Consider the following 115798-nt stretch of genomic DNA (forward strand, 5'->3'; position numbering starts at 1 on the left):
TTTTACCGTTGTCAAGGTCAGTGAAGCTAATAAAATTTGGCTACTTGATTAGTTTTTATACAGCTTTGTAAAAAGAAATAAAAACTCCTCATTTCAACTGATTTGTAAGTTTTTGTAAATATATTTAATATAAAACATACTGATTAGCAGCGATTTCCATTCGGACTTGCTCCAGTGACTCTAGGAAGAACCTCTCAAGTTCTGTTCTTTGATCCAAAATATTTTTGGCCAGTCTCTTGACCTTGTTCATTTCCCTTGTCTTAAGGTCAATCACTCTTTGTAGTTTAGCAAGCTCTATTTTGGCAGCCTCGTTTTCAGTCCGGGCTTGCTGTATGATGGTTTTCCTCTCTGTGTTAAATTCTCGTGACATGTGGCTTAAAGACTTCTCCAGAGTTTGGGTTTTCTCCGTTAACTTTTAAAGAGATGTGATAAAATTATTTAATTAATGCATTAATTCACATAATTTTAATTTTGTATGGGTAGAAACAAGTCTTGCACAAGTTAATTATTATAAACTTTTAGAATATTATAATTGCACTTTATTTGCTGTACACTAATATTTTCAAAACTTAGGAATAACAAATGCATGTGTTGAAAATGTAATTTTGTAATGTTTTCTAACAATTCCAATAATTGTAATTTTGTATGTGTTCTCATCAATGACACACCCACAGTTGCCATCAACCCCCCCCTTCCACTTCTTTGATTCCATCTATAACTTCTCACCTGTCTGATCTGTTCTTTCTGTTGTTTGACCTGCACAATCTTCTCCTGGACCATCATATCATTTAGCTCTTTGTCCCCCCGAAGTTGTTCATTTTCCTCCTGAAGTTTGTCCCTCAGTTTCTTCAGTACCTCCCCTTCCTTCATATGATAGCTTAAGGCTTCTGACAAACGTACATTCTCTTTGTACACAGACTTTGTGGTTTCATCAAGGTTTCTACATTAAATAGAATTTAAATTGCATTCTTTTCAGGATATGAGATGAAGACTGTATGAAAGAATCACAAGAATACATATAAACATTCATCTAATATTTTTTTCACAATCCTACCGATTAAAACAAAGTTTCAGCCTCCAAAAAGGAATGTTTTAGAAAGAAATACAACAGAAATATAATTTTTATTCAATACACCTCTCTTAGAATTATATTTCCTGGTGGGTGCTATGAGCCAATATTTTTATGAATTCTGATACCTTATTTGAAATACTTACGATATTGCTTCAGTGTGAGCTCTTTCTGCCAATTCTGCTATTTTCTGATTGGCTTCTTGTTGTAATCTCATCTGAATAATTATAACAAAAGGATGATGATAAGACCACATATTATGGAAAATGTGATAAAGGCCAATAACTCTTCATATAAATACATTCATCTGGAGTTTCAGAATGATATGTTTAATTCTTTTCCAAAACAAGCCATGAATGCAGGTAGTTTGCACATATGATAATGTAAGTACATGCATGTACATGTATTACCTTTTCTTCAAAAAACTTCTGTTCCATTCTTGTTAGTGTACCCTTGTGATCACGATTAGCATTATACATAGCTTCTTTTATCTAAAAATTAAAAAAAATAAATTACATTTGCAGTCCAAGAGCATAAATATTATTCCTTCTTAATATTTCAAAACCCTGGACACTAAATATTCATAAAAAATACACTGGTACAGATATATATTTATTTTTTAAAAGCAGAAAAATCTTCCATCTCTGACTTACATCATCCAGCTCCTTCTGCATCTGACCTCTCTTCCTCCTGAATTCCTTGACCACTTTAAGTTCACTCTGCATCAGCTCCACCTCCCTGGTTTTCTCCGCTACTTTTTCTTCCAGTTCATTAATTTGTGTACTAAAGTCTTCAACAATATTTTCTTTTTCTTTTCTGTGTTCTTTTTTCAGTTCTCGGATTGATTGTTTTAGCCTTTCATTCTGTTAACAAAAAAAGTGTTTTTATCACACTGTCTAGCACAAGATCTATCCATTTCATAAAATCCATATTCTCAATCTTCATTTTCATTAGATGTACAGATAAGACTTATAATTTTCATTTAATCAAATGAACAAATCTTGCAGGAAAAAAATCTTTAGATTTTCCTCCCTGCTTTGTTTTGTATATAATTCCAAAAAAAGACAATGACCTCATTTTTCTTCTCTTCATCTTTTTTCTGTAGCAAAGTAAAACATTCTATTGTATCCTTTTCTGTAATTCTGATCATATCCTGAAGCTGGTCATTTTCTTTCACCAGCTGATTGGCATGCTCTCTGTTAAATCAAAGCAAAATCTTTAATCAGTGAATCATTTATCAGTGTATGTATATGTAATTTCTGAAAGTTTAGGATCAACATTCACACTATCATCCCTCAAGTTTGTTTTCTTTGACCACCTTGCAAAAATCGAAACACACAATTTTGCAAACAAAGAACATTATTAATCAATTTACATAACTGCATGAAAGTCTATAATATATGGCAATATGAACAATCATATATGATTTTTTTTCAGTTTACCTGTACTCCTGTTTGGAAGTCTCTGCAATCTCCAGTCGAGTCTCCCAAACTTTGGAGTTGGCTGCTGCAATCTTTGCAACCGACTCATTCTTCTTGGATCCTTTCTTTCCCTTTTTCCTGTTACAAAATACAAATTGCTCAAATGCAAAATGCAGCAAATAATTTTCTAAAGCAGGCTCATTTTTATTCATGATTGCATTGCACATTATTTACTATCTAATAATAGCTAGTGTATAAACGTGGGTAGCTTAATGGACATTATTTGATATAAATCATTTAGAAAAATTTATGTAAGGACTTGTGATTTTGGTAGACCCAGTAACTTTAATAAAGACATTTCAATTTCCATTAATAATCCAACAACAGTGCAGAAATGCAATGATCTGAACTTTAACTTTCCTTTTTTTTTTTTACATCAACAAATACCTTAATTTTAAAATGACCAATAAAAAAATGACATTTTATGACACTGATTGAAAAAAAAAATGCATGATCTTATTTCAATTTTTAAATTTGTAATGTCACACTGTGACACATCCACAGGGGAAAGGGGTGTGTAGCTAGTGCACAATACACTCAAGTTATTTTTCAAATCAGCTGCAAACAGAAAAAAAACATCTTGCTGAATATGAACATGCAAATTTTCCTTTCCCTCTGGTTAATACATTTACTTAAATAGCATCATTATATATTTCTATATGTCAACATGATTAATTATAAATGTCTGACAATTAAATTCTATCCTTAAATAAAATTGATATTATTTTTTTTTCTTTGTGAAAATGTTTCTCTATGCTGTATCCAAATCTGTTAGCAATGTATGATGTGTGATCAACACAAAAGCCCCGGCCATTCATTTCAGATAACGCAATCCAGCTCCCTATAACATCATTGAATTAAAGCATACACACTGAAGTAAAACATCATACTTGTGAAGGGTATTAAAAAAAACTTACCCATTTCTAGAAATGTGAGAATTTAACAAATTAAAAAAGAGATCAACAAATATGTACAACAGGGTTAACTACAAACATCGTTGCATGTTGTTACATCTGATATTTTCAATAAATTTATTCATTTAGCAAGTTCATTTCCCAATATATCTGATAATATATATATGATTTCAGTGAAGATTAAAAGACTGGGATAACTGATTTTTGTATGAATGATTAACGATTCATATCAAAACAAATAAATCTTATGTATGAAATTGCAATAAAATGTGTTTGAAAATCTTTGTTGAAGAACTAAAACTGATTTATGCAACAAATTGCGCACCCTTTCTTTCCTTTTCCCTTCCCCTTCTTGCCTTTCTTCGGCATTTTGCAGCAAATTAAAGAAGCCTAAACCATAAACACTTTTTCAAAAATCTCTCGTAGTCGACCTAGGCGGCCATATTGTTTTCCCGATGTTATGGTTACATCAGCCTCGAGGAAAATTATTTTTTGAAAATATTAGGCACAATTCTTTTTACCCTTTATTTTTTAAGTATTGAGAAATTTTTGCAATGTTTATATATGTAAATAATTTAAAAATTTAGGTAATAAAATATATTTATTCATTTCTTCTTCAAAGGTCATGGACATTCTTTACTTCCGGTCAATAGTAAACAAGCACGGCGGTTGTAAAAATAGAGTTACACGTCAGTCAGAACTTGATGACCACTTATACTGGCCTCTAGACGACCATATCCTGTGCTTTTATCGAAATCTAGACAAAAGAACGTAGGTAAATTATTGAGTGAATCAGAAATATTGGTAAATTCGACTCGGGTGATCCTGCCCTCATATTAAAAAAATATAGCCTATATAATATATATAAAAAAAAAAATAAAAATATCCGATCTTTTTAATGGTAGAACGTTCTAATTAAACTGTAGCTTTCTGGTAAATAAAATTCCGATGGCAAGAAACATCCGGCATTACAAAAGATAACGTTATTTACATCCATATTATAGCAATTAATGAAAAACTAATGTAATTTATACAGTAACACTTTTGAGGTATTTATCTTGTTTTTAATGTTAAAAAAGCTATACAATATTTGAGTATTTAACATGACAGATGATTTACCATGATCACAGAGAAGCTGTTAAAATGCATGCAGGTTGTTCAAGATGTGCGATGAAAAAAAGTTCATATATAAGAAACAGATGCCTATTAAACGTGGATTTTTTAAAGAGTAAAGATCTTATGATTAATAGCAGTGATTTTAAGCTAACTTTGTGGCAATCATGACTATGGTACGGTAACACGAGTAAGGAGGTAGACATATATAATCAATACGAGTATTCTTTGATAAGCCTATATCCCCCCTTTCATTTTTTTGCAAAGATATGATGTAGGCATTGATCATTGGGGCGTGTTTAGCCCCCCCCCCCCTCCCCAATTTCGACAGGCACGTTATATATAGTTTAAACCAACAAATGGATAAGTGCCAAAGTGGTAGCCTTGATAAAAATTTGGTACTAAAAACACAACAACCCCATTTTTCTTTTTTTGCTTGTCAAACTTTTTATGGGTTTGAAATTTAGCATAGGGCTAAAAGGTACAATATTTATGCGCACAAACTTAATATGCATCGTTAAAAAAAGAAGAAAGAAAAATTGATCCCATTTAAATATGATTCTTTTAATAAAAAAAGAACATTTTCATTGACTACATAACAAGGTATAGGGAGTATAATTTCATAAAAAGACAACAACAAAAAAAGATTTACAAGTGCCTGTGTGTTTTGAAAAGTAAGTTAATAAGTTATTAAAACTTCTATTTAGGCAGTGGGTTAAAGATCAAACAGTTTAATCATAGTGGCAGTAGAACTTGTATACATGGCAGCGTTTGTTTCAAGGCTACTGATAAGATTGAATATGATGCTCAGGGATTATTATTTTGTAGTTTGCAGTTATGATTCATTACATTGAAAATAATTATTTTAAAAAGACATTAAATGTGCCATACATGTACATCTAAAGCAGTGCTCACTTATACAAACTCACTATAGAAACGCTTTTTAAATGTAAAAAATTTCAAAAAGTAACTCTCATATACAATTTTAAACCATGCAAAATTAATGTTAATTATCAGTGCTTTTTACTGCTTTAAGTTGAATAACCTTTTCAATAAATAAGAAAGTGGAAAAGTCTAAAATATAACAATGATTTTAATAATACAAGTATTTCATTACAGTCATATTAAGTTACAGTGTATTTAATATTTAATATTTATATTGATGCAGTTTGTCTTTGAGTTATGACTTACAAAGGTTAATATTTAAATAATCACATTCTGGATATACACGGTATAGTTGAAAAAATTGGAGTTCTAAACATGATAATTAAATCATTGAAATCCAGTTATGTGCGACTCATTCGTGCATACATGGGACACACCACTTGGCACTTTTGTTGATTTAATCCTGTGCAGGTTTGTAACCAGTCATTGTTCTTTCACATTTGACTTATTATACCAGAGTGAGATGGTACATGGCATGGTACATGTTCTCAAACATTTTCCATAGAGTTTGGTGTTCAAGGCAGACCCCTATTTTCATTTGAAAAGTGGACAGGCTATGTACAAATCCTGTGGGGAAAAAATAAAAAAAAAATCTCTTAGAAAATCTTTTGATCACTGACAATGCTGTAATCCTGATTTAACACGATAAAATATTTCTTTTAAGAGTTAGAACCAACTATTTAAAAATACATAATTATGTAGATCATTAACGGCCAACGGGAACATCTCAATTTATTGGCACTTCACGATGCATTTATTATTTTATCAGTTTATATCAATTCAGCATAGATGTGAAATTGGTCGTTGTTTTAAAAATATTGGTAGAAAATTGTTTCCTTATTTTGTAAATTAAATAAGAAAATAAATTATGTACTACCGTGAAATATAATCGACAGCATTCAAGAGGTGTCACGTCGTAGTCAGCTGATGTCTGCAGTTAAAACGTTTCCATCGACTCCACAGCGTAAAGTTATAAGTTCCGAAGTAGTCAGTCGATATCATTTCGTCATAGAAGGCTTAGATAAGTGATTGATTTTTCTAATTTGTTGTTATTTCCTTAAAGAATGCAAAAAATCATGATGCGACAACATTGAATTCATTACAGGAAGTCTGTTTCTATACATCCCGGTGAGGGCGCTGCAAGCGCATGAAGATAATGATTGTGACGTCATAAGTCGGCAGTCCCTTCGTTTTAGGTCTATGATCGGATATACCCGAACCTTTGAAGTGACGAATGTATGACGTCAGATAAAAAGTTCTGTTGACTTAGGACGCAAACGCTAGTTTTATGGAAAAGAGATTGCATTAAATCGTTCTTTTCAAGTAAGTTGTTGCTATGTTTTAGCCACCATGTTGCTATGCACCGCAACATGTTTTCCGAGTTTCACGGAAGCAACCGACATAACTTCGTCAAAATTCGTAAGTTTACGGTGACGTCATTTGTATCATTTCCGAAGGGCAAGGTGAAGGCCGGTGTTGTGGCATGGTGGTATTTTTTTGAATAAGGTATTTTAAAGGCAAAATCATTTCGTTAAGATTTCGGTAAGAAACAATGTCCCTTTAATTTTTTTACTATTTTTGATTTATTCGCGCAAAGGACATTGGGTAGTGCAGGAATTCTGGGAATGTTGCACAGAGAAATTTGGCTGACGTATGTACAGATTTCAATCCGAATTTCCTCTGTTCATACACGTTAGTCTATTGAGCTCGCTTTGCGAGCGTCGCTTCTTGACGCTCGCTGCGCTCGCTATAAAAAAAAAAATTTAAAATATCCGATCTTTTTAATGGTAGAATGTTCAAATTAAACTGTAGCTTTCTGGTAAATAAAATTAAGACAGACATTTTAGCTGCAAATCCACCCATAGAAAAAAAAACTGTAATTACAGTAACACTTAGTCTTTTTTGTTGCCAAGGATGTATTTTTTTTTTTTTTTACATCATGTGCATTCCTTTGCCTAACCAATGACAGGGTTTTAAACTAACTTTTAATCCTTGATCGCCATGTGGGCTACTAAACCTTGCAATTCTGGGGCCCACATCAAAATTTTTTTGCCCACAAATTATGACGCCTAGCTTCTATTGAATAAAAATACAACAACCCCATTTTTCGTTATTTTTTTTTTATCATATGCTTCGTCTTTCTTTTCTATCTGTAGAAACATTATGCATGACTTATCTAAATTTGAAGTTTGAACTCTTTTCAGTGGCGTAGCGCCCTTTACGCAAAAACGCAAATGAATACACAGATTTTTCACCAAAAAAAATAAAAATAAAGAAAAAGTTGTCGTAAGTTCAATAAAAAGATTAAAGTAAAATAAGTTATATCAAAAGATATTTTTAATCCAATATTACCTGCTAAATAGATTAAAAGAATATATTCAGCTTCTATCTAAGATCTTTGATACAGAGTATATATATATATAATTTTTTTTTTTTTTTAAGAATTTCGAGGACGAATTTCATAATTGTGTCAATTCAAGCAAAAGCAAATAATAATCCAAACTACATGTATGTTATTTACTAATTCCCCTAATAATCTCTTTAAACCAAAGGTACCTGCGTTGTATATGTACTTTACATGTTATATGAAAACCATTGATTTGTACCATGTAACAAATTGAGAATATTCAAGTTTTTTGTGTTGATATACCTGTATATAGAATTCATTTCACGTTTATCATTAAAAAAAAAACAGGGAAACAGGAATAAATTTTATAGCAACTACTACAACATTGAATTTTTTGTCAAAAATTTTCCAAGGTTTCCCTGAAGTCCATAATAAATTCTTTTTCGTCAGTAAATTTCAAAATAGTTTTTTTTTTGTAATATAATTAAAAAATTGCTAAAAATAAGGAGAAAAAAGTTTGAAAAATTAGCCAACTTTACGAAAAAGCGAAATGTTCTTGTGAAAAATTATTGGGAAAATATGAGTTATAGCATCCTTAAAAAGTCAACGTTTTGTGAGTTCGGAGCCCCACACATATTACAAGATTTTCACTGTTGAAAATTTATTGACTTATTTCATGAAAACAAGAAATGCTTTTAGAAAAAGGAAATTTGGGGAGTTGTATGTATTGTCAAAACTCGGCAAGTTTTTGTTAATATTTAGTATATTAGAACTACAATTGTAAAAATTGAACTATTTTAAGGTTGTTTTCTAATGTATAAAACCCTTAAAATGCATGAGCTTCCGAGGGCTTCGCCCCCTGGGCCCCCACCAGGGCCCTGCCCTGGACCCGCTGGGGGCCTAAAGGCGGCCCCCAGACCCCTTGCCTTTCTGAATACAGTTAGTAATTCGCTAGCTACACCACTGCTTTTGTTTAAAAAGATTGACATGGTTATTAAACATCATAGATTCACATGGCAGGTATTTTCACAGATACAACAAAGATACTTTTTGGTTTGTTGGGCTTATTGATGCGTCGATGCCCCATTGTGTCCGTCACAATCACTCGAACGCTTTATGTGTAAGTACTTCTCACTGGTAAATATAAAGCACTTGACTGATTATGAAATTTTTAAAGAGAAAAATACGGAACATTCGGACAAAATTGAAAAAAAAAATTATTATCGTAAATTTTCTAATCGCCATGTGGGCTACTTGAATGTAATTTTAAGTCGCCCACAAGGAATATTGATCGCAAATTGTGAGTGGGCGACTGTTAATTTCAAATCCTGAATGATAACTGTTCTTGAAATACTTTTAATTATTTTCGAACCATTGTTGTAAAAGTAAAAAACAGCAAGCCCAATTATATACTAAGTTATGTCCCTTTTTAGTTATATACTGTATACAGGGAAATTTTCGCCCCCGTTTCATTTTTGCCCCTTTCGCTCTCTTTAAGATTGATTGAATTCAAAGAACACAACACAATTTCTTAAACAGAACTTTGACTGGGTGAATTTAAAATGGGGCAAAATTGATTGCAAGTGCAAAAGGGCGAAAATAACACGGGGTGAAAATAACCCTGTATTCATTAAGTAAAATATTGGCAAAAACTGCGACATTGAAATTCCAAAAAAGGTCATCTGGAACCATAAATCATAGAACCTTTCAAGATATATATTTATATTTCAGATATTTTCAAACATGTAGGAATTAAAAGCAATGATGCAGAAAGATGTTCAATACAGCCCCACGCTACAGCATGTATCAGCTCCGTGGAAGAATCAGTGGATTTCTAGCAGTTGTGTTAGTGGTTGCTCTAATTCTTGTGGTTACTGGATATGATGATTTTAAACACAAATTCATCAGGACTTCCATTTTTAAGGACAAGAAAAATCCATATGTATTTAATGGAGAGGCAACATTGAATGTGCCACATGAACAGTTGAAGGGAAATAATGGATTTGCACAGGTCACTCCAGAGTATAGTGTCAACAATGATAAGGATATATATGCTATTGTGTTTGATGCAGGAAGCACTGGATCAAGAGTTCATGTATTCAAATTCGAAATTACAAAAGGTAATACACTGTACATCTACCAGGGCTCTCAGTCCTTTTTTGGTACAGGGTCTGAGTCCCTTTAGATTGGGAAAAATATCAATGTTTTGAGTCAGATTGGGAAATTTTACTCTAATAATGATGTTAAAAAACAAATAAAAGATGAATTATTGATTGTTCTAATGTAAAGAAAAAAAACAACACAATAATTTCAACTACACATTTATTTTTTTTACTGAAAATGTATACTGGCATACAGTTTGTGATATTGTGAATTTCTAGATAAGTAAATTTTGGGAATTTTGAAATTGGGACATGTCCGTTTATAGGACCCAAATCAGAGAGATTGACAGCCCTATCTACATGTATTTATATTAGAATTTTCAACAAATTAATTAAATATTCTGAACACTTGATCATGGGGACATATTTGTGAACTCTGGTACAAGGGGTGTGAAGGATTGGAGGTAGGCTACAAGTGTATGTTTAGCAGACTGTAGAAAAAAAAATTATGAGGAGAGTCATGAGAAATATATATTTTTATTATTTGAATTTTTAAAAATAATTCATTAAAATATTTCATAATAATTATGATAATGTGGTTACATGTAATGTGATTATTTGCAGATTATAAATATGTTGTATTTCTTTTTATATTGCTAGGTGGTCTGTTGAGATTAGACAAGGAACTTTTCAAGACAACCAAGCCGGGACTCTCAGCTTATGCAAATGATCCTCGTTTAGTGAGTTTTTTTTTTTAACTTTTCCAATGTAGAACACTATTTAAATGAAGCTTAAAAACAAATCCAAGCACTTACCTGAAGCCTGTAATTATTATAAATTAAGTTTTATATGATGACAACCACCACAATGTCATTACAATTTTTTTAATAAAAAAAGACTGTCACTATTCCAATAGTTGTAATGAATAAAATAATGCATTTAATAGTAAACAAAAAGTAGCAGCATATAATTGTGCAAAAAAAATTCTCCTTTTATAATGATGATACAGATTTTTTTAAAAATTATCGTAAGTACATCATGTGCATTTGTTTCTCTGTGCTTGTTATCATAAAAAATTTTAACTTGGAGAGCTTTGTTAATTTTAGGCAGCTGAGTCATTAAGGCCAATGGTAATTGAAGCACTAGCTTTTATTCCAAAAGCTAAGCAAAGGTCAACACCGATAACTCTAAAAGCTACTGCGGGACTCCGTCTATTGCCCGAAGGGTCAGCTGACAACATTCTTAATGAGGTAAAATTAATTCAAACATTAGCTATACAAATGAAAAAAAGTGCTTGAAAACCAGTACTATGATAGTAATAATAATTTTATCACTACCAGGGGAGGGGGGGGGGTACTTGAAAGCAGTGTTTTTAAAATGTGTTTTAAAATCCCTAAATTGAAACGAAAAGTAATGTTTATTTTAGAGTAATAAGCAGATTTTAAATTTTTAGGTAACACAGATGTTTAAAGAGTACCCATTTCCTATAGGTGAAATAAGTATAATGGATGGAATAGATGAAGGTTTGTGTTCATACATTTGTACAATTTAGCTTGATGCTTTGTAAAAGTGTGTTTTTGCAATATGTTTCTTCATAGTTTGGCAGAATTATTTTATACAATAAATTAATTATTATAATTAAAATTATTTTTGAAATAAGAACATTAGAGATTATGCAGATGTAAAGAGCTTTATAATGCTTCAACCTATTATAAATCGTAGATGTAATAATTTTGCAGGAATTTTCAGTTGGATAACACTGAATTATGTAAAAGGTAAGCTTTTTCTTGTGATTGTTTCATTTTAATTTGCAGTACAAAATTGCTTTTCTCTTCATCAAAAGCATTTCTGGTTAACAGAAATTAGACGGATAACTAAAAAGTGCAGGATAAGGAATTTAAGACATAAGATCAGTACATTTGAATCTTGAATAATTAAATGCAAGAGATTATTTCTCTTTCTAAGAGTTAAGCACATGTAATACTCTAATGCCTTTACATAAATTGACAGGTACCCTCACTAGTGGCAACAAAACTGTAGCTGCTCTAGACTTAGGGGGAGGATCTACACAGATTACATTTGTTCCTCAGCACAGGGTAAATTTTAACTACCGTAAATCTGGAAATTTTTATATAGATTATAATTTTTAAGGTATTTCGTGTGTATTGCATTCGCAAAAATATTTTGACTGATTTTAAAAATTTTAAATAGTTAAAAAGCACACAGAATTTTTTTAGAAAACGATAAAAGTGAAATAAACCAAATTCACAAGACTTAGTGAAAAGGAGACGGTCATTGTGCACATTTACAGTTTTTGAAGAGTTATCTGCCAAGTTTGATGATGGTTTGACAAGCTGAAGAAGAAAATTTTTGATTTCACAAAATTTCTGCGGTAAATAATTTATTTTACTTTATATTTTAATAAAGAGAGGAGTTTATTTTATCATATTTTCACCAAGAGATTTCTTTGAAATTCAAATTCAAATTACTTTTTACAATATCTTATAAAAACATGCACTGCCCATAGACTTCAATGTATAATTCAAAGTGATATTAATTGGACAATAATCAAAATTTTGTAAATTCCTTTGGTGGAGCATTTTCATTTGATAATATCTTCAAATTGCTACCATGATTAAAAATATTGGACCGTTCATTTATTAGGTACAAAATATGGTCGTTATACATTGAATACCTTAATGGACAAATTAAAATAGTTTGCTTCTTCTGGATGTACATGTACACATGTACATTGTATAAATACATTTTATTCTAAAAAGAGATATGATAGAGATTATAAATACAGTAAAGCTCGGTTTAAACGAAGTCACTGGGACCTTTGAAATTACTTTCTGTATTTGTAATTCATTCTATCCGTATAAGGAATTCTTTAAATTTATGTAGTTGGGGATCCGAGATAACTTCACTATATCTGTGAATTCGCAATAACCGAGTTCGCACTAAACAAGTTTTACTGTACATGTATAGGTAGAGCAAGAGGATTTCATTTGTTTTGTATACTATTTCTGTATGACGGCATACTAAAGACATCTGTACCTTTAGAGTATTTTGAATAGAAATTGATTATGAGTGTTGAAGATATGATTTTTTATTCTATATAGGAAACCATGAAAGCTGTTCCAAAAAACTTTACAAGTAAAATTACACTGTTCAACAGAAGTCACAAGTTATATACACACAGGTAATTTATCATTCATACAGATGATAATGAAGGGTTGTTTACCCAGCGTTTTTTTCCCTTATATAACTGGTACCGATAAACGGCACCGTTCCCAATGCCAAAAAATGTTAATTTTTCCCAATTCTGTGACTAAAAATTCCCAATTCAACTGTGATGCAACAGACTACGACGACATCGTATTTCTTGTTAAATGAAACAGTGTACAAGTTGACTAATTGTTTCACTTCCGCTTAAATCGAAAGTAGAGAAAGTCGTAATTTGGCAGGACCTGTGGTTTAGACAGCGTAGTGTCATACATTTTGACAAATTGAAAGCATGAAAATGTGAAAACATGGGACGTTGATATAAAAAACAATAAGTACTTGTTGCTTATTCTTTAAAACAATAAGTAATAGGTAATTAATTTGGAATAAACGCAAAATACGTTGCATTTGCATAAATGAGAAAATTCTCCTGTTTTTCTTCTATGTTATTTTTCCCAATTGAACCGGTACCGGACCCTTTCCCAATGGGTGGAAAAAGTCGCTGTTACCATATAGAAAAGCACTGAAAACTGAACTACACTGTATCTGCTCACTATAGTCACTCTGTTAAGAGAAATGATCTTTGAGCAGAGTTTCAGTTTGTGATTCAGTGATTTATAACATGGAACATCTGCCCTTTCATTTTGATTAATTTATGTTTCTTTTGACTTTTATGGATGTAAGATTCAGATATTTCAGTTTGTTTAACTGAGTGAAATTTTGTCTTGTAGCTATCTTGGTCAAGGCTTAATGTCAGCAAGATTTTCTCTCCTATCCAATGATAAAAAGCCAGGTAAAACATGGAATTTACTTGCTTTTGCATCCTTTAAGTGCAGTAACTGTTGTGTATATACTGTTTATTCAAATGGAGTAGATTATATTAATTGTAACTTTGTTTTGAACATACATGTACATGTAAAAAAAATTTTTAATGGCATTTGTCACAAAATATCAATGTTTCAGATTAAGTTACTCAAGAAATAAATGTAATATCTATTTTCGATAGATGAAGTGGCAAATTCTACTATACTCTCTAGCCCCTGCTTACCACATAAATTCTCAGGACATTTTAGATTAGGATCACGAAAATTTCAAGTACGGTAAGTAAGCAAATAACCTTGGTTCTTTCTGAAGCATAGTTTAGTTTTTAATGTTGGCTAAGCCATACAAAGTAGAGTTTATGAATATAGTAGTGCATATATTACAGTCATACATACAAATATGGCCTTGTTATTCTTCTCAGGGGAACCAGAGAACATGATCACAGTGTTTACTACAGGTTTGATTCCTTGATAAAAGCTATGCACTCACATTATCCCATATCATCTTCCATTTTGTTGGTAACATACAGTTTTATTTTTTTCTTAATATGGATTTCTGAAATAAAATTTCACAACTACAGGTATAATGTTTTTTTTTAATTTGAATTATATATTTTTTAACAATACCCATAATCTTCCCAGACTTTCCATGGAATGAAAGTGAATCTTTGTGTGATGGTCCTTATCTTCAATTAAATAAGTTCTAACATATTAAGTATGAGGATTTTTTCCATAAACAATTCTTAACCTTTTTGGCATGAATTAGACTTTGTTACACCCTTTGAAGTTTTAAATATGCAAATGCTTCAAGAAAAGATGCTAGTAAATCAAATGTTACAGAGAACGGTTGAATTCTTTTGATCATAGACTGGGTATGACAGTAATATTTGGTCCAACATTAAAATTATTTTCCTACTTATATATTCTCAAAACAGCTCATTAAATTTTGGGGTACAAAAGTACACACACACATTGATAGTGCAGTCTTGATTTGTCAATATGTGTTGCATGCAAGTGGAGGGTGTAACAAAACAGTTGTATACTGAGGTTTGGGCAACATGAATTTAGTGCTAGATCTTTAGTGAAAAAAAAATGTCTGTAGCCAAATATATTTGTCTTCTTGTCCAACATACACTGAATGTTTTATTGAAATTCAAAAGTGGGTGGTGTTTTCATGTATATCTTGGGTTTTGATTGTATACTTACACAGGAAGAAAGGGGCATGAAATGTTATAGATTTTATTCCAATATTTTATCAAAATCTAAAGGGTACAACTCTTGAACTGTTTAAAATTTTGATGTTTGTCTGTCCTTTGTTTACCTGTATTCATCAATTTTTTCTGTTTAAAATTTTTCATGTCTGCCTTTTGTTTTTCTGTATTCCTGATTTCACTTTTTTTTTAATTTCCTATTAAATATAATTAAACATACATGACAGAGACTCCATCTTTGCTAAAGTTAAAGGGGCTTTGTGAAGTCAAGGTTATACTTAGCGATCATAGATGATATACATAATATAGCCACTAAAAGAGTTATTTGTTTGCTACAAAACTATAATCAATGAAAAGGGTTTCTCTTGCACTTACCGGTAGTTTTAAGGTTGATTTTAACTATATCAAATCTCTGTTGGTTGAATATATGTAATGATTTATATCAATCTGAAGTTATCTCTATATGTTGGATTTTCCTCTGCATGTCTATAAACCTTAACTTCTCTACTTAAGGATGTTTTAAATTTTAAAAAAAGCTTTTCTTACGATCAGCATAACAGATTTATAACTCTTAATGAAAGATGTATGCAACTTTTTAGAATCAACAAATAATGACTGAAGAACCAAAATAAAAAAACTATCGATTTTTATTGATTATACTTGTACTCCATTTGTGATTTCATTTTTGCTACAGAAACATTAAATGATATTGTTATAAATCAACAAAAGTTATGCATTGCACATACCCTGAACATGTACTAGTATTATACTGGTATATATTTAATACAAAAATGTCTGATTGACGTGTCCTTCCTATTTTTGCTGGAATGGGGTTTTAACTCAAGACTGGGAGAAAAGGAAAAAAAATTACATGTCAGTTTGTACTATTACTGGTGGCTAGACATAAAGAAACATGCCAGTATTGGTCAGTTGTGTTACTTGTATAACTAGACAATGGGGATGGGGGCTGTGTAAAATATTGTAAAATTAAAGATAGATATGACATTCATTTCTAACTCCCTTAAATCAACATAAAACAACTTTTTTAACAGTGTTCGATTTTCCTGAATCTGAATTAGTGAAAACTAATTAAGTTTTTAAGGCTTGCTATTAAATGCTTTTTATACAAGCTCAGCATTTTGCTTGTTGATATTTTTAATGTGAGCATTGATAGAGTTTTGTCATAAGTGATATAAAACAAAAAATATAAAGCACTTTATCTTAGTTTTTAGTTCACCTGAATTGAAACCTTTAGTGAGTTTTTCTGATCACCTGTTATCCGGCATCCAGCCATCTGTATGTCTGTTTGTAGCCTTTTGTCAGTAAACTTTTACATTTTCAACTTTTTTCCAAGAACCACTGGGCTAGTAGTTTTAAGCTGGTACAAAGCATTCATATGTAAAGCCAATTCTAATTTCTTAAAATGAAGGGCAATTTTAATCCCTTTTCATAGGGAGAAATAATCAAGGAAATTTAAAAAAAAAATAGGGTGAGATCATTAAAAAAATCTTCTCAATAACCACTGGACCAGAAAAGCTGAAAATTAGCTGAATTTAGCTTCCCGGGGATTCTAATTTGTTTTACTAAAGATATACCATAAAAAATATACACCTCAATCTACCATAAGCATTCAGTAATTGCCTTTAATTGGTCATCTAGTAGGTGATGATGTTTTACTTCAGCCCTTTTTAATACATGTAGTCTACAATTTGTCTATTCTATATTTTACACAGTGCCCTGACCAATGGCAGCTCTTTTAATGCCTGTCTGAAGGATGCCGTTACCTTTGTGGATAATTATATGGTAGACGTTAAAGAACTTAGTAATGCAGATATCTACATCTTCTCGTATTTCTTTGATAGAGCCAAAGATGCAGGGATTATAGGTAAAAGAAATTCATCAATTGATCAAAAAATTATCCTTATACATACCGGTATCTCATGTAGCATGAATCAGAATTTTATTTTTGGGTGATAACTGTTTTTATTGTGGTAAAAATGTTTAATTTGTTTAACATGTATCTGATAGACTGGTACTGTTAGACTGACACAGAAGAAAAAAGTACAAGCAAATATTTATGAATCACAGTTTTCTGAGCTTTAAATTTTGTTCATAGATAATGATTCTTTTTAAATTTATTCATTATCTTTCTCTTAAAGTATAATGTAGCTCTTTTACATAGCCCATCAATATTTTACACATGTACATCATTAAGAAAACTGTTTTAAAATTTTTTTCCCTTTTCTCATTGCAGCAAAAAATGGTGGAAAGATGACTGTAAAAGATTTCAGAAGAGCAGCCGAGCATTGTAGGTATTCTGAATGATAAGATGAAATGGGAGATTTATCAGTGAATGACGCAATCAAATGTGAAATTTAAATAGTTCAATGAAATGCACTTGGTTTTTTAAAAGAAATATTTTAATGCACGTGATTGATTGTAACAGGGCTGAAGATTTTGTGCCAGTTTTCAATATGAGCCTAATTTTTATTGAAACAGATTTTTCCAAGCCTTTAGTGGATCATCCATATTTGGGGATGGACTTGACCTACATTTATGCTTTACTCCATGATGGCTACCATATACGATCAAACAAAGGACTGGAGGTGGGCCTCAGTGACAGATACATATTGTTTCCAGTGCCTTAAAAACTGAAAAATCCTTAATAAACTTAGTACAATTCTCAGTTAACCTTGGACTTTCAGTAAGGCGTGGCATTCTCGGCACTGTGTAATAAGGGTCTGTCAAATAGCCGATAGATTCTCATTGGTTAAAAAATTAATAACATCAGGAACTTTAAATTGTTGCTGACAAGGAGATGACCTAAGCCCCACCTTTTTGCTGTAAGAGATGCTGTATTGGATGATGTTACACTCGTTGACATTTGCCGAATTTCTATCCCATGTATATTTCAAAAGTGATTGAAAGCTGTGTATAAATTTCAAACACTAATTATGTAATGTCGAGAATACCAATCATACAGCTTACTGAAAGTCCAAGGTTAGCTAAAAATTGTACTAAGTTAACAATGTCAAAATCTTAATTCATTAGCATGTTGAATGGATTCATTAGTCCAGCAGGTTTGATACTGTGGTGATCTAGAAAAAAATTAACAAACATGCATTAAGTACAAATGTTTTATTTTAGAGGAGTTATTTTAGTGTGACTTGTGTTATTTGTATCAATTAATAAGTGCAAGTTTTTTTTTAAATCAATATGCTATTAAAATGAAGAATTTTAAACTATCAATATATAAATAATTTAAGAATTATTTCTTTTCAGGTGATTAAGAAATTGAATGGAACAGAAATAAGCTGGGCTTTAGGATCTGCATTTCATTTACTATCAAGCATGGGTTTAGCTAGATAGTGTTATCATTCCATGACTCAAGTACTTATGTAAATGTTTGCCAAGAATTGTAATTGTGTTACCAGATTTATAGTTGATGTTTTATTTTTGTCCCCTTTTTCTTCTTCAGACTAAAAATTTATCTGAACTTCCATAAAAAAAACTATATTGAGAGTTACAAACATGTTACATCATACTACATTGCATTTCACAAATTGCAACAGCTTTGATATGTTTTGAGAATTTTTTTTTACTCCATATTTTGGTAGTGGTCAAGTTATTTTCGAAAGAGCGATCCTGATAATTCACAATATTTCCACCACATTGCTAAATTCATGAGCTTATCAATCTTTGTACATTTACATTGTAATTGCATTGCTGAAAGTTGTTTGTTAGGGAGGGGGTAATGTTCAAAGTTATTGCTATCATATTTCAGCAGGAGTTAGGTACTGGTATGAAAACAAAGTCATTGTATGTATTTTGATGTTTCAAATTGACAAGACAATTCAACGACTTTTGATATTTAGAATAGTTAAGGCAAGTAGAAAAAAAAATTAATGCAGAATAAAAGGGCATGAGGGTTAAATAACATTTTGATCTCTATCCATTGAAGAAAGAATGCAATGTATATAAATAAAATAATAATCTATTAGCACAGATTATATAATATATTATTGTGATACTTTACAATTATGATTGAAAAGTCCCATTTCTAATTTATAAATATTCAGTATATAGTCAGTATATACAGTATATATTGATCTATACAATGTCAGTATTTATCATGTAACTCTAAAGGCTTGTGAATGTGAGTGTTTCATACTTTTTAATTGTGAACATGTTTACTTGAAACATTTTGTTAATATTCACTTTTCCTTAATGTGCTTGATTTGTCCTCTACAGTGTATGTCTAGATAATTTGTTAACTTGCTTTGGTTTATTTTTTGTGTGGTTTAATTGTAATGCATTTATGACACATGTACTGTACCAGAATATCACATTATTGTAAAATAATTTGTTCTGTTTGATGTGTTTTTATATATGTAATTATCTTATTTTTTCTGTTCCTTAAATGAGGGTTTTACAGTATTTTTTCTTTCCATTTCTGCATTATGTGTCAACTCAACTTTGTACCATTTTCAAGTTTCACTTGAATGCATGCTATACACATTTAATGTGGCATAGGTGTTCAAGTTCAAAAATGTAATCTTGCATTGCAAACATGAATTCCTCTCAAAAGAAAGCACAAAACCAGTACTTAGAAAATGGGTTGTTTGAGGGATATCCATTGTACCATGCTGGCTTTTTCACTGGTGATGTATAGTTTCAAATATTTGAAGCAAATTGTGTCAATAAATTGTCTTTCATAAAATGTAAAATTTGAAGTTTATGATAAAATAATATCCTGGTCAGAAGAACATTGGCTGATTTTATTGTTCATATTCAGTTAATTTTGGGGCAGATGTTTGGAAGTCTTGATAATTCAAAGATGTAAGTCATTAAACAATTGTCAAGAAATATTACAATGTTTGTACATAATACTGAAAGCCAGTTTTAATTTAAATTCAGGAAAATAACTTTGGATGTTTTTTTTTTTTTTTTTTAACTGTTATTACACATCTTCTTATCCGTTTACGAGGGTTGTCCACAAAGTTCGTGGACAAGCTAAAAATTAATCAAAAATTGTGTCATGGATATTTATTATTGGCATATTTCTAATCCTTTACTAAATGTGAATTGAAAAATGTAAAATTTTATTCAATTTCAAATGTTTAATTACAGTTATAGCTCCATAATTAGACTTGGAATGGAGACCCGGAGCAGCGCAAAATTTTAATTGAAAAGTTATTTATCACTAAAATTTCATTTGTATTTTATAAAATTCCACGGAAATCTGGATTACTTTTACATTATGATATTGACAGTAGTTATCATGTCAAACCTGCAAAATTTGAACTTTCAGAGTTTCAAAATGGCTGAGCAATCCGGGTTAGAACATATTAAGACAGAATCAGAATTGTTCAAAAAAGGGACATTTTCGGAATAGGTGGAGCAGAAAGCAGTGATAAAATTATGCGTAAACATCAGAAAAACACCTACAGAGACCCATAAGTTCTGTAAACAATTGGGAAAACATAGTAAAAGAGGATGTTCATTAGTATTTAAGTGGCAAATAATATTTTCGGACGGAAGGAACAGTTTACAGGATGACATGTGTGAAGGAAAACCATCATTCCGAGATTGCATTGCTGTAAAAAATGAATTTTGTAACGTGACTTTGCCGTATTTCCATAAATAAAATCGTTTTTACGTGGACAGAGGTTGGATGATTTGCAGGATATTAGACAGGCATTAATAAATATTATTTTACGTATGAAACCTGGACATTTTGTGCACATATTTATGAATGGTTAAAAGCAACATAAGAAATGTATTGAGTTAAACAGTGACTATGTTGAGAAAAGTAACATGTACTCGTATTAAGCCTTTGACGTCGGGCAACGTCAAGAATTTTGGTTTTACTGCTCCAAGTATGAGAGTGTGTCTTTTTTTATATCTGATAAAAATATAACTATTTGTGCTTTGTTTTTGTTGAAAACTTTTATATAATTTTAACAAATTAAATGAAACATGAATTTAATAAAAAATAATAGTTTCATAAATTTTATCAATGTTTGTCAGTAATTATCAATGTTCACGAACTTTACGGACAACCCTCATAAATGGAAGAAGTAAAATTAAAGCATTAACCAATCTTAAATATTTAACATTTTTCGTAATGAGAACCTACAAAAAATGTAAAAGTATTAGAGAATTTAAACTTTTTTGATATAGAAACCATGGTTATCATAATAAAAAGGATCCATGAGTATGTTCATTTTAAAGGAAGAAATGCAGTTCAGGGTTCTTTTCAAAAGCATGCTGACATTTATTCACGTGTATTCATGTGTATACATTCACACTGACATTATAACTCTAAATAAAATTTCAAAAAACATAAAAACAGGTTTGTTTCTTTTAAAAACAGTGGTTTTAGACTGTTGACAATATTAAGTTTTTTGTGATAATATTTATTTAATTCAACACCCATAACCCCCCTTTTCAAACCAGCTCGCCTCCCTATTGTCAATACTTGCCAACATTCATATACTGCAGATTCATGTTTGTTTGTGAGAAACAAGAATTGGAAAAAATCTTTCTAAGTATCCTCAAGGACATTGGGGGCATAATTGATAATTTTAAATAATATGCAAGTATAGTTTCTTCAACTTTGCTCACATATATCATATCCCCTTGGGGAAGAGAAACAAAATCAAATCAAAGCTGTGCATGGGAATATGCTGGGGAATAAACTTAACCTTTAAGGACACCAGTACCATAGAAGAAGATCTTCAAAGAATTAATGCAGTTTCACTGTATAATCAATGAAAAGGGTTAAGATAACAAACAGAATCAAATTAATCAAATCTGTAAACAAGACAAATCTGTAAACAGCAAGAGCATAAATACAGACTCCAGAAATGCCAGAGGTGGGATATATAGGAAGGAGTAAACATCCTCTACTGACCGGTCACACCCACAGTGAGCCCTATGTATTGATCAAGTGGATGGAACATACCATAGTCAAATTTAGATCAAAGGTCTAATAACAATTAAATTGAAATGAAGCAAGTCAATTAAAATATGACACAGTGCTGGGTTGTATTTGCTAATAAAGTCATTATAAAGACCACAGAATTAACAAAATATGCTGCCTTTTAATAAGGTTGCAATTCCGCATGTTGAAATCCCTGTAGCATCAACTTAGAAGAGAATGACCTGCCATGGTTTAAAAATAAGTATTTGCTAATAAAGTCATAAATAAGAAAATGATATAAACATTCATTTTTCATAGAATTTTACAACTATATGCTGCCTTTTAATAGAGGTTGCTAATACATACGAGGGCCGTTCAAAAATTTTGAAATCCCGTTATGAAATTTCACAGAAATAGCATCAACTTATAAAGAGCAAAAATTTTGTATTTAAAAAACTAAAATTATCGGAATGTTGCCATGGTTTAAAAATAAGCCACAAAATTTAACATTTATTTTCTATAATTTGCAACATTTTTCATTTTCTCAAATATATCTTTAAATTGTTCTATTATTATGTAAGCACGTGATATTTGAAGTATTAAAAGAAATATTGAGAGAACATAATGCACACTTTTGTTAAATTATAAATAAGAAAAGATCCAAAATATGCATTATAAAACATGTAGTAAACTAGGGTATTGTGACATTCGTCAAAAAATAGCAATTTGATATTTTAGACTGTTAGACCTCTATTAAAAGGCTATACGTGAGGACAGGAAGAAGATTTTCGACGAAAACTTTATCCGGACTGTAAAGAACATGATTTCATTTTTTCATAAATACCTGAATTTTAACAAAAATGTACTTGTTTAATATATATACAAGAAATGGTGTTTGGACATAGATAAGGTAAATCAAACTGCACAGGTACTCTAGGGAAAATTTTGAGAAAATGAGAGATCAATCACATACTTTTTATTATGCCTGTGACGTCGAAGATTTTGCTGCTCCGTGACTTATTGATATGCCCGGAAAAATCACTCAAAATTAATACCAATTTACAACATTTTTATGTGAAATTTTGAAGACCATATTAGTAAAGATTCTTTTATATTATGTGTGAATTCCGATTATACGTCCGCGTAATTTTTACGTACGTATATAATTTCATACACAAAACTGAAACTGGACAAAATTAAAACGGGGCAAAATCGTATGCATGCAAGTATGAAAGGGCGAAAATAACATGGAACGAAAATAACCCTGTATACAGTAGTTACACATGTACAAGTAGTTGGCCTTTGTGGTCTTTATAGTCAGCTTATGAATACAAGAAGCCCCCTCGAACAGAACCCCTGTCCTGAGGCTATATATTCACAACTTTAGAGAAGGCACAGATGATCATAATATCATGCACCTATAAGTTCTACTGCTTAATAATATAAGGAGAGAGAGAATTTTTTTTAAAACTGCATTTTCAGTAATTAATACATGTATATAATCAACATGCAGATCGAGCCCTCGATCCGAATTCAGAACCCCTTAATTCTTATGTAAATCTTTGACTGCCTATTTTGACTATAATCCTAACATCTTTTCTGCATGGCCCAATTATAGTGTTTCTTGAAGAGAAGATTTTAAAACATTAGCTGCTAAATGATTTTAAAAAAAGGTTTTAAAACAATTAAGCTACTAGAATTAAAAAATAATCTATTTGCTTGTTTTAGAATCTTCCTGTTAATAAAGGAGCATAATTATTGCTCATTGGAATTCCCAGTCAGTTTTTTGAAAGACCTAGTCTCTGAAGACTATATATATATTTTTGGGTTGTAAATGATGCGACTAATAAATATCTCAAATATTAAGAATTGGTAAACGCTCATCATATGACTCACGCAGCACGCGTGTATGTTCAAAATTCAACCTTTCTGCAACCACCCTTAATCTATACTATTTTTTTGTCCCTTAATTAAAATACCATAATTGTGAAACTTTTAATGAAAAATTAAATTACTCATTAACTATATATTAAACTTTCAACTTTCAGTGCCATTTTTTTCACTACAACAATACTTTTCCTTTACCTTACTGTAACAAAGGGGGGGGGCAACCGGATTTTCCAAGAACGTTTTCAATGGTAAAAAGTTTAGTGGCTGCGTGCCTGTGTGTAAAGGTAGTTAAAAATAACTTTAATCTGTAAATTTTGCACTTTAATCTGTAAATTTTACACACTTTGTAAATTTTGCTGTAAATAGGTCATGTAAAATTTAACTTTGACCAGTAAATTTTACACTTTTGTAAATTTTACAGATTAAACAGTAAAATTTCACTTGTAAACTGATAAATTTTACATTTTCTGTAAAACTTGATTTGATTAAAATTTTACTTTAAAGTGTAAATTTTACACATTATATCAAAACTATTTATTTTAAAATTTACACATAATCTGTAAATTACACAGATTAATCTGTAAAATTTACACTTTAATCTGTAAAATTTACACTTTAATCTGTAAATTTTACACTTTAATCTGTAAAATTTACACTTTATTTGTTTATTCACATAGGGTCTTCACACATCCTCAGTAACACATTTTTATACCAACAGACCATGTCACTGCTGATAAAATTTAATCTGATTTATTTTAAAGTAAAACTTTTCTTTGAATATACAGTGAAGAGTGTATCAAACATACATGCACAATAGTGAGTCCAATATAATTCCAGGGCCTGTTAGACTTTTTTCAAATAAATAATATATGGATGACACAATTGTGATACATATCTACATCAGAAAATTAAACTAACATTTTATTAAAACACATTTTCATAGAAGATCTATACCAACAAATAGAAAAATTACCTAAAGCAAACATTCTATAAAATCTATCCTACATTTTATATATAAAAATGCATTTATATATAGAGAGTTGAAACATATATTTCATTAAAGTGTAAAATGTACCTGAGAGTAAAATTTACAGAATAAAGTGTCAATTTTACAGATTAAAGTGCAAATTTTATTGTAAATTTTACAGATTAAATAAAATTTATATTTTTCAGATTAAAGTGTAAAATTTCAGGTCAAAGTGTAAATTTTACAGATTAAAGTGTAAATTTTACAGATTAAAGTGTAAAATTTACTGATTAAAGGGTAAATCTTAAGATTAAATGGAAGTAAGTGTAAATTTTACAGATTAAAGTGTAAAATTTACAGAAAAGTGTAGAAATAAAAAAAAGTAGTGTGCAAGTGGCTGTATATCAATCATAAAAATGTGTTACTGAGCATGTGTGAAGAAGCTAAATTGACTATGTGAATATGCTGTAAAATTTACCCCCTAAAGTGTAAAATTTATGATTAAAGTGTAAAATTTACAGATTAAAGTGTAAATTTTACAAATAGTGTAAAAGTTACAGATTAAAGTGTTTTGTTAAAGTGTCAATTTTATATTAAAGTGTAAAATTTACACCACATGTGCCATTTTGATTAAAGTGTAAATTTTACAGATTAAAGTGTAAAATTTACAGATTAAAGTGTAAAATTTACAGGGAAAGTGTAAAATTTACAGATTAAAGTGTAAATTTTATGTGCAGTAAAGTGTAAATTTTACACTTTAAAGTGTAAAATTTTTTTGTCTTACAGATTTAAGTGTAAATTTTACAGATTAAACTGTAAAATTTACATTAAAGTGTTAATTTTACAGATTAAAGCGCTGCATAAAGCGTAAATTTCACGATTTTATAAACATGAGTGTAAATGTTAGCTTTGTAAAGGTAGTTAAAAATAAAATTGGTTCGAGATGACTTTGTTGCAAATAGGTCATGTAATAAGTTGACCAGAAACCGTTGATAAGAAACAGTTTGGTCACTTGTAAACTGATAAAATGGGCATTATTCCAAAACTTGATTTGATTCATATTTCCCAATATTTTATTATATCAAAACTATTTATTTTAAAAGCCATCACGTATTATTCCCCGTCCCTTCAAACTGGATGTGTACACTTGGCATAGTTTGATGAGCAGGCTCTATTTGGATCGGGTTCGGGAGAAGGGCAAAAAAGCTGAGGATCACTGCTGAAATCTGTCAAGCTTTCTGGTGTTTATACGGAGTGTACATGTACAATAGTGAGTAAATAGAAGCATAAATAATTCCTTTGTACATATCTACATCATTAGTACAGTAAAACACATTTCATGAAGCTATAGTAGTCTGTATTCCAAAGGAGAGGGAAACTGCGTCATATGATACGGTTTCGTTTATTGACATATATTTCATTGAGTTCAGATGTACCTGAGAGTATCATAATTTGGTACCCGGCACTTTTATTTAAACTATGAGAAATATTTATATTTTTCAGAAGAAGGTTTCAGGTCACTGTGTCAGCGTGACATTTTTTAGGTAAACTAATTTGTCTTAATTAGCTGCAAGAGTTTGAAGAAAAGAAATAGTAGTTAAGGTCTGTATATCAATCATCAATAATCTATAGTTGTTGCCTCTGCTGTGATATGCTGATTAAATTGTTACCCCCTCTTAATATGTTGACGGTGCGACCGTTATGGCGTGTACAAATATTTCGATTTTTGTTATAATTTATATCAGGCTCGTCAAGCCGCATGTGCCATTTGATGCGTCTAGACTCTAGTTACTGAGGGAAAAAAATCTGACAAATGAATGTGCAGTAGTCCGAATTTTTTCTCTTCGCCCAGGCACTGCATTAAGAGCTCGCAGCGCTGCGCTCGCTATAAACATGATAAATGTTGAGCTTTGCATCAGCTGGTGAGAAACATCGTCTCTAGCCACTGTTCGGAATCTTCATAGTAGAGCTCTCTCACGAGAGCAATCTATAATCAAAATTATAATTTAGATCCGCTCACACAGACGCTACACTAACGATCTAACAGCCTAAACAGGAGAGGATTGTACATTTTGGCTGTGGTTTGCAATAATGAATGTGATACAGATTTCTTCTTCTCATCTGAAACCTCTGATTTGAGAGATAGCGTGAACAATAAAAACACTGAAAATTTACCAGATTACCACAGAAAAACATTTAAATGCCAAAGTAAAATACAGAAATGCTTTCTAAAAACCAGGTTTTGAATGTTTGAATGTTACCTGAATGTATTTTCCCAAGCATTTTGATTTAATTGACATTTTTTAGTACACTTTTGTTTATTCTAGTAATTTTAAACAGCTAGATAGTTCTTGTCATTTTAAAATTATAATTTATTCCAAAATCACATTATTATGTGTCAAAAAAGTAGGGTTTTTGAATTTTTTTAATGTTAAAATTAATATTCAACATGTTCAAAGCAATATGATTTGCTAATAATAACCTGTGTAAAGAAACAGTGATGTTATGATGACCTTACTTCACAAGTCAAATCCTCAATGTACATGCATGCAAATGACTTCTATAATTTTTAAAATGTTTTCATGATATTTAGTATTAAATGCAAAGATTCTGCGCTTTACTATAGTTATGAATGATGTAAAAATACCTCAAATATCAACAAATAGTCTGGAAGCCCACGTCATGTATCAATTAAATCAGTGCCTGTGCTGAAATCCATATCAAAACGGAAATAATGTTTTTGTAACATTTGTTAGAAAATTAACTTGGTTTTATTGAACATGTTGAAATATATATATGCATGCAATAAAATTATATTATTTTGACAACTTGATTAATTTTAATATGACCTAAAATTGGCTCCATGAGTTTTTTTTGAGAAAAAAAATTGAAAGGAAAGAGTCATATGTAAATTATGACTGTGAGTAGACTCAAAAAATAAATATTTTAAATATTACTTCATATTCAAACTGTACTATCCATATCATGATACGACATATCAGGCCTAATATTGGGCCACTTGGGCTGATATATAACATAAAACTTAATTAACTCTTTTAATCATATTACATTCTGCGATGCTGGATTAATAACTGGTAAAACTTTTTTCTCTCCAGTTTTTATTAGCTCTACTGGTCAGAGACCAGAAGAGCTTATGTGATATTTTCCGTCCGTCCGTCTGTCTGTCTGTCTGTCTTTCTGTCTGTAAACAATTTTTCAAAATGCTACTCCTCCTACAGTTTTTTTTTAGAGACTTGGCACACAAGTATACTACACTAAGATACATAAATCTGTTTCCTTTTTGATGTGTGAACGGTGTTGCCATGGTTACTAAAAATAGAAATTTCATCGCACTATAATTTTTCAAAACGCTACTCCTCCTAACAGTTTAATGTGTAATTTTATAACTTGGCACACAAGTTTACTACTATTGTAAAACATAATTCTGTGTATCAGTTTTTTTTCATTTATGTTGCCGTGGAAAATAAAAACAAAATTTCTGTGAAATTGTTTAAAATTTTCCTACAGTTTTGATCTGATTTCATTATTACTTGACACACAAGTAGACTACTTTAAGAACATAAAGAGACTTTATCAACAATCATTATTCTGTATAGGAAATCCCAGCTGCTACTTTTCTCTTCCTTTGCTATAAGTTCAAACTGGTAAAACTTTTTTCTCTCCAATTTTTATTGTCTAAAGTTCAAGCCTTACATATCCTTGAAAGATATTGATGTCTTGAACAAATATTGTTAATGAGTAAATTAATTACATCATTGGAAAGCTGGTTCAAAACTGACTGTGATTCATATTGAAATGAATTATTTCATCATATAAATCTCATGCATTTCATTCAATAAAAATTTTTCAATAGATCATGGTAGATAGGGTAATGACCATATCTTGATGAATACTTGAATTTGTTCATTTAATTAAGAGAGAGAGAGAGAGAGAGAGAGAGAGAGAGAGAGAGAGAGAGAGAGAGAGAGAGAGAGAGAGAGAGAGAGATGGGAGGGGCTCCTTCAATGGTGTAAAAGAGCCATTTATGTTCTTTCTCTATTTACATATAAAGTAAAGGAACATTTTAAATCTGACCATTTTTGTATTTATACCCATATATTCACTATGTTGTTTGTATATACCCAGTCTTCACATATGAAGTTAACAGTGCTAGCTGAATGCAGTTTCTTGTAGTAAGATCGTAAATGTTGTCCAAAAATTCAGCAAGTCACTAACAGTAAACACATTTCAAACAGTCTTTCTTAGTAACATTACAGTATGCACCTATTTATTAAAAATTTGAATTTCAAGAGTTGCAGGGCCCCATCAGTAATGTAAGATGATTAATATTATAGAAAAAAACTTAATTTCAGAAAAATTTATATGTAAAAAGTTTCAAGGTTTCATTGTCTGATCTAAAAAAATAAATTTAAATAATTTGTCAGTATCTGGACATGTATCTGAATACCATTAATGTTCTTGTTTAAGATTGTTCCCAAATATCTCACAAAATTATATTAATAAATTCCCCAATGGCATGCACTTGTTTTGGAATCTATACATTAATCAGAGACTCCAGATTAATTATAGCACTATTTTGCTAGTCCCTTATTTAATGCATTGTGTACAGATTTTTCCATTTGCTGATCCTGACTTTGGGCATTTGGCACTTAATTGTGACTGGTCAACAACAGGGGATGGTTACTCCTCCATGGCACCTGATCCACCTCTGATGTTTTTAAAGGTCTTTGCCCTGCTTCCAATTTGTATTGTTTCAATGGACTCTATGCTTGATAAATATTTGTGTTCCTCGTCTTTCATATATATTAAAATATCAAGTATAATGATTTCTGGTAAATTTTACCCATACAATCAGTTGTTGAATCTTGTCTTTGAATGGTATTGGAAAACATTACTGTATATGCGTAAAAAACAAATATTGATCAAGGTACACACCTGAGAAAATTTTTTGACCTGAATGTGTGTTTTTCTCAGTGCTATTCACAAATAGAATATGTTATTGACTGATAGATATATAATGATGGAGCATAAACCAATAAGCTAAGATCGCAGTAAGTGTCAATTAGCATGCTTAATTATCAAGGTTGTGTCGGTTATAATTCATTCCTTTTTTAACAGTATAATAGACAAACTGTCAGATGCCAGGAGTTTAGTGTCCATTCTTTCCTTTCCCCACAAATGTGGTTTGAGGAGGATGGACTCAAATACTATGGTTAACAAGGATGTATAGATGTAAATGGTTACGTTTGCATACAATCATGCATTTTCCATTGTTATTTTAATTTAGTTTTCAAGAGCTTAATTTAATTTCCAGTGACAAAAATCTGCATCTCATATGGTGTACTGTACCTATAATGTAATTTAATAGTCAATATCGAATCATGGACTTCAAATTTGCAAATTCATAAGATTAGGTTAAGACAGCTAGTACCCATTACACTTAATGGGTTTTGATTTTCACGTGATATAAAACTTGAGAAAGTACTTACATCTATTTATTGCATATCTCAAAAGATTTAGCATCGATATACATGATATAATGTCATTTAAGTTCAAATTAAAATTGTCATAGGTTTTGAACTTGAATAACTCCAGTTTCTATAGTTAAATTGACTTTAAATTTGTCTGTTATTTAAATGTGGAGTTGCTGAATAAATTGGTTATTGTTTGAAAATTTTGATAACTTTGAAAGGCAATTGATTTATTTGAATTCTTTAATTTACAGAAAATTTTTTTCTCTGTGTAATGTAATAGAACAAATAGAAAGATTTTTTAAATTTTGGTTAGCTGAACTTACAAAAGATATGCCATATATGACTTTGAATATCAACCTCACAAGCTCAGGAAAAAAATTAGAGCTTCCAATAAATGATAATAAATTTCCTAAAAACTTGTGCAACAAAGCATTCAGCAAATGCTAATTTCATCATCTGTCATTGTACAGACATCATAAATTATGTATCTAAATGACTTCTGTATTAACTCAGGCCCATAGGAAGCAATATGTTACAACGCATTTAGAAAAATTACGCACTTTGAAAAAATGTTTTGTTGGGACCTAAGTTAACACACTTTTAACAAATAAAATTTCTTTTCAAAGTGTGTTAATATCGATCTTATTAATATACTTTGGGGAAAAAATGTGTATGGCTTGGTCAATATTCTTGCATATTTTAGGTAATGATAAATAAATGATCCTGGTTGGATAACTTTTCGGTAATGAGGTCACTTCAGGATCTGAGTTATAGAAGTTAGAAATATTTTAGGTTCTCATTTAACGGAAGCAGCTGTTGCAGAAAATTTTTTTCCTGCAATAGCTGCGACTGTTAATTCCAGTAATAACAAACAAAGAAAGACATTTTATTGTTTATATTTATATCTGTTTAAATAATCATTTAAAGTAGGATTAAAAAGATTAATTATTGGATTAATGATGTGAACGTCTTTATACGTTTCATTGATGGAACAGCCACTGATCAAGAAATCTGTATAGGCGACATGCCGACTGTAGTTCATGTAGTGATTAACGCAATGGGTTTTCTTAAGAAATAAAGGAGAAAATATTCAGCTGATGTAAATATAACAGAATTAATGGAGAAGTGATTCTTTTATAGCATAATTTTGTTTCTTTTTAAAAAAAATTCTAGTGTGTATAAAGTATGGTAGATAAAAGGAGGGGGCTATAAGTGATCAACATAAAGCACCCCATTTTTAGCTCACCTGAGCTGAAAGCTCAAATGTGCATTTCTGATCACATATTGTCTGTTGTCTGTCTGTCCATTTGTCTGTAAACTTTTTATGTTTTCGACTTCTCCCTAGAACCACTTGGTCAATTATCCAAACTTGCCACAATGCTTCCTTGGGTGGAGGGAATTCAAGTTTGTTCAAATGAAGGGCCAAGCTCTCATTTAAGGGGAGATAATTAAGAAATATCGAAAATTTGGTGGCATGTTTTAAAAATTTTCTTCTCAAGAACCAGTCCACTGTGCCAGGAACACTTAAAGGGATAAAAAGTTGCAGCTATACAGTCAAAGAAATATACAAATATCCCTACTTAGTGTAGATTCAAGTATTCAAGTTTGTCTCCTTTAAGGGTAAGTTGGGACCACTTATGGATGAAAACTTTTTTTTTGCACTGATCTGATATCTGCTTTTTTAGCCAAAGTGCTCAGGAGAGCAATGTGGCCCATGGGCCTCTTGTTTTAAAGAAAAAAAAGGGAGCAATTTTGATTTTTCCATAATATGAAAATTCTTTCTCTCTTATATGTTTTACTGTACTTAGAATTTTCTAATTTTCACCTATTTTATGTTAACTTGAATTTATTTATTAAAATTTTTCAATGTCAAACCAGTTACATTAATAAAATAGATATGTTTGGGTATAGCATAGGCATTGAACCGAGGGGTATGGGCTGGCTGGAGGGGGTGCGGGCTCACCCACTTTTTTTGTGCAAAGATGCACATGTACATAATATAGGCATTTAAAATGGAGCTTATTTTTGGCTCTTCTGGACCAGTGAAAAAAGAGCATGCAAATCGAAAAGCACAGTCTCAAAAAGTGATCAAAAAGTTCGCAAACTATCTCTATATCTACAAAACCACAATTCAGATTAGAATGAAATTCGGTACACACATAGCCATACACAAGGTCTATAAATAGCATATGCTGAATAAAGTTTCTCTCCTTGTTTGTGATGTCACAATGTGAAAATGACATCACTATTTAGGTCACTTGTGTTGAAAAATGGTTGTCTCAGTCGAACTCGTTCAACAAACGACTGTACAATTTATTGTAATATCTTAGAAATCCCTCTACAGTATCATGTAATAATTTGTACACAGTTTATTGAGATAAATGAGTTCCTATAAATTCAATTAATGATTGGATTAATCGTTTTAATAGTGAAGGAAGGCTGATGGTTAAAAATGATACTTGTCATCTTGCCCAGTGAAAGCAAGTTTGAAAATATATGTATTTTTAATTATTAAGCAATTTGCTATCAAAGACCTCCAATTAGCACTTTGAAAAATAGTTGAATATTTGAACAATGATATAAGTATTAAATACCTAAGATATCGTTTACTTTAGATTTTAAACATTTTAGATATGATAAAAAAGATGCACCCATTCTCTATCCACCTTGAATAAAGGTCTCTCCTGAGACAGAAGATTTGTGTTTTAATGGTCCCCATGCTTATTTTTGGAAAGGATGTTATTATCCACCCATTCTGTTGCCGAGATATGACCATTTCTGACAAATTAACTGTTCTTGTCATAAAAATTAACTCACACGGTAAGAAATATAAAACTCGGAAAAAATCTTTTAACTTTTATGACAGAACGCTACGGAGGGGGTCACGTGACCGCCAATATCACATTATTCGCGCATGCGCAGAATGGTGGTTGTTGTGCATTAAAATCGGAGAGGATTAATTTAAAATATAATCAACATTAAAACCAAATATTGTTTCTTGTATGGAAGTTATTCAATTAGTTTGCGAACTTTTTGATCACCCCTCGTATTTCTTGAATGTTAGAACTTTAGTCTACTCTTAACTCTTACCAAATGAGCAATTTAAATGTTCTACAATTTTACAATTGGGTCATTATTGTTTTCTGAAGTTTTTACCAGGATTTATTGTTTCTCAATAAGCCAATCAAATTTGAATACAGGGGTACAATATTCTCACTATAAGTTTAATAAGGTAGGTTGATATTAAAATTAACAATCATGTGTTCATAACGGGTAGTGGCATTTAAATCTTGCATAACTTGCCCTCAAATATTTCTAGATTTGTAATTATAGTAATTTTGCATCATGAAAGTGTACTTACCAGGTAGAGTAGGTCCTTGCTCCATGTTTTTTTTTTTAAGCAAATATTGTATAGTTTTAGAGATGCAGTCAAGCCCCATTACCTTGAACTCAATTGGACCTAGAAAATGCTTTCATATATTCAAGGCTTCAGGATATTGAGGGTAAAATACTTCAATAATATTAAAGTGACTGGGACATATTACAGTTGAACTTCGGTATCTCGAACTCCGATATCTCGAATAGCATGAATATGTCGAAGTGATTTCAAAGTCCCAACCACATATCCTTTAATTAATTAACCTTCGATATCTTGAATCCTCTGATATCTCGAAGTTATTTCTCAGTCCCATCAGGTTCGAGATAACGAACTTTGACTGTATTTGGGACTTATAAATTACTTTCACAGATCCATCATGGCATGGTATTCGAGATATCAGTGTTAGAGATAAGATCAACTGCATTTGAAGGTATATACTGTAAAATGAGAATATTTGGCGCACTACTAATTTTAGCACCTTTGGCGCAAGAGCCCCTGAATGCCAAAATTTATTGTGCGCTAACAGATTTCTAGATATTATTTTTTTGTGCGTGTTCAAAGCTTTTACATAAGTGCATGTAAACCGGAACGCACAATTACGTAATATCGAAGGGTTGTTGGAATTTATATACACACTAGCACTGCACAGTCAATTTGGTAGGATCAATCGAGAAAGATCTGCCAAATTACAATTTAATTAATAAACTATTGTTAACCTGGTAGTTTTTACCCGATTCTTATCATTAGCACTTTCAATTTTTGACTTCTCGGCGTGTCAATCATCTATCGCCTCGAGGTAAACAATGCAATCAAGCATGGCGATTTAAATTGCAAACAATACCTGATTATGATTACCGTTTATCCAAGTAACTTTCTTTCGATGCATGCATTGTTTTAATATGAATAAAATGCGTAAATACTCCATTTCTTTTATTTAAAATAAAAATAAAATAAATTTTAATATTGTGCCACGTCCATGTGATTGCAACACCACGGTAAAGTTGATGAATGTTTACTTATATACGGGAGTGCTACTGTGTTTCTGTGCTTGAATAACCAAAAAGTCAAATATTATTGTGTATAAAAAAAAAAGCAAAATATTACATTTATATATTCTAATGACAAGTGCAAGCGCTAAAATTGATTTGCCCCAGTGCATTCCCACTTGCGTTTGCGCTAAAATATGTATGCACCAAATTTTCTCGTTTTACAGTACTTTTTAAACTTTGAAAAAATAATTTTACCAGTTGTGAGATTTTTGCATATTTTGGAGATTTTATATAGAGTATTCATTTTTAATGATATGATTTGAAATAACAAAACAAATTGTGTAATAAGTGAGATTTTTACTTGTTGAACAATAGACATTTATTTGGCTCATTCATCAATCTTCTTTACTTGTAAAAGTGAGCATGATGACTTAAATTCTTGACGCTAGAAGAAATAAATCTTATGGATAACATATTTATCCCATCCTTTTTTGACAATTTTTTGTCATAGATGAAATAGATTTAGTGGTACATTTCAGTTGTAATATATTTAATACTGTAATCGTCGTCATCTGTAAATTCCACACTTAGACACCAATTTTTTCATAAAACAGATTCTAATAGTTAATACTTAGTACAAAAATCATGCCCAAATGAAAATTAAGAAAAATTGAACTGAAACTGAACTAACCATATATAAACAAAATTTGTCAGTCGTTTCTACGAAACCCCATCCTCACAATGTTAAGTGTTTATGATTTTGGAACTCCATTTTTCGAGTTCCATATCACAAAACAAGTTGACATTATGAGGATGCATAACTTCTGGACTATTTGTACTGTAAAATATTTTTTTATATATGTGAAAGCTTTATTTTAATTTCTTTCATGTAATTATGTGAAACAGAATGTTCACGAAAATATTATTATCAGTTTTTATATGGAGAATTTTATTTTCTAGAAATTAATACTTGAGATAGTGTACTTGCTTGAGATGGTGTACTTGTGAAAATGTTATTCTCCTGTAATATTAGTATTTCTAAAGATTATATTGAGCAGTATCCACAATTTGTGAAAATTTTGTTTCACTAATGAAGATCGAGTTAATGACTATCTCATGAAAATAAAGTGGGATGAAAATTTTGTGATCTATAGTAAATGTCGATCTCACTCAAAGAAGCTGTGAAAATTTAGCGATCTACAATATATCAATATGACTAGCTGCATATTACCCTGCTATGCGTCAAAAGATCAAAAAAGTTTCTCCTTCGCTATATCTATTCTTTCTTATAGTAAATAAGAATAATTGGTAATTTAGCTTGGATATTTAGAAATACTTAAAATTAATATTGCTGATTTAAGATTATAATTTGTTTGTTTTTAAAGGTTTTGGAGAGAGGCATGAAGGCTGCTACAGTACAGCTGGACTTCATGGACAATGCCAATGAAATTCTACACCCCAAGAAATACTTCTCACATCTGTATCAAGGAAGTATACCAGAAGTATACAGTACGCTGCCTCCAACCAGACCTCATGAACTAGTGACCAGAACTGAAGGTCTGTGTAAAACAAAGTCATCGCTAGGGTTCCGATATGGCCTAAGTGTCGGTCAACTTATAGAAAGGATCAATAAAAAAGTTGAAGTCAACGAATTGTGTATTAGTATAAGAGAAAATGGAATAAGACCTACAAGTCCACCGCCTATAGAAAGCTTAAGCACATCTGTAACAGACATAAAATCATTACTATCCATAGAGAATGAAGATGTGTATAAGTTTGAGTGCCAGGTTAAGGAAGCAGATAGTACCATTGCATTGAGTGAGACATCACTGAAAAAAGAGAGACGGTGGGCGTTAGGGACGCAGAATCCATGTCAGGTCTGTGGGGATAAGGCAGCAGGATTTTATTGTGGAGCATTCGTCTGTGAGGCTTGCAAGGTAAAATTTTTATAATAAGTATTGGATTCAAACCTTTTCAGCTCACTTGAGCTATTCTGATCAGATTTCGTCTGGCGCCAGTCTGTTTGGCCAACTGTAAACTTTTCACATTTTCAACTTCCTTCTTAAAAACCACTTGACCATTTTCAACCAAACTTTCCACAAAGCATCCTTAAGTGAATAAAATTCAAATTTGTGAAAATCAAAGGCTGTTCCCTCTTTCAAGATGAGATAATTTAAGAATAAGTGAAAACATCTACTCAAAAACTACTGGGCCAGATAGATTGAAACTTATGCCCTGTTCACACGGAGAGTTTAATTCGAATTAAACGTAGTTACTGCGAATTAGCTTCACTTAGCGTTCACACGGAGAATTTAATGCGAATTAGTTTAATTCGAATTAGTTTACTGCGCATTATATTACTCGCATTAGCTCCATGTGAACGCTAAGTGAAGCTATTTCGAATTAAATTCTGACGCATGCGTAATGGCAAAATTTAGTCAAATTCCACTCGTCGGTGGTCAGCTATAGGTACTTGTGCTATTTTTTGAGTGAAAAATTAAGGAAACTTTTGTTAATCATTAAAATGTGTATACAGACACTTTGCCATTATGTCAAATGGATTTGCTTCTGCATATTGTGACTTGATTTGCAAATGATGTCATAAAAGCCGTGCTGACTCCGGGCTGCAAAATCTTAAATTTTAATTTGCATTACTTTACTTCACATTAGCTGTCATTGTCGTATGAACGCAATTTAATTTCGCATTACTTTGATTCGCATTAGTTTACTTTGCATTAATTTACTGCGAATTAAACTCTCCTTGTGAACAGGGCATTAGATGAAACCTTCATTACATAAGGTAGATTCATTTTCTTTAATTATGACCCCCAGGGATCATACATGCCAACTTTTGAAAATTCCCATGGGGGATTTAGCGCGTGACGACAATTTTCAAAGCTTTAAATTCGCGACATTTTGCAGAGAAATTAAATGATTATGAAATTATCTTTTTTTTTATTTATAATATTGATATCACTTATCAATACAACTTAAGGATTAATTTAACACAAAAAATGATGTTTTAATTTCTTTCCAAAATTGAAATATTTTTTCTAAAATAGGTGCCTCTCTCACTAAAGAAGGGGTATTTAGTCATAATGGGGGAGAGTTTTACATATGTAAACAACATAATTTTTCTACCAGGACACATATTTTATTTAGTGAAAAATTGAAAATTGTACAACTTTTAAATCATTTTTTTTTCAAAGGCTAAAAAATATATGAGCGTTTTGATACTGTAAATTCCTGTTTCTGTAAACATTTTTGACACATTTTATTTATATTTCAATTAATTAGAAATTCTAATATGATACTAAATTTACAGAAATTTATACCACCTATCCAAGAGAGAATTTTTTTTTACAGTCATGAAATTTGTCAGGTTTGATGGTGCCATGTGGGTATTTCCTTAAGTCATGCACATACCTAACATACAATATTACTATTGGGAGAATGGAGGGAAAAGAAATTCTAATTGACATACACTTGATTGTTTCATCTTAATTTTTTCATAATATTTTAACTGCCAAACTTTACAATATTTTTCATTATAGGTAGATAAAATCAGCAGCTATGCTTTGTAGTTTTCTACTTTCATTTTCAAAAAAAAAAACGATCTCTTTGGATTCGATTTTATGGGTTGACTAGTGTTTTATTGTCTTTAATTCATGTTTTTAATAAAAGAACTAACAATTATCACGTTAATCTATGTGTTTCACCTTGCATACCCCTTAAAACTGACAAGATAATCCCTAATTGCCCCAAGCTATAAGCTACTTGTACCTGGACAACTGCGTGCGTTTATGCGTGAAGTGATTTCCTGTGATTTAACACCTGGTTAAATAAACAATGAAACTTGTCTGTGTGCATTGAATAAACAAGTCTGACATTGTTATCCCGATTGTCAAAATTCAGCGGTAGGGAAACTTTTAAAATCGGAAATTTTGGTGATTTTTTTTTTCAAATCGGGAAATTGGGGCAATTTTTCTCTCACGATCGGGAAAGCGGGATGAAAGGGTAAAATCGGGAGGATCCCGCCTAAATCGGGAAAGTTGGCATGTATGAGGGATAGAATGGGGCTACAATGGCAGCTCAAAATTACGTAAGAATGAAGAAGTCTTTAAAATTCTTCTCTCAAGAAAAACAAATAAATGATTATGCATAATGGTATAGAAGCATTATTAGCTAGTGTAGATTATCCTGATTCCTGGGTGGGTCATAATGGAGGATCCGAGTTTTACATATTATTATATAGGGGAAGAAATCTTTTTCAAAATTTCCTTAAAGAACAACAAAACCATGATTAGTCATATTGATATGGAAACTTGCTCAGCTAGTGTAGATTCAAATTTGTTAAAATCATTAGACCTGGGAAAAGAGAATGGCTTCATTGGGAGATCAAAGTTTTAAAAAGGAATATAGGAAAAATCCCCTTCCCTAGAAGAACAAAGTCATGATTGGTGATATCAATATGGAAGAAGCATCTTTAGATAGTGCAGGGTTATATTTGTTCAAATCATAACCTCCAGGGAAAGAATGGAACCAAATCCTATAATGTCTTTATATTCAAAAGAACAGCAAAGACATGATTGGTCGTACTGATATGGAAGCATCCTCAGAAAGTTTTCATGACATATAGGGGAAGGGTAGAGCTACAACTGGGTATCAAAGTTTAACATAGAAATATATAGGAGAAAAAAATCTGCCAATGAAGAACAGCAGGGCCATATTATCTCAGATGAACAATGTGGCCCATGGGCCTCTTGTTTTTCTTAGCCCAAAAAAGTTGCATGAACGAGCTTGAGCAATAGCAATGTCCATTTATTTTGGGTTTTTTTTATATAAATACACCTGCCTCTCTTATTGGACATATTATGGTATGGCGATCATGTCCATCTCTCTAGCTGTCTGTCTCAATATCTCACTTTGCCTTTTCTTGTCCAGCTCATAAATACTATGAGAACTAGAATTATCAAACTTAGCATCATCTGATGCATCTTGGGTAGAAGGTGTGTTGCACATCAGTAGTAGGTTCCTGTCTCCTTTAATTATAATATTAATTAAGCTGATATGGTCATAATGACAAAATCCTGTCAACCTCATAACTAGAAAACTATTAGACCTAGGATCCTCAGAGCATCTGTCACATCCTACTTAAAGATTACTCTGACCTTTAAGTAAGGTGAAATTAAGGAAAAAAATATATGTTTTTTTTTACCTTTGAAGTCACACAATCCCAACAGATGCTAGAGCATTGCTGTAGTTTTATTAGAAATGTTACTTTACAGCAATATATCATAAATATAATGGTTATTTTTTGTTTGTCTGTTTATCATGTTTGCAAGTAATGGCATTATGATGTTTCGTGAAAATTTTGACAACAGAAAAATTGTATGTCAAATTGAATATGTCCAGTGGCAGCAGTGGCTCAAAGGTCTCTTGTTTATTTCAATAGTTGGTGTTCCTCTGGTTAAATTCAAGAACATTATGTAAAGTAACTCACAATGTTACTTTGATACATCTTTTAATTTTTGTTTTGATTCCAGTATGTTAAAAAAAATCTCTGAATCAAAATTTGATTTAAATGTGTGATATGTTGTGGGTGAATAATCAGTATTTGCCTAAAAGTGCTGTATATTACAAAGCTGTCTGTTCAATATTAAAACAAAATTAATGTGTAAATTAGTGTAGTCTATACTTGTTTATACCACATATTATTGAAATAGAGCAAACAGTGGGAGAAGTAGCATTTTTAAAAATTGGATGCAAAAAAGAAATAGTCCATTCTAGATTTCAAATTCATTTTACCATTTCTAGTCAAGGTTATACAATTTGGAAAGAAAAATATGGACTTTTAAATCCCTGACATCCAAATATGTAAGCAAAAATATCATCTCTAGACCCTAAATAAATACATGTATCTTTGATATATAAGCAAAAATACTTTGAATATTTAATTCAGTCGGAAACAAGACAAGAATCCCTCCTTTATTCAACATAAGGAATGATTCTTAAACGAGACTATAAACTTTTATTACCGAAAGCCTGATCTTTTATTGCTTAAATATGAAATTTTAATTTAATTCGTCAGGATAGTCAATCAATCTTTTCATGTAAAATTTAATCTAGCACAGAATTAGCATTTAGGTTAGCAGCATGTTCTTCTCCTGTAGAAGTTTAACTTAAGTTTATATTATTGCATAGCAGTCAAGAATTGAAAGGTATATATAGTTAGAAAAATTGATTTTAATTGAACATTATGATCCATCAAGACAAGATTTATGGATGTAATCACAGACACTGATCTAAAAATATCAATCGTCTCTAGACCCTAAATAGATACGTTTCTGTGTCAGTAGAATTTCAAGGTATGTCAGACTTGTGAAGATAGCTCACCTGAATCAAAGGCTTAATTTAGCTTATCTGATCAAAGAGTCCATCATCTGTCTTTATGTCTGTAGTCTTGAAGCTTTTTACATTATCTTTTTAGCTCACCTGAGCTGAAAGCTCAAATGAGCTCTTTTGATCACCATTTGTCCATTGCAAGTCTGTCCGTTCATCCATCTGTTAACTTCTCACATTTTCAACTTCTTCTCAAGGACCACTAGGCCAATTTTAACCAAACTTATTAAAAAGCATTCTTGAGTGAAGGGGAGTTAAAATTGTTAAAATGAAGGGTCAAGCCCCCCCCCTTTACAAGGGGAAATTATAAGAAAAGACAAAAGAGGGTGGTGGGTCAGTAAAAATCTTCTTCTCAAGAACCACTGGGTCAAAATAGCTGAAACTTATGTGAAAGCATCCTGGGGTAGTGTAGAATTTAGACTGTTCAAATCATGCCCCTCATAGGATAGACTGGGGCCACAATAGGGAAACCGTATTAATATTGAAATACGTAGGAAAAATCCTTCAGAACCACTGGGCAAGAAAAGTCAAAAATTATGTGGAAGCATCCCTAGGTTAGTGTTAATTGTAAATTGTTCAAATCATGACCCCAGAGGGGTAGGGTGGGGCCACAATATGTATTACAAGGGGGAAAATCTTATGAAGAACAATGTGGCCATTACTCAGGTGAACGTTATGGCCCATGGGCCTTTTGTTTACTTTTTCTTATGAAAACATTATGATTTTCTCATTAAAAAAGCACAAATATTTATTTAAGAAATAAGGTATCATTTTTTGAGTTTTATTGGGATGTAAAACGGGTTGGTCACATGCCAATAATCTGCCATAAAGCCCTTCAGGCTTTATGGGATTTGATCATGTGCCAACCCGTTTTACATCCCAATAAAACTAAAAAAATGATACCCTATTACTTTTATTTGCATTTATGACTAATTTATTAAAAATAGTAAGGCAGTGAAGTTTTAAATCCATAAGAGATTTACATTTTTAAAAACTCAACGGTATAATTTGAACATGTCAATCACTTATGACGTCACTATCAAATTATGTAGATAGCTTATGACTAAACAATCAATTTATAGTCACACGACAAACATGTTTTACCGAGAAGTAAAAACGCCTTGTTCAAATAGTGTTATATAAGGGCACACATTTCCAAATGTAAATATTAGGGATTAAATTTCATTTATTTATTAGATCACAAATCAGTAGAATTATATCCCAACAAAATATTGTGCTTCTAACATAAACTTTTGAATGGATATTCTATCAACATTATTCAAACTTTGGAAGGTAGTTACATTACAGACGGGAAATGTTGCCTAAAATTTAGGACATTTGGGGGGATTTTGTATAGATTTGCCATTCATGGAAGATTTTGTTGTTTGTCTATATAATCACTGCACTATTCTGCCTTAAGTTTTCGAGTGAAAGATTGACACCACTGACAGTATACTACACAGTTTGCTATCAATTCAAGCATTCTTAAGGTAGGATTCTTCTCATATTTCTTGTATTTAAAAATTAATGAAATTTTCACAGAATCAAGAAGACAATATCAGTAAGTGATAGTATCAGTGAGATTAAATTTGACCGTTTCATATTAGAGGCAAGGTCAGGTCAAGGTCATTATCTTTTTCCTTGACATAATGAATAAAATAATGCTGTTGCCAATCATGTGATGCATACTTCTATTTCAAAAGTTTAAAGATTGTTCTTTTTGCATAAAAAGATTTTACTATATCGGTTCTACAGCATGATATTACCAAATGTACATGAATAATTTAACTAAACTGGATATTGGCTAATCCGAATTTTCTCTGTTTTTCTTAATTTTTTAGGATATATTAGTTATTTTTGTATGCTTCCTATATTTAACTTTTTCTTATTTTCACATATAATAAAGTAGTCTTTTAAATGTACAAAATGATACAAAAACAAAAAATTTGATGGTTTACTAAGAGAGAAAAAATACTTTTTATGGATTTTTGGCTCAATTCTGTAATTTGATTGGAAGCGTTTAAAAGCTAACATAGTTCTGGTTTGTTTGAAAAACCATATTTATTTGATATATTTTGAAAGTTTAGTCCCTTATTACTAATCTAAGTTACATTTGAAAATTTCTGCAAGTCTTTGATTGTCTAAAAATTGTAACTAAATTTGTTAATTCTGTTATAATTTTGAGAGGCAGAAAAGAAGATATTAACATATGCCATCATTCCGCCAAAAATATAGTCCCTGCTATTTTTCAAATGCAGTTTACCATTTCTATTTAAAGTTGTGCAATTCTGATGAGGAAAGAAAAATATGGTCTTTTAAATCCCTTACACCTAAATCTCTAAGACATATAAGCAAATATACTTTAAATGTTTCATCTAGTCAGAAACCAGAGAAGAATCCTACTGTAACATTTTATTAAGTGCATGTAAATATTAGTAGAACATTTTGTTCACATTTTCCAGCTGAAAATAAGCAACAATGATTTCTAGTCTTCATTGTATTCTAAAATTTTTCCTTTGGGGTGAATGGCTGGTACCCTATGTTGAAAATGAAGATACTGTAAAATCACATATTTTCGTGGAGTTAAATTTTCGTGGTTTGAGGAAAAAATTTTGGTTCATTGGGATTTGATTTCGTGGGTGAAGTATTGTGGAATACAAATGCATGTTATATTTTACATTTTGTGATGGACATGAATTCGTGGGTCTCTTCTTGCCACGAAAACAACGAAAATTAAACCCCCACAAAAATTTGTGATTTAACAGTATTCATCTTGTACAACACATGTTTTTCTCAATTCCGTAGAAACATATTTTACTGTGTTTAGAATTTCTGTAATTAAAAGGGATATTCATACGTCACCATTCAGATTTTGCACCAAAGTTTGATACACATTGAAACTGTACAGGTTTAATTCACTATCTAAATTTCATTCATTGTTATTCAGAAAAAAGTTTAATCCTTTAACTTTTCCTTTTTTTTCAGAAATTTTTCATGAGAGCTTCAAGGCAGCAGAAAATGAAATACACCTGCCTCAAGGACAAAAACTGTAAAATTACAAAAGAGTCGCGAGTCCAATGTCAGTACTGCAGGTTCCAGAAATGTCTCTCTTTTAACATGAGTATTCCAGGTTAGTAAAATGCTAAGAAAAAATTCAAATAGCTAATGTGATTAAATACATGTGTAGTTATCTGCCAATCTGTCTGTCTGTCTGTATGACTCTTCTTTAATTTTCTTCATCATACATGTATGTATCACAAGCACTTTTAGGAACATGCAGATTTTCACACTAGTGTGTAAATGTCATTAAGAACAAAGAAAAAGGTTTTAGTTGTAACCCAAAGTGGTAAATTTTAATGTCCTCATTGTGGTTTGCAGGTCAGAAAGAGAGTATAGACAGGAAAGAAAATGGTATCAGTAACATTCCATGTCAGGTGTGCAGCGCTTCATCCTCAGGGTTCCATTTTGGTGCAATAACATGTGAAGGATGTAAGGTATGGGGAATGTGTTAAGTTTTACCTCAGATCTTATGGAATTAGAGGTCAATTAAGGACAGATGATACAAACAAATTTTTTCTTTGAAAAAGATTAAATATCATGTCACAAGATTAGAAAAGTGGACGGTTCCTAGAATTTTTTCTCCGAAGAACTGGAAAATGAAATAGATTTGGAAAATATTAGTAATATTTCAATAAGAAAACGAATATAGACAAATCACATTCAGTAAAGGTTTTGTTTCAGAATATGTTTACACTTGCTAACAATTTTACCCTAATATTTAGAAAAATATACCAAGCCAGGTGAATTTCAAGAGGAAGATCGAAATGACAAAAAATTGGCAATATAACATAGGCTGATTTTTACCATTTAGCTTTTCCTAATAAAATTCGCCTGGTTCGGTATATTTTTCTTTCGTTTATATTACACTTTTAGCTCCAAGATAGCATATTCTGAAATTAATTTTCACCTGTAAACCTTTACTGAATTTGATTTGTCTATATTTGTTTTTTCATTGAAATATTACTAATATTTTCCAAGTCTTTTTCATATTCCAGTTCGTCGGAGAAAAAATTCTATGAATCATCCATTTTTCTAAACTTGTGACATGATATTTAATCTTTTTCAAAGAAAAAATTTGTTTGTATCATCTGTCCTTAATCTTGCTACTGTAAACAGGGTTATTTTCACCCAGTGTTGTTTTCGTCCTTTTACACTTGCTAACAATTTTACCCTGTTTTAAATTCACCTATTCACAGTTCTGTTTAAGAAAATATACTGTGTTCTTAAAATTTGCCACATTTTAAGTTCGCCCACTTGTGACAGTCGCAAATTGGGCGAAAATAAAATTGGGGGGGGGGATTTCCCTGTATACAGTATATTCTGTAAGCCTTATTGGAATGTGACAAATATCTGAGTTTTTCTTACTCTGAACCATTTATTCATTTATGTGTTTCCTCACAAAAATGAATTGTCATGGATGGATTTTAGTCTAATGAACAGTATGTGTGTGTTAAAGCAATGAATCACTTCTATCTCTATTCCAGTGGAATCCTTATAATGTTTTTAATTAGAAATAGTTCCTTTGATCTGCTGAAAAGATATGCTTTATTAATTAAGGAAATAACAGCGCCCTGTGTGGGTTAATTTGTCTCTAACATTAAATGTAACATTAAATGTAAATTTAAAAAAAAATCCTTAAAATCTCATCAATATCATAGATTAAAATCAGTCTTATACAAACAGTTTGGTTTCATCCCCAAGTTTTGTTAACATGAGGGATACTCTATGGCATAATTTCAAGATGAGCTTTGCCATTCTCTACTGTATTATATGTCAATTCCTCTCTTTTGCCCAAAATTCTCTAAATTTAAAATTTAAAAAAAAATGTTTATGTTCAAGTGCTATTTTTCTCTTATATGGTACAAGTCCAAGTGCTATTTTTCTCTTATATGGTACAAGTCGGATAGTCCTCAAGAATATTTTATACCAACTGTGTTCTTTGACTTAAAGCTTGTCAGACAAAACGTTTATATTTTAAATGAGGGAAGTTTTTACAGCAGTACTGGCATGACACTATGATATGATATGACACTAATACATATGATGTATATTACCATGTAAAAGAAATTACCCTTTATCAAAGTATGAAAAATGTAGGTCGTAGAATAGGGGCTTAGGTCCTAATTAAGCTATGTCTAATTTGTGGGAATAAAAGATGCACTGTATATTCTTTCTATTTAGCAAAACTTTTTTTGTCAGCATGCTTGACCACAAACCTGCAAAAGAATGATGTGGTCTTGTATGGTTATGCATGAGAATTAAACATAATGTTTGCTGAAACAGCTAGATAACAGATAAGACTGTAAATCGAAATTCTCAAACCTTAAACTAAGAGTAGTTTTCAAAATGATAATAATTATGCTTTAGTTTTTCATTACTCACTAGCATATTATATCAATTCATTTCAGGGATTTTTCAGACGTATAGCTAAAGAAAATGGAAGGAAACAGTTCCACTGCTCAAAATCTAGGAATTGTGAAGTCACCTCAGGAACAAGAAATACATGCAGGGCCTGTCGCTACCAAAAGTGTCTTGATATTGGAATGTCTGTAGAAGGTAAAAAGAAATTTATTGTTTCAAGTTGACCTGAATTAAAATTAAAATGAGGTCACTAGGTAACTTGGTTGACATGCTATCTGTTTCTGTTTGACACATGCAAACATTTGTTCAGATCATGACACCTAGGGATAAGGTGGAATCACCTAGGGGGGTAAAAGTTTAATGTTTTTCATAAATACACATTCTGAATCCACTGATGCTTCTAAAACATCTAACAGTCTAAACGGGGCTATTCAATCTGACATTTATGAATTAGCATTAAAAATTTGGCCAATCAAATTCAGTCATCTGTACATTCTTAAAAAAAGTTTTCGAGCTGCATATTTATGTTTCTGTCGCTTTAGCATCTTCGCTAGCCAAGGGTTTCCGATCCGAAATCTATTCTACAAAAAAAGTTGTAGAGTAGATTTCAGATCGGAAACCCATGGCTAGCAAAGATGTCGCTTTAGTCGTGTGTTTTTGTTGGTTTAAGTTAACCATTACTGGAAATTAGATTGAATCCAGTAGAGCTACTGTTTCTTTAATGTCTTAGAGTTAAATTGTCTTCAACCGATTTAAAAAATTTTGTTCTTTAATTTTAGCAAGCAGAATAGGAAGACAGCCAAATTCAGTGAAGCATGCCATCAACCTTGAACTTCAAAAAGGAAAGAGTTCAGATTCTGCTGGTGTAAGCGATAGGAAGGTCATAGATTTCAAGAGTTTAAATAACCCGGATATGGACTTCTTCACCTCACCTCCTTCTGTCGACGCTGATGTAGAAATCTCAGGAAATGATCCAGAACAGACTTTTACCTATAAATCAGTGGAGATAACTGAATCAACAGAAAGTAATATAGGGCAGAGTATAAGAGTTAAAGATGAACCGGAAGATTCTGATGTAAGATGGAGCAAAAGTTCTTGTGTACAAGTAAAATCAGATGGTTATGACAGTAGCTGGTTCCTGAGTTGTGAGGTTAATACATCTTCAAAGATAGAGCAGTTTGACAGAATGAAACAAAATATTGAAGACATCGACACAGCATTACAAAAAGTTGGATCTGTACGTGTATTTAAAAACTGTAACTTTATTTCTTGCATGGCAGCAGCAGTTTAGAATTCATTTAACTCCATCTGTATGTCTGTCTGTCATTCTAAGGGGATGCCTTCCATATGTAATATGTATCTCCAACATTTATTATTAATAAAATATATTCATTTAAGAATTCACTATTTTGAAGGGCATTAAATAACTGAGAGTAATGCAAAATGAAATACATTTAGAAAGTTAGATACCGGTACTTTGTGTACAACTTTTTAGGGCAACCCTTAGATGTTGATCAGATAAAATTACATATAATACCGGTATGTTGAAATGTAATATTTTTCCTATCTGCAACATACATGTAGATTTCATAAATTCTGCCACTGTTGTCCGCCAACATGTCTGTTTTGTTATTATATTTAAATTATAAAAAATAAGACTCATACATGTGATCACTTTAAAAAGAATGCCCTTCTTCTTATCAAATTTACTTGTTTTACTTACCAATATGTAGTTACGTATTAAGGAAAAAAGCATGTTGAATTGAAAATATTGGGGTAATGATTTCACTTTTTAATTATTTTTTTTTTACAGAGAGATGGATATGATGAAATTTTTCAACAAGGCTTTGATTGCAAGACTGCAGTTTGGAAAATAATAAATGATTTATTCACCTATAATGCCTCACAAATTGTAGTTGCATTAAAAATGTTCCCAGGTAAGGATACAAATTAGGTCTTTCTCTCTCTTCAAACCAGTAAATTTTTCTCAAACCGCAAATATTTGACCCTAAGAAAATAAGTGGTTTTTGTGGTACTTTGTCATTTAAGAACATCCTGATCAAAAGAAAAACTCTCCTGTCATTCATTAAGCTTGCATAAAAATAGGATATTTTTTTTTCAGAAAATTTAATTTTAATTTTCCTTACAGCCTTTAGAATCCTGGATTTGGATGACAGAATAGCTTTGGTCCAAGATTGTTTATACTCGGTGGGAATATTAAATCTGTCACGTAGATTTAATATGGAGACTAAGGATTACTGTTTCTTTGGCTGCACAAAGTATGAAGAGAAGATAATCCTTGATTGCTTCCCAGAATTCAAAGCTGTTTCAGAAGATCTGTTATACGTGGGGAATTTATTGAAGACAGTAGCATTTGATGAAGTGGAAATAACATGCTTGACCGGGTTACTGACCTTCAATGCAGGTAAAAGAATGAATAGATCAAAGAATTGACACTTTTAGGGGGCTGACGGGGGTTTCCATTGCGCATTATTCTGCACATCATAGTAAAATGAAGCGTATGTACCATTTTTAATCAATTTTTTCCCTTAATTAAAAAATTTAGCAAATTTAAGAAATTGCAGGTTGAAAAATTTAATTACAATTTTATATAACTGATTTTTCAACGAATTTTCAACTGATAGGTAGATTGAGGTCATTATAGTGTGTTTTTGACGTTAAGATAACATGAAGCTCATAGAGAAGAGGTAATAAAAGTGTTACAAAATTAAAAGTAATAAATATATGCCCTTCAAATTTAAAACTGAGAAATTTCAGAATCTCTCTATTTTTTTTGTTGGTATAAATCCTTTGTATCCGTCATATCACGTAGCACTCTATAAAACAAGAAAAATCATTAATTTTTGGCATTTTGAGATGCCCTCTCTGGAAACAAGATGGTAGAACATCGTGGTTTTTATACATAATGTGCAATATAGTATAACTCATCAAAAAACATGTATTATAGTTTGAGCAAAAAGTCTACTATAGTATTTGTATAATTTGCTTTAAAGTGCGAAAAATTGGTATTTTCCTATATAATCATATAGTAAATGTACCTGTATTTTGAGACGGTCCTTTAAAAATACCTTGATAGTAGATTTTCCCCAAACTTGCCATATACACTGAAATTTGTCCATTGTCTGTTGTTGTTGTTTTTGTCATAAACTTTTACAATCTTATCATCTCCTCCAGAACTATTGGACCAATTTCAACCAAACTTGGTATAGAGTTTCCTAGCAGTAGAACTGTAGCTCTCCAAATTTTTTTTTGACAGACCGGAGAGCTACAGTGCCACCCAAATAGTGTGCTCGGTTCTGGATTAATTCCTCCAAAAAAGCTAGATTTCAAAAAAGTCCTTACTCCTCTGTCAAGTACTCTTGTAGTTTACATCAGTACACAGTGCCTTGGACCGATCTTGCAAACCAAAATGGCAGTATAAATAGGCAAATTTTTCGATGATCTCAATTTCAGGGCCAGGAGGGCTATTATAAACAATTATAAAGGAATGTTTTGTTGTGGAAACAGTGAAAGAATATATTAGGAACACACAGTTAGTAATATTTTGAGATGACAGTTTTAAAAACATAGAGGACAAAATTGAGAAACAGCACACTTTTTTTTGCGCAATAAATATACAGTTTTTTCAGTGGGTGGCACTGTAGCTCTCCGATTTGTGAATACATACTTTTCGGAGAGCTACAGTTCTGCAGCTAAGAGTTTCCTTGGGTAAAGGAGATTCAAGTTTGTTCAAAATTTAATGAAGGGCCACACCCTACTCCAAGGAGAGATAATTATTATAAATTAGCGAAAAATGACTGGCATCATTGAAAAATCTTGTTGAGAACCAATAGGCCAGGAAAGATGAAACTCATATGGATTCATTGTCAGATATTGTAGATTCGAGTTTGTTCAATTCATGGCTCAGTGGGTTAGGTTGGGGCCAGAATGAATGATCAAAGTTTTACATAGGAGAATATAGGAAAGATATTTTTTTTAAAAATCATTCATCCTCTGAAAAACAGCAAAGCTTATGATTGGTCATATTTATATGGAAGCATCCTCTGTTAGTGTAGATTCGTTTGTTCAAATCATGACCCCGGGAGTAGAGTGGGCAATCAAAGTTTTACATAGGAGTATATAGGAAAAATAAAATAAAAAAACTTCTCAAGAACAGCAAAGCTATGATTGGTCATATTTATATGGAAGCAATCTCAGGTGATGTAGATTCAAGTTTGTTCAAATCATAACCCCCGGGGGTAGGGTGGGGCCACAATGGATGATCAAAGTTTTTCATAGGAGTATATAGTATATGAAATTTTTTTTAAAAATCTTCTCAAGAACAGTAAAGCTTATTATTGGACATATTCATATGGAAATATTCTCAGTTAGTGTAGATTCAAATTTGTTCTAATCATGACCCCCAAGGGTAGGATGTGGCCACAATGAAAGTTTGGGAAAGTCACAGTTAGTCAAAAAATATGTAAGGGGGATTTGTTCAAATCATGTCCTCCAGGGGTAGGGTATTACCACAATGAAAGTTGAGGAAAAATGTCACAGTCAAGAAATATGTAAGCATCCTTAGTTATTGTAGATTCAATTTTATTCAAATTATACCCCAATCCCTTAGGGGTAGGTCGGGACCACTTAATGCATTTAAGCTTTTCAATACTACACTCATTTTGGCTTTTTTAGACGGGGTCACGTGACCCTATCTATTAGTTTACTGTCCGAGGCCTCAAAACGGAAGCCATGGTGATAACACATGAATTAAATCTACGCTATATGAAAGAGTGCAGAAATTGTTTTGATCGATTGAAATACAAACATTTTGTATCAAACTGAAGAAAGTGATATGAACTTTTTTTTACTCAAATCAATAAAGCATTTTGAAAATCTAAAACTGAAAATATTAATTGTAAATCACACTAGTAAACAAAGAAAGTACTCTACTGTGTAGTATTACAACTGCATGTGCATCATCCATTGTTTACTTCTGAAAAACTATTAATTTGGACACAGTGGAATTCGGACAATACAAAAAAGGTTTATAGACTTATAAATGAAAAATGTGAAGATATATTATCAAGTTCTATTTTAGTGTGTTAATTGATAATAAAAAAAATCAGTTGTTCTCAAAACTATTTTAAAAAATCACATTTGTGTATCTAGCAGGAAGATTATTTTGAGCCTGTCTTTCAGTACTGTCTCAGTACTTTGATTCCTAGCCACAGTACTCAAGTGTCTCCCTGAATTTGTATAAAAGTATTAAATTAAGAACTGTATTTTGATTCCTTAACATTTAGAAAAAAATATGATGTATCTTACTATATTTATACATTAATCAGCCCAATGGCAGGAAAATATAACAAGAGATTACCTAAAACATATGTTGCAGATGCACTGAGTCTAAAGAAAAGAGAAAGTGTTGAAGAGGCACAGAAGAATTTAATGTCCTTCCTAGAAGAATATGAGGAAAGTATGTAAACCTTGCTCATTCAAAATCTTTGGGTACAAATGTCAACATTTTACAGCCCATATCTACAACTTCAGTCTTTCTAAAAGTTAATAGGAATACCTATAAATGAAAAAAAATTATTAAAAAATGATAACTTTGACTTTGACCAAGAGGTAGACATTGAACGTTGTTATACCTTTAAGAATTTGTTCCTATACAAATCTATACATAAAAAGAGTAACATTTCTAATGTTTTGCTGAGCGGGCATAAAAAATCGATGTTAGACCACTGAGTGAGATGTTGGACCGGTTGATGAGATGTTGGACCGCTTACTGTACATCACAGAATGGGCGGAGCTTAATCTCATTTTCATTTATGTATAACAGTGACGGACCTGAGGTTTACATTATGGAAGACAGTACATGATACTTGTGTGTCAAATAAAAATTAAAAGGTATAACAAATTAAACATTTATTGACTATCTGGCAAAATGCATTTTGTCGACCCTCAAACCAAACTGTCTACCTTTGGCATGATGGCCTCTGGCAGACAGTTTGGTTCTTGGGTCCGATAAAATGCATGTTGCCCTCGAACTCAGTCAATAAATGTATAATGTTTGACTGCTGAGTGAGATGTTGGACCTATCGATGAGATGTTGGACCGCTTACGTCACAAAATGGGTGGAGCTAAATCTCATTTGCATTTGTTAGTATTTGACCGAGTTTAACCTCAGATTACATTATAGAAGACAGTTCGAGATACATGAATGTCAAAATAAATATTAAAATGAAAGGTATAACAAAATAATAATTGATGGTGTTCTCAGGCAAAATGCATTTTGTGGACCCTTGAACCAAACAGTTTGGCTCTTGGGTCCGACAAAACTCATGTTGCCCTTGAACTCGGTCAATAAATGTATAAAACTACCGTGTATTATTTGCAGTCCTTGAATTTCATTTTCTTTTTTTCATTTTCAGAAAAATTTAATAATTGGGAGCTGCGATTTGGCATGTTGGTTTTGCGCATTGGCGAACTCATTGGTTTAAATCAACGGCATATTACCACCATGTCAAAAATATTCCAATCCAATCCAGACTTAGAAATTTCTCAACTGATGAAGGAACTTTACAAGTATTTCAAATAAAAGATTTCCGTTTTTAAACAAAATTACACTTGCTATGTTAACTACTGATTAATATTTATTTAGAGATAAGATTTTTAGTTTTCAATTTGTGCTGATTATGATTTCTTTGTTGTACCTTACCTCAGTTTATTTAATTCTTTATTACCTGTACAGCTATATGCTTACCATTACATTCATTTCTTTTTTCACATATTTTAGTTGTGTGTATTAAAGTTGCATTTTTTTTTTGAACACTATTAACAATTTGCTGAAAAGATGTTGTTTAGCTAACTAGCACTGAAGTTTTCACTTTCTAAAATGTTTTCTATAAAAAGTCACTCGGAGAACTCAGGTGACGTGACTTTGATAACTTTATTACACACCATTTTTGTGATTTCATTGTTTTTAACAATGTCCGTTTTTTTCCCTCTTCAACTACAGGTATATTGTAATTTGTTTTGATATGTTACGTCTGTGGATATATGGAGTGAAAATTGTGAAATTTTTGGATTTGTGGAGCAGTTACATGTACAATTTATGCAGTCTTCAAACCATATTCTCTATTCTTGAACAACTATCAGGCAAAGCATTTTCATTATCATAAAAAAGCAACAAGCTCTCTTCCGAAATTGTAAAATCAATTAACTCTGGGTCCAGACTTAGTTTCTCATATATAGAATATTACTTATATTTTATACAGTTATATCCTATGAAAATAAGGAAATTTTTGTCTGGTTGGTTCATCGCTTTGGCTATAGGGTGTATCGTATTTAATTATAAATGCATTATTTCTAAGTAATCTATCATAAATGCAAATTAAATCTATGTAATAACCATAAATGAATGAATGTGGATTTTTAATTTTCCAGGCCTCTCAGGTTAGTTTTAGGCCAAAGTCTGAGGCCAAGTTGATCTTACAAGAATTACGATTCCAAGAAAAAGTGCCATATTTTCCTTTATTTGGTATGAATGTATAATCTTGATTGAATCCCGGTATTTGTGGACGTTACGTTAGGCCTATATATAGTACCTAAAACCTTGTCTACAGTGATCAGTGCAAGGCTGTGTTAAGCCATTTTGATGTCATATCCTTGAGCATTATGTGTATACAATTGTATTTGCTTGTAAATTAGTGGCATTAAGTCAAATATATGAAGAAGTTTAAAATATTAAATTAATATATAAATTTATATATACATATAAATTAATTTACATTATATTTATATATACATGTACATGTATTTATATGTAATACCTCTCTAAGCTTCAACATATGATAAAAGATACAATATACATCTGAGCCAATATAGTAAAATGTTCTGGAAATGTTGACAAAATCAACAATTTTTTTTAACATTATAGTTATCAATGTTTCCACTTATCTGCATTCAAATCACAGAACTGTAGACTAGTAGACTGTCAAAGTTTCCTCTCCCTTTACCAAAGTTATTGAACTTTCAAAACTTATTCCCTTTTACAGTAGTAATATGTAGAGTGAAGCCAATTACACCAGATTTACAACATACTGAAGTTGCAATGATTATATCCCCCCCTCCAAAACTAAAACTTAAAATAATAATGATATAAATAGATGATTTCTTAATTATAGTTTTCTACTCTAATCTACAACATATCGTAATTGGCACTCTGTACCAAGTAGCTAAGAATTTCATTTAGCGGTACTTTTATTAATTAATACACATTTTTGAAAAAAACATGTAGAATATCAAGTAGTTTTGCCTTGTATATTGATAATTATTGTCATAAGTTTTAATTTTTTGATACTTTCATTTTAATTTTGCACACTAACAACAAATTGCATGTAGTTGTATTTTTTTAAAGAAAACATATGCATTATATATTTGATAATCATTCAACAACTTTGAAATGTAATAAATTGATATAACAATGAAAGTCTTCATTCTAAAGTGGCAGCAAAGATGTGCACAATTAATATTTTTTTTTCAAATTAGGAATTTAAATCACATTTGTGGGTGTTTTGATTACCTGTAAAAACTACTGTCGTCAAACAATATATTTTTACGTTGGTTAAATGGATGTATTTTTGGGAGTGTCTGTACTGAGTTTTTGTTAGACATGAATTGTTTTGTTGTTCAATAAATCCAATTGCTCAAGTAGTTACTGTGGTTCACTTATCTTTTCAAGGACACTGTCTATTCAGCTAAGAAAAGTTGGATTTTTGAGATACTTTAGTCTAAAACTCTACATCCGACTTGTAGGCGAGTTATAAAAAGATTGGTATTTTAGAAGGTCAATCCGTCCAATACAAGCTTCAAAAATACAACCAACTTACAGGCGAGTATATATGGTATAACTATCAATGAATAAGGTCATAACAAAACACAAGGCACAATTAAAAATCTTTGTGTATGATAATCTACACAGTTAGTTTACAATGAATCATAAATAACCATTGAAGAGTGAAGTACTTTTATAAGGAAGTTTATTTTATATATTCAATAAATTAACCTGTTTTGTCAAATTTTCTCCACAAAAGTTTCAGATATATAAACAATAAAGAAGTGGACCCTCTGTTTCCAGTACAGTATAACTAGTACCACTATGTTGTGTACTGTATCGGTATCTTTTATGTTGCCATTAAAAATGCATTTATTACATAAACTTGATTGATCAAACATGAGGTAAATAATAAGAGTAGTTCATGTGACTATAAAACAATTAACACTCAACTCATTAAAAAGAAAATAAGAATAAAAATCATAACATCAAAACAGAACAAAAATGCCATAATGAAATTGTCGTTAAATGAATTGGGTAAAAAACGTGAGTAATATTCAGAATTCAACTATTGGTCATTTTATTCATCATTTCAATTCTCTAATTTATATAGCTGCAGATCCATAGCTTCCTGGTTTGAAAAACATGTAATAGGTAATATTTCAGATGGCATTTTGAAAAATGTGGAGAAAAAAATCTAGAAAATAAGCACTTTTTGTGCACAATAAATATACACTTTTTTCGATGCATGGCACTGTAGCTCTCCAGCCTGTCAATATATATAAATTTGTATAGGTACAGTTCTGCAGCTATACTTTAACCCATGTTGGATCTTTTAACCATGTGCATGAGGGAAGAAAAAATGAAAAAAATTACCATCACAAAGTAGATATTCTGTATATATATAAAATGCCATTGATTTGTCCCATGTAGATTTAATACTGTAATCAATCATTTTAATAGATACTGGAAGTCAATGATAAGATCTGGTTTAAAATTATTTAGTAAAGGTAAACACTTTATCAATACTTACAATCTATAAAGAAACAAACATGTGAATAACCTTAACAAATCAAAATTAATAAATCCATTACAAAAACTTTCATCACACACAGATACACAGTTGGTATAATTTGCATTGATATTTTGGAGCATACACATTGACAGGAACACTTAAGGTTGTAAACTGGACTTTGCAGAACAAGAGGCACACTATAGCATTGACATTTTATTACACAGCACTGCAAACGATAAAGCACAGATAAAACAATATCAGAACATCTAACCCTTTAATGTCACTGCGTTTAAGAGACCCGCATTAGATCTTGGTCCGTACAGTAAAACTCAGTAATAAAGAACTTGTTTAGAAAGCAATCTCATTTATGAATACGGAACTTTTTTACCTACAAAATCCTTTGAAAGAATTTTCATCATGTTTCTTATACTGATTAAAAAAATCTTGGTTATACTAAAGGAAGAAATATTGGGGATTTTCCCCAATAACTGAGTTTTTTACTGTACTTTAAGATATCATTCAATATAAGTGATCAATTAAAGATGTTCAATAAAACCAGTGTTATGCTCCGGAACACTCTTGTTGTTACTTGGATTTTGAATTTTTTTATCACAGAAAAATTCTTATCACAGTCAATCTGTCCCTGGAGATCTCTGATTTACTTGTCCAATTTGTAGGTCACAAATTTCCCCCCAGAACTTTTCCTTCTGATGGCACTTGGAAGCTAAAAAATTAAAAATGAACAGTACTTTTTACTTGAAATAAGTAGTCCTCTTGCCGCGAAAAAAAAAAGTGTTGCTGTGTCTAAGAAAAATCTCGATTCAGATTAATATACGAGGGCTGTTCGGAAATTATTGAGACAATGTGTATATTTTTCTTTAGAATGAACGTCTTTCGGTGAAAATTTGCTCATACGTTTGACAAACATTAAGAATTAATAAAAGCAGAATATAATTCACAAATATCAAATTTCTTATCTTCAGTGGCATTAAAATGTGTCAATGGTAGGAGTACCCGGAGCAGTCACGAAATCAGATGTTGAAAATATTTATTATATACTTAATGTGTATCACTCAATTTTACTGTTGATTTTATGCAATCACATGACGTCTGAATCCATATCACCACTCTCTGAAACTGATGACGTAGTACACAGAAACATGACGTTATTTTTCTTGCACGTTAAAAAGTCCCTTTTTATTTTGCCTTGTTTTATGGATAAATGTTATACAATTGATCTCTAAAGTTTTATTTTGCTATATTTTGCTAGTTATGCAGGGGTATATAATAAATTTATCATCATAACATCCGAAGAAATCATCTCGTTGACAGGCGCGGATCACAGATCAAACTCGAAGCTTTGATCTGATGATCCGCGACTGTCAACTCGACGTGATACGACCCTTCGGATCAAGTTACTGTTATAACAATATATATGTATCACCAACGTTCAACCCCACGGTGGACCCATGATAAGAGCGAAAACAAGTCAATTTATGTATATAATTTTTCCATTTCATTTTGACTTCATGTTGTTTAAGTTTGTTATAATTCTGATCAGGAATATGGAGATCATAAAAAAAAATAAGCGTGGTACAGAAATCTGATTACGGTGACAAAATGGATTTTGACGTTAAGGCGGAGAAGCAAGAGACCTAAAATTTTGTGTAGCGCTATATTAAACTCTTTTTCAGACTGAACGACCTGCTAAAACATTGACAACAGGAAAAACACGTCGAAGGTTTGTTTTTTCATACGCATATATTTTTTTCTAACCTATTATTCAACCAAAGTACTAGTATAATCAAACGCTCCGGACGACCATCAAATCTTACCGCTACGGAATTAAAAACTTTGACCCTCGTTGCATAAATGGGCACTGCATGACTAAATCATCCTGTATATATGACGCATGACAAAATTACACAAGTGAAGCAACAGCACATTTTTTTTTAAAGAATTGTTTAAGAAAATAAACAGTTTGATTTTAATATGGAATACTAGTATATGATAACAAAGAAAGAAGAGCGAACGCTTCCCGATGGTTTTTACATGCAAAAACATCTCCGGCTGACGTGACGTTAAAATGACGTAGCGATGCTGCTAAGGGTTCTTAGACATATGCATGATTATAATTTCACCAGAAATTATCTAATTATCATAAAAATTAGAAAGTTTGCATAACTGTTTAATATGTTTTTCGTTAAATGTTGACAAATTTTCCTGAATTTATCTCTGTCCTTTATGGAGTAAAAGTGAATGTCTCAATAATTTCCAAACACCCCTTGTATGTTACCTCTGTGACATGTGAGGCTTGGTTGGATGATTTCCTTTCTGGTTTAAAGACTGGTTTGGCTACTTCTTCATTTTCTACTTCCTCTTCATCCTCTTCAATAAGCACTTCATCAGAGAGCGAATCTGAAAATCAGGAAGTTTATTCAGTTTAATCAAAATCAAAGCAAAATGTTTCTGAAATGTTGAAAACTGTATTTTAATATCAAATCAAACAAATGTTTGTTTTTTATTTAAAAAGGCAATACTAAAATTTACCATTTGCATGCCAAAAAAAGAGATCCTCTATTAAAACATAATTAATCAAAAGGAAGATCTCAATATGGGTTACTAAGGGTCAAGGTTTAACTGAGACTGTAAAGTGACATACCATCTGACTCGTCCTCATAATCTTCATCATTCTCTCCATAGAAGCTGGCCCTCTTTGTTTGTTTAGGTTTCTCTATCTGTGACACTAACTCCGCTAAATCTGTAAACTTGGCCATGGCAGGCATATATGTCTGCAACGAGAAATGGGTCACACTGTTCATATATCATTTATTGTCATTTATTCAGCTCTCATACTAAAACAGATAATGTGTATTTTGGGATTCACCAAAGAATAATAATATACAATTTATGTAGACAACCCTAAAGCACATGGTCCAAAGTTTTGTTTTCTTATTAAAAACTTAATTTTCATGTTGACACAAGATTCTAGTAATTTTAGCAAGAATTCACAACCGAATACATATATTCAACTTAGTTCTAGAATGTTAAAAAATGTACTGACAATGAATAAAATTAGAATCAAAGCATTAAATTAACATATGGGGCTACTTTTTACATATTGGTGTATGTCATATGAAACATAACCACTCTACAGAACAATCTGGGGCTACTCCCTTAGCTTTTTGGACACTTGATTTATCTTTGGCATGCTACACTCTGACTCGTCATATCAGAGATTTATTGGATTCTACAATCTGAGCTTGATCTGTTCTCTGACTTATTACCTGATCTTTGTGAATGCTACACTCTGATAACCTACCTGAGCTTTGTGGATGCTACATTTAGAGGAATGAGCAGAATGCTTGTCTTTAAAGAGTTCATCAATCAGGCCCCCTTTGATCCACCCCGATAGTAAGGTTTTACCATGATTGTAGCCAACCTCCTACAAAATACAATTCATTGTCAAATATCTCACTATTTTTAGTGCTCTCTTTTTATATATTGATCTCTATAGATATATTTCAGGTATGAATAAAATTCCTGTGATGATTAAGAAGCTACTTTATGATAAGGATTATTTTAATTTGGTTAATTCTTGGGGGCATTATTTCATGAAAAAATTCTTACAACATGCTAAAAAACTACTTACATTGATTTCATCAAAGCTTCCAAACTGTAGAGTGCCATACTTGTCAATAGGTGGCCTGATATATTCACAGAAGTCACTGTTTTTGACCATTTCCAGCTGCCTTACACCAGAAACATAAGCCAGTCTGGTCTGAATCTCCGCCATATCTGGCACCTAAAATCACAAAAATAAATAAAAACAAAAATTCTATAATACTCATGCTTTCTGAGATCATTCTTGGAATGTGTTGGTGTGCAAAAGGGAATTGATTTAGTCAAAAACAATATTGCCATCATAAAATTTTAAATGAAATATGAATTTTAGAGTCTGGTGCATTTTAAGTTCCTAATCAAAAGAAAGTAAAATTAAATCATGTAAGAAATTCTTTAAAACCAAAATAAACTGAACTGCACCTTGATGGCAGAAGCCCAAGGATTCCATCGTTTCCATAGTAACCACCAACCAGATAACTGATCCCCATAATTTGTGAGGTCAGTTTCATCAATACTCCCTACATCCATAGCAAATATATTCCTGGCTCCTTTAGCTTTCATTACATCAGCTGAATAAAAATAAATAAAAAGTGCATCTCCAATGACAAAAAATTCATCTTATTCCAAACATTTGATAATTATACTGTTTAGGGGCTTAAAGATTTTTATCATAGATAGAATAAAGTCAGTTATCAATTTGCATGATAATAGTTTATCTCACATAATATGAACATTTGAAGACTTCTTAGACTGTAGGACAAACATTTTAACAGGGGGTTAATTTTAACAATAATATTCCAAAGAATTCTGGGGGTATATTTACCAGGAAGATTATTGATGTATCCACCATCCAACAGCAAGTGCCCATCCATCGGGTCACAGAGTGGGGGCAGGTAACCAGACAAGGACATGCTGGCCCTGACATATCTCCAAAGGCTGCCTGTAAACCAAGATAGAGAACAAGTCAGCCAAGGTTCAAAGAAGCATTAACAATAAATGCATTCATATACACATTGTTATCATCTAATCAGTATGAGGCTCATGCTCTAGGACATAAATCTGCTAAAATTTGTATTCTGTTTTAGCTCACCTGAGCCGAAGGCTCAAGTGAGCGTTTTTGATCACATTTTGTCCGTCGTCTGTCCGTCTGTAAACTTTTCACATTTTCGACTTCTTCTCAAGAACCACTGGGCCAATTTTGACCAAACTTGGTACAAAGCATCCTTGGGTAAAGGGGAATTTAAATTGCTAAAATGAAGGGCCAAGTCCCCTCAAAAGGGGAGATAATCAAGAAAAGACAAAAGTAGGGTGGGGTCATTAAAAATCTTCTTCTCAAGAACCACTGGGCCAGAAAAGCTGAAACTTACGTGAAAGCATCCTGGGGTAGTGTAGATTTTAAATTGTTCAAATCAGGACCCCCAGGGGAAGGGCGGGGCCACAATGGGGAATCAAAGTTTTACATAGAAATATATAGGAAAAGTCTTTGAAAATCTTCTTCTCAAGAACCACTGGGCCAGAAAAGCTGAAACTTATGTGGAAGCATCCTGGGTTAGTGTAGATTCTAAATTGTTCAAATCATGACCCCTGGGGGTAGGGCAGGGCCACAATGGGGAATCAAAGTTTCACATAGAAATATATAGGAAAATCTTTGAAAATCTTCTCAAGAACCACTGGGCCAGAAAAGCTTAAACTTATGTGCACATGGAAGCATCCTGGGGTAGTTTAGATTTCAAAATGTCTAAATTATGATCAGTGGGGTAGGGTAGGGTCGCAATATGTATTACAAGGGGGAAATTTGGTAAAGAACAGAATGGTCAAAGCTTCTCAGGTGAGCCCACGGGCCTCTTGTTTTTTTATTATTATTATTCAGAAACATTCAAAATGCCATCATAAGTTTAAGTTACAATGTTCTATCATATGATACAAATGTGATTATGTACCATGAGTATGGGCCTTCATGGAAGAGTTTGAGATATCAGTGGTGATACAAAAGTAGGGTATCCATAGGTCCTCAATTTGTCTGTGTCCAAACACCTCCTCTATGCTGTCATTGAAGGCTTTCCCTACAAACAAAATTAATTTGCTATTCTAATCTCTATTTCCAAGAAATCTGTAGTCATGTTACATGATTCTTACAAATTTTAACGCTGTGAAGACACAACACATTGATAACATACCTTCAAATATTTGGTCTATATAGCAGTTACGTGTAGGAGAACATACATTCAAAACATACTTTTTTGGGCCCAAACAAATATTGCATAATACCTGTGAACATTGAAGTGACTGGGTATGTTATATCCAAAATCTTCTTCCAAAGAGACGTCATACCCTTAAAAGAAAATGAAAAGTCTGTAGAACACAATGGTCACTGCAGCCATCTTTCTTTTAACATTCAAAATGGCCCTAAAGATTACCGGCATGACTTGAGGAACTTTAGAATATTTTATCAAATTGTTTTGAAGAAGAAACTTGAAATATTGTTAAAATTGTATGTAAAATTGAATCTGAACACTATCCAATTTCCAATAAGTCATGAATTTAACAAATTTATCAAATGGAACACCATATATAGGAGGAATCCCATTTTTGTTAACTAATATATATATGTACTGAACAGAACTTCATAGAAATCTTTCTTACAATGGACCAGTCCCTTGCTCTCTGTGAAAAGCTATTTAAGTTGATGGCATCTCCATACAAAGCTCCTATGAAAGCCCCCATACTGGTTCCCCCCACCATGTCCACCGGAATCTGTGCCTCAACTAAAGCTCTCAACATACCAACATGTGAGAGACCCCTAAAATCAAAGTACAGATTCTTAGAAGATATTAAAACCATGTTACAGAGCAAAATGTATTATTGACAGTCATGTTTTTCTTATAATACCTTGCTCCACCCCCACCAAGTACTACACCAATAGAAGTTCCTGTTAAAAATCGAGCCAGCCTTGAAAAGTCTGTCATTCTGTCTGGTTTGGTTTCCATATGTTTCTGATACAGCTCAATCTAAAGAAGAAAAAAGCAAATAAAGAACTTGCATTAGAATTTTTACCTATTCTACTAATCAAATTGATTATGAAATTTCTTTAATGGGTTATCAGTATGACATATGTGAATTTTTCCTTACAATTTTGGCTTCAGATCTCTTGGTAAGAACACGTTTTGGACATTTGATGTGGTGGTGAGACGACAGCCATCCTCTAGCATTCAGCCATTCCACCGTCCGTGTAGGTGTCTCTGCATCTTCTCTGTGAAGTAAGACCAATTCTTTTTGTGCCCTGACAGCCATATTTTCTATCTGCTTCTCAATCTGAATAAATTACTCATCAATAAATTTATTGCACAGCACTGTCAGTACATGTACCTCAAATTGTTATAATGATAATTTGCAAGGTAATTTTGAAACCCAGAAAATTTTGTGAAGATTTTTTAATACACATGTACATCTGTAAGTAAAACATTTTATCTATTTTTTTCAATGTCTGTTCTAGGTACCACAACTTGAAATTCTTAATTTGCCTAGATATTTTTTTTTCCTGTACAGGTACTTTTCTTTTTACTCCCAAATCCGACAATTGGGGCTTTGGATCAATAATCTTGAAATCTACACCCCAATGAGAATACTTGCATAAAAGAGTTTACCTCATTGTCTAGGCGACCAATAAAAGAGAAACAATTAATCAATGAATAATAAACACTTTATCAGTAAAAAGTCTTGCCTCACTGACAGCTGGGTCCCCCTCAAAGAGCCCCACAATGAGGATACAGTCGGCCTGGCGGATACAGTTCTTGGTCCACTTAGTGAGGGTATAGTCACATTGGTACAGGGTCATCCGGTGTATATCCTCCTGTTGTCCTAACCAGTTCAACAACCGAAACTCATTCACACTGAAAAAGTAGAAGTGTGGACATCACATGTGGAACATGTTCTCTGATTCAAATTAAATCATTGAAGATTAGAATCTAGATTTAGTCTAACCTGTCTAGAGCTGCAGTTCCTAGGTTGTTCTTTACAATGTCACTAGTAAGTCTCATAGTTGAACCTAACACAAATAAATGCCAACTGGTAAATACATGTACACGGTTCCATGTTCGTTCGCCCTAAAAATTGTTCGCCCAATTACCCCTTCGCCCGATTTCTCGTTCGCCCAGAGTCCGCTCGCCCTAAATCTTGTTAGCACAGGGTCCGTTTGCCCTATTTTAATGTACTATAAAATCTATCGAATTTCTTTCCAAATTTTTGGTACATTTGAAATAAAACAGACTGTCAGATGTTATGCATGTTGCCACAAATGGTCACACTAAGTACATAACCTATCAAAGACCTAAAAGACTTCTATTAAATCATTTTTTGAGATCAAAGGGAAATTCTTCAAAGGTAAAACCTTAAACATCCGCTGTTCAGTTCTATAATGGACCTATTAACATCTCAGTCCTTTAATTGTTTTCAAAACATGGCGCAATTTGTAAAAATAATGCAGAAGTATCCCCCTAATTAACATTGATATAAGTCATATTAATCATCTAATTAACTATAGTGCAAACACTAAGTCATTCAAAAAACATTAGAATCAAATCAAAATTTAATTAAGACTAGATAAACATTGTTCCTCGTATCAGAATTTGAGAAAAAATATCCCAAGTTCGTAAATAAATAGAAATTTTTTTTTAATTCATACGTGTTTATATACAAGTATACATAAGTATTGGGTGAACCACATACAGGGCGAACAAGATATTAGGTGAAAAATATTTCAGGCGAACGGACTCTGCACGAACGAACTCCCACAAACAGGTAGATCGGGCGAACGAACCCGTTTCCTAAATACACGGTCTTTACACATTTCCTCTTCCTATTGGACTTTATCCTTAAAACAGTAATGAATGCATAAAAGAAATTATTCTTTAAACCTGTTGACAATGAAACTAAAGTATATTTGGGTTTTTTTTTCATCTTATGAAGCAAAGTGGATTCATTTTCATTTTCTTTTCAATGCTTTATACCTATGGCCTGTAAAGCATGCTGTAACTCTAGAGTAAAGCTTGTGATCTGGACGTCTTTGCTGATGGGCAGGACAGCCACAGTAGCTAAGTTACCAACCGAGGTCTCTTCTTTCATAACAGGGTCTATACAAAAATTAAAATTTGTAAAAAATGTAAATGCACTATTACCCTAGAGTTTTGTGAGCTTCTACATAAAAAAATCTATACATGTATATCCAGTAGGCAGAACTTATAAAAATGTTGATCCAATATGACAACTTAATTTTTTTTTTTGAATCAAATACTTCAAGACTGACACTTACATAAATATTAAATAAAGATTTAATTTAAGTTATTTAAAAAAAAAAAAGACTTTCAGAAATATATTGTCTAACAAACCTGCTATTGGAAATGAATTGAGTCCTGAGGACTTTTGCAGCTGTCCAAGAAGACGCTCGCCCAGTAGGTGTATAAGTCGTGTCACAATCTGAGGGTATTTACGTTTGATCAGATTCAACAATTCTGCTGGTAATTTAGCACATTCTGTATCCCTGTAAGTAAAATCAACCATAATGTAAGAATTCAAAGAGAAGGCAATAGTACTTCCCACCAGCACTTACAGCTTTACTTTTTAGAAATGACACTCATGGTTTTCATGTCAACTGTATTTATTAGGGATGTCAACGAGTACCCGGTTAACCGGGTACTCGATCGAACGTCCCAGTATCGAATACTAAAATCAGTACTCGGTTACTCGGATGTATATTTTGAAATATTTCTAAGCTTACTTATTAATGCATTAAAACATCGGTTTTAAAACGTAAAATGTTCATTGCACTTGTACATACAGTAATTAGGGTTTCCTATGCCTCTAAATGATCGTTATCGCCTGTGGCAGTGTTTATACAGTAATTACCGTGACCAAACACCTGATGTACCTACCTGGCTTTTCTCACCTTCGATTGTCTTCTTCCCTTATATTTAGTTTGCTTTAATTATTTGTTTTCATTGAACATCGTTGAAGGTCCATTATATTTAAACAAATTAAAAAATAATTTTGTCAATTCTCCAAGAAGCCGTATATTCTCCGGAAAGACACAGATGATATTGCACGTGCGATTGTTGATTTGGATGCATTTGATTACATGCTAATTAATGCAAATGGTTGAAGGCTAATGCTTTAAAAATCTTATGTCCATCGTTTCTCCAAACTACAACACACCGTATCGTAATTCTATGAAATCTAGGATCAAAAAGTGTACGAAGATCGTATAAATCCGCTCTGTTATAGGATAACTTGATCAAGTTTATTCCGTACATGTATCTCAGACAACTTATCACTTGGACATCAAACGCACCAAAGAGTTACATTACAATTACGGAACAGATTATTTTTTAAACAAAAACACTGTGAATCATTTCTGATTTTATTTCTCGTATTTATCTGATAAATAAATTGAACTTTAAAAAATGTTAGATTAAATTTCGTCGGACAAAGTGGTCATAATTGTTACAACGCATTTGCAGGTAACCTCCCATCGGTTTTATTTCTACAAGAGTTTACAATGTTTTACAGTTATCAATTAACTTGTTCATATCTATTTACACTTTTACCGAGTACCCGGGTACTCGATCGGAAAAACGTCCGAGTAACCGAGTATCAAAAATTGACCGATTTGACATCCCTAGTATTTATAAAATCCAAACAATACCCCCACCACCAAAAATATCCCTCCCCCAACAACTCTACCTGACAGCCATGACAGTGGTGGTCCTCTTGGCCTCTGTCAGCACCTCCACGATTCCCACCAGTTCCCCCCGACCATATTCCCCCCATAACATCCCCCCTAACACCTTTACCTGACAGCCATGACAGTGGTGGTTCTCTTGGCCTCTGTCAGCACCTCCACGATTCCCACCAGTTCCCCTCGACCGTACTCCCCCACCAGCTCCTTCTTCCCATCCTCCTTAGTTATAACTGATCTCAGACGACCTGTCAGGACTATATAGATGTGGTCTGACGTGTCTCCTTGTCTACAAAGTTAAAAGACAAACAAAGATACAACTATTATGTATTTCTTGATTCTAAATTTTTATGATGCAAATAAAGATGTTAGAGAGGTATACAACCATAAGTATTAATGTTTCCTGAGAAACATAATTTTATGTATATGCCAGGAATTCTACAACAGTCCTAAATAAACAAACAATGCTTTCTAATTACAGGTATATTCATATAGAATTATCATTGATTGTAAAATACATGTATTTCCAAATATCTTTTAATTTACTCTCAAAAAACAAAAAATGTGTAAGTTTCCAACTTCAGATATTTAAAACTTACTTAAATCATACTTCACAAGCTACTTTCTACCAAATGATAATACCTGAAAAGAGCTTTTCCTGCCTCTGTGAGAATCCAGTCCAGAGCAAAATCAATCTGTCTGACAAAGGGGGTCATCCTAACCACAGAGGTGTGAGCAACTGATAGGACAACAGAGGGCTGGGCTTGCATGATGCTTAGGAGAAAAAAACATCAAATCCAGATATCTGCTTAACATTTCTGATTCAAATGTCTTCATATTTTAAAATTGACTACATGATTTTTCTCTCAAAATTTACACATTTAAAAATGTAAATGACCTGTATATATTCAAAGATTACTGATTTGTGATTGTAAATTATACACCTATGTTGTAAGTTACAGGTAATTTTATTCACAATCATAATGTAAACTAGAGGTACTGTGAGCAATGAGCTCACTAAATGATACCCCCTGCCTTCCATAATGCTCATATGTTGCTATATAAATGGTGCCTGTTTTGGAAGGTAACAGTTGAAATTGACACCCCAAGGAAAACCATTGTCAACCGACGTGTAAGCGTCGGTTGACAATGGTTTTCCTTGGGGTGTCAATTTCAACTGTTACCCTCCAAAACAGGCACCATTTATTTTATTATACTGAATGTCTTCTTGATTTAGGATGTCAGCAAAAAATCGTCGATCATCTTTACGTTCAGAAAGCTTTCAAACTCTCCACTACTTAGAAAAAGATTTACTGACCTCTTTATTGTTTATTTGATACTCTAAGTGTCCTTTATCATCTAAAGTTTCGTTATTTCTGCACTCGCAAGCATGTTTCGTCTGTCGTTTGTCGTTTTCAAGTAAGCTACATCGGACGCAAGCTTTTGTTCACTTCAAGTTTATTCCGGTTCTTTCAAACGCGCAACTGATGTTTTGAGAATTCTACGGTGAACCGTAGGCGCATAATTTCCACGCATGTGACATTACCGTTGTGTTACCCGTTGTCACGTGTGTTGCTAAGGCTGAGGGTAATAGAACGGATTGTGTACTGCATCTAAACCAATTAGAATTTAGTATTTAACATAAAAGTATAATAATATATATTGTTTTACGGTAATGTGTAAAGTGAAATAACTCGTCCTATCAAATGTTATCCAGAAGCTTCTATATGTGACATCATAGGTAAACATATACTATAGTAATGGCAATGTCCATGTTTTGCTATGGAAAACTTAAAATACGTGTCGAATAAAAAGTAAAATAGGAGGTGCACAATGGCAATATGTAATAAAGATTCTGTGAAAGTTTCATCAAATTTCACTCAGTAGCATAGGAGTTGCGGATAAGAGATAAAGCGTAACAGACGGACGGACGGAAATACCTATTACAATATACCCTCCCACTTTTCAAGCGGGGGGTATAACTATAAGTTAATTCCTTTACATCTATGCTGTGTTAATACCTGTAAAAGTCCTCTTTGGATATGGTGACAACTCTACACTCATATTTACACCTGATGGTAAAGAATGATGGTTCCCCGGTCAGTACAGCCAGGGCTCCTACCAGCTCCCCAGGATACGCATTGAACAGTAAAGCCTAAACAAAAGAAAACATAAACACGGCTGACAATTTTATTTTGACAGTGTCATAATAATATGTCAATAATTTATTAATACCATACCTTGATAATATGTATGCTAAGTAAGAAAAGTTGTTAATTGGGAATATCTATCTACAGTCATATCTCTTTATCTCAAACAAGAAAAAAATTTGAGATACCTGAGAATTCAAGATATTGAGGGCAAAATACCTAATAATAGTAGTTGAATTTCGAAATTCATTTGAACATATATCCATGGTATATGAGATACAAGAGGCCCATGGGCCACATCGCTCACCTGAGCACTAAGGGTAGGAAAAAGTAGAAAATGGCTTTTTATTGTGAAGTTTAAATCCAAAAGTAGTCCCATGACCAATCATGGATTTGCTATTTTTTAGAAAATGATTTTTAAAGAATTTTCCTATGTATATATCTTTAAAAACTTTGGTCGGCCATTTTGGCCCCGCCCTACACCTGGGGGTCATGATTTGAATAAATTTGAATCTACACTACTTGAGCATGCTTCCAAATAAAAATGATGAATTATGGCTTTGTCATTCTTGAGAAAAAGATTTTTAAAGAATTTTCCTATATATTTCTATGTAAAACTTTGGTCGGCCATTTTGGCCCCACCCTACCCCCGGGGGTCATGATTTGAACAAACTTGAATCTACACTACCTGAGCATGCTTCCATATAAATATGATGAATTATGGCTTTGTCATTCTTGAGAAGAAGATTTTTAAAGAATTTTCCTATATATTTCTATGTAAAACTTTGGTCGGCCAGTTAGGCCCCGCCCTACCCCCGGGGTTCATGATTTGAACAAACTTGAAACTACACTACCTGAGCATGCTTCCATATATATATGATGAATTATGGCTTTGTCATTCTTGAGAAGAAGATTTTTAAAGAATTTTCCTATATATTTCTATGTATAACTTTGGTCGGCTATTTTGGCCACGCCCTATCCCCGGGGGTAATGATTTGAACAAACTTGAATGTACACTACCTGAGCATGCTTCCGTAGATATATGATGAATTATAGCTTTGTCATTCTTGAGAAGATTTTTAAAGAATTTTCCTATATATTTCTATGTAAAACTTTGGACGGCCATTTCAATATAATTTGCACAAATTTGAATCTACATTACCTGAACATGCTTCCATATAAATATGATGAATTATGGCTTGGTCATTCTTGAGAAGAAGATTTTTAAAGAATTTTCCTATATATTTCTATGTAAAACTTTTCTGGCCCCGCCCTACCCCCGGGGGTCATGACTTTCAACAAACTTGAATCTACACTATCTGAGGATGTTTCAATATAAGTTTCATCTTTCCTGGCACAGTGGTTCTTGAGAAGAAGATTTTTAAAATCTACCACCAAATTTTCATTAATTCCCAATTATCTCCCCTTGAGTAAGGGCGTGGCCCTTCATTTGAACAAACTTGAATCCCCTACACCCAAGGATACTTTGTGGCAAGTTTGGTTGAAATTGGTCCAGCGGTTCTTGAGAAGAAGTCGTAAATGTGAAAAGTTTACAGACAGACGGACAGACAGACGGATGGACAGACAGACGGACGCCGGACAAAATGTGATCAGAAAAGCTCACTTGAGCTTTCAGCTCAGGTGAGCTAAAAAGTGTTTGAGATTATAAAGTTCAACTGCATGGCAAAAATTTGTGACAATAATTAAGGAATCTGTAAATATTGGCTCCTAGGTATTGTACAATCATATGTTAAAGACATAGCTTTCTCACCTCCTTTTGTTCTTTGCCAACCACATGCTGGAGGAGTTTCAATGTTCCTGCCACCAAAAACAACAAACTGGCATCCTGATTAACAGAAGAGAAAAGAAGATTGTTACATTTTTCAAGGATCATTATTTAATTTAAACAGATTTTAGTACATGTATCTTTAATGGTGGATGATGCAATTTCTGACCTGATCTCCTTGACTAAGAATTGTGGTCCCTGCTTTAAATTTTCTCAAGGTAAGCTTTCCATCCAAAAGTGATTCATCCTTAAATAAATGAATTATAATCCAGCTCTTATTTGTTTTGGACAAAGCAATTTTAAGGACTATCAACAAATCATGTAAATTAATGAACATGTACAATACAGTGCAAAAATGACAGTATGTAAAATTTTTCAAATGTCTACTTTTACAGAATTAGTTAAAACAAACATTTCTAAAAATGTCTTCCTTTTCTGCAGTAGTTCAAACAAAAATTTCTTAACCCCTTGTAACTATTTTTACCTGTAGGTTCATTAACTTGATGAGATCTTTCCTGGCACACTCCAGAGCCTCCTCTTCACTTGTGTCTACACTGGTCTGGGACACGTACATCCCTGTGTCTGAAATCTTCTTGTTACGTGACCTTGGCATGTGACCTATGGTCTTGACTGGTTCATCCTGAGATTTACTGGTCTCCAGATCCAAACTGTTTATTCTGGCTCTTTGTGCAGCTGCAGCAAAATCTGTGAAGGCACTATCTGTCTCATCACGGGTCTCCCCTATATATAGAATGCAGGAATCAGTTACTAAAAATATCACAGTCCCTCCACATATAAACAGTTATTTCACCACAAGAAAATAAAATGAACTTATTCTGATATATGTGTAATTGAGAATACACCATTTAACCGGTAATTTTCACAAGACATTTTAAAAGAAACCAAAATAATATTTGGATTCCAATTGTCTCTTTGCATGGTTTCATTTGAAAATTTTGTTTTCAATGCAACATCCATATAAAATAACACACCGTCTACTTTGTCCTTGACCTCATTGGTCAGCTGTTTTTGTGTCTGTGTGTCCTCATTTTCCTCAGTTATGTCCCTTTGTGAGCTGGTATCCCTGGTGACGCTACGCTGTTTATGAGGACTAGTCTGGAAACGACCTGACAATGACCTCATCTCTTTCTGGGTCATCTGTCAATAACAACCAATATTTTCTTCAGATTAAATAAATGTTTAATTGGTATTTTAAAATTTGAACATTCTCATTATTTAATCAAACTTTCTTTCTGTAACTGGAAAAAAGAAATAAAACATTTCATGTACCTACTGGTTTAAAGAAAAAAAACTCACACACATCAAGCCTTTGGTTGATATAAAAAAAATACATGTTATATTCAAAAGCTTTTTTTAAACGAATTTAAAAATTCTTCTTTAAAAAAAAATAGTTAATAACACAACTGTGCTAAAACTGTTAATTTACTCATTTAGGCAAAGAAAATGACAATATGTGCTTGTGTGCATTTGGTTCCCCCTTTTAATCTTGTATGCATGAGCCTGTGTCAAAAAATGTTTAAGAATTGGAGTTTCGTGATACATATTACTCAAGTCTATCAATAAGAAAAGTGTATTTACTACAGAAAATTATATGTTTTTATACAGTTTTTTTTTGATAATTTGTATATCCTGGAAATGTTATAGAAAATTTAATTTATTTTTAGCGAGATGTTTTTATACATTTTTTTAAATTTTTGATAATTTGATGGATATATCTGTATATTTGTAATGAAAACATTCATAATTTGTAAAAAAAAAAAGGTAGTTTTATATTTTTATACATAGAGATTTGCATACAGTTCAATTATTCATTTATGATAAGGATTTATATGAGAAACAATTCAAAAGCAGATAAAAAGGATATTTTATGAAACAATAAGACCATGCAGTTCTGAATATTTATCTTATTTTTTAATTCATGATCATTGCTTCTTTCTATGAATTACATGTTCAAATTGAAAATCTCCTCTAAAGAACCAAAGTTTTCAATTCTTATTTATAATGGACACAAGAAATTTGAAAGGAATGGCTCCCTTGAAATGAGCACCATTTGCTGTAAGAACCATACACCAATCCCAGGATATTCTTTTCATGCAAGTCTGTTTATATGTCTAATAAATAAAACTAGAATCTGTAGTAAACTCAATGTTCACTGAACACCAAATAACAATTACAATCTACATTGAATATATAGATGTACTATATTGTATTATATATTATGGGCTTTTGAAATACTCATTAAGTATCAAACTCAACACAAAAGCTTTTTTTTTTTTACTCTGTAAATCATTTTTGTTTTGACTAACTTTATTTTCCCCTGGACACTAGCACTGCGTTTCTTTGTGATACATAATGTTTAGATATCCTCTACCCTAAAAGTTACTACTGTATAGACATATGTTACAATAACATTATCATTTTAGTGCACTTCATTTCCAAACACATAAAATGTGAATATTGAGTGTCTATGTAATTCTATTTTTTTAACTAGCAGCCGTGACACAAATAAAACACCTGGATAGTAGGATTAATTAAGGAAAGGTCAAAGGTCATCATTTAAAAAATTATGTATACCAATTCATTCTATGCAAATTGAAAATCTCTGGATAGATGTAAATCACATATCAGTATTTTATAAATCATTAAAAATTTTAAAAAGAAAAGTAAACAGAATTTAAAATGTTTCTGTAATCTTTTCTAAACATATTCTTAAAAATAATTTTTCAAAAAGCCCATAGTATGACACTGGTATACACAATAGAAGTTATTTATACTACACTACAAGAGAAAAGGAGATACACATGTACACACAACACAAATGCTGTGTCGTTTTGCGAAAGCTGGATCTTTTTGTCTCATGGCGTGAAGTTCCTCAATAAGTTGCTAGAAAGAATACATTATAACAAGACAATTAAACATCACAATATATCATTACAGTATCTTACTAAAACTCACAACCTCAAGGTGCACTTTAAAATACATTTGTACAAGAAAGAAAAACTCAGTGCATTTTAATGCAATTCTAGACTAGAAACAAACAGTCATTTTCGAAAAAACCTTAGATAAAGAAGTTATCTACCATCCAAAAGCAACATATTTCCAAGTACCGGTAAATGCTTGTACCTCGTATTACTACTTTGACCAATGTTCTGTGATGTTTATAAAGTGAATTATACTCACTGAGCTGATGAGCTCACTAGAAAGTCCAAGGTAGTTATGTAAAGCTGTGAAGGTTACTCTCTGTAGCCGTATCATGATAATCTGAAAGAAAAAAAAAAGATTTAGGATCATTCCTTGACTATAAAGTAAAATTCAAAACACAAAACATGAATATCATTTTATGGTACATGTATCTATATTCAATTTATCTGATTCAATTTTGAAGAAATGGGTCATAGGATTCTTAAAATTGTGTACAGACAGAACATGATTTCTATGACAGAGGATGAATGAGCTGACATTTACCTGAACAATGCGGACCAGAGACTCTGGAAATCTCTCAAACATGGACTGGAACGCAATGGCTGGCAATCTGAAAATATCAGACATAAAATTATATGTATACACTTAATAATACTGCTAGTATTTAAAGAAGCATGAGAAAAAGACTACATTATTTTTAACACATTACCTGAATATGATTCTAAAAATAAACTTTTGATTTCAGCACAAAAATATTATCTAATCTAAGTTTCCTCTGACAGCATTGAATGTTATTTATGCTGTACAGTATTGGGACTTACTTGAGAACAGTGGAGTCCTCTACAGCTTGAGCTGACACAGTCTTATAAGGAGCTGGATGTCCCTGTTATCACAATAAAAAGAGTTTTCAAACTTTACAACATTATTTCAGCTTTTTATTATAGGAAATGTAAAAATGCCTTAAAAAGATGTACATTTGTACTAGACTGCATTTTGACAGAACTTACTGTAAGGACATCCAGTACACTAAGTAAACTATGGATGCTGTCTCCAGGACAAACCACTTTTACTAAGTGATTACTGCCATCCTACAATACAGAGTTTTAATCTGTTCAGTTCATGTACCTGGTGAATAATTATAAAAATTCAGACTCATAAACTTACATAAATGGACACATATGTGTTCACATGTTTTATTCTAGCGAGTTATGTCATACTCTATAAATTAACTGTCATTTTATTCTTATAAAAGTGCTCTATACTACTAGTATAAACTAGAACTGTCCACACGGGACAAAATACCCCCCGCTGGGTTTTTCAGAAGTGCTAAATCACGAATATTTTATGGATCTAAGAGGAGAGAGAAATGCTAAAACATTTTTAGTGCAAATGTACTAGCTCATAATATTTTTCATAAATGAAATGAAGGCACAGCATAATAAAAAAAAAGACTAAATATACAGACCAGACATGAATTATGAACTTTTTCTGTCAGTGACCTTGAACTTGCATAAATGACCTTGGTTCAAAGTCATGACACAACCTCAGGTCATAAGCAATGTTTGTGTGAAGTAGTAGATTCAAGTTTTTCCATAATAAAGAAAGATATGGACCGGGCATGAATTATAAAATTTTTCTTCCAGTGACCTTGAACTTCCCCAAATAACATTGACCCAAGGTCATGGCACATCCTTAGGTCATGAGCAATCTTTGTGTGAAATGAAAACTTACCAAATTTATCCATAAGAAATATATGGACCAAACACAAATTATGAAATTTTTCTTCCAGTGGCCTTGAACTTCCCCAAATGACCTTGACCCAAGGTCATGACACATCCTTAGGTCAGGAGGAATCTTTGTGTGAAATGAGAACCTACCAAGTTTATCCATAAGAAAGATATGGACCGGACACAAATTATGAAATTTTTCTTCCAGTGACCTTGAACTTCCCCAAATGACCTTGGTTCAAAGTCAGGACACACTCTTATGTCATGGGCAATCTTTGTGTGAAATGAAAACCTGCCAAGTTTATCCATAAGAAAGATATGACCGTACACGAATTATGAATTTTTTCTTCTAGTGACCTTGAACTTCCTCAAATGACCTTGGATCAAGGTCATGACACACCCTTAGGTCATTGGCAATCTTTGAGTGAAATGAGAACCTACCAAGTTTATCCGTAAGAAAGATATGGACCGGACACGAATTATGAATTTTTTTCTTCCAGTGACCTTGAACTTCCACAAATGACCTTGGTTCAAGGTCACAACACACCCTTAGGCCACCGTCGCCCGCTTCAATTTTTGGATATATTTTTTAAAATGCTTTGAAAAATCACATATCTCAAAATCTCTCTGGGTGACGGTGGCAGAGTATGTTTTCTGAAGGAAAATTCCACATAAAATTGATGTCTTCTGCAACTTTTTATGTAAATGCGGGAAAATGCACAAGTTAATGACATCAAAGTTAACATTTAGGAGGTCATATGAGAAAAACGATTTGTGTATTCTTACTGCATTGAATTCTTATGATTCAGAAAGAATGAATTTTTATTTTTTACATCACTTTCATATTTTTGAAAAATATAGGGCTTTAAAATTTGTATTGAAACTGTACCATCTTCTTAGAACCTACCAAGTTTATCCATAAGAATGATATGGAACGGACACGAGTTATGAATTTTTTCTTCCAGTGACCTTGAACTTCCTCAAATGACCTTAGGTCAAGGTCATGACACACAATTAGGTCATGGGCAATCTTTGTGTGGAGTAGTAGATTCTAATGTTCCTCCGTAAGAAAGATATGGACCGGACACGTTTGCACAGCTAGACGGACAGACAGACAGCTAGACAGACGGACAGACCGACGGAGTGATTCCTATATACCCCCCCAAACTTCGTTTGCAGGGGGTATAACTGCATATTAATTAAACCCCTTAGTTAGGAATAAGATTTCTATCCTGCAGAGCATCACTAGTACTTTGAAATAATTCAATATTTTGATGAGTGCTATGACTAGTTGACACAATACTTACCGATTCACATATACTGACGTTTATATGACCTTGTTGTACTACATATATGCTGTCATCTAAATCTCCAATTCTAAATAAGTACTCTCCACACCTCAGAATCTTTGACTCCATATGTTTCACCAGATTCAAAAATAAAGGTTTTTCAAAATGTCCAAAAATTCTGAAATAAAATTCAACATCACAAAGTTCAATAATTCCAACAGGTACCTGAATGTAAAAATTTAAAAGATGCCATCCAAACCACAGTTACATTTGAAGCATGGTTACACACATATAGAATATACTTGGTAAAGTTATATATACATTTTATACTAATATGTTTTTAACATACATGTAATTATATGTTCAACAACTGCTGTAATCATTGTATGTCTCAGAGAAAATGCACCAACTTGAAAGAACTTGTATTGATAGTTTTGTATATATTATATCATGGAATATATTGAAAACAAATTCATTTCTGTAATAATCGTCAGATTGGATGAGGAATATCATACAACTAAGACACTAACCTTGTACTTCTAAGCATATAGAGGACCTCTGAAGGAAGCCTCTGTTCACTGTCGTCAATATCACAGGTATCTAGCTCTAGGAAGGATTGAGGGGGTTCTTTTACCTTCAGTAGGGGTTGGGAGGAGTCCCTTCTCATCTGAAGTAGCCTAGAAAACACACTCTTAATTATTACATAATAGAGTTTAGTGGAATTGATAAGAAATTTTTTTTTCAATTTTGATTTGTAACATTCATTTCCTAGTTTCCCAAATTTTGTTCACATAACTTTAAGGGGGAAAATCTGGATAATTTTATTAGTCTATCTTTTCATAATTTCTTCACCAGCAAAATTTTGCATTAATTATACAAAATACATGGACATAAGAGATAACAACTGATCAAATTTTTGTGTGTTCAGATAGGTGAAGGAAATCATGAATTTCTTTAATAGTGTTCAGTAACACCTAAGGTACTCAGTTACAAGGTATATACCTTTGAGCAGTAAAGGTAAAAAAAAAGGTTGATACAAAGGGTGCATTCAGGCAATCAAGTTTGCTATGAAAGAAAAAAGAAAACTTTGCACCCTGAATACAACTAAGGTAAAGATCTATCCTCTTTCTATGTGCAGAGAATATTAGAATTTCTTTTGAGACTGTATGTAACATTAGGAATATTCCAAGGAAGATGTTTTTTTTTCACTTTACATTCAATACATGTACCACAACATGCAATTCCATTCAAAAACAATGCACATACCAAATACATGTACTTGCTAAGTAAAATAAGGGGTTTGGTATTTTAAAGCTGTTTTATTAGAATTCAACAAAGCAGGGCTAACGAGTATACCGTAATTGTCACATCATTCACTAAGTTTAACAGATATGTATCACACCATATATAAGGCTACTAAATCAACTTGCAAATTGAAATGTAAATTTTCAGCAAGCCTAAATTTTTGTTATATTTTCATTTATGGAGAAAATATTACTGTCAGTGTTATAAAATATAAAGAATAAAAATATTATTAAGCAAATCTTGATATGGTTTTGTGAATAATAAATTGGCTCACAGAAAGATTTGAAATAGGGTGTTAATGCACATAATATACAGAAATTTTTAAGAATTCAAAATCTAGTACAGTGAAGCTTAAAAACAATTGATTTTCTATAACAGGCAAAGGTATTTGTTTCTGGTTAAATATTAAATATAAATCACTTGGAGATACACTAGGGAATGACAATCAATATTGTAAATCAAATAAGTACCATATTTTACCTAATAACTGATTCATTCCTTAATTTTTAGAGTAAAATACAAAATCTAATGTACTGAGCATGCAACTAGAATTGTTCATAAAACTGAATGAAAAAAAATATTGATAATTATCTAGGGGAATATACAGATTGGACATGATGGTGCAGCGTACATATATCCATTTGAATGAATTTGTTTAAAATTATTACGGTGATTTACAGGTATACATTAAACTTATTTCTATAAAAGAAAGACAGTTGGTATATTCTTGTTTAAATAAGTTAATACAGTATTCTTATAAACCATTGAGAGAAAGAAACTGTGGTTTCTCCTACCATCAATCTGAAAAAGGTGATGAATTGTATGAATAAAATAATAACAAAACCCAACCCATCCCATTTCCTTCCTCATGAGATCTAACCAGAAACAAAATAAGTGTTAATAAAAGTGAAACTTACCACTTTTGCAAATTAAACGAACTTAAAATCAAAATGTTGTATTAGTTAATAAGCTTTCCAAGTGGTCAAATTTGGCGCACACACACACAGACACACACACTTACACACAACAACTTACTCATTTATTTTTCTAGATAAACAGAAGGTATGTACCTCATTACAAGCATCTACGTATACATTTGAAGAGAACATGATATACATACCGCAAGGTCTTCTGTCGAAGCTCAGAATAGCTAGGGAATATCACACATATAATAACGATGATGCTCATTCAACACGATTTCTAAATAATGCTGGGTTGCATAAATCCTCTCCCTTAATACTACTCCATAGCAAATGATTATTATTAAGAAACACTACAATATTGATTACTATTTTAGCCTAGGAGCCATGGATAGACTTACTTTTTGGCAAGCTTCATTACAATCTGTCTTTTCTTTAGTTTTCCTCTGTTGGTCGGTCCTAGTTTTCTGGTAAAGCTTTGGACCTGTTAAAAATGTTTGCATTATAAACTTCATAGTGTTTTAATTTCAAACTCATTAGCTTGAAAATATTCTCATCAGATGCTAATACTACATAAAAAAAAAAGTAATTCTCCTCCGATGTGAATTCCACATATGCCTCATAAAAAAGTTTTTTAAAAATGGCTTGAAAATAAGAAAATTTATATAGAATGTACATGTATAGAGAAATTTTCATTTGGTTATTATGTAAAATCATGTTTCACTTCAGTGTGTTTCATATTCTTAATAAACAGAACAAATTACATGTAAAATGAAAAAAAAAAAAAAAAGAGTTACCTTCCTTAGCATTTTTCTTCCATAAAACATGACTTTGTCCCTTTTTCTAAAACGTGGTTTTCTTGGGCCTCCTGTCTGACTTGGTAATACTTTTCAAAAAATACAAACTTTACTTCCAACTCTGAGATTTTTTTTCTCAACATTTTATAAATTTCACAAATTCAATGCAGACTAGAGGTACTGTGAGCAATGAGCTCACTAAATGATACCCCCCGCCTCCCATAATGTCGATGTGTTGCTTTATATTGTTTTACGGTAATGTGTAAAGAGGAATAATGAAATGTTAAAAGAATGTGACGTCATAGGTAAACAAAAAATGGCAATGTCCATGTTTTGTGACCACCGAATAAAAAAATAAAATAGGAGGTGCACAATGGCATGAATAAAGATTCTGTGAAAGTTTCATTAAATTTCACTCAGTAGTATAAGAGGAGTTGTGGATAAGAGAAAAAGCGTACGGACAAAATAAAAACGGGGGGTATAAAAAATGAATGCAATAATAATTTTAAAAAATGGATTACAGTGTGAACAGCTGAACAAGAAGAATAGGCTGGACACAATAAAAACTTCATAAAAATTGTGGGTCTATATTTTGTATTACAGAGATACAGTATGATCTGTGCTATATAATACATGTATATTATAGCATGATACAGTGCATGATAAAACTTAAGTTACTATGATTATATAACATTATTTACAACAAATTTTAAGTGGGTCCATAATATATTTACAAAGCAGTGACTTACCTTTGGACCTTAATTTCCATACACCAAAGAACATGACGATGATAAATGTGATTACAGCAACTCCTATCCCAACCACGATGCTCTGCATAAGCAATTAAGATATAAAAAGTTAAGCCAATTCTTTTTACTGGTTTACAGATTTCAAAATTTTAGTACATGTAGTCAAAAGTTATTACTTTCTGATGACTTCAAAGTTGATCTAGAATTCTAGATGCACATATATATTTTTTTCACGGTTAGAGTGCCATGACTTTCAATATGTTACGTTATATGTCCCCAATAGATTGCCTGCGTTTTGATTTTATCATGGCTGTAAAAGATTGTGAAAGCTCACTGAACGTTAAAAGAAAGTTGTTACCCAAACCCTCCATGTCGTTCAACCATGTGGTTGTTTTTTTTCTTCTAATGATCTATGCAAAATAGGCGCATTTAAATTATTATGATTACGATGCAGTAAAAAGCATTTCTGTGACTGCTGTGTTTAGGATCTGCGTATATATCAATCCCAATTTTTAATTTTTTTTTGGGGGGGGGGAGGGGGGTTAACAACAAAAAATTTTCATCGGCGGGAATATAAAAAGAAGAAAAATTCCATTTCTTTTTTTTCTAATGTTTCAAAAAATTGGTTCTGCGAATCAGTAAACCAACTTTTAAAAAAAGGCCTTACATGCTGTTTTATCCATTTAATGTTTAAGACAATGTTTCATCCATTGATAATGTTGAATGCATTGTCAACATTTTTTGTTGCATTAAAAGTACATAAAATCAATAAAAAAAAAAACTTGATAGCAATATAGATTGAATGCATTGTCAACATTTTTTTGTTGCATTAAATGTACATAAAATCAAAATGGCCAAAAAAATTATACAAAATCAAAATTGATTATCATCATTTTTTGGCCAAATTTTTGTCATATCCATCAATGTCTGTAAGAAATCAATATGATACTAAAAATCAGCTGTACTTTATGCATCTGTATCATAACATTTATTGCATATTAGTATTTCCATATATTTTTGTAGATAGATATTATGTCTTTCTCCAACACTCTATGAAATATTCTCTCCATTAACATTTATAATTTAATATATAACTGACTGAACTGCTGAAGGACAGTGCGTCTTCGCCACTACTTGCGCATAATTTCACATCGTTCAAAATATAACATTGCTGTTAAAACAATTAATGACACAAGAGAATAAAAAAATAATTACCACAGTGAGCTCAAATTCAGACATTTTTTCATTCATGAGATGTTTTAATCCACCAAATGTCTCATTCATTTTCGTCTTCAGCTCTTCCATCGCCATTTTCGTTTTCAATATGACGTTGATTAACTCGTTCTAGGATTTGAGTGAGTCTTGGTTAACTGGTTCTTATATTGAGTCTTGATCAATATTCCTATAACGTTCAAGCATTTACAAAATGGAGTCTATGAACTTTTATAGAAAATAGGTGACAGATGAGAAAGAATGTTTTATTTTTCAAAATAAGATAATTATTCAAATATCATTACAACTTTAATCTTGCCCTTTTCGACCTGAACAATCTGTGCTTTTCCATTTTGCTTTAATTTGATATTACGTACCTTACTATTCCCAGAGACATAAATAACATTCATTAATATGATTTAAATAAGATCTTTGTTTCGCTCCGAAATTCTGATAGTCGATGTGTCATGGCTCGATGATGCATTAACTGACAACTGGTTACACATGCATATGCTTCAAAGTGTCCAAGATGTATATTAAAATCAATTTAATTAAAAATGACGACCTGAAAATATTAAAAGTAGGTCATCCTGACCTAATTTTGGGTCAACATGACATGAGGTCCAAACATGCATCAAATGACAAGTTTTAATTATCATGCTCCTCATAGTGGGCAAAAAAGATGTTTCAATAAATCATCCCCACACACACACACACACACACACGAAATAGGATTTTTGAAAGTGGGCAACTTTACCTTTTTTTTTTTTTTTTTTTTTTTTATTTAAAAAATATATTTTTTTTTTATTTATATTACTTTTTTTATTTTTTTTTTTTTTCTTACTGGGGGGGGGGGGGGGGGGGGGGGTATATTAAAATCAATTTGATTAAAAATGTCAACTACTGAAAAAAGTACCAATTCTAATACCTACATTTTCTAAAAGTGACATGAGGTCCAAACATGCATCAAATGACAAGTTTTTAAAATGATCATGCTCCTCATAGTGGGCAAAATAACGATGTTTCAATAAATCATCATAAGGTCAACTAAGTGCACTGAATTAATTCAAGACCACAGCCGTTTTCCCCGAGGGTAATTCCTTGAACAATTTTAAATCTACAACACATCCTCATCCTTATCCATAAGTTTGTTGAAGATTTTCAGAAACCACTACTTTTGTTTTTATTTCCCTAATTATTTCCACTTGTTTGAGGGTCACATCTTCTATTATTAATTTTATTGCAAATGAATCCCTTGAATGACGGAAACCACATCGTCTCTCAAGCCACGGCCCGGAGTCTGCATATAGTTTTTCCAGAATGAGAGAGGGTCGTGTATTTTTGCCGTGGTCTGCGACGACGAGGATACTGAAGATCACTAAATTTTCCCGACACCTTATCTTTGCGATATAGACATAGATATTTACTCTTTATTAGCGAGACATTATTTTCATGAATTACATGTGGTAACTACTCTATATTATCTTAATTAAGGAATACTAATTTAAGCAAGAATTATATTTTGGGGAGCACAAATACACATGTATATCTGAAGTAATTGCGCAAAAAATAAAGCTACCACGAATAAAAAACCGCTTTACAGTACTCTGAGACAAATTTAACATTGACAAAGTTAGCCTAGGGGTTTTTGAAACAGGTGCAGATCTAGAAATTTTTCAAAGGGGGCGAAGGGCAGGAGAGGGGGTAGCTGCAGATCTGTAGCGTTATGATTTTATATATTTGTCTTTGACCATATAACGCTACAAGAGCAAAAAAATTTACGGCGCAAACGTACTTTTTGGGGAGAACATACATGTACCTTTCACTCCCTGTAGATTATATACAATGTTATCGGTAAATAATAATAGAATTTAGTAGGTAGTTAATTGACCGATGCTGGAAAGTGTAGAAATTCTCCCCAAAAATGCGCAAAACATAATTGCACCGTAAATTGCACCTTTTTTGCATCACGGAATCTGGTCAAAGACAAATACTGTATATAAATCCATAACGCTACAGATCTGCAGCTTGAGAGGGGCGGGTGAAGAGAAAAAAGTGTTTAAGGCCACACCAATAAATTTTCTTGTTCGTTGGACCCGCCCGCTCGTATTTAAACAAAACTTTACAAATAATATTAATTTAAATTTCCCGCACCATAAAAATAATGGGCTATTTTCTGTTCCATTTCCGCTCTATTAATCGTTTGTCTAACCTGCTAAATCTGCAAATCAGATAAAATATAATTGTTCGCTCAAATTTTTTTACGCTCCGCTTAAAAATTTTACTTTAAAAAAAAGTAATAATATTATTATTTAACCGCTTGCCCGCTCGTACTTTTTTTCCATCAAATATCCGATGAACAATAAATTAAATTGGTGTGGCCTAAAACGTATGTACATTTACAAATACACGTACATGTAGTTTCACAATGTACATGTAGTAGGATACAGGGGTGTTTTATCTATTTTACAAACTTGGAGGCCAGGGGGATCAGTCTGGGAAAAAATTATGGATAAAAAAAATACCCGAGAAAGGAAAATAATTATACTAACACCTCAATCCTATTTTGTATAGAAGGGGGGGGGTTCCATTTTGTTTTCACAGCAAAATTTATTCATATATCACTATACTAGCCTTTCACATTTTCTTTATTAAGCAAATCCAGAGGAAGGGAGGGGGTTGCAATACCTAACACACACACCCTGGATCTGTCACTCTTGAAATATGACCCATATTGCAATTAATTGATGAACACTCTTGAAACTGCAAAACTTCATAAAAATTACATCTCTTCCCAATGGATTTTAGAAAAAAGCCCCGACTTAATTTTACAATTGACAGCTTCTGCTTTTTTCCTACACTGTACATATTTAAAAGACAATAATAGGCCATTTTAAAGAACATTGTTTACTCTGGGATGGAAATTAAAACCACCCCATCTTCAACCCCCTCCTTTCCCATCCTTGACCAACTCCTTCCAAATTTTTCTTCCAGAATATTCATTTTTTCCCCTCGTTTGATTTATTCTGTTAAAAAAATGATATTAAAAAAGAGATACTACCCCTCATGAATAATGTATTTCGATTTATTTTAGTCTCTGTGATATTCCAATACATGTATTGATTGTGTACTGGTAAAATCATGTTAGCACATCTAACACCATACCTAAAACCACTATTAAAGTTTTCTTACCTATTTTCAATTTGGAACTTCCATACATAAAGCAAGTTTAAATGTCAAAGTAAGCCATTGACTGTAAAAGTTGGTGCCTCTTGCAGAAGTCCAACAAACAATTTCACTGCTTTATAAATAATAATGAAAGAAGCCTATTAAAATATTTTCCTCCAAGAAAATTCAGGCTTACAACTCTAATCCAATTGTTTTTTCCCCTTGGATAGAGAGTAAGCTCTCTATATTCAAACGAAGATACAAATCAGTTTCAAGTTAGCTTAATTTTAACAGTAAACAGTGAGGAAATCACTGCCTTCTGCACTTCCCCAAATATTATGCAGTGCATATATACAACCTCCTTAAAACAGGAAGGAAGCTACTTAATCTTTATCTGATCCAAAACCCTGCACAGTTTCTCAATGTAAAAAGCTTCAATGTCTATATTCTTTTATACAATGCAAATTCTTGTATGTCTATGTTTGTAATAAAGAAATATAACATCTGATGATCAATGATGTACAAATATATTTGTATCACAATTAAAATCAATGACAATCATATTAAAAAATCCAATCATTCAAAAACACAAAAATTTTCATATTCCTAGAGAAATTCAATACAATTCATACTACAAACTTAAAGAAAGTCTATATCATTTTTAAACTATATGAATGTAAATTCTTGCAAATATAAATGTATCAGTATCAAGATAAAATAGCTGCAATGATTGTTCATGATTTGTCCCTCACAGTATAAACAAAATATACTCTCATAAGTTGAACACACTTAATCTTTGGTCAGTAGAACATCAGGCTGCAAAGAAAAAAATGAGTAGATAAATATACAAGTGTATGCATCGCTATTTTTATGAATATATAGTCAAAATCATTTTGATATCTTATTTACCGATAATCTACATATTGGGGTCCCATTGGGCTATGTCATTTGTAAGCGATTTGTTGAATGATAATTCATTTAATTTCAGCATTTGATATTATAAGTGAAGAACGATGTGTCCAAAAATTACTGAGGTAGCTTTTGGAGATATAATGCAATTTTTTTATTACCAAAAATACTGTTTAAGTTGAATTTTTTGCAAGACACAAATTTACTGATTAAACATCAAAATATGGTACAATCCTTCAAAGAGAAGTCATTTAAGTGATTTACCTGATTTTATCATCAATACATGTGTATTCAATTTTAGCAAACCCAACACCCTCACTATTAATGCCAAAATCAAATCCTTGCTCAAAGTTCTACATATGGTATACAATACATGCACATACATATGTGGTTGGACTAAGATACATTTTCATTTTATCAGATTTTCTATACAAATTGATAACTGGAACCACTCTAAATTTTAAAGAGATTCAATATTTATACAGTGTATATTCCCTATGTCATTTGTTGACAGCAATAAGAGGTAAAATTAGCTGCATGATTTTAGCATTAGGTGAAGACAGGATAAGAGATAAGGGGTTGTACAATAACTACGTGTATAATATACATATCTATTTTGTACTCAATTCCTGGGTAGACCCAGTTTACACCCATACTTGATTTTCAATAATCAACAAGAGATGTTTGTAAAACACTTATCCCCCCCCCCATATTAGAATTTTTCCAAGTCCAACGGGACATAACTCTGTCAAAATGGTGTAATCGTACCCAAAACAGAACTTGACCTAGATATTTGTCTCATTAATCTGTATACTAGATTTCATTTCGGTATGTACAACCTCTGCCAAAATCAAATAATTGAATTTTCTCAAAGTTCAAGGGGTATTACTGTTAAAAATGGTATACAAAGTATAATATGACCTCGATATTCACTGAAAATACATATGTAAAATGACATGCAACCTCTGAACTGCAAATAATTGGAATTTTTTTAAGGTCAAAAACATTTTAATTTTATCAGATTTTCTGATATACAAATTGAAAAAATAGGAAAAAAATCTTGTTGATTTCATATATTGCTCTGATTACTTATTTTAAAGTAACACCGATATGTATTGCAATATTTTCAATGTAATAAAAATGGCATTTTCATATATTTACTTTAATTTACATACAGAATGTATAAAAGGCTTGCACGGAAAAAAATCTTGTTGATTTACCAACTAAGCTATCTGGCCATGGTTAATCAAACAACATGCATTGCTGAATGACACACCTCTTAAGTCCTCAGGACAGTCTGGCTGCTTAAAGGGACTTGCTTTTTGAAATGCTTCAATTTTTTCTAGTTCTTCGTTGATCTTTGAAATCAATGGAAACTTGCTCATATCAGCTGAGAACCTGAGAAAAATGAACAATATGAAATTCAGATTTTATGATTTTGCAAGTTTCTGTGAAAGCTTAAAACAGAACAAAGAGAAAAAAAGAGATAGCTACCTTTTGGCATTACCAACTTGTGGTACCAAGCAGATATCAGCCATTGTAACCGTGTCCCCAACACAATATTTCCCAGCACATTCACCAAGAATAGTTTCCAGTGCTATAGAAACAACAATTAAAAAACTTAAGTTAAAGACTTTGGGATGGTGCCCACTGCCCAAGAGCTGGGACAATTTAAAATTACTAAACTTAGATACATGAAATTCTAACCTGTCAATAAATTATCAATCTATAACATTAATTAATATGCACTTGAAACCAGAAGTGTCTGTCAAGACTGTAGCTCTACTGGTTTGTACTTAATATGTTTTACGGTGTGACCGTTGGGGCGAGCGCAGTTTATTTACTATCATAAACCTATACATGTACTGTCTATCATTCAAGAAAAAGAAAGCAAAAAGAAAAAACAAAACAATAAAAAGAAATAATTTCAGACTTTATGATTTTGCAAGTCGGAAATACCTGAACCGTTGAAGTGACGAAAGTAAGACGAATAAAAAGTTCTGTTGACTTAGGATGCAAACGCTAGTTTTATGGAGAAGAGATTGCATTAAATGTTCTTTTCAAGTAAGTTGTTGCTGTGTTTTAGCCACCATGTTGCTATGCACTGCAACAAGTTTCACGGAAAAAAAACTTCGTCAAAAAAGTTTCCGGTGATGTCATTTGTATGATTTCCGAAGGGCAAGGTGAAGGCCGGTGTTGTGGCATGGGGGTATTTTTTTAAAATTTACTAGATTTCGGTAGAAACAATGTTCCTTTAATTTTTTACTATTTTTGATTTATTCGCGCAAAGGACATTGGGTAGTGCAGGAATCTGGGAATGTTAAGAAATTTGGCACGTATGTACAGACCAGAATTTCCTCTGTTCATACACGTTAGTCTATTGAGCTCGGTGACGCTCGCTGCGCTCGCTATAAAAAAGGATGAGAAAAGAAACCAAAACTGTACAAAGAGTAGCATTTTTAAAGAATTTCACATTTCTGTTTTAGTAACCATGGCAACACCATTCATCAAAATCAAAAACTGATGCACTATTTTATGTATCTTAGTGTAGTCTATTTGTGTGCCAAGTAATATTGAAATCAGACCAAAATTGTAGGAGGAGTAGGGTTTTGAAATAATTTCACAGAAAATTCTATTTTTAGTAACCATGGCAACACCGTTCATCAAAATCAAAACCAATGCACTGTTTTATGTATCTTAGTGTAGTCTATTTGTGTGCCAAGTAATATTGAAATCAGATCAAAACTGTAGGAGGAGTAGCATTTTAAAGGCATTTCACAGAAAATTCTATTTTTAGTAACCATGGCAACACCGTTCGTCAAAAATAAAAACCAATGCACTATTTTATGTATCTTAGTGTAGTCTACTTGTGTGCCAAGTTATATTGAAATCAGACCAAAACTTTAGGAGTTTTGAAAAATTGTTTAGACAGAAGGACAGATATCAAGGCAGACAGAAGGACGGACGATGGACACCTTACTATGGCGTAAGCTCTTCTGGTCCCTAACCAGTAGAGCTAAAAAATCAACATATTTTTAATTTTTCTTGCATGATTTTGATACTGAAAAAGTGAGTAAACATTTTCCAAAATAAAATATAATTATTTCAATACCTATAAATCCCTTTTCTATAAAAAATCTGGCCCACTCTGACTTTTCCTCTGCACTGGAGAGTTTCTCCACTTTCTGCAGGACTATTAGATTCTGGATGGGCTGAATACCAGATGCTATCAACTCACAAATTTCTCTGACCTAATAAGAATGGTAATGGTGGTAAATGTATAACATTGTTATGAGTTTATAGAGTTTGTTTTATTTTTAAAAAGCTTAGAAAAATATACATGTATCTTAGTTAAATACTTTTGCTCTTTGAAGGGGGTCCTTTGGCATAATTGCATTGGTTGGGTACTTTTCTTCCAAGTATTCCATAATGGAAATCTGTGAAGAAAAAAAGACATTTCTGAAATAGATATGCATCACTTGTCAGATGTGAATTACTCTATTATAGAAAAAGTTTTCAAATTTTCACATGTTAGTACTTATAAAGATGCTTTATCATGTTTATGCAGAGAAAACAAATTCATGTAAATTTGCCTTAGACAATAAAAGAACCAGGTAAAATACTCACAGATTGAGTGAGAGTAGCACCATCCATAATCAGAGCTGGTACTTGCTGCATTGGGTTAACTGTGGTATACTCATCTTTCCTCTGTGAACAACAATCAAAACCAAATAATTTTTTTCCTCCCAAATTATAATTGTAATGTTCATGAAAGAAATATGTACATGTGCGAGAGGTACATGTTTAAAATTAGCTTAACTATACAATTTTAATTACATTGTAATTTACTAAACATGTACGATTATTATTACAATAAATATTGATATAAACCTGCATTCCTCCATCTTTGATTAGATTGACTGCTCTGTATTCATACTGTATACCCTTGATATTGAGAGCTAAAATAAATAATATAAGAACTATTGAAACAGATCACTACCTAAATGTATATACATATGTAGCAGATCTATATTGAACAAATGCTTGATTGCTGCTACATGATGGTGATTGATGTTTTAAGATGATATAATATAAGTCAAGAAATATGGTGTTCTCTGAATCTATGTTAATACTGATTACTGATTAAAATAATGATTAAATCTAAAAAGCAAGTTTCTCTGATTAAAAAATTTACCTATTCTTACTCTCCATGCACAAGAGCTTCTAAAATAGGAATACAACACTGGCTGAAAAACAAAACAAACATTCTCATTTATTGTACAATGTATAACATGAATAATTGTCTCAAGCCACAGACCAGAGTCTGTTATAGCTCTCTCCAGCATTGGCTGATTGATCATATAAAGTGTAGCAATCTCTAATATTTTTGCCTCTATGCTGTGACCAACCAATGACAATATTTGTTTCCAGCAGCTGATCCCTCAATGCATGTGTTATATGTTTATCAATGAAAGGTTTGATCTGATAATTCAAGAAATAATAAAAACAATCATGCTTTGTATTTTTCTCCAATGTGGTGCTGTAATCTCAGCGAGATGTCATAGGGACTAAAAATTTTGCTAGTGTCCAGACCAAAATTTTTAGTCCCTACGAAATCTCACTGAGATTAGTGGTGCGGCATTCAGCTTAATTGTAACATATCAAGTGAAGTTTGTGCAAAGTACAGACAACCTTAAATATTTACATTTGCAAATATCTTTCTTAGATAAACCTATTGAAGAGAAAATATGTTCAATTCTGCGTGAATGTTATTTAGGGGTCAGAGGTCATACCACGACCGAATCGCAGAGTGAGGTGATATTTTGTTCATGTAATAAATGCAATTAACTCAAAATGCATGTATTCGTCTCAAATGTAAATATAAGTAATAAACAACAATATTAAAAAGTTCACTGAGAAATGAACATTTAGTTGGTACATGATCAAATCTTCTGAGAAGCCCTTCAGGCTTCACAGGATTTGATCATGTGTCCACATAGTTGCCAACTCACCCGATTTCGTCGGGTCACACCCGATTTTTCAACCCGTAACCCGATTATTTTTTTTGACCCGGCGGGCAATAGGAACACACCCGATTTAGGTTAAAACGAAAATTAAAGATTTTGATTTTACGTAAATTAGGTTGCACTTTTAACTTCCAGTTACAACCCAAGCTTAGATCTACGTAAACAATGCCGATGGATTAATTATTGTGCAGGTGTAAACAATTAATTGGGTGTTGGACAAATCAATGTTTGAAGTCAATTAAAATGGCCCTAGATAGAATAGATCGTTATCAGGGCCAGCAGGAACAAATTGAACCAAACACATGTCTCTGATTGAACCAAGAAATAGAGAAACAATATTTACCGGTATGAAGATATCAAGGAATGTAGCAAAAAAAACTTTCATTCTAGATAAAATAAAGTGATCGAAGACATGTTGATATAACTTCACATTTAATACATATTGCAGTAGTTAATTGATTAAGAGAGAGAAAAAATAACTTCAAAACTGAAATTGGTACATGTATAAACTTTAAAATTTAGCAGAAACTGAGAAGGCTTTTTAAAAAAATGCACACATAAGGTCAATACTGAAAAAGGTTTGTTTTAATTCTTTTAGTTTTAACATGTAAATTTAATCAAATTATGTATGAATTTTTGTCATTGTAAATGAAAGCCTTTTTCAATAAAAGAATTCTCAATACACAAATACTTTGTATATATGTATAAAATTTAATCATGGTAAATATGTCGTGAATGTCGTTACGCGTTATGACCAGAATTTTTACTTTCCAAATCTGGTCATGACCAGATTTGTACATGCTGGAGGTTGGCAAGTATGTGTGCACAACTAAAACATTTCAAAGAAGTTTGTGCAACATTGTTGTTTATTTCTTAAGTGGACTCAAGACCCTGACATTTAGAGGATCAGGGAAATCAATTTTTATTTTGCCAGTCAACAATTCCTTTTGAACAGATTAATATAAATATTTGCATTATAAACTTAAAGCGACAAATTTATTCAGAATTCAATGTGTAATGTTCAAACATGAAGAAAAGATAATATTGACAATAAGGTATTCACAATCTTCGCCGAATATGCCGTGATATAAAAGGGACATAGGGTGGATTAAGAGTTAGAGGAATTTCGGGTAGGTATCCAAAAATGTCTAAACTCTAATCTTGACATAGTAGAAGAGCTGGTGTGTTGACAACTGTATCTCATTATATAATCGTGTTCATTGATGCATAAATAAATAAAATATTGGGTTTATGTTGCCAAATTTTACTACAATATTGTATTTTTGTGAAAATGAAACTTACTGTTGACATTTTTCTAATTTTGAAGACAAGTTGATCTTTATTGATTCGTTAGAATTTGGATATTGCTTTAGATTAAAAAGAAACATTTTCAAATGTATATATTGTGTATTAAATGTTTTTTGAAGATATTATATCATTATAAATTAAAACCATAAAAATTCCAATCGCGATTTAAGCGTAATATTGATATAATCTAAGTACGAGTTAGCAAATTACAATACTTCCGGTCAATGACACGAATTTCCTCGGGGCACTTTAAAAAATGATCTGCTTTTACATTTTGTGTTTTTAAAAGTAAATGGCAACTAATAAGTCATCATTAGAAGAAAAGAAAAATGAACTATCATCAAAAGATTCTATAGAATATGAGAAAATCATGGAAAAGAAACTACACGAAGACGACGATGAGTTTAAAGAAAAGTTCGAGGAGAACAAACTTATAAAATCTGATGACGAAACCCAACCTGCTGATATTGGAGGCAGGACGTATTACTCAATCTTATTGTCCATTTCTCTTTTATCATTAATATCAAGGCTTTACAACATTGATAAGCCCTCTCATGTTTGGTAAGTGATATGAATTTCTATGATAACATGAATTTCTAAAAGGAAAAAGGATATCAAAAGAACCCAAAAGGAACCCAAAAGGAACCCAAAAGGACCCAAAAGGAAATTAAGAACAACCCAAAAGGACTTGAATAAAAGATAATAAATGGATATATAATAAACATTTTCATATTTTATTAAATCTTAAACTAGTTTTTTTAGGGTAAAGTGTGTGTTAGGGGTGGGGGTGGGAGGTCCCCCACTCATCCCCGATACCATATGCCTAGAACATGTCATAAAATAAAACTTTTTTCATTTATTAAATATCATATAGTAAGATATGGTAAAACAGAAAGAGAAGTAGATTAATACTTCGTTAATTTCAGCTAAAAGAAATCAAAGCATACCTGACCAGATTTAGTGTTTGATGTGCTTGAAAACTTGTATGTTATTGTTACAGTTGCAACAATACTTCGCTTTAGGTCTATGAACAATATAAGTATGTTTTGCCAACTTTTATGTAAAGATATAATATAATATTCGTGATTTACTTCAAATTATTAATTTTCAATGTATTATGATAGATTAATTAAAGTCCTTTTGGGTTCCTTTTGGGTCCTTTTGGGTTCCTTTTGGGTCCTTTTGGGTTCTTTTGGGTCCTTTTGGGTAAATCGACGCACCCGAATTTCTATGATAATATGAATTTCTATGATATCAATCAGTAGATAATAACAATGAAGCTTTTCATTAAAACGGAAAAATCAATCCATTCAATTTAGTTGATACTAGGGTTAAGGAAATTTTCATATTTTGTTTTATGTTATTCTTTAATGATGAGTAATAAGTAAATATTTGTACCGGTAGTTTGTCTCTTGTAGAGCTGAAACAATTCACCGTTTGAAACCATTGATACTGTTCAATACAAAGTCTCAGAAAAGTCAATTTTTAATTTATTCTCTCCATTTTATGTTAAAAATATTTTGTTAATTGGCATTTTATTGTAATATGTTTTACGTTTAACCTTTAGGGCAAGCACAGTTGTACCATAAAAAAAAAACACTTGAAAAATTTATCAGCCACTTCAAACATCAAGCTGCACGAGACTTCTCTAATAGCTATGACGTCATATGATGTCATGGAGCTCGTCGGAGCTTACGGAGACAGCGGAGCATCTAGTTGAAACTATAGATCTAGTGCAATTTTTGTTGAAAGACATTGCAGAGTTATTTTTTGTGTCTTTTAAAGATTTCTACAAACTAAAAGCCTTTTATGATTTATGTTATTATTTATTTATTTATTCGCGCAAAGGTCATTGGGTAGCAAAGGATTTCTGAGAATGTTTCACAGGAAAATTTGCCTGACATATTTACAGGTTTCCTTTGTTCTTACACGTTAGTCTATTGAGCTCTCTTCGCGAGTGTCGCCTCGTGACACTCGCTGCACTCACTATTAATCCTTTATAAACATTCATCTTCACTACCAAAGCTTTCTGATTGCTACTCTCCTCACAAACATTTGGCCTCTGGATCTATCAAAAGTCAGGAGTTTATTTATAATAAAGCAATCAGTGGTTTACGAGGAGTAGAAAAAATATTTTTTTTATAATAAAGCTTTTATGGCACATAAGATGCATTCTGACAGGAGATTTTAGAATGATGTCTATTTTAATTTCAGCTGGGATGAAACTCACTTTGGGAAAATGGGAAGCTGGTACATTAAGAGGGAATTCTTCTTTGATGTTCACCCACCTTTAGGGAAGGTAACCAATATATCAGCAATGTATCATATATAGTTTTAGTGACTGTAATACAAGTACTAGTATATTCTCCATGTATTTGACATTGAAACTTTTAAGAAACATCAAAATTAGTCGATTATAAGTTCTAACCACTTGGAACATGCATCATGAGTCAGGAATATTTTAAAAGACATAAAAGATATTCTACTTACAGATGTTGGTAGGACTGTTTGGTATTTTGACTGGTTATGATGGGGAATTCCCCTTCGGAAAACCTGGTGATGAGTATGGTGAAACAAAATATGTTGGAATGAGAGTGGTAAGAGAAAAAAAATGAAATTTAGAGCAATAAAAAAGGATTACTATGTTACAATTATATATATAATAGTGTATATACTATGAGTGTGTCCATTGCTCAGACTTATGAAAGTCCTTAAAGGAATTTCATTTATCAATAGTACTAAATTTGATTTACAAATCTACCTCTAAACACGAAAAAGGAATGAACAATAATTAATACTGGATAACAGCACTCCTTGCCATAATTTAGTTAGTTTTCCATATCATGCACCTATCTATTCTGAGCCTTTATTTCAGTGTTGTGCTATTATGGGAGCTGCGTTAGTTCCTCTGGCATACATGTCAGTCTGGCTCCTGACTAAGTCCCTCATGTCCTCACTTTTTGCAGCACTTCTGATCTTGTTAGGTAAGTATTTGTTATGTTTATTCTTCAAGTAAGATTTTGAAAAGAACTTTGTAGTCATGCTGTAATTGTGATGAAACACGATCATCTTTTCCAGATGTTGGGACATTGACTCTTTCTCGTCACATTTTACTGGATCCGATAATGATGTTCTTCATTATGATGTCAACTTATTGTCAACTCAAATTTCTGTCATATCATAACAGGTCTGTTGCTGTTACATGTAATAATCATTCTCAATACATTATGAATAATGATTGTATTGTTAAAATGATTTATAAAACTGAATAAATGATATGTAATTCACAACATACCTAGCAGTTATCTGGTAGATCATAATATATATTGTGAGTGTTACCCATCATTTTAAAATCTTTTAATTACAGTTTATCAATTAACTATAACTTGTCTTTTCTACAGTATTCTGCTTATTTTATTTATGAAACCATAATTGAATTTAAAGAAGAAAGATACATGTATATGATGAATGTTTTAATGTTGCAGACCATTTTCAATACCCTGGTGGATTTGGTTGGCCTTAACAGGGACATTTATGGCAGCAGCAATTGGGTAGGTGACATGTTAGAGTGCTAGGCACATTGCATCAGAGATATCTAACACTTACTGAAATATGTCTCAGCATATAGTGCATTATGATAGAGAATTTGTATGTACAGAAAAATTCTCTTTTATTTTAGTTGTAGACAACAAACCATATTATAGAATGAGTATTATTATTTGCATTTTTTGGTTATTTTTATTAAACTACAATACACTGTATTTATAAAGAGTTACAAAGTCACAGATATTATATGTATGTGTGTATTGTATTAAAGTCACAGATATGATGTGTTTACTGTACATGTATTAAAATGCCTTGAATTCAGTGTTATATAGATTAATACATGTATGTATATTTGTTTGGGTACATAAATACCTTTTATAATTTAATCATTAAAATATGTAACATTTTTATTTCAGAGTAAAGTTTGTTGGTTTATTCATCATTTTATTTGTGGGAATTTCTTGTGACAAAACGCACTATTCATGATCTGCATGGAGAATGTATTAGGGGACAAAAAAAACCAAATATTGTTTGTATGGAAGTTATTCAAATTTTTTTTTCACCCCTCGTATTTCTGGAGAATTACAAAGTCACAGATATTATAATGTGTGTATGAAAACTCTATTAAGGCCATATATATTCATGTCAAAATGCCTTGAATTCAGTGTTTTATAGATCAATATACATACATGTATTTTTTGGGGTACTACATAAATACCTTTTTTAATCATTAAAATATGTAACATTTTTATTTCAGAGTAAAGTTTGTTGGTTTATTCATCATTTTATTTGTGGGAATGTCCACTATTCATGATCTGTGGAGAATATTAGGAGACAAAACCTGTGATCCTTGAAAATTTGACATTTTCTTGGCTATTGGCATAGACTATGTATTTATGAGGAGCTGTGATTTTTTTCTTCCTCTTTTTTAGGCAGCGGTTGTTAAGCATTTCATTGCTAGAGCACTGTGCCTTATAATACTACCTGTGATAATGTATATTGCAATATTTGCCATCCATCTCAAAATTCTGAATCACAGGTGAGTAGCAACAGATTTCAGACTTCACAGTTTGTAATTTTTCTGTAATGTTTTTTTTATTCTTTCATGTCTCCAGCATTAAAATTAGAAGGATATATATTGGTCTACAAAAAACCAATATTGTATATTTTTCATATGTCAATGAAATCTACATCACATTGATTAACTTCTGGAGAAAGCAAATTTGTAATTTAAAAAAAGAAATTCTGAATGATCATGAGAACAAGCATGAAAAGCTATTTTTTGCATTGTAGTGGCAATGGAGATGGATTTTACAGCTCAGCATTTCAGTCACAACTGATTGGTAACAGACTGTACAATGTTAGCATGCCAGAGAGTAAGTATCAGTTACAAAAACTTCTTATTAAACATGCTGTTTTCTTCATTTTCCTCACAGAAAGATATATATGTATAATTGTGTGAATTAAGTAATAAAATACACTGATACTATGACTTTAAAAGAGGGACACTTGAACAAACAATTTATGATTGTATTTGCTAGATGTGGCTTATGGCAGTGTAATAACTTTAAAGCAGAGGAGAACAGGAGGGGGTTACCTCCACTCTCACTGGCACCTCTACCCTGAAGAACACCCTCCAAGACAACAGCAGGTATCTCCTACATGAGTTTAATTAGCAGCTACCAGACCACTCCTAAACCATTTCATCATTGCCTTGTTTTAATCTTTGTCTTGATTTACCTGGTATCATTTGTGCATTGTTAATATCCTTGCTAAATACCATGATTATGATTAGGATTTAAAAAGAGATTTTTGATTTTGAAGATAACCACTTATGCACATAAGGACTTCAACAATGAGTGGATCATTAAGTTGGCTGACAGAGAACCAGAGCCAGGAGACTCGGCTCAGCTGGTTGTGTCTGGTGATCTGGTCAGGCTCGAGCACAAAGAGTAAGAACCAAAGATTCTATCTATAGCTGTTGTTCATTACAAGTTTGAAATAATATATAAATGGACAGGTTGTAAATTAATATTGAATTACATGTACATGTATGTGTATAAATAAAAAAATAAAGTACTTCTATGGTGATAAAGAAATGTCTCTTAAATTTTTTTCCATTTATAAAAATATTCGGCACATTGATTTGATAGGACCAGAAGAAATCTTCATAGTCATACAGAGCCAGCCCCACTCAGTAAAAGACAGTTCCAGGTGTCGGGTTATGGAGTGGTGAGTTTTCTTTTAGAATGTTGTCATTATATAGAAACACTCCAAACAAAACAAAATATGTAGTGAACTTTTAACATTTTAAAATTTAGCTCAATCACTGGAAGGTGCTTGGCATAATCTTTTTACACATGTGCACATTAGAATATTCACAAATTACAACAGTATTCATGAATAAGCGCATTGTTGTCTGCCCCAGTGCCGCTGAAATATGAAGCCTGCTTTTTTAAATACACATACAATACTATGTTCGTCATTCAGAATGCAATCAATCTGCTTTTCATCAATATAGCATGAATTTGTGTTTCAAATTACCTATAAGCACTTATGTGTTGTAAAAATTACAGAATGGTACAGGGGATGCTAACGATGTTTGGATTGTAGAAGTATTGGGATCTCCTCCAGGTACCGCCATCCAGACAGCAAAGTCACATCTGCGTTTTATCCACTACCATGTCCGATGTGTTCTACACTCCCATGATAAGAAACTCCCAAAATGGTATGACAGTCATCTGCTAGCTTTATTTAAAGACAGAAAGATGCCTTTAAGTCACAAAAAGTCTTACCTTACAATGTGTTTCATTTTATCTCTAAAGTAATAGATTAATATTGTGTTAGGAAATTTCATTCATGAGCATTGTAAGCTTGAAGCTCAAAACATTAACAGCCTGTAAAATAGTTGTTTTAAACAATGTTCACTGGTATAATTTAAATTTTTATTGAAGTGAGTAATCTAGTAATATGTCCCATTTTTTACAGGGGATGGGAACAGCTTGAAGCCACTTGTAATCCAAATATCAGGGAACCAAAAGCTGTGTGGAGTGTGGAAGAAGTCACAGACAAAAGATGTTAGTTATGTTATTATTGCTTTGTTCAGAAGAAATAAATTTTCGAAGTTGATAAATGTAATACTTGAGGGTGAAATTCTAACTTCTACATTTTTGTGCTATTAAGGCAATCATTGTATTGATGTTTTATTTTTTATTTATTAGTGCCAAATGCCAGTTTTGAAATTTATTCACCTTCGTTTATGGAGAGGTTCATGGAAAGCCATGCTGTAATGACACAGGTATTTTTATACTAATGCAGAATAGTTTACCTTTATTCAGTAAAGCACCAGAATAAGAAGTCAGTAAATTCATACATGTTAACCTGTTGTGATGAAAAATAGGGAGATTCAGACCCCAAAAGCGGTAGCATTGCACGTGCGTTGTTTTACGCTTGGATTTATGTAGATATATTGCATGTAATATACATGTTTTGTCTTATATGAAACTACAAGAATCAATCTTAGATATCAACTGCAAAGAAGTAGACAGAAACACCTTAAGTTTGATATAAGTTATACAAATTCAAATATTTTTAATGCTCATCATTTTGCTTTGATTGGCTGCTTAACTTAGCCTTTTGAAGAGTGATCTTTGCTGATATAGCCTAGAAGCAATAATTCTGAATGTTTATTCATTTATCAAACACAACAAATGATTACATAGTTTAATCAAGATCTAAAATTCGTTCCTATCTTTCGTTAAATAAATCGGATTTCCCGCGATGATCGAAAACGAAAGTAGAGATGTGCCTCATGGCTTGGTCAATCGAGTGATTTCTATTGACTTTATTGATAAAACTGTGAGCTTCTGTGCTTTCATAGAGGATGTCAAACGTTTTCATCCAGTTTTAAAATGTTGTATCTTCTTTTTCATGGCAGTAATGTCGACAAAATGTATCGTAACCAATGTAATCACTGAGTTTTGTGCTGTAGACGTTGTCAAATACGTGCTTGAAATCTATGTACATATCGGTTTTAAAAAAAAACGTTTGCATGCTTCCGGGTCAATCACGCGTTATCTTACGAGATTTTATGACGAGTGGCTTCAAAAATGGATACCCAAGCGAACCAAAAATATTTTAGACGAAGCTTTTGTAGAAAAGCGGTATATTTACAAATAAAATCGGTAGGCGGGAGATGGAGTGAAAAAGCAGTAGACTCCCGCCTAAATCGGTAGAGTTAACATGTATGGTAAATTAAACCAATATATTCTTCAAATTGATACTTTTTATGTCATTTGAATTTTTGGATGGTGAGTTTACTAGTATGTTTTTTTCAATTATCGCAGTAGTTAATAGAAATTCACCTGGATTTTTGTTTTCAGGGAAACAGTGGACTAAAGCCAAGGGAAGGGGAGATAACCTCCAGGCCTTGGCAGTGGCCCATAGATTACAGGGTATGCTTTACTTATAAACTCGTACATGAATACTTGAACATGTATTACAAGGTAACTTTTATCAATGGTTTACCTATTGATTCCAAGTTTCATTTATGACAGGGTGTAGTCTATAAAACATAAGCATAAGTTTTGAAATGATCATGAAAAAAAAGTTTTCTAGCCTCATTTCATTTATCATATATTATTTTTTAAGTCTTAGTAATATACTATAACTTGCAGGGCCAGATTTTCTCAGGGAAGGATCACAGAATTTACCTGCTGGGGAACCCTGTCATTTTCTGGGGATGTCTGGCGGCCCATGTGTTGTTTATTGTTTACTTTTTGGCTCATTCAGTAAAAGCCCAGAGAGGACACAGAGAAAACAAAATCTGGAGAAGTATGTACTGGTACATTGATTGATCTGCAATGGGATTCTGAAAATTTTGATCTTGAATTAGTTAACTTTGTGCATTGATAAGTACAAGCAGATAAATTAAATTAAACACAGACTTTTCAACATTGTATGCATACATATTCACTAAATACAGTTGAATTATAAAATCAATCAAAATATAGGCAAGAAATAAAAAGTTCCTTTTTCTTGCAGATCACAAGGAGACCATGCTGACAGCCTGTTGGTGGCTCCTTCTGGGATGGGCTCTGCATTATCTCCCCTTCTGGCCAATGACTAGAGTACTCTACTTTCATCACTACTTCCCTGCCTTCCTCTTCAGTGCCATGTTAACAGGTACAGCAGTATACAAGCAGAGTGACATACTCTGGTATACAGAAGCTCAACTGTTTACACAATTTTTCTTGCAATTCTCGAGGAGTATCCAAACCAATTAGCTGCTAACTGTGGATACTTATTGAGATCCAGTTTTTTCAGAAGGAAGTTTATGTATATCACTCAAGTTTGGACTACTCGACTAATTGTGACTAAGATTTTGGTACGTTATATTTTACAGGTGTGATCCTGGACCACACAGTGATTTTACTGATGACCTTAGCCCCCGAGAGCCTGGCGGGGACAGTTTTCCATACGGTGGTTGGGTCTCTGATATCAGGGCTTCTATTGAGGTAGGAATGGGGTCAAAGGTTAAAGGACAGTGTATATATTAAACAAAGAAAAAATGATTAATTTTGTGTTGCTAGGTTACAAATTTTATTTAAGTTATGTAAAATCAGATTAAAATGAATTACTGCATGTATGATTAAAAAAGCGGGCTTCATATTTTAGCAATTTGGCATGGACACCGATGCTTTAATTCATGAATACCCCATTAAATTATGATTCATAAATACAAGATATGGCACGTTAGATTGTAGCCCTATTCATGAATACTTCAACAATTCATTGCCCAATGAGTGTGCTAAATTTTGAAAATGCCAGTTTTTGTACACAAACAGTAATACTTGCAGTTCACTAACTGAATTATTTATTGTTCCTAAATATGGTAGCATAAATTCCTTTTCACCATTTATGGGACTCATACATGTACATTTACACATTTTTGAATTTTTGCCGCAGCTTCTACCTGTTTTCTCCACTGACTTATGGTATGGATGGTCCAATGGCCCACGAAGAAGGCAGCAGTATGGCAGGAATAAAGTGGTTGAACTCTTGGGACATTTAAAACAGATTCCATGAATGGTCTGACTGAGCAGTTTTAACAGTGCAAAATTAAGACTGGTCCATTTTTCTGAAGAATGCGTCTATTGATCCAATTAGTTCTGTTCTAGTTACTTAAGGTGGAAATCTTTTGATTTGAAATGAAGTCAGGAAATCTGTTCTTTCTATTTAATTTCTATATAATGTCAACTGATAGGTTCCTTACACCAACAGGGTAATTTGGTGCATAAATTGCTTTATAGTATACAGATGTATAAATATGTTTTTGCTTTATGTAAAACATATTGAATAATACATTCCAAAGAATTTATTGGTACTTTCCATGTGTTCATTTTTTTTAATTTTGCTTTTTTTGAAATTATTATTTGCATTTTGTAGATACTCAAATTAATTTCAATTAAAAAATACTTTTTTTGTTATTTACCCGTATATGTATTTCAATTTGTTTAAATTTTTTGCTAATCAAATTTTGCAATATAATAACAACCAATATGTTTGCTTTTTGGTTGTGAGTTTTAATTTTGCAGCTTTGTGTAAATCTAAAATATACACAAAATAATGCTTTAATGCTTATTTAATGCTTATTTATATCCATTTGTCGAATTTTTCTTTAGGTAATGTAACTGCTTGTGCCATGTGATAAATATACAATTATATAATATGTTATTATTTACACACTGGTTGTGTGCTGCTTTAATTTCACTTAAATAAAGCCACCTTTTTATGCAAATATTTTTTTTATATTTATAGTTTTTTTTCAAATATCAGATGCTTTAAATTAAACCACCCTATTTGTTTTTGCATAAAATGCAAATTACTTGATTTGTACTGAACTGGGGATTTTTTAATCATGATATTATATTAAACTTATAAGTATACACTGTATGTACTTAAAGAAATGATACTTGTACCTTTTACACTAAAACAAAGAATTTCATGTGAAAGAGAACAATTTTACACATGTTCTTTTCAGTGTACTCTTTATAATTTTATAGAAATGTAGATGCACATATAAATGATCTGGGTTTTTTTTCTGAATATGAGACTTCAATCTAACATTTAATGTTAGCATATAGAGAACAAAGTATTTGTAGTTAATAGGAACTCTTTATGTTCATTTCTCTTCATTCAGTCATTCTCAATCCTTTATGAATGTGATATGCAGTGGTTCCAAAGAACATAGAAGATCATTTCTTTATTTTCTGCAATTTTTTCTTTTGACTTCATCTAGTCAAGACTTGTCTCTTGGATTTCCAACCATGAATACCATTTATATAAGTACATGCATACTTACTTTGTGTAGTTTTTAGTCCAATTTAATAAAGTCTTACTTGACTGCAATTTATTATTCATGTTAGGGTGAAGTTGGTTTTTTTTTTCATTTTGAAAAGTTTCCATATGAAATCACAATATTTATGTATTTACAGTAAAACCACCATACAGCAATTGTTATTTGTGTACATATTTTGCATGTATAGATGTGATATTATATCTGCTGTGAAAATAAACCTTATTGTATATGAAATTTATACAATTATGTATAGGTGATAGGTCAAAGTATTCAGATTTACATGTCTTTCAAATTTTTGGTACATATAAGGAGTGAAGTCAATTATCATACAATTATGTATAGGTGATAGGTCAAAGTATTCAGATTTACATGTATTTCAAATTTTTGATACATATAAGGAGTGAAGCCAGTTTTATTTTAATATTTGCTAGTAAACTGTTGCCATGGCAATGGCATGCAATTTTCAAGGACAGATGTACTAATTTTCAAGGAAAAATGCTGAACTTTTACACTTGTATTTACTTTCAAAATGATACATAACTTGGTAAATAATATCTGGTTTGGGGGCCATAAAATTTAGATGAGTTCACTTTTGATCTCAATCTCACTTTCCACAATTCATTCCTTTGGAAAAAGTGAGACAGATCAAAAGTGAGCTCATCTAAGTTTTATGCCCCCCCCCCCCCCCCCCCACCCAGGACTGGATTTTAAAATCTGTGCTTCAAAAGTTACTATAATTCATTAATTTAAAATTTGTCTCCTCCTTTACATCTTCGCTAGCCAAGTTACTATAATTCATTAATTTAAAATTTGTCTCCTCCTTTCAGTAAGTGGTTTCTGATACGCTACTCTCATTTATGAGGAGAGTAGCGTATCAGAAACCCTTGGCTAGCGAAGATGCCTCCTTTAGTAAGTGGACTGATTTCAATAACACTTAGTGCTCATACAAACAAAATAAAGAACACTCTACTGTCTATTTTTTAATTTCTTAGCCACTACTGTATCGAATCATGTGCTAATTTTTATGCCCTGTAAATAAAGATTTTGGGGTTTACAGTTTTAACCCTGTCCATCTGTCTATCTGCAAATACTTGAACCTTGCTTATAACTTTTGACATTTTGGTGCCAAAGCTATCATATTTCACAGATGTATTCCTCATGAATACAGTTTGATACACTTTTGCAAAATCTAAAGGCATTAACCTTTTGATATACTCATTATACTGATAATTTTAAGCAGTTGGTGCTAGGGCTTTCATACTTGGTATGATACTTGCTTGATAAAAACTTTACTGGGATAAAAATATTTGTTGCGGGTAAATGATATTTACATCAAATATTTGCATCTGCATCGAAGCATCGCAAACATGGAAGGCAAGGCAGGTACAATTAAATGTTTATTGACTGGGTTCTTGGGCAGAATGTTTGGTCAAATCACTGAGTAATGGCCAACAATTGAAATATGTCTTTAGCTCAAACGCACTCGGAAAATTATTATCCAAGAATAACGACTATTATATTTGTCTTTCAGGGATGTAACAAATTATTAGTTTATTCTACTGAGACAGGCGCGGATCCAGAATTTTTTTCCAGGGGGGGTCCACCCCAGTCAAAAAAAAAAAAATCCAATCCCAGAAATTTCTTGACAAGCAAAAAAAAAAAAAAAAAAAAAAAAAACTCGCCCAAACGTCAAAAACCTATTTCGGGGGTGGGGGGGGGGTGGGGGGGTTAGTGGTGACTTCTATTGCCTCAAATCTTTCACTTTTCATACCCATTTCACACATATTCGCGTTTACCAGGGGGGTCAGCGTTTTCCAGGGGGGGGGGGTCCATGGTAACTTTTTTCTTGTTTTAGTATATACATTTTTTAACCTGGTAAATTCCAGGGGGGGTCCTGACCCCCCCGACCCCCCTCTAGATCCGCGCATGTGAGAGTACATGTACATTTGTATATAAGTGGTGTCGAAAACTCTCAACCATTTTGACACACTTAACATATTATTGTGTATCTCATCACGACAAATATTCGGCGCTTACAAGGATTGTTAAGATCAGACGATGCCTTCCTCAATAAAATACAATGTTTATGCAAAGCATCATATCGGCTACAAACAAAAATTAGCATTTTAAAAGAGAGAATTTTCACAAAGACGTGTGCGTAAGAATAAAAAAAAGCAACATACAGTATTCAAAACTGAAGGAGTGGATACATTTATTCCAGGCTGTCTTCTAACACCCCCCCCCCAATATTAACATCATAATGAAATGCGGATCACCAGATGAACCATTTGGGGTATTTGTCACGTGATGATGTTAATGACTTCGATCTGCAGACTATGCTTCATGGCGCGATGATGAACAACTCTGCAACGTGGGAATGATGAAAGCAAACTATCTGGTTTTGTACGGATAATAATGAAAGTGACAAAAATGGTGAATATTTAGGTATTGAAAATGTTGGTAAAACTAAGATAAATATTGTTTTCAGCAAGGTATAAAGCAAATCACACAATGATATTTTTTCACTTTGAAATAAAACATAAACCCATCTTTTTATAAATTTAAAGTAATTTTCTTAAATTGAACTCGTTATTTTATCATTGTCATTGACAAATTATATCAAACCAATTAATGAATAACTTCTCATATCCCCCATGCATACTTTGTAATGCAACCACGAAATTATCGACCGCTCCTGTAACCTATAATAATTTAATCTAAGAACACATGTTTGATGTTTTGCTTCAGTGAGGTACAATATCATACACTCATTTGTGCAAAATACCTGATGATGCGGGGCATTCTACTCAGATCCGTAACAAGGATTTGAAAAGAATGAGGTAGGTGGCTAAAAACCCACAGAATGAGGTAGGTTGCTAAAAACCCACAGAATGAGGTAGGTGGCTAAAAACCCACGGAATGAGGTAGGTGGATAAAAACCCACAGAATGAGGTAGATGGCTAAAAACCCAGAAAGAGGTAGGTGGCTAAAAACCCACACTATCTGACTCTGAACTCGGAAAATCTTATAAAATTTCATGTTTGCAAGGGGGGGGGTATCTTTCCCAGTTGTTGGAATGGGTGCGTATCATTACCGCTACATAGTCACTACCACTACATATAAAAGTATACATTACCGCTGGCCACTTATGCGTGTACAGATTAAATAAAAGCACAATATATACGAAGGACCTTGAGCAAGATGTTTGTTTTTTTTTTTAATTTTAATTTTATTTTATTTACTAAAACACTTTAATTTTTTTTTTTTATCAAGCACTGTTCGTAGATAAAACCCCAGTGGCGGATTTAAGGGGGGGCGCACCCGGCGCGCGCCCCCCCTAAAATTGTCAAAGTTAACGTAAATCACAGTTTCGTCTAGAAAATGTAAATATGTCTACGTGGTAGACCCCTTTTTTTACCCTACAAAATCTCTAGAACCCAGGAGCTTCCGGGGGCTTCGCCCCCTGGGCCCCCACCAGGGCTTTGCCCTGGACCCACTGGGGGCCTCAAGGCGGCCCCCAGACCCCTTGCCTACTTTTGGCGCCCCCCCCCTAACTTCAATTCCTGGATCCGCGCCTGAACCCACAGTCTTCACACTGTCTTTACTCAATCAGTAAAGCTTTGAATGCCATTTGCTTGACATACTGCTTTATTGTATAATTTCACCTCAATCATATTTTACTATTTTTGTTAGGATGAGCTGTAGAAACTTTATGAAAGCTTGCGATTGAAACTCATATTCCCTACCATACCTAGCTGATTCGATATGTAGTAATGAGTTATTTTCGACCAAAAAAATGTTGCGGTAATGATCGGTCGAAAATTAAAAAAAAAATATAGCGGTAATGAGTTGAAATTTGTCAAGCGATGTAGCGGTAAAGTTGAACTCCCGGTGGAATTTGTCTGTATTTTGATCTGATAGCAACAAATATGGAAAGGGACAGGGTATACAGCATTGGAATTGAAATTTTCGTATAAAAACTACAGCAAAAGACTTGTCTTTAGTTAGAATCTCCCTCTCACCCCCACCCCATCTCGCATTTTAGGAGCCTGGACTTACAGCTATCAAAATATTTGGTGATTTTATATATTTAGACATTTATAAAAGACAATTGTAAAATCAACAGATAAGATCGAGTAAATTAAAACATCGTTTTTCGGGGGGGGGGGGGGGGGGGGGCAATTAAAAAGGTATAACAATTTTGTTTAAAGGTGGTTTGAAATAAATTTCATAATTTGATATGTTTTTTTTTAAATACGTTTTTCTGTTAGAATGTTGAATCAAATGAATGTTAAAGATTACAGCAAATAACAAATAACCGTAATTTTTGGCATGCTACCGCTGTAACGACGAAAAGTGACCCCCATAGAATATTGACCGGGGGTCATTTTTCTACGTAGAAATTTGACCCCCTGGTCAATATTCTACGTAGAAAAATGACCCCTTTTTCTGTAGAAATCATGGCCTTGGGGTCATATTTCTCCGTGTGCATTGTAGAAAATTGACCCCGTAGATTAATGACCCCCTGTCATTTTTGATGCCAAAACAATTCATTTTAGAAGGAATATTCTTATTAGGCATATGCAAGCGGGTAATATCAAGCTGACTTATGCTTTAAAGTGTTAATTTCTGAAAGCTTTTAAGCTAAGATAACAAAATCAAAGCGATAAAATACCTTGCATTAATGATACAAACTGTTTATCTCCACTAGAGGAAAACGGTATCAAAATGTTCTAACCCAAAGGCTATAGGAGCAGAGATACGAGAATTCATAGAAATTTTTATTAAATTTTATACCAGTAATTTTAAACCAGTAAATAAGTTTCCACGGTTGCCATTTTAATTCTAAAAATGGGTTATTTCCACTAGAGTTCGTTTGTACCAAACCAAATCTCAATTCTCTCTGGCGGAGAAGCAGAGGACTATGGGTATTATGGGTCATTTCTAGCTGACAGTATGGTGTCAGAAAGAAAAGTTTCCGTTATTAATCAATAATGAATCTTTTTTATTTTACCCTGGATATATAATTTTTCAAAAGTTTAAAGTTTTTTATCCATATTTTTAAAACGGGCACGAAAAAGTGTTCCAACATAGAAAAATCGTATAAAAATATTTGATTTTCTATGAATGAAGTTTCAAACTTCTTTTTAAAAAAATAGGGATAATTTAATTTGTAAAAATAAGTACTAAATTAAATTGCCTCTGAACTTTATGTATGATACAAGGAAACCAAAAAGTGGTTAGCTCAAAACCTGTAAAATGTCTTTTGTCGTTTGCTAGTGTTAACAAAATAGGGATTGTAGCATAAAACATGATTAAATAAAAAAAATAATAATAATAAGTCCCCATCTTTCCAAAAAAAGGCACATGTAGTATCGTTTTCCCCGTTCTATCATGTACATAAAAATACATATGGTGATTTTAGGAGTTTTTTACCAATAGAAAAAAAAATTTAGATGATGAAAAAGTTGTTACTTTACATGATATACTTATGCCCCTGTAAACGAAATTTCCGGGGTTTTGCCCCTGAAGACGAAGTTTCTGGGGGTATATAGCATTTTACCTGTCCGCTTGTCTGTTTGTATATTTTTCTGCAAAACTTGAACCTTGCCCATGCCCATGACTGGGTAAGACTACGGCTTTCATATTTCACAAGTGTATTTTTGTGACAAGACCTTTTTGTGTACAATCAATTTTGACCTTTTAATATTGACCTTGGAGTTTGACACACTTTTACACAAGGATAATAATTATGGAGATATTAACTAACAGTACTCAATATCAAAGTCCATAAAACAATACAAAATATAAAGGAGCAGAGCAAACACGAACCTCCGAAACATCAGAGATGGAATCAGGTGCCATAGAGGAATGAGCATCCCCTGCTGACCGGTCACATCTGCCATGTTCTCCTTGTCACGACTGGGAAATAACAGGAAAATCCTCCGCAAACTCTACGCACAAATAACGGACCAACAAAAAGCACGAAAAACATTAGTCAGCATTTGTTTCAATTTGATAAATTGCATTTGCTGACAATGTCATTGTGTCAACCATAGAATTAACGAAATGTTAACGTTGACTTCAAATGAGACTGCCGATATTCTTGTTATTTATTTCATTTACTTGCTTGTCAATAATATACTTCGTTTTAGAAATTGTTCATATGTAGAGCATGCTCTTGCGTATAGAATCAACCGAGATATATACACTCCGTTTGCAGGTGATGAAGGTAAATTGCTGCATAACCAAGGAAATTTGACGATAGAAAAGTTTGTCATCACATTTATCCTTAAGCCTAGTTGTTAGATTACCATTAACGTCTTTTTTTCAAGTAAAATATCCATGGGTGAGACAGATGTGTCAGACTCTGTGGTATCTTTCATCTCAAGCTAGCTCACAAGGATATATCGTATCGACGTAGGAATGAAAATTACCATTTTTAATTGACAATACGTCGTCGATATATACGAGGGTTGTTCGAAAAGTTCGTGGACGGGTTCGGTACTGACCGCTGTATTTGTATGTTTGAAGTGAAACTTTGTATACTTTTATTCTACCATGTTTCTAGAAAAAAAAACACTTTTCAGTTTTTTTGTCCATTAAATCAAAATATCATAGCCGTTCTAATTTCTTAAGCAGGGGGTCGCGGAGCATCCTCGTTTTCTGCGTATTTGAATATTTTAAGTCGATTTTGTCATTACAGATTTTTTTTTTAATTTTGCGCTCGAAAATCTATGATATTTAATATAAGATCAAAATAATAGGCAATCGTCATATTTGAGAAGTTTCAGTTATTTTGAGCAAGTGGTTGTCAAATTATCGATTTATAATGAAGGGGAATGGTCTCAATTCACGGTTAAAAACGGCGTCAGAAGTGGACGTCACAGAACAGTGCACTGTGATAAAATTTTATGTGGTAACATATAAAACTACTTTTGAGACAAAACAATAGCTAGAAGAAGTGAGGATAGATAAAAAAATATCATGATCAATGGTGTGCAAGTGGTATAAACGATTTAAAGACTAAGCTTGACGATGTGATACTTGGGATGACGAAAAGTCAGAAAGACCTACAACTAATGATTCTGAATTGACGGCGTCAATGTTATATCTTGACAACTTTAGATAGAAGATTAGCAGTAAGGGATAAAGAGGTAAAATTGAAATACGTCTTTGGCACATGAAATAATCACAAAATCTCTTGGATTTGAAAAGGTTTGAACTCGTTTGGTGCCGAAATTACTTTGATGAAAAAAAAATCGGCGGATCATCGCATCGAAAGAGTTTCTAAGAAGATGCAAGATTATTCATAAAACATAGTGACGTAACGACGTCAAAAAATACGCCACAGTTGCTCCGCGGGCATTGACAATGTATCAGAAAAATTGATTTAACTTTAATTAAAGTAAGTAAAACTTACTGAAATTTTGCATATTATCTCAAAATATATCATCATTTAATGTAATATACAAAATTTTTCGAATTGCAACATATCTTTGGAGAAAATTACATCGTCCACGAACTTTTCGAACAACCCTCGTATATATCGAAATGTTGAGTTGAAGGCCACAGCAAGTAATTTCTTCTTTTCACTTCGCACAAATTCTGTTTCAAGTGAATATAAAAATAGATTTACTTATAACGGAGCGCAATTGGTACCCATAGGAATTCCAATTTATTGTCGGAATATCTGGTCTTCCAAAAAAAAAAACAGATATTGTCGATCAGTAACTCAAGCATCTCTTTCACGTCAACTTCAGAGTACTTGTGTGTGCAATGTGTTTTCACAAAATAATTTTGCAAATGACCAATGACCATTGTAAATTTACAAAAATTTATTAAAAAAGCAGCTGTCATTGAAATAAAAAAAATCCTGGTTCACACCACTTTTTGAATATATTGTTGCGCAGTACACTAAGAGTTTTTCCTTCTCTACTGTCAATACTTTAGTGCGGAGTACAAAAGAGATTTGAATGAACATTTACTGGAATCCGCAATGTGTCTTTGTTTGGAATCCAATATATATCGGGTAATTCAAATTTATTTTTGCTCTGTGTAATATTAAAAATATTTAAAACTGACCAAAAATTTTGAAGAATTTCTTCCTTAGAAAGGGAAGTATGAGTATAAGTAGGATTACCACTTGTAGAATTAAATCTTGAAAGTTCTTCTAAAATACAATTAATGAGACTTACAAACGAAGACAACCTGCTTTGTCGACAAGGACCAGTACGTACTGATCATATAATCTATCTATTTTTTTTTTCACTTCTGGATTATTGAACACAGAATGAATGAGGGTTTTCATATTACCCCTCAATCCTTGAATACGCGGCGTTAACATGGATCTGATACATTTAATCCATTGTGGAAAAAATCAACAATTCCACACTTTTACTTTAACATTAACTTTTGGACGGTATGTGCTAGAAATTTATTTTGAAGTAAGGGCATGACAACTAAGAGTTCATTAATTTGCAAAGGTTACCAGTGTCTATAAAATCCCAGAAGAAAGTGGATGTAACAGCAACCATTGGTCACGTATCTGTCGGCTAAAAAGTGTTGAAAAGAGATTTTTAAGTTTTTATTTTAATTTATAGATATCTCTGAAGGTTGAAATATTTTTCACTCAGGTGTAAATTTTTGCCAGTTTTGGAGAAATTTGTAATATCATCATAAGAACTTCTTGATGTGTATTGTATTTCCTGTATATAAAGTAAAAAGTATAGTAATATATAAGGTAGTTAAAAAGTATGTATTTTAAAGCAGAATAAATGCATACAATGGAATTGTATTTATATAGTTAAACAATGTTGCTATCGATGTTCGGAGGTCCGTGTTTGCTCTGCTCCTATTTTGTATTGTTTTATGGACTTTGATATTGAATACTGTTCGGTATCCCCATATCCCTTTTTCTTGCTTCTGTGCTATTTTTTTTTCTTGCAAGAATTTTCAAAGATTATAGTAATTAGAAACGTATCATGCCATTTTCGCAAAAAAAACTTCGAATGAAAAAAAAACCAAAATATATAATCATAAATTATGTTCTCGATGAATAAATATTCATTGGGATTCTGCAAGCAAAAAATATACCCATACCAGATACATGCATTGGTTGTGATGCTACGTTTAAGATATGCAATTGAATATAAGTTGGAAAGGATAAGATTGCATAAAAAAATCCCCCCTACTTGGATTTGAAAGTATGAAAAATCAGGAGACACATATACAAAGTTTTATTGTATAAAATATAGGGGGGTCAAATTTCTATGAGGGTCATTTTTCAACGTGTGTGAAGTCGTAGAATTAATGGTTTGGAATGTTTTTCTACAGTCGAAAAATGACCCTACTTGTCGTAGAATATTGACCGGGGGGTCAATTTTCTACGTAGAAAAATGACCCCCCGGTCAATATTCTACGGGGGTCACTTTTCGTCGTTACACCGGAAACACACATTTTTTTATTTGGCTCGACCAACAAAAAATCTATTAAAAGGAAAAATATATTTCAATAACAATTGATTTATTTTAAAATATTCAGTTTAGATTTGATATTTATACATACCAGAAATTATATATTATTTATTCATAAAGTTATTTGAACACACTTCCGGCACATGTTCCGAGCTCTTGCAAACCGTGAGTAATGTTCACGTCAAGGCGGGTATTCCGACTTCAGGTAGTTCACCGTCTCTGCAGATTGAAAGACACACATTTATCATAAAACGAAGGAATTTTTGTGAGTACGTTTGTTATAAATCGCTGATTTGTATGAAATATGTATAATTAGAGGAAACCCTGATGGGGTTTAACGGAAAAGTTAAACGAACAATCACGAAGAGATCATACATGTAGCCATTTTTAAAAAGCCCATTCCTATAAATAGGTTTTATCGCGAACAATTTTAGTTCAAAATTCTGTTGATCTTTACCTGCTGTATCAAACACGTTCTACTTCTCTCTTTCCCTGTCTTTTTTCAAATTTCCTTGCAATATATCAGTCATGTTAACTTGAAGGACATTAAGACAGAGAGATCCAGACTTTTTTTTTCTTAGACAGGTGAGGGGGTATTTGAATAATTCATATTCAGGATTTTTTGAAAGAAAGACCCCCAAAAGGAGATAAATCTGTCTTCTTACTTGTTTCTTTTCATAATTAAATGACTGCACCAGGGAGTGGGGAGAAGGAAGGGGGGTATCAACTGATTTTTTTTGGACTTTGGTGTTTAGTTTCTGACCATATACATCCTTGCTAGTATATACAGCAACACTCAGATAAAATACCATAGATTACTGCACAATGATGTATTTACATGAAGGTGCTTCTGCACTTGATAATGGTTAAGAAACTTTTCTCAAGATTTTAACCAAAATTCATATTATTGATTTTAATTAATGTAGTTATTTAATCTGACATCATTTACTTGAGTTTTCATGTGACCTCGACCTTACTCTTTATTTTGTGTTGAGCTCAGTTTCAAATTAACTATTCAAGATTTTTTTTTATCAGAATTCACAAGTACATATTGCTGGGAACTTTTCAACCAATTGTCATTATTTTCTAAGCTGTGACCTTCCCCTTTATCTTGGCTTTACTATTCCCAATTTTGTTAAACTGCCAGACTCTGACATTCACTGTAAAGTAGATCCAACTATTCACCATTTTGAATTTAACTTGTTTACAAAGAAACTGTTTCACCAAAATCAAGAAAGAAATCTTTAAAAACCTATTAGATTGTATATATATTATCTGACCTTGACCTCACTATTTTTTATTTTACATTTAGCACAGAAAAACAGGTCCAGCACAAAACCCTGATAAAATAGTTTGATAAAGCTATATAACTTAATCAAGGTATTACAGATACCTTAATCAAGGTATTTTATGTAATGAAAATACAAAAAAAATACTGAAAGTGAGTTCTGAGTTGTCAGTAAATTCACTCATGCATGTAATTAAAAGTACTCTCTACAAAGAAATCAGTATAAAAGCATGTCGTGTGAGGATCGAGACGTTCTTTTATGATGTTCTTTAATATCCGAATACTTTACATGCACAAGTGAACACGTGTATTGACCACAACTCATTATTTGACTTTTAAATTAATTTTTTTTTAACGATTTGTTCTTTGTATTTTTATTACATAAAATATCTTGATCAAGGTACATGTATTTGTACTGTAATACCTTTATTAAGCTATGAATATAGCTTTATCAAGCTATTTACATGTACCTTTATCAGGGTATTGTGCTGGACCTGGATAAGATGAGCTAGAATCTGTTCATGATATTTACTAAATATAATTGTGCTCATAGATAAGTGCAGTTCCAAGTGTGATCGACATAAATTTTTTGATTAACTGCGTTTTAGGGCACCTGAGCCGAAGGCTCAAGTGATCGAGCTTTACTGATCAAAATTAAATGTCTGCATGTTGTCTGTCATTATTGTTGTCGTCGTAAACTTTTCACATTTTTTTCTTCTTCTCAAGAACCATGCATTTGGCCAATTTCAACCAAAATTGCCACAAAGTATCCTTGAGTAAAGGGAATTCAAGTTTGTTGAAATGAAGGGCCATGCTCTCTTCCAAGGAGAGATAATTATCATGGATTAATGAAAAATTAATGGTATCTTTTGAAAATCTTCTTCTCAATAACCACTTGGCCAGGAAAGGTGAAACTCATATGGAATATCATCTTAAGGAAGTGTAAATTCAAGTTTCTTCAAATCATGACCCCGGGTGGTAGGGCGGAGCCACAATTGCCAATCAAAGTTTTAAATAGGAATATATGGGAAAAATCTTTTAACATCTTTTTCTCAATAAGCACAGGGCCAGGAAAGGTGAAACTCATGGGAGCATCTTCAGGTCATGTAAATTCAAGTTTGTTCAAAGCATGATCCCCAGTAATGGGAGCATCATGTGTGTCCGTATGTCTGTGTGTCCGTCCACAACAAATTTTCGTCACAGTTTTCCTCTGAGGCATGCCATACATTATGATACATTTTTGTTCAAATCCAATGTCAACTTCCTGTTTGTCTGTGCGTCTGTCTGTTTCATACATAAAAAAATTCGTCACAGTTTTCTCAGCAACTACTCATCACAGATGCTTGAAATTTTAACACGATCTTCTCTGAGGCATGCCATATGGTGGGATACATTTTTGTTTAAATCCAATATCAACTTCCTGTTTGTCTGTGCGTCTGTCTGTTTCATACATAACAAATCTTCGTCACAGTTTTCTCATTAGCTATTCATAGCAGATTCTTGAAATTTTATTACAGACTTTGTTGAGGCATGCCATATGGTGGGATTAATTTTGATATGAATCTGATGTCAACTTCACATTTTTTGTGCATCTGCCTGTGATTGAACTTGTGTATATTAACATGATAGTGCTTATTTACATCAGAGCGGGGGTATTACTAGCATTGGCTCATAGTTTTCTTGTTATTTGGAAGCATCCCCAGATAGTGTAGATTCAAGTTTGTTCAAATCGTATCCCCCTCCCCTTACCCCTTCTGCCTTTTAGGGGTAGATCCAAACCGATCGTGCATTTTTAATATATTAAGCTTTTTAATACTTAACCGATTCTTGCTCTTTTACCTAGCCACAGTACTCAGGTGAGCAATGTGGCCTCTGGGTCTCATATCTCATCTGAGCTATAGAGTCGCATTTTCAAATGATTCTCCAGAACT

General features: G+C 32.3%; 6 protein-coding genes across 12 annotated transcripts in view; 3 read left to right on the top strand and 3 right to left on the bottom strand.

Annotated features, from left to right (window-relative positions):
• Positions 1-3913, bottom strand: part of LOC134259256 (basal body-orientation factor 1-like) — a 9676-nt gene extending 5763 nt beyond the window's left edge. The window contains exons 1-8 of the mRNA XM_062741856.1: positions 3790-3913; positions 2512-2628; positions 2142-2265; positions 1723-1932; positions 1480-1560; positions 1216-1286; positions 727-940; positions 141-412 (exon numbers count right to left, since the gene is read on the bottom strand). Coding sequence (XP_062597840.1) covers positions 141-412; positions 727-940; positions 1216-1286; positions 1480-1560; positions 1723-1932; positions 2142-2265; positions 2512-2628; positions 3790-3833 — 1133 coding nt within the window. The 5' untranslated portion in view covers positions 3834-3913. The remainder of the gene's footprint in view (positions 1-140; positions 413-726; positions 941-1215; positions 1287-1479; positions 1561-1722; positions 1933-2141; positions 2266-2511; positions 2629-3789) is intronic.
• A 187-nt stretch (positions 3914-4100) lies between these two features.
• LOC134259257 (ectonucleoside triphosphate diphosphohydrolase 5-like) lies at positions 4101-19994 on the top strand. 2 transcript variants are annotated; one of them, XM_062741857.1, is made up of 15 exons: positions 4101-4239; positions 9601-9989; positions 10632-10711; positions 11078-11221; positions 11425-11494; positions 11711-11746; positions 11982-12067; positions 13094-13173; positions 13928-13989; positions 14203-14296; positions 14440-14475; positions 16962-17113; positions 17483-17536; positions 17728-17834; positions 18511-19994. In XM_062741857.1, exons 2-15 carry the CDS (start codon positions 9644-9646, stop codon positions 18595-18597), a joined length of 1434 nt encoding a protein of 477 aa, XP_062597841.1. In that variant the 5' UTR covers positions 4101-4239; positions 9601-9643; the 3' UTR covers positions 18598-19994. The 2 variants fall into 2 exon arrangements, with proteins under 2 accessions (XP_062597841.1, XP_062597842.1); XM_062741858.1 differs by lacking the exon at positions 14440-14475.
• A 6206-nt stretch (positions 19995-26200) lies between these two features.
• On the top strand, positions 26201-53480 carry LOC134259260 (nuclear receptor ROR-alpha A-like). 2 transcript variants are annotated; one of them, XM_062741865.1, is made up of 10 exons: positions 26201-26280; positions 36259-36810; positions 44261-44405; positions 44654-44769; positions 46744-46891; positions 47476-47933; positions 48510-48633; positions 48846-49121; positions 52095-52175; positions 53134-53480. In XM_062741865.1, exons 2-10 carry the CDS (start codon positions 36274-36276, stop codon positions 53298-53300), a joined length of 2052 nt encoding a protein of 683 aa, XP_062597849.1. In that variant the 5' UTR covers positions 26201-26280; positions 36259-36273; the 3' UTR covers positions 53301-53480. The 2 variants fall into 2 exon arrangements, with proteins under 2 accessions (XP_062597849.1, XP_062597848.1); XM_062741864.1 differs by lacking the exon at positions 26201-26280 and adding an exon at positions 26566-26612.
• Positions 53481-56181: 2701 nt separating this feature from the next.
• Positions 56182-82345, bottom strand: LOC134259259 (patatin-like phospholipase domain-containing protein 7). Of its 5 annotated transcripts, XM_062741860.1 has the most exons (37): positions 82163-82345; positions 81789-81975; positions 80574-80655; positions 79825-79913; positions 79429-79511; positions 79228-79257; positions 79025-79045; positions 77333-77479; positions 76821-76980; positions 74794-74874; positions 74608-74669; positions 74330-74396; positions 74045-74125; positions 71836-72001; positions 71328-71584; positions 71013-71090; positions 70829-70903; positions 68929-69062; positions 67550-67681; positions 67067-67196; positions 66913-66956; positions 65562-65713; positions 65184-65306; positions 64159-64222; positions 63899-64067; positions 63307-63489; positions 63067-63185; positions 62821-62977; positions 62446-62509; positions 62118-62240; positions 61001-61117; positions 60598-60746; positions 60206-60358; positions 59876-59998; positions 59216-59345; positions 58850-58971; positions 56182-57277 (listed from the first exon to the last, which is right to left on the bottom strand). In XM_062741860.1, the coding sequence occupies exons 2-37, from the start codon at positions 81882-81884 to the stop codon at positions 57212-57214; spliced, it is 4029 nt and encodes a 1342-aa protein (XP_062597844.1). In that variant the 5' UTR covers positions 81885-81975; positions 82163-82345; the 3' UTR covers positions 56182-57211. The 5 variants fall into 5 exon arrangements, with proteins under 5 accessions (XP_062597844.1, XP_062597843.1, XP_062597846.1 ...); XM_062741859.1 differs by lacking the exon at positions 66913-66956 and having other exon boundaries at positions 67023-67196; positions 82163-82344; XM_062741862.1 differs by lacking the exons at positions 66913-66956; positions 79228-79257 and having other exon boundaries at positions 67023-67196; positions 82163-82344.
• Positions 82346-85464: 3119 nt separating this feature from the next.
• LOC134259263 (maleylacetoacetate isomerase-like) lies at positions 85465-92241 on the bottom strand. The gene is made up of 9 exons (XM_062741867.1): positions 92192-92241; positions 90058-90109; positions 89754-89821; positions 89490-89570; positions 89222-89299; positions 88975-89113; positions 87357-87459; positions 87139-87260; positions 85465-85769 (listed from the first exon to the last, which is right to left on the bottom strand). Exons 1-9 carry the CDS (start codon positions 92198-92200, stop codon positions 85765-85767), a joined length of 657 nt encoding a protein of 218 aa, XP_062597851.1. The 5' UTR covers positions 92201-92241; the 3' UTR covers positions 85465-85764.
• A 128-nt stretch (positions 92242-92369) lies between these two features.
• On the top strand, positions 92370-103338 carry LOC134259264 (protein O-mannosyl-transferase 2-like). The gene is made up of 20 exons (XM_062741868.1): positions 92370-92758; positions 94412-94496; positions 94690-94794; positions 95073-95181; positions 95276-95384; positions 95683-95748; positions 96501-96586; positions 96680-96782; positions 97037-97119; positions 97285-97394; positions 97568-97695; positions 97897-97975; positions 98320-98471; positions 98732-98820; positions 98965-99041; positions 100126-100197; positions 100420-100576; positions 100787-100927; positions 101148-101259; positions 101711-103338. Exons 1-20 carry the CDS (start codon positions 92490-92492, stop codon positions 101814-101816), a joined length of 2238 nt encoding a protein of 745 aa, XP_062597852.1. The 5' UTR covers positions 92370-92489; the 3' UTR covers positions 101817-103338.
• Positions 103339-115798: the final 12460 nt, after the last annotated feature.

The sequence above is a fragment of the Saccostrea cucullata genome, unplaced genomic scaffold, assembly GCF_032062105.1.
Source record: "Saccostrea cucullata isolate Sc308-1 unplaced genomic scaffold, CSIRO_AGI_Scuc_v1 ctg490, whole genome shotgun sequence".
Classification (NCBI taxonomy): domain Eukaryota; kingdom Metazoa; phylum Mollusca; class Bivalvia; order Ostreida; family Ostreidae; genus Saccostrea; species Saccostrea cuccullata.

What these genes read in the sequence shown, in the direction of transcription:
- LOC134259257 (XM_062741857.1), top strand. Translation starts at nt 9,644, where the DNA reads ATGTTCAATACAGCCCCACGCTACAGCATGTATCAGCTCCGTGGAAGA. An exon ending in CAAATTCGAAATTACAAAAG is followed by an intron (nt 9,990 to 10,631) that starts GTAATACACTGT and finishes TTATATTGCTAG; the next exon opens with GTGGTCTGTTGAGATTAGAC. An exon ending in TCACGAAAATTTCAAGTACG is followed by an intron (nt 14,297 to 14,439) that starts GTAAGTAAGCAA and finishes TATTCTTCTCAG; the next exon opens with GGGAACCAGAGAACATGATC.
- LOC134259260 (XM_062741865.1), top strand. Translation starts at nt 36,274, where the DNA reads ATGAAGGCTGCTACAGTACAGCTGGACTTCATGGACAATGCCAATGAA. An exon ending in TATTGGAATGTCTGTAGAAG is followed by an intron (nt 46,892 to 47,475) that starts GTAAAAAGAAAT and finishes CTTTAATTTTAG; the next exon opens with CAAGCAGAATAGGAAGACAG. An exon ending in TGCATTAAAAATGTTCCCAG is followed by an intron (nt 48,634 to 48,845) that starts GTAAGGATACAA and finishes TTTTCCTTACAG; the next exon opens with CCTTTAGAATCCTGGATTTG.
- LOC134259259 (XM_062741860.1), bottom strand. Translation starts at nt 81,884, where the DNA reads ATGGCGATGGAAGAGCTGAAGACGAAAATGAATGAGACATTTGGTGGA. An exon ending in CTGAATTTGAGCTCACTGTG is followed by an intron (nt 80,656 to 81,788) that starts GTAATTATTTTT and finishes TTGCTTATGCAG; the next exon opens with AGCATCGTGGTTGGGATAGG. An exon ending in AGTCACTTCAATGTTCACAG is followed by an intron (nt 62,241 to 62,445) that starts GTATTATGCAAT and finishes TTTTGTTTGTAG; the next exon opens with GGAAAGCCTTCAATGACAGC.
- LOC134259263 (XM_062741867.1), bottom strand. An exon ending in TGCATGGAGAGTAAGAATAG is followed by an intron (nt 89,822 to 90,057) that starts GTAAATTTTTTA and finishes TATTTATTTTAG; the next exon opens with CTCTCAATATCAAGGGTATA. An exon ending in ACCCCCTTCAAAGAGCAAAA is followed by an intron (nt 89,114 to 89,221) that starts GTATTTAACTAA and finishes CATTCTTATTAG; the next exon opens with GTCAGAGAAATTTGTGAGTT.
- LOC134259264 (XM_062741868.1), top strand. Translation starts at nt 92,490, where the DNA reads ATGGCAACTAATAAGTCATCATTAGAAGAAAAGAAAAATGAACTATCA. An exon ending in TTCACCCACCTTTAGGGAAG is followed by an intron (nt 94,497 to 94,689) that starts GTAACCAATATA and finishes TTCTACTTACAG; the next exon opens with ATGTTGGTAGGACTGTTTGG. An exon ending in AATATTAGGAGACAAAACCT is followed by an intron (nt 96,587 to 96,679) that starts GTGATCCTTGAA and finishes TTTTTTAGGCAG; the next exon opens with CGGTTGTTAAGCATTTCATT.